This window comes from Falco punctatus (assembly GCF_963210335.1).
Source record: "Falco punctatus genome assembly, chromosome: 6".
Taxonomy (NCBI): Eukaryota; Metazoa; Chordata; class Aves; order Falconiformes; family Falconidae; genus Falco; species Falco punctatus.
The window spans coordinates 9,383,722-9,526,288 of record NC_137585.1 but is presented as its reverse complement, the minus strand read 5'-3'; the positions used below and the strand labels follow the sequence as shown (position 1 = coordinate 9,526,288).

The following is a 142,567-nucleotide window of genomic DNA, read 5'->3' as shown; positions in this document are numbered from 1 at the left end:
TGTTTGTGTGGGAATGGTTGAACTTAAATACAATTAATGCGTGTTTGTTTAATTTGTATTCCAGCACAAGGCATCTCCATGCATTCCCAGGGCTGAACCTGCCCTGCTGGCGTGGCAGTCTCTGGTTATTTGGCTAGAGAATGAGAAGTTTCTCTTGTACGTGAGGTATAATACTGGGGAGGATTTTTGTTGACTAGAGAATTGCCAGGCTGGTAAGAATGGAAAAATGGGAGTGATGTGCCTTTTAGGATGGTGCACCTCATCAATTATATTAGGCAAGGGCACTACGTGGACCACCGTGAAAGCAAAAGAACAGCTGTTCGTCCTTTGACCACACTGTGAAAAGTGGTGCTTGTTCCGGGAGGATCAGTAAAAGTGGCAGCCTTCTAAAATAGCTTCTGTGGGTGAGCATGTATTTCTTCTTTGAAAGCCCTGCTTTCTGAGTGAAAGTAGAACTATTCTGGGTTGTCAACAGATTTAAGACCAGCCGAGAACATGCCATTCCTTGGCTGTATGAAGGAGGAAAGCACATCGTATTTTCAGTTTTAGATATTCCCCTAAGATGGTGGAGGGACAGGGACACCTCCACCAGTGCTCCATCACACAAGCACAACACCCAAAAGAGGAAAAGGAAAGACAGGGCGGCAGCTGAGCTCTGCCTCACTATCCACATCAAAACGAAAGCCTCGTTATCTCACAGGGCAGAAGAGCTCTGCACTGATGCCTACAAGAGCACACACCAAGGTGCTTTAGTGTAGTCCTCAGTAAATGACACATCATGTCCAGTGAGAAATCAACCCTTGAGGTTCTGATGTATTTTCATTCTCCAGGCTGGCAGTCTTGGTGAACGGATTTTACTCACTGTATAGCAAGGTCTCTGCGGCAAATTTTGAAAAAATACAAGTTCAAGTGTTTTTGGTTTCACAAGCACATGAGCTCAGTGAGAAAGAACAGACTGAGACAGCAAGGAGAACAGCCAATCCTGTTATATTTGTCTTTCTTATTACTGACTTGCCATGATAAATATGGAAAATTATATTTGGCTAGAAGGAGGCTGAGAAAGGGAACAGATGGCCACCAAAAGAATACTAGAGCAGCTAATAGTCACTGGCATATTTCCGGGATAAAAATTTAAATCTGAAGCCAAGCAGAAGCGTTACCCATTTTTTTTCTGATCAGGGTACTGTGTATGAAACTGATCCTGCTATGCTCTGACTAGATGAAGGTGGGCTTCCTGAAATGCATTCACCGTATGGAATAAACAACCTCTATCCTGCAGTTAACGGCTCTTGCAGTTATGCTGACAGAGATAGTTGACAAGGTGGGGAAAATGTTTATGTTCCTACTGTATTTTGAGTGAGTGACAGTGCATTTGCTATGGCTTTTTGATATATTGCATGACTTAACACCTACATTGCATTCTCTCTATGTATTCTGCAGGGTTTATTCAGCTTTGAGGACAGAGAATAGAGTGCCCATTTAAATGAGGAGACAAGGGAGTCTATATTTTATATAGTTGTGTATTTAATATTTTCTGAAATTTTGATGCATCTCTGATTTCTGTGGTCAAATGGGTACAGAGAAAAATAATCTGACATTCTGGGAATGATGATAATGTGTAACAATTTCTGATTTTGCAGGATGCTGTATTCTCAGTACGTAAAACTCCTTATGACTGCAGACTAGGTAGTGAATGAGGATATTTTTCTGCTTCTTGAGTGATAATTGGAATTAGCAAGGTAATACATGATTTGAAGGACTGGAATAGCAGGACATGATAGTTTGGGATTGAAGTGCAATATTGGAGCTGTAGGACAGGCTGTGTGCTTTAGGAGCAGGACAGCCAGGACTGAAATGGAGAGGAATAGTAAGAGTTGCTGCAGTTTTTCATTAGAGTGCATCTGCCAGAATTAAACGAGTCACAACAGCTCAGCTGTAGGTCCTGCACTAGATTGTACAGGATTTTGCTAGACCAGCAGTTGATGGGTCATCTGGATCAAAAACATCAAATAAGACACTGTGGACTAACTGATCAATCCACCTGCTCCTCATTCAGCCACCAGCAGGACTGTTGTAGGCACAGGTAATTTTTTCCACAGGTAGAAGAATATGCTGTTTACCTGTTATGGGGGAATGTTATGAGGGTTGATCAGTTACTGATTTTAAGGTGGTTTGAATAAATTGCCCAAAGAGCACTGAAGAACTATAAACCCTTTATAAATAGGTTTTGAGAAAGAGAGACAAAGAGAATCACAAATTTCTGTGATTAAAAAAAGGCATGGCCATGGGCTGATGGACTGGTTTTACTTTTGCAGTGTAAAAGGAGAAATGCCCACCTCAAAATCTTGTTAATCTTTCCCCAGTGAATGGAAATCAAACGAATTCCAAATTCTGGCAGGACATCTTGGAGCTCACCCACCTTCTTCCTTAGCTCTTGCTGAGTTTTAAAGTCATTTTTTGATTTGTTCATGCTCTCTTAGTAAATACAATGTATTTTGAAATGCATGTATAGTAATACAGGCATCACTGCGTAGCCTTTTAAAAATATTGCTAAGAAATTAAATGTCATTTTGGAGTGAAGACTGCAGTCTGTACAGGTAAGTGAAGTCCACTGTTTCTTGGATTTTCAGTGTTAATTGTATCTGTCTAAAATCCTGGCTTTATGTTGACTTGTAGTTAGAAAAGCACAATGTAGTTAAGAAACTGTCTTTAAATGGAGTGTAATGTTTTCATCAGCTCCAGAAACTAAAAAATAAAGCTAGCTGGGAGTAAAGTGTAGCTAAAGTGTGGGGGAAAGTATGACATGCACTAAAACTAATAGTCTTATTAAGAGCTGGGTTGATACATCTCGTAGAGTTATGAATGTGGATCCCAGACTCACCTTCACAACAAACGTGATTCTCCTTTGATCTGCAGGTTACGTAGTTCGCATGTGAAGTGTTTGTCTGTAAAAATGCTCTGGCACTGGGGCTTCCATAGTTCATCTGTGGAAATTCACACTGAAGGACAGTGGCCACAAGGATATTTGGTGCGCTGAGCAATGTCATGCTTTGTAGGATGCAGTAATACACTGGTTCTCTTCTGGGGGCATTTGCTGTGGTGGCCCTGGGGCTGTTTTGCATTTACAGCACACAATCCCTTACCCTTGGCCTGCTGATCTCCAGTTCCAAAGATGGGTATTACTATGTCCTGCAAAGACAAGTCTTAGTACCTTTCCCTTCCCTACTGTTCTCCTGTGCCCCACGGATATGATATCCGTGACCTTTCCTCTCAAACCGGACTCAATTAGCATAATAGGGCTAAACCCAGAGCAGCTGTTCTCAGCTTGTTCTGAATCTCAAGTTTACCCTTTAAGCTTGCAGAAGGACTTACTTGTCTGCGGGATTTTTCTCCCAACTTTTCAAATTAAAAGAAAGAAAAAATACCTGCCATGGACAGCAGCGGCATGATTGTCCAAAGGGCAGTTTCTAGCTGGTCTGCCCAGCTTTAGTGGTGTCTTCCTGACGGACAGTGAGGCAGCTGAACCTGCATGTCAAAGGGCAGCATTTCCTTCACGTGATCAGGTAGATTTGTACATAGTTTTCCCTTTATATTTGTTTGGAAGTGTCTTCTAGAAGTCTCTAATCTAACCTCATCTCCAAGGATAGAGATCCCACAGCCTCTCTGAGCGCCTACTCCGTACTTATAGAGCAGGATGTGTAGAGCCATTGCACATGTATCTTCAGCTTGATCTGCACCTTTGTAGCAATGCTAGTGTGCCCTGGATATATCACAGTCGCTGTATACGCATGGATCAGTTTGTACACAAGCATCCCCCACCTGCTCTAGCTCCTCTCTCTCTGTATGCGCAGTGTGTTGGCACAGATCCATCAGTCTCATCTGGGTTGCTCCTTCTTCTTTCAGGCTCAGGCACTAAGAAGCCCTTCCAGCACAGCTAGGCTGCATCATGGCAGATGTTTTACACCAGCCAGTACAAAACACGTTAAGCATACCCCTCCAATATTTTTGTGTGGACTAACTGAAGTCCGTGACAAAGTTCTGTAACAGGTGATCCCCTGGCCCTGATACTGGCGCTGGATAGGCTAAAAGTCATTGCAAAGAGCAAAGACTTTATCATCAGCAGGTGCTCTGCCCGTTTAAGGCTGTGTGACAGGTACAGGCATGGAAGCCCTGGCTGCAGAACAAATAAGGAAGAACACCAAGCTGCTTTATTTAAGTATTTTTAATCTGCAGGTCACATCCATAAAATAGTTTGCAAATTTGTTGTTTTGAAACTCTAAATTAAAGTTCCCCACTCCAAGTTCCTCTGCTTCTAGAGAAAGTATTGATGTTCTACAACTTCAGAACTTCTATAGTGGAACTGATGGATCTACTTGGATAAAGTTGATTTTGTGACTATGAGTGGAATGATGCTGTGTCTCAGAGCCCAGGGACAAGGGAGCACTTTTGACCAAACTCAGTGGGCTTCCTTGCACCCTATAGAGCTGAGCTCCAAGCTGCTTCAGCCACAGAGTTTTCAGTATCTAATTATTGTAAAGATTTCTGCAATTCACTGCAGTCTGTTATCAGACAGAAATATGCAGTGCTGCTGATCATGTTTACAAAAAGTTGAAACCACCAGCAAAATCTTAAAAATTACAAGCTACTTAGCACTTTCCCCATGTTTCTTTTTTTTGTATTTGTTGCTAATATTATCTGACCATCAGAACCAATGTATTTTTTTCTATATCACAGTAAATTTAAACATTGACTTATGTTTTTATAAAACCTGTACCACAAGCTGAATCAGTTTAATGCTGCTGTTAACAATGGAATGGCTCACAATGTACCTTGTGAGGCAGTTTAAAGCTGTCCTTCCAAGCAGACTCACACTATCAGCTTTCAAGCACATATTTAGGGATGGCAAAGCCCCCCCTTCCCCTCTGCTGACCACATGGGCATAGCACGCACGCTGAGAGGCATAATAGGCAAAGCAAGCTGTCTCTGCACCTGCCCACAAAACAGCTGTTCGACAGGGAGAGGAATTGCTAGAGCGTAGCGCATTTTCAGCAGCTTTTGTGGTTCTCTCTCACACACTGTATTGGCACAGACATTACCACAAAGGAAAGAAACTCAGAAGCCATACAGAGATTTCAGGGTTTTTTTTTCCGGAATAATTTTTATTAAACCATCATTTCATGTTTGCAGCCTTCCCATGTGGATGCCTTTTCTCAGTCTCAACTAACTGTTCAAGAAAGAGATCATCTGGGATCTAACAGAGTCTTCCATCAGGTATGTGACTCTTAGCTGACTTTAAAAATATGTGAATTCTTGTTTTCTATGAGACTCATTATAATAAATTAATCTGAGCAGAGGGAAATCCTTTATTCCCTGCCCTCCTCCATTTCCCCTGTAGCTGTATGACTGTCCCAAGTGCCTGTATTTTGTTTTTGCTCACTGTTCAGTAGCATTTCAGGCATTTCTTCTGCCTAGCCACTTCTGTTTGTTAAAGCTTTCATGAAAAGTCCACTGGAATCTCAGTTCTAAGGTTTTTAAGACTTTTTCATAGTATTGGAAAACAGAACTTATTCATTCAAGTTGGTTGGATTGAGAGTTTTGTTTCTTTGCTTTCTGAGAAAATATCAAACCTCTCCTTTGTTGTCAAAAGCTTTACAAATATGTTTCTGTCCTTCCCTCGTGACAGAAATTTCACAGTCTTATATAGGTTATAGCCTTAACTCTGGACCTTGTTCTGCATGTCATAGTGCATAGTTGATCTATTTCAGATCTATTTCACATCATTTTTTTATTATTTGCCAAAGAAATAGTTTACCTCGAGAATGTTCTTTGCTGCTGAGAGTGTGATTTCTCTCACTTTAGATACCCAAGAATGTTAGAGGTCCTAACATTCACGAAACTACATCCTTAAATGGCTAACTTTAAAGAATGAGTGGTATAGGAATGTTTTGCAAGTAACAAATGGAAGAAGCCTAAAGGATGGACTAATAATCCTGGAGTTTTCAAATGAGTATAAGCATGTATTTTTCAGTAACATTTGCAGAGAGCTTGCCTTTTCCTCATAACAAGGAGTGCAACAAAGGGGCCTTGTCGAGGTGAACTCCATGGAAGGTGAGGGGGAAGGAAATATTGAGAAACCAGTGCAGGGAAGACCCTCCCAGTGTCTCCACCCCCGGTACCTGGCAGCAGTCCAGTCCCAATTTCTCTACTACCACTGGGGGCATTTAATGATGTTGCCTGCCATTTACAATTCATGCCTGCTTATTACCCTGCACATGCTTAATTTTCCCCGCTCAGGGGAGCGCTGCTGCCTGGAACAGCTGTCAGGTTTCCAATCCTAACCATCTTTTCCAGCTGAAGCAGTCACTGCCTTGATGCTGGATGGAGGCGTTCTTGTGGGGAAAACTTTGCATGTCCTAAAATGTGCCAGGCTGCCCCATCGCCTGGACAAACTGCTGTCCGCTAGCACGCCTGGGAGCTGCCGGAGAGCATCTGCTCCTTTCCCCTTCGCCATTAGGTGTCAGAAGTGAACCATACACATTTTCCAAGGTTTTAATTCTGGTTTTCTAAGGTATTACACAGAATTGCTGGCTGGGACGTTGTGTAACATTTACTTCTGCTTTCTATTTAGAAAGTCAGTCGTGGTGTTCTTTCCCTCCCACATCTGGAAGGTCAAGCAAAGCATGGTCTGGTTGCAGACACTGCAAACCCTCCCCCCCTTGAAAGCAGCCTGCCTCAGATAACAAATAAGAGCCTGCAGAATTTTGTCCCCTCTCTTCAGGTGAGTTATAAAGCTCTTGGACATCATGTATTTGCCTGGTTAATCAGCTTCTCTCTTAAGTACTGCTAAGAGAGTGCCAGTGACAGTCACAAGTGTGTTTGTATGTGGGAAGAGAGAAAAAATTTAGTGTCAGCATTTGCATCAGTTTCCATTTTCAGCCATAGTTTAAAAGGGAAAAAAAAAGAACTGTCAACGGTCAAATAGATTACTTACCAGCATGGCTGTGCATATCTTCAGGTATTTTAGTGAATTCCCAACATCACAGGAAGTTTTTGAAGTCATCTTCACTTTGGCATTCCTTCTCATTTTTTTTCAGAAACCCTATGTCCATCCCTTGTCTGTACCCTTCTTCCTTTGCTGCTTCTCTCCCCAACAAATCAGGGACCTGCACTACTCACCACCACTACTCTAATCGCTCCCTTTTTCACCTCTCTTCTTCTTCAATGGAGTCTCTTTATTGAGAGATTTGAGAGGTTCTATAGGGCTCTCATATGAAGTCTTTTCAGATCTCTTGCACTGGAAGTCCCCACATAAAGCATTTTGTTTGAGAAGTCAAAAGTCTTCTCAAATATTTTGAAATTGGCAGCTTGCTACTACTACAAATTATTTCATTGGGTTGGGGGGGGGGTATATCATTGAGAAAAGCTACAAGATGCAAAATAGCACGAATGATAAGGTGGAATGGGCTAGTGTCTAAAATATATTAAATTTTCTTTAAATCTTAATTCTGTGGCCTTCATAAGTCAAACCTACACTCAGCTCCCATAGAAGCCAATGATTAACCTTTGCATCTGAAAATAAACCATCCATCCGTTTAATCTTCCGTAAAAAGATTGGAGCCAAGCATTTTACAGAGTTTTTTTTATTATTATTCTTTAAAGGCAATTTATAAACTTATATAAGCAACTGTGTAAACACCAATAAGAAAGCCTTTTGCTTGGCTTAGAAATGCCAGGGGACAATAATATTTTCAATCTAGAAAGCATGATTATGTTCTGTATGTTTTAGAGACCTTCTTTGTTTACCCTTCCTTAGAAATACAGCATTACTGAACGAGGGGGTGTGTATTGGAATGGGCAGAGTGGAGCTCTCGCGCTGGGGCTCAGCAGGATAACAGTAGGACCGACTGTGTCAGCACAGACCCGTCCTTGAGCTGTTCAGATGGTGCCCCTCATGCCTGGCTACCCTGCTTTTGTAGCACTTAATAATGCAAAAAAAGTAGCAAGTTTAGAGGCAAGTATGGGAAGATGATTTCATTTTAAAACAAACCCGTTTTCATGTATTCTTAACCGCAAATTCACAAGCCCCAAGATACACGTATCTGAGTGGTACCAGCCAGGATTTCTTGCGAGGACATGGCGGACTAGGACTGCCCACTGATCCATCTGTATCATATCACCTGAGTTGTTCTTGCCAACAATTGTTCTAACTGTGTGCTGGTTACTGAATATGGCTTTTGTACCCTTCTGACACTAAGAGAAACTCATCTTTTATGTCTCCATCCTATCCCACTTCTCTGAATCATCAGGAATTTCTCAAGGGATGAGATATAAATAAATTAAGGAATAATTTAGCTTGGAAGGGACCTTTGGAAGACACCTAGCCCAACCTCCCACTACAAGGAGAGCAAACTTGGAGAAGGCTGCTGAAGGCCTTGTCCACCTAGGTTCTGAATGTCTCGAAGGTTGGAGAACCCGCTGCTTTTCAGGGCAGCCTGCTGCGATATTGAACCACTCTTAGGGTAAAAAATGCTTCTTCTAATACCTTAACATTTCCAATGTTGCAACTTGTATGCATTGGGAACATGCCCATCTTGTCCTAGACCCACACACCTCTGAGAAGAGTCTGGCTTTGCTTTCTCTGCACTATTCTGTCAAGTAACTAGACAGCCGTAGGGTCAGCCCTGAAGCTTCCTCTTCTGCAGGCTGAACAAATGCATTTTGTGCAGCCTCTCCTTGTACATCACGTGTCTCAGGCTCCTGACCAAGCCCAGACCTCTCCCCTGAATTCACTCCAGTCAGTCAATGTCTTCCTTGTACTGGCCAACCCCAGACTAGACACAGTATTCCCAGCATGGTCTCGCAAATGCTGAAAATAGAGTGGGAGATCACTCCTCCCACCCTGCCGGCTGTCCTTGTGCTGATACAACCCGGAATGTGTTTGGCCTTTTTTGCTACAAGGGCACTCTGCGACCTCGTGTTCAGGTTGTTGTCAGGCCCTTCCCTGCAAAGCTGCGTCCTTTGAGTTGTTCCTCAGCACATGCTGTTGCATGGGTATATTCTGTGCCAGGTGCAGGACTTAGCCTTTCTTTCCATTCACCTTTAGAAGATACCCGTACCCCATTTTTTCCAGCCTGCTGACATCCCTTTGGACAGCAGCCCTGATGTGGTCTGCGGATTTGAGAGAGCGAACACACCGATTGTCCAGATAAAGACATTAAACTGTACTGGCCCTCGTATTGATCCCTGAGGGATGTTGCTAGTAATCGATTACCACTGATCACAGGCCTTGGAACCTGACCACCCAGCCGATTTTCCACTTGCGTTATGATCCATTTATCCAGTTCATATTTCTCTCTGGACTTCAAGCATACAGTGGGAGACAGCATCACAAGCCCTGCTGAAATCGAAGTATACAATGTCCACTGCTTTTCTCCCACTGGCCAAGCCCCTCACTTCATCAGAGAGCAATCATGTTGTTCAGACACCATTTGCTCACAGCTTACATTGGCAAATCCCTAGTGGCTGTTCCAAATCAAATTCTTGTCTTTCATTTGGTTGGAAATGGTTTCCAAGAAGAATTGTTCCATAGTCCTCCCAGGGACTGAGGTAAGGAGGACCAGCCTGTGGTTCCATGAAGCCTTTTTCTTGCCCTTTTTGAAGTCAGGTGTGATGTTTGCCTTTTTCAAATGGTCAGGAACTGCTCCTGATTGCCATTCAAAGATGATAGAGACCTGCTTTGCAATGCAATTGGCCAGGTTCTTCAGCACCCTCAGGCACATCCCATCTGGTCCTGCAGACTTAGGTATGTCCAGCAGCTTATGTGGTCTCTATCTCCCTGTGCTGCAGGTAATGCTTCTTTACGCAAACGCTACTTCTAGACTCAGGGACTTGGCAGGCTTGAGGGCAAAATTTATAACCGAAAAGCATTGAGTACCTTGGTATTTTCCAAATCCTTGGTTACTAGGTCTCAACTTCCACTGGGCAGTGGGTCCACATTTCCCTCAGCCTTCCTTTTTTGCTGGTGATCTACTTACAGAAACTGTTCTTATTGACATCCCTTGCTAGCTGCAATTCCAGCTGAGCTTTGGCTTTACCAAACATACCTGCATGTTCAGCTAGTGTTTCTTGCATGTAGCCCAGATAACCCATCCCTGTTCTACCTTTTTTGGGCTCCTTACTGTGTTTGTGCCTGGTCAGAAGTTCCCTTTTCATCCGTGCTGGCCTTCAGCAATATTTGCTCAACTTCCTGCATGTTAGAATGGACTGGTTTTGTGCTTTAAGAAGACTGACTTTGAAGAGCAATGAACTCTCCTGATTTCCTTTGCCCTCCATGTCTTCCATGGGTTTATGACAAAAAGATCCCTGAACAAGCCAAAAGGTGCTTTCCTTGAGACCAGGGCTTGTAATTCTGCTTGTTTTATTCACCTCTCTGAGGGCTTTGAACTCCACAATCACATGGTCACTGCAGCCAGAGTTGTCCTTTCCTTGACCTTCACATCCTCAACCATTTGTTCCTTGTGTGTGAGTAACAGGTCCAGCAGTGCATCTCACATCACCTGCATTAAGAACACAGTCCAGAAATCTCCTAGGATGTTTTTGCCACTCCAGCAGATAGTGGTGACTGAATTGCCCCATGAGTATCAGAGCCTTTAGGTTATGATGACTCTTCCCTGCTGTACCTAATTAAAACCCCTCTTCACTAGGTTAGCAAAGCTCTTTGCAACACTCTTGCCCTACTTCATCACAGAGTTTCTGCTCACCAGTTCATCTTCCTCATCCTATGTTCATAGAAGCCACAGCCATCTGTAGCTTCAGCCAGGTATTGATCTACTGGATGCATCACCTCCAGCTGAGTCTTCTCCCCTCAATGAAGGGACTGAGGAGAACATGGCTTGGGCCTCCACATCCTACATCCTTATCCCAGAGCACACCATCTTCTGTCTCCTTAGCTGATGCTCTTTGATCTCCAGTGCTCCATCATCTCTTCATGGCTTGATTCTGTAGTCTGTCATCTGATTTCCCATTCTAGGAGCCCTGAGAACCTGCATGGGCTGGGTTCTTGATCACCTGCTGATATAGATGACATCTGTGTAACATTTTTTTTCTGCAATGTCTTCCTTATAGTGCTTCCACACCCACACAGGCCCATTCGTTTCCCCTTTATACCAGTTTTGATGTTTCTGTTCCGAATGCGTATGTGTGCAGACCCAGGCTGGTATCCCTGCAGTTCCATGGACTGCAGAAGCAATCTCAGGGATTCCAGCACAACTCCCCAGTGGATGTGCCCACACAGAAATCTGAGATGGGTAATCCTATTATGCTGTCTTTCCTGCCCTCCTGTAATAGTTAACGTGAGTTACTGCGATTAATCAAACCATGGCACTTTGTAGTATTTATAGAAAACAAAAGCCCATGTATTTAATGAAACTGGAAGATGAACTTCCTTCTTGTATTTAGAGATTTATCTTTCCATGATCCAATAGCCTCCAGTGCTATTGGCAGAATTTGTTCTTTGGGTAAGCAGGGCGTTCTAGTCCCCAGCCATGCTTGTTCTGTCTCAGCACAAAACAGATATAGATGACTCAACCAATCCAAAATAAGTATCTTGCAGCTTTGTCTTTGTGAATGTAGCATTTTACATATATTTTTGTGTGTATTTATATAATTGGACATCAGATGAATGTTCATGAAAATATCTGAAAATAAAATTTACTTTTTTTTTTCTTTTTTTTTTTTTGCTTGGCAGGAAAATGGAACTCAAGGCAATTTTTCCCAATTTAACCTTCCAGACAGTCTTCCTGAAAGTGATACCAGAGCCCAGAAAAAAACATCAGAACTGGAAAGCACCAGCATTAGTGTCAAACTGCCTATGACAGCTTCAGGTAGAATATAACAGAACATGCTAAAAAGACTGGAGTGACAGACTGCCTGCACAGATAAGGAATGTGTGCAGTCGTACACTCGCTGACCAGAGGTCCTGTGCTAAATGGTCACTGAAATATTTAACAAAAAATGTGAAGGAAAAAATACAAATGGACTCAGTGATTTCTAAAAATCCTACTCAGGGATGTACACAATAGGAGAGTGAATAGACTAACACATATATATAAATGAGAGAAGTATGCGTTATACAAGAGAATGTATATTTGTCTAAGACTTACGACAGATCACGTAGGTGACAGTAATATTCTATTACAGTGATAAAACACTTTTCCCACTTGCTTGTAGCTGTGTCACATTTTATCTATGTGGGCTAAATTGCATTTTGGGAGTTCTCAGATCTAGAAAGTTTCTGGCAGAGTTAATCTATTTTTAGAAGGAGTCTAGGAAAAAAAAAAAAAGGGTGGCCTTTTGCTTTGAAAAAATTTAGCATCCCTGCATTAGTGGATGAAGATCTGCCACTGTTTAACAAAACACCCACACGCATGCCTATAGAGTACATTGATTTTTAATGCTACTGTCTGATTATTTATCTAGATTTCAATGATGTAAGTGGAGGTGTTATGGTAGCAGAAATTTTTCTGTGGAGGAAGAATCAGAACTAGAACAGCAGATCTGGGCCCCATTTAATTCCTAACCTCATGCATGTGTACTCGACATTTTCTATCGGAAAAACAGATACTTGAAAGCTTTGGTTAACTAAAGCTTGCTGCCATTTTGTAAATCTGACAATCAAACCAATAAAATCATACACCTTTTTTAATGTAACCTATGAAGCTTGCTGAAGCAGATAGACAACAGATGGGATTTTCAAAAACATCTAGGTACACAACTTTGTACAGGATCAAATGATTTTTACCTAAGTTCTCTTAAAGGTCTTGCTGACAGATGATGAATTCTTTGTTGAACATAGTACTGTAAGTCAGAAAAGGAAAAAAGAAACATAAATTTGTGCAAAATGTCAGACTGCAGCACCATAGAAATGTTGGTTGGAAGGGATCTCTCTAACAGCTACTCAGCCTCCTGCTCAAAGCGGCATGCGCTACTGTAAAATGTTCCACTGTAAAAGCAATCTGCCATCATGTTTCTGATATTTTATTGATTTTTGGTTTTATATTCTTGTTTTTTGATTTAGAAGCCTTGAAAAATTTTAGAAACCAATTAACAGTCTATGAGCAAAAAGAAATTTTCAATTATACAGAGCTATGGTTTCTTGGGCTGGAAGCTAAAAAGATTGAAGGTTTGCCTGAAACCCAGAATAATAATTGTTACGATGATGAGCATGGTTCCTACTTAAAGGTAAGTGGAAAAGCTATGGTATTAACTTTCAGCTCAATAACTTTGTAGTGACTGTCTGCCAACTCTTAAGTTATATATTTGAGATAAATGTTGTTTCTAGAAGATAAATATTCAAATAGTGAAAATATCAGTACCAATCACTTTAAAGCTCAGAAGAGAATCCTAAAGAGAGACCTGTTTGCATCTCATTCAGGATTGATGCAAGGTAGATGGACTAATGAAGCATGTCACCCTTGTTTAATGTAGACTGCACTTGTTACCAGTCCAGCATCTTTCATAGCCAGCAAAGTCACACGCACATGAACTACTTTAAAGCCTGATCTTTTGCATATTATTTGAACCTGAACAGTTTGTTTTCTTTTGAAGGTTTTACATGACCATATTGCATACCGATATGAGGTGTTGGAGGTCATTGGGAAAGGGTCGTTTGGGCAGGTGGCTAAATGCTTGGATCATAAAACCAATGAATTAGTGGCACTGAAAATAATAAGGAATAAGAAAAGGTGAGACATCTGTTGACTTTAAACCAGTACAATCAGCTCTTTGTTATGTAGGCAGTGATAATCTGGGATAAGGTGAACAAAGCAAAATCAAGCCTGCTGAGCGTCATTAAACACAGTGAGAAGAGAGTGAGGAGAGGTGATGTCAGGGACTCAGAATTGGCCTGAACCCAGTGGAGGCTCAGTCTCTGAAAGCAGGCACAGTTTTTCCAGACTTACAAGGAGGTCTCTGTATCTGTGACACAGTTAATACACAGCCCAGGTAACCAGCCCTGCGTGACTGAGAGCTGGGAGCATACATTCCTGCCCAAGACTCCAAAACCACAGGAATATGCTGGAAGGTTCCAGCTGCTCGTTTTAACATGAAAAATTCTACACTGTGGACCTAAGCAACCTCTTCTTGTTATGTGACTGGTTACAATATTTTAATTCATTTTAACTTGTCCCAGAGTCAATGAAGCAGATGAGGATGCTGCTGTTGACTCCAGCAACAAAGTTTTAGCTGTTCAGTTTTCCCCCACAGTGAGCAATAAACATAAAGATGCTCTTCAAAACAGACTGTCTTACTGTGGTAGGTGTGAAAGATGGCCTTGTTCAAATAAACAGAAGCATTTCTACAGATTTGGAAAGCACTAGGATTTTACTCTGGATGTTCATTTGGAACTTTTTCATTAAAACATTTTTTTAGACAAGTCAAAATAACTACTCTTAAGTGTTACGTAAGGCCAGTATATTTAGACTAGGAAATAACCTTAATGAATCAAAGTTACAATAGTTAACAGCGGTGAATGATAAATTTTTAATCATCGTCCCACATGTTGAGTTTACAGTAAGAATATGATGTTTGTAGCATTTGTAATTCTACAAATGCTAGACTGAGTTAATGTTATCATTCCCATGTCACGTGACATTTCAGATTTCACAGCCAGGCTTTGGTAGAAGTGAAAATCCTTGATGCTCTCCTGAAGAAGGACAAAGATGATACTCACAATATCATCCACATGAAGGAATACTTCTACTTTCGCAATCACTTCTGTATTGCCTTTGAACTGCTGGGGTAAAGTATATTTTCCTTTACAAAATCTTAAGGAGCATTGTAGATCTTGTGCTTTACAAGCTTTAATTTTTATTTCTTCAGGAGAAATTGCAGCTTTTAATGTTACAAGAAAGGAATGCTGTCTTAAGTACAGACTGCATAACTGAGTTTTTGATCATCAAAGGTGAACAGAAAAAGGTCCCGTTCAGACTTCACGCACAGTGACATGATCTGTCCCTTATTTTCTGTGCTGTGTATTGAAGTCTTCTTCCCTGAAAGACCTATTGGGAAAAGAGTAAAACAATGAATTCGGGACTGATAAACTTCAGGGTATATAAATAAGAATAATACTCAATATTTAGAAAATGTAGTTTCTTCTTGCTTTCTATGAAACTGAGCTGCAGGGTACATCTTAGGAGGAATTTTGGAGAATTTTAGAGAAGTCAGTTGATTTTATTCACCAGCCTCCTTGTAATCAGAGCATCATGTTGGAATTATGAAAGTCACCCACAGTTCCCTGTCCCTTAAAGTAAAGCCCCCATCGCTGCAGGTGTTACAGCCCTTGCTGAGGCTTCATCATTGTATGGAAGGTTTAATTTAAAAGAGAACTTAATTAATTGTATGGCTGCATGTGATTCTGCCACTCGCAGACACACAGGGGTAAGAGCTGATGACTCCTCTCCAGAGAAGACACAGACCAGTCTTTTCAGAAAGCTGCTACAGAAGCTCCTAGGAAAATGTTCACAGGATAGCCACTACGGTCAGCTCTTTGCAGAAGAGTTGAAGACTGGTTGTCATATAAAGACATTTGTCTGGTTAAATTTTTATTCCTTCTAAAATACAGTGAAAACCCCTTAATTTGTGAACTTTCTTCTCCATCAATTGTGGTAAATTCATTTAGTTCTGAAGGAATGCTCCTTGCCAGCACCAGTGGTTGCACAGTTGTTTATGTCCTTGCAGACGCATGTGGTCCTGCTGAGGACAACTCTTGAGACCATATTGGTGAGGACATGCTTCTGCATCCCATCCATGCCACCATCCCTGAAGCCATTTCCCCCTCCGAAGGATGACCCACATTAAGCTCTCAGTACTTGTTGGGGTGCAGCTCAGGCTGGGGGCTCCCTGGGACTGTAAGGGCTCCCTCCACTCCATCAGGGCAGGGCCTGGCAGCCGGGAGCAGGCAGCCAGGGGCACTGGGCAGCCCCAGCCCTGGGATGGGCCATGGCTGGGTGAGGACGTGGCCTTTGGGGGGGCCTGGTGTGGTGGGGGCCATGGCAGGGCTGCAAGGGGCTGGAGACCAGCCATGGTGCTGCTTCAGTAGGGGCTGATGGCCCCAGGGGGCTGACATGGGATGCTGGGCTGTGGTCAGGTGGGGGGACCCCAGGCTACTGGGCAGTGCCACTGGGGCTGCTGGTCCCTGGGGTCTCAGGGCAGCATATGCATGTTGCCAACCATGCCTGGCAGAAGTCAGCAACACCGTTTAATGCCCTACTGCAAGGAGCTAAGATGACAGTGACATAAAACCTAACAAGACATGAATTTATGGCAGTATTTATCTAGAAAGATTTACTCCCGATAAAGACTCTTTAGATGAAAAGGATTTAGACAAGGTGCCAAAGCAAAGACAAATGAGAGCAAAAGGAGACTGAAGAAAATTTGTTTCTCTCGCTTCCTGAACGATCGCGGTTTTTGGTGAAAATCAGCACAGCTGTGTAACATAGCACTGAGGTTAGCAAGGAAGCAAGCAAGTCCACTGACATTATGTCTTCCTTAGATCTGGAGTCTCAGGGAGATGTTTGTGGATGTTACGTGCAGAACAGCATTCTCAAGGAGGAAAAGAGCCAAGTCTTTTTCTTCTACACAATGTAGGAAGACAGGCTAAACACTCTGCTAATGCACTGTAAACTAATCATGCCTTTAAAAAGAAGTTCCCTAATCTCTTTTCTGCTTTCTGTCTTCTTCTACTCCCACAACCCTTGCAGAATAAATTTATATGAGTTGATCAAAAAGAACAATTTTCAAGGTTTCAGTCTGTCTTTAATTCGACACTTCACTCAGTGTGTGCTGAGATGTTTACAAGTGCTCTATGAGGAAAGAATCATTCACTGTGATCTGAAGCCTGTAAGTACAGTCATTTCATAACCTGTTATTCTGTACAGAAAAAAATAGCTTAATCCTATTTTTTATTGATCAAGAGGAACTCTTAGAAGAATTCTTAAGACCCAGTAGGGTATTTGTGCAGAAGCTATACTTTATTTCAGACTGTATTAGTACTAGATGAGTGATTATTTGCGTTGATTCAGTTCATTTACTGCAGTATTGTATGAGATTGATTGCCAAAATGTATGCAAACGTGAATCAAATTCAGGTGACTTTTTGCTTAAAGAAAGAAAGTACTTATGAAATCAAGTATTTCAATATGAGGGAGGACAAGGAGATATTCAAAGACAGCCTGTTTCAGGTTATCCTGTTATATCTATTTCATTTCATATGCATAACTATAAAATTAAGTAGCCTAGTAAACGACAAAGCAATTCTACAGTACAATATTTAGGATTCTCACCTGTTTCTGGAGGAACATCTGTGATCTGGTTTGTGGTGCTATATCTGCTTAGTATTCATGCTAGGTGAAACATTTCCATTCTCCTTAAGCCCCAGTCTTAATTTTTTGTTATTTTCTGTGATTTATGAAGTACTTTAATTCTATTTTCATTTCAGGTGAACGTTCATGTTGATTTCTTTTTCAAAACTGCAAATGAACCAATAAAGAAATAAGCAAATAAGATCTCAAGCAAAAATGCTAAGGGTGAAATTCTGCTTTCAGTTTGCTTCACGTATCTTCATTCAGAATTCTGAAGAGTCACATACTGTCTGTACCCATTGTCTTGCCGACATCTTTGCCAAACCAATTTGCAGTGAGCAGTGAGGCTTGCAAGATAATCAGAACATCTTAATCAGAAACAACTAGCCCAACAGGAAGTCTGTTTCCAGGCAGCCACTGACAAGGAGTGAAGTTGGCAAGATCAGTGAGCATAGTCTGTATTTAAATAGAGTAACACATCAGTGAATATTTAGTGAGTTAACTAAAAGCAAATTTTGTTCTAATTATACAATTGTACAGTTTCATGAGTTTAGTTTACGTTGCCTGAAACTCACGTCCGTTATTCCGTCTGCCTCCTATGATATTTCTCAATGTAAGGTAGAGTATGGAGACTTAACGCTGGGCAATCACTGCCCTCAGCACCTGGTTTTGCAGTTAATCTGCTCCCTTGCATTGTGAGACATTCAGTATTAGAGACACGGTACTGCCACGAGCACGAGCGGATAGCAAGCTGTGTGCTTCTTCCCACAGCAGAACCAAGACCTGGGCAGTGGAAGTCAGTCCTTGCCGTGACTTTTACCAGTAGCAGCTTCTCCCTCCTGCCACACAGAGTATTTCCCCTTATGAGTCCACTAATTACCCGAGAGACCACTTTGGCTTTGGCATCAACCTGGGAACTGCTCTGTCCTTCCAAGCTTTGTCATATAATCACCTTAAAACTGGTTGATAGATTAGTTCTCATCTCTGCTAAGAAGTGGGAAGGCTGTATGATCAGAAAGGAAATCAAAGGAAATCCTTGATTTAGATAGATTTTTAATGAGGATAAAATTCAACTCTGCAGAAGAGAGCTAATAGGCTATGTTTACCCACCAGTGCAAATGTTGCTCTGAGCTAGTTGTGTAAGAATCACTTTGCAAGCTGGTTTTCAACTGGTGCGCGGTGCTGTACCCACCTGCACCCAGCTATAATCCGTAGGACCCTGCCATTTCTGTTCGTCACTGCCTTTGGATCTCTGCATCACACCGCTGTGAGGTGGAGAGATGTGAGCTTACAGAGAGCCTGGAGAAAGTCAAAAGCCCTGGAGGGAAGAACTGGGACATAAAGCTCGCTCATGGGGCAGGGGCTTTCTGTGGTTACAAAGGGATGGTTCTGGTTAATTCAGTGACCAGATGCAGTTTGCCTTCTATTAGATGGACAACAGTGGGTTTTGGGGAGCTCACTGCTGCCATGGCAAGCATCTTCACTGGCTGGTGCCTTGGTAGCATCACACACTGCTCTGTGCAGTGGCTTGGATTGTACGTGAGGGACTAGTGTCCCTGCCTAGCTAACCTCCAAACTGGGTACCTTTACAAATCTCCCCTCTGCTTTGGTTAATTGCACATTATTGGATGTCTACTGATGTTAGCAAATGCATACCCAAGGAAGCTGTAGTTTGAAGCTTTTATTATGCAAGTAAATGTAAACCCAATGTGTTATGCATTGCTTATTTTCCAAAGTATTCACTAACCTCATGTGGTGTTAAAACCCTTTTTTCCTTGTGATTTCTTTTTCTCTTTAGGAGAACATATTATTATACCACAAAGGCCAAGGTTCAGTTAAAGTTATTGATTTTGGATCAAGCTGCTATGAACACCAAAGAGGTTTGCAGAAAAGTCAAGTTGATGTAATTTTCTTAATAAGCTTTCTTAATTTTAAATAAAGTGGAAAAACTATTTCTTTGATTGAGATAATATAGTGACCTATGCATCTAATTAGAATCTCATTAACTTCTTCAGCCACTGATGGTGGAACAAATACTGGTAGGAGACAACTAAACTGTTACCTTGCTTTTTCTTTGTCCCAAGCCTGATCAGCTCCTCTGCTGTTGAAATCAGGACTGCATTTGCAAGAGTGGCTAGCTGAAATAGGCTCGTGAGGATAATCCAAATACTTCACTTAACAAGGAGTTTATCAGGTCCAGAGAGCCTTTCTCAGTTAAGAGAAAGGTGACTAAATTATAATTGGTACTTTTTAGATGAATACAACAGGGGGAATGGGAACTATGCTTTTAGTTCAGAAAGTCTAAGTTCAGGTTTTGGGGGTTTTTTAATTAAAGATTTAAGTAGAATGTGCAGGAGATAACAAGAATAGAATTTATAAAGCAGAAATTAATGTATATTCACCTAATGAAAAATCTTAACATTAATAGACATAATGTAGAGCAAGAACGACATCATCATTAGGAATGCAAAAATCATCTGTTAAAAAAGAACAAACACAGCAACAAAAAAAAAACCAAGAAATAAATTTACACTGCATTTTATTAACTTAGAAAAACAAAACTAGCCTTAAGTGGCTCATATTTTTCCTATGAAAGATTGATATTTAAGCAGAGTCAAACCTATTCATCTATATTTTGGGATTCAGACCATTAGATTTACATCCCACTTTTGTAGGAGTGCATGATCTTTTTATTTTTGCCCATGTTTTGGTAGAATGTGATCTGAGATGCAGCCTGAGATATTTGCGGAGGGTAACAAATTGAAACACAAAACAACTGAAAGGAAAGATGGAGCATGACTGAGGAGAGACTGCCAGCTGAAAAAAAGAATTGGTACAACCCTCAAAGTAGAAAGCAAAAAGTCAGCTATTTATGTGTGACAAGGATGATAAAAAGCAGACAAGAGTTATGCAATTGGTCAAATGCATAAGGGCACAGGGTGCCACCGTGGTACTCTCTAACTGTACAGATTTGGTGAAATCACATATTGTGCAGCATTTATTCTTCAGGGCACTTTCCTTCCAGAATGATATTGAATATGTGGGGACGTAAAGAAGTGCACAAATATAAACAAAGTGACCATCAGAGAGATAGGAATAAGAAAATAACAGAGCTTCCATGCTGTAATTGTAGTCAGTTGTCTGAATGACAAGAGGTAAAAAAATTGGTCTATTCACTATGATAAGTCCCAATCTTGGAATGAGAACTTTTGCATTAATAGGGAAATCAGAAGGCAGTAGGAGATGTTCCCTAGGTGTCAGTGAAACCAGTATTTTCTACAGTGCAAGTCTGTGATAATGAAGAACTGTTGACTGATGCAAGGGGAAGATCTCCAAATAGGAAAATGAACATGGAATAAGCTGAATCACAGCATCAGTAGAATAATTTCCTTCAGTGGAACCTGTTGAAGAGCGATTTCCAAATAGAATAGTGGAAAGCATATCACCTATTTATTTTAGGATGGAGTTAGAAAATGTTTTCAGAGCCTATGTGAGCAATCCCTCAATGTCAGCTAATGGATAGAGTAGATAGATGATACCTGAACATGTATTTCACTTCTCTGTGAAATCTGGAATCCTGATTTCTGTCCCGATTATGATATTTTGCTTCTTGTCTGATTTTCTATTTGGATATAGTATACACCTATGTTCAGAGCCGGTTTTATCGCTCGCCTGAAGTGATTCTTGGTCATCCTTATGCTATGGCTGTTGATATGTGGAGCTTAGGCTGTATCATAGCTGAGCTTTACACAGGCTACCCGCTGTTTCCAGGAGAAAATGAAGTTGACCAACTTGCCTGCATCATGGAGGTAACTTTTGAGATTGTCTTTTGAATTACATACTCACTTGATAAACTACACAGCCAGCAACAAAGAGAAATCTCAAGAATAATTGGCTGTGGGCTGGCCTTTTAGAGGGAGGTATATTGCAGCCAAAGGGCTCTTTGAGAGGACGGGTTCTAATGCAAAACCGTTATTTCCATTTCATGTGCCAAACTGCTTTGTACACTCACTGTCTTTCTTCTGAAGGAAACATATTTTAACCTGGTCAGGATTTGTATGGAGAAGCTAGAACAGAAGAAACATATCTAAGGGAAAGGAAAAGCAATCCAAATTATAACAGGCTCATCTTCTCTTAGAAGTCAAATGCGTTTGTTAAATTGAACCTCTTAAGTCCAAACTCCCGTGAGGGAGAGATTTTTGTTAAATTGAACCTCTTGAGTCCAAACTCCTGTGAGGGAGAGATTTTTGCTAATGTTTGAGTAGTCAGCTGTGGCTTTGTCTTGAAAGCAGATCTTGAAACCCTCAAAGGTTTGAGCAGAAACCCACTGGGCGACCTGCTCAAGTGCTGCTCTACTCTCCTGATGGAAAAGTTTTTCCTATTAGTCACCCTGCACTTCTCAAGCCCCTATTTGTGGTTATTGCCCCTTCTTATACTGTGCCCCTGCCAAGAAGTTTGGCTGTATCATCTTGGTAAATTTTTTTCAGAGTTTTAAGAACATACTGTGACATCTGCCTCAGATCACCTACCCAGCACAAATGTTACTGACCCACGAAAGCAAGTCACTTGGTTACTCCATACCAATCGCTAAGCTGCATCCTGACACTGACCTCAGCCCCAAGTTCTGATCCTTCTAGTGCCGTGTCAGTTTGTACAAGATTTTTCAGAGACAGCATCTCTCCATGTGGCCTCCTACAACTGTCATTAACAGAGACGCTTGTTCTTAGAGCCTTCTGTAACAGTGAAGATTCCAGTGTCATCCTTTATAAGATCGCATTTTCTGTGTGCAGACAACTGTAAGGAATCCCTGTCTTCCTCCCCCACTAAATGCCACAAGAAGAAATAGTTTGTACACATTTCACAGTAAATTGGGTCATTCAACTTCTTTTCAAATGGAGGGTGAAATACCACATCTCTCCTGATGGTTGCTATGTATGTTTATGAAATGAGGAGTAACTCCATGAATTAATTTTCTATGTTGAAGGTATTGGGTCTTCCACCAGCTGATTTTATCCAGGCTGCATCAAGGAAGCGAACGTTCTTTGGTAACTGCTTCTGATTGTTTGTCCTTGCTGGATGCCTCCCTGCTAGTTAATCGCTAGTTAATAGCACTGGTAAAGAGCAGGGTCAGAGAATCTTAGCTGCTTCTTGGCTAACAAAATTTTCAGGAAGAGGTATTGAGGAGCAGCAAAAGGGTAACATGAGGTCTACAAATGAACCTGGTGCTGTGCTCTTCGTGTCTTGTGGGCCTCTCATAGCTGAGATGATAGAGGAGGGATTGGGAAATCCATTCCACCCTTACTCCTTAAAATATTATTACTAAAAGAAATGCATTGGGCTTTGGGAAATAATTTACATTAAGTTCATTCCTCTGTGTATAATTTAGGTTTGGAAATCACGCAAAATGAACAAAAAACCCCAGTGTAGGATGCAGTCTCTAGGATGTAACCGATATTGTTTGCCACAGTGCTGGCAGACTATCAATCCAAAAGGGCAAAACCCAGAATTAGTGGGATGGATATGGGTACTGGTTTTGCAACTCCTTAAATATTTGGTGAGGATTTTTAATGTAATTTTTTGAGCATGTCTTTATTTTTTTAAGATTCCAAAGGTTTTCCTAAATCCATAACTAACAGCAAGGGAAAAAAGAGATGCCCAGACTCGAAGGATCTAAGCACAGTGCTGAAAACCCATGATGCTGGTTTCTTGGACTTTCTGAAAGGATGTCTAATGTGAGTTCACAGTTTTGGCTGACATGCAGCTGGCTGGTTTTGACTTTGCCTTCATTCTCTTGTACCTTTAAAATCTTTGTATCTGTTGGGGTTTTGGGGTGGTGTGTTTTGTTGTTTTGGGGGTTTTGGAGGGGGGTGTGTGTGTGTTTTTTCCACATGGTCGCATTTGAGGAACTATTATCATCACTATTCACAGCTTATTGCAGGAAGAAATTATTGCGCAGAAAGACTGTATGGGATTAGTCCAAGGTACAAAAGAAAACTGATATCATCATATCTAAAAGCAGATCTTCTGATGCTGGAGATTAGACTCTAAAAGCAATGTTTTTTACCCATTGAGGCCTTTGTATTAAATCCTTTCTGTTTTAACAGATAAAGGTTCATTCAGGTAACATAGATAATGGTAATGTACTGTCCCGAGGCAGCACATATCTGGAGATTGAAGTTTGGTTTTGTACTTAAAGCTAAACTCCCACTCCAGTGGGAAGCAAGTCTTCCAATTCCCCTCCAGCAGGAGTTATATTTGGAGCTGACTTAGCTGGCTCGAATGCCTTGACTGTATTTTCTGTGCTAGGCCTTGGATGTAGCAATCGGGTGATACGCTGTGGTATATGTATGAAAACAGTTCTGCTTCTTTGAATATTTGCTCACAAAGATCTTGCTCTCTGCGTGCATGTTCCCTTGGGTGAGATTAGACTCTTTTTAGTTCCAGTACACTCTACACCTCCCTCTTAGTAGAGGATGAAAAAAAGCAAAGTACATTCAGCCATGTCTCCACCCTGGAATCAGTGGTATTGTTTCTTTGGTTCTTCCTGACTATGGCAGTCAGTGTGGAGAACTAACACCGTTACAGGAGTGTTACCTTGTAGTTTGCATGCTGGTTTAAGCCCTTTTTCTCCTCATATATATATATATGTATAAATAAGTTACATTTATTTTCTATTGACAGCAATCACATTGCATATTTCAAGAATTATTTGATACGCTGTAATTTTCCATTCTCTTCATTGGAACAGATCTTCACAAAACACTGGAGCTCAGGATATGAGAAGAGTCTAATATGTGTCAGATCCTGTGATTTCTAGGATAAACTGCTGACTTTACTCCAGTCAAGGACTTTGCTACTGAATATCTAGTATGACAAGTGGTCCACAGCTGTTTTCTTAAAGGAAATTGATGATTTGCCCATTTTTATAAACTGCTAAATGCAAATACCCTGTTAACAGTCTTCACACAAAGTAGCAATCCTACAGATTCTTTCTGCCAGGTTCCTTTTACCTAGTATCACAGAATAGTTTAGGTTGGATGGGACCCCTGGAAGTCATCTAGCCCACCCTCCCACTCAAAGCAGAGCAAACTTGGAGAAGGTCGCTCAGGACCTAACTCGGTCAGGTTCTGGGTATCTCCAAAGAGGGTGATCCACAGCCTCTTGTGGCAACCTGTTCCAAGAGCAAAGCACAGTCACAGTGAGAGTGTCAGTGGCAAAGTGTCTGTGTGTTTGTACTGGGAGGAGATGCAATTTAGTGTCACCAGTGTATCTTATCACAAAGTCAGTGGGAGTTTTTAATAAATGAAGTGCTGAGGAAGAAGCAAACTATTTCGTGGCTCAAACACGATCATGTGTCTTTTCCAAGGTGGGCAGGTTACCAAGATTTATACAGGGTGGGACTCCATGGACCCTGCTGATACGAGGTATCATTTTACTAATAGGTCTTTTTTTCTTGGGAGGTGGTTACCAAAGTCATTTTTCTCATCCATCAAACTAAACGACTGAGCATGCAGGAACAAACCTTTGTCTGGTTGCCTTAAATGCTGACCTCTTGTCTAGGTGCAGTAAGGCTTTCAGGGTGAGCTTGGATCCTAATTTGTACTGTGTAATGGCAGCAGAAGCTGGTCCTATAGCTTTTCCAGTCTTACCTGTATCTTATGCAAGGCTAACATTTTGTGTCTTCTTTGGCACTGACTGTAAGTTTCTTTCTAGAAGTTCAGTAGTACTTTTCTAAAGAAACCCATGCTAACTTGTGATTACATGAAAAAAAATCATCCCTCTCTGCTTCACAGGAAGGTTGCTTTACATGTTCTCTGTTTTCTAAATCTGTGTAAATCATTGATCCATTTTGGTTTGCTAGCTGAATCAGAACATTTAGAAAATAATTTCAGTGAAGAAAAAAAAACCTTGTAAAGATGTCATTTCAGGTTACACAGGAAAAAGATGTTATATGTTTATGGGATCGTTTAGATTTTCAAAGGAATGAAGTAAGGTTTGAAATGAAAACTCTTTTTGAGACAAAAAGAATTGAACTGGTTTGTCTTTTTCAGTTGCCACTCTGTGTCTGTCCAAAGCAGCCTGACACATTTGCCGTGACTTCACAAATAGTTTTGATCGACTTGTATACACCTGTTTTGCAGATGAAAACATCACACCAAAAAAAAAAAATTATCGCTCAGCTCTTGTGATGACAAGAATCTGTTTGATTTCCTACGTTATTTCTGTACAGTTCTGGACAGCACTGAGATTAGACAGAACAAAACAGTCCGCAACTAATACAGAGATTAGTAACAAAAATCTTGGGATTGATATGAATGCAGTACGAATGGAAATGTGTGTGGGTTTGAGCGCTGGAAGAAACAGCAGAACAGGGGTTGAAAGAATAGTATGTGCTGGTGACAAAAGACCTGTAAATGTGCTACCCCCTGTAAAACCGGGGGCCGTGTTGCCCGTGTCCCAGCTGGGAAGCCTGCACCCTGGTGAGACCACAGCACAGGTCACCAGTGGAAAATCCCAAAGCTTACAGCAACTGCATGGCAACAGGGTTGCAGAATATCAGACACGCTGTTCATTTTCCTGTTAGCCTGAAAGAAAAACAAACATGAATTCCAAAATACAAGGCAAAACAGGCCATGAGAAGCTACCTTGCCTAACATTTATGGAGACTGAAGACAGCAAGGTTCTGATCTGAAGGACCATGACCAAAGAGGACGTGGCTCTTAAAGGAGATAAAAATCTGCCTAAAGACTAGTACATCATCACCAATCAAAAAGAACTCCAGAGATGTGATGAGAAGTCAGTAACTGACAACCCTTGTCCTCTGTGTGACACACAAGTGGTGTTGGCCAGAGCAGTTGGTACTTGTGGGTGTGTGGGTGTGAGAACTGAGTGAATGGAACCTGTCAGAGGATAAAGTCAATGTAGGGATTTTGCAAAAAAAATTGCCTTTCAGTTCCATAGTAAGATCTCATACAAGTTTTGTTACGCTAAGTCTTTACAGTTAAATTAGGGAAGACATATATTTTAATGAATTATCCTATGTGTCATTTATGTTCCCTTTCTTTGAGCTTGCACTGACAGAATGTAAAAACCTTGAAACAAATATTCAATAGGATCCCTACCCTAATAACATTGTCAACTGTGTATTAAAAATGGTTTGATGCTGCAGAGGGCAGTGCTGATGTAAATAAAAAGTTTTGAAGGATGGAGAAATCGACATAAGATTTTTCCTTGTTTTCAGTTAAACTTTTGTTTCAAAAAGTGTCCTCATGACCTGACTTTGAGAAGACAATACTGAACCTTTTGGCTTACAGTAATTTTCTGTTAGAAACAGCTGAATAACTATTTGTCTACCACGGATTTAAGGTGGGAACCTGCCCTGCGCATGACTCCTGATGAGGCAATGAAGCATGCATGGATCCAGGAACCAAAAATATACAGAACAAAACAGAAAACACAGACTTCAAGGAAGCTGAAGGATGGCTCCTTCTCTACACCAGAAAAGAAAAAAGACAATATTCGTAAGTGTGTGCTACCTGGAGAACTAAGTGCATTTGTATCAGTGTTTAGTATTTCTTTACTATAATCTGTCTGAAGTAAGGTGAGGTGATAGTACACAGTGTGCAAATAATGGGTGGTCACTGGAATGTGGTGGATAGAGCCACTATTTCTCTCTTCTGTAGAAATGCATTGCTTATGTTTTATAGCAGCTGCCAGCAAGAAGGCTGGCAGTACTAAAGATCCATATAGAAATATCTCTTCCCTACTGACAACAAAATAGTTATGGCATCTGACACCACGCCACAGTGCACTTCATTTTCAGAGCGAAAGAATGCATCAATAGTGGTTGTAAGATCCCAGACAAAACTTTAAACTGGTGGGGGGTTTTTTTGTGAATTTGTGACAATCTTGTGTTTATTTGCTGCTACGAGTCTGCAGTCTTACCCTATCATTTTATTTATTTATTTATTATTGCAGAAAATGTCTGGAACGATATGGCAGATGAAGTGACAAGTGGACTGGCTGAAAGACTGACTCCCACTGTGCCCTCCATGGGCACAACAGAAAATGATGTGCAGAACACAAGGAAACATGTTATTCCAGAGAAACATTTGGAAACCCAAATGGAAAAGCCTATAAAAAATGAACAAGCAGAACACAGTAGTGAAACAGCTCTTCCAAAAAATTCTCTTTTTTTCCCACCGATTAAGTAATACACAGCACAAGTGATGATTGGGTTAGTTGCACACCTGGTATATTTTGTAGGTATTATTTGTACTCAGGAATATAAGCTGTATCTGTCTGTACACGGGACGTGCACATTGTAAGTATATTTAATGTTCATTTTACCATGAAATAGTCCAGGCCACCAAAACAGAATTTGAAAACCATTCTTTTTCCTCATCTACATCCTTGTGATCAGAGATCCTTCACAACCAGCAGCAATAAAACGGAGACTGTAGAGATGGAGAGTGGCTTATTCTTGATGTTATAATAGACATTTGAATTTTATATTTTCTTGCATCTGAGAGAACAACTGCATTGAGTCCTTTCACTTATATCAGCATAAACCAGGAATAATTTGTGGATAGGATTACTGGATTTACTTCTGTATAACAAATAAGAGAAATCAAACCCAGCATCTTCACTTTCCTCCTTCTCTATCTCTCTCTTTTTTATAGTGAAGCACTAAATGGAAACTGTTGTCACACCTTCCTAGCAGATTTAGAAGTGTAAACTATGTTTTTTGCTCTTTAGCAGCTATAAAAAGAGCGGTATTCTGGAACCACTTCTGCAGGGACTCCACTCAGTATTCCTATTAAGAAGGATGGATTAAAGCAAGCTGGTTTGATTCAGGAAAATTGTCTTCCACAGGAAGTTTAACTTAATACTCCGAAAAAAACAGATTTCTATGACCCCTATGATTTATATGTTTAAGTAATTTAAACATTTAGCTCTTTGGACAATGGACTATCTTTTCATTGTATTTGTAGAGCACTCACCTCATTATGACTCTTACATGTTACCGTGGCTTATAGGTAGTACCACAATTTAAAAGGAAATAATGAGGAAATTGTCCTACAAAATGCAGCTGCTACTGTAGCAGTGATATTGCAATAATCCCAAGAGAAACAGGTGCTTGTAGATGTTAAGAGTCACCATAACAGCAAAATCCCACAAGCTCTTGGTGCAAAAGGAAAACCCAAAGGATATGAAAATGGTGCTTACAGAGTTCTAATGTGACAGTGAGTAAACAAGCCACCTGACAGGGTACAGATGTGACTGCATGCCAAGAGCCTATCGTGGGTGTGCTCTCCTACTGAATAGAAAATGAATGGTAACAGCCACCTCAGAGCAAATGGACTGCACAATGCAGCGTGACCATTCTCTTGCTTCAGGCAAATCCGGGAACTCATGAAGAAACACCTGGAAGACGAGTGACCCAAGAAGGGCAATAGCCCATTATTGCATGTAATTGAGCAGTGAATTATAAGGGTATTTTGGCAGACAAAGATCATCCTGCTCTGTGATGCAGGCATTACTGACAAGGAGGTCAGCTTGCAGTACCAGAATTTTCTGTACCTCTGGCTTCAGAGGGACTCTTCCTTTGCAGCTGAACTCCTCTGGAGACTCTAAAATGCTCCCATTCATCACCAGAATGATGCACCGGGAAAAGTGGCTTCTGTTACACACTGTGTTTCCGTGACTGTACAGAATACCCAGGGTGGGTGAGCATCTTGAAGAATGTGGGCAGATCCTTATCACATCTCACAAAGGAGTCCCACCCCTGGTGAAGCTAGGTGGAGTCAGGCTCATCACCAGTTTTAGGGAATAGTCAGGTAGGTTTTTGCAGATATTTGGAAAATGCTTTGGCCCTTTGTTTGCAAGTAACACACAAAATAAGAAGCAAAGGGTTTATGCTTAAGTGCAGGGTTTGAATGTAGACTAAGAACAGCAAAAGTACTTATCCTGATACCACTTAATATAGAAGTTCAGATTCTTATACCCTTGGAACTATAATTGGTACTGTTTTGATTCAGTTGCTGCTCATTCTCCGTCTCTGTTGTGGTACATTCACTTGACTGCTTAGGCTGCTCCAAGTGAAAATATTTGTCTTCTCACAGTTATGCTCTTTTGTATTTGTTCTACCTCAGAGACAAAGTTTTGGATTGGTTATACCAAGTTGCTCTTGATAGTATTGCTTAGTCATAATGAAGCTGTAAACACCATTTGATGTATAGGCTTATGTGTTGAAGCTGCATTTTCTTCACAATTAACACATTCCAATAGCCTTTGGGAGTAAGCAGCATCATATTACTTCTTATGGCATATGCTGATGGGTTTTTCAAGGCATTCAATGTTGAGGAAAAAGTGACAAAGCCACCTGAGACTGCAATTCAGCTTGATTATCCTTGCTTGGATTCACAGAGGGCAGATGGATGGCATTCCACTGTAGCTAGCTGGCTGCCGTGTATTTCTTGTCTTCCCTTCCTTGCTGACCTGCTGTTCTTTTTTGATTCCTTCAGCCTCCACAGTGATTTCCATCTTCAAAATCTTTCCTAATAAGGGCTGTTTAGATAACTGTTGAGTGTTTTTTCAGGGAAGACAGAAATAAATAGAAATTACTAGGCAGAAAGATCTAGCCCTGAGATATCATCACTGCTTTCACATTCCTCTACAGAAACAAGTAGATCCATCAGATACAGGTAGCATCTTCGTCTCTGTACTGTTAAAAGGACAACCTTCAGAATGTTGAGAAGAATCCTCTGACTCCCAGTCTGCATGAGCCACCCACAGACTGGTAACAGCGCAGACTCATGGAGAAAAGAAACCGAGTGATCAACTTACTTAATGGACAAGCCCAAACCATGCATGACGTTTTGTTTCAGCATGATGTAGTGTCATTTTTTAACCACATTTGCCAAGGAAATGAGGTGGCTGCTTTCCTGCCTGTCTCTGCACATTGGGCTGCCTATCTTCCAGTCAGTGTTCTCTTCCACCGTTAGCCCTTCAACTTATTAACAGATATTATGTGAGGTAGGCAGAGGAACCGTGTTCTCAAAAGTATTTGCTCCTGTATGCTACTGTTGACAGAGGAGTGAGACTGTATTAATGCTACCAGTGTGGGGAAGGCAGGAGAACGTGGTTGTGGTCAGTTCTGCTGGCCCACTGAGCAGCACGAGAGCACTGGCTGCCCAGGGAGCACACGCAAGTTTCTGTATCACTGTAAGGATATGCTGGCCCTTGACCAGGAGCTGAGCCAATAAAAGCCATTAGGGAACGTGGGATATAGGAAGAGCTGGGCATTTTACAGCAGAAACAACCGATTTGGAGTGTAAGGCTAGAAGGGGCATCACAGTGTTGTATGGAGAAGTGCTGGGAAATTGTATCGCTATGTTGAAGAGAAGTTGCAGGAGCAAGCGCTGTTGCAACAGAGGGTATTTACAAGCTGTTGGAGACAAATCTTTAGCAAATCAAACCGTGAGAACACAAAGGCTCAGTGAAGAAGCTGTTTATACCCCTTCTATCTTTGAAACCTCATTAAGAAAATGTCTGTGAAAAAATAAGAAGAATGCATGCTCCTAGCCCTGCTGCCTTTTTGGAATCAAATGCATCCTAGGAGGGTGCCTAACTATAATTGCTGTAAATCAAACGTACAGTTGTTGCCAAAGCCCAGCCCAGACCATGGGGATCCTAACCCTAAGTCTCTAAGTCCTCCTTGTGCTGGATCCTGATGTTGGTGGTTTTATTCGAGGTCAACGAGGATGTCATCTGCAACCACCCTGAAACATGACAATCCCGATTTGCCTAACACAGAGGTACAGCTGGTTGTGAGGTGTTGCTTGAACGCTAATTTTGGATCCTTTGCTAATGTTTCAATGCCATCTAGTGTCATTACGGGTTACCTGTATTCAAGTTGGAATGCACTGCTAATGACTTTTCTTTAATGCTCACCCATATAATAGTAGTAAGTACACCAAATACATCTCATAAAACAATGTATGGCAGTGGCGAGGTCCCTGTTTATACCCAGAGCATTGTTTCTCCACCTGGGCACAGAGTGTTTCAGGGCTATACCCCAACCCAAATAACAAAAAACGAGAAAAAGCACCCTAAGGGTAGAGCTGTGCCCTGAGAGTGCAGCAGTATGTCTGTACTACACTGAACGAGTTTAGCAATTCTTTCACTGAATCAATGCAGCTAAGAAGGTCTCAGAAAAAAGCACAAGAAGTCTAAAGCAGAGATTTTGCAGCTTCTCCCCCTTGCTCTTGTTTTGCATTGTTTTGATTTCATGATGCGCAATGTACACATAACATACTGTGATTCCTGTAACATCTGTGTGAATAAGCAGGAATCATCTACCCTGGGGCAAGGCACTAACCAGGAGTATAAATTATTCGTAGTGCTGGCTTTTATCTATTTATCAAACTTTTAATATTTGTCCATTTATCAGACTGGATGGATTAAAACCATTTGAATTTTTCAGTCTGCAGAGACTTGACAGAGAAACTGAGGGACTGGTCACATTATTGCCAGATAAGCTTTTTTTAAAAAGCAGAATTGTCATAGTGAAATCATTGGCAGTTTTTGAATTGAAGAATTACAGTAATTTGTGATAGCAAAAATCTAAGAAGATTTATGCTCTTAGAATTAAATTTTTCCCAATTGTCAGCTCTGTGACCTTGTGCTCCAAGGATATTACCTGCAAGCTGTGAGAACCAATCGCTTGTTTAACAATATTGAAAAGACAAAGCACTAAGAATTACTTCCAGCAAAACACCCAGTCTTGTCTTTTACTTGATTGGAGCTTCTTTGTATGAGCACCAGTATCCACATGGCACTGCACCGTACAGGATGGACATAATTCAGATTATACACAGGGAACCAGATTGCACAATAAATAATAAAAAAGGTGTTACAGTCATTCTTTATCATTTAAGCACATTAAAACTGCTAGTTCTTCACATCCAAAATGCTGACCATTGACTTCTGCTAGGAAGAAAAAAGCAATAACAATCAAGAGTTTCTTTACTGGGATCCTGTGTCTTTGTATGGGAGGTAACAGGTTCCTGCATCCTGGGGCATGGCCAGAGTCACGCGGCAGGGGTTGCTTTTCATTCTCACCATTCCATGCCTATTTCCAGACCATGCATGGCTCAAACAACCTCTTGGCTTTTTCTCATGATCCTTCTGCTAGAAAAGAATCTCTGGGTTTGCTGCTTGCCCAGCTCTGTGACCTCCACAAGTAGAGACCCTCCTGATTATTCCCAGTCCGCAGTGTGAGGGTTTATCAGCAGGCGTAAGTTTCTGTGGCCGTAGGTGTGCATGTGCCTTCCCGTGTTACGTGAGAGAGCAAAAGCCAACTTGTCAGCCTGGGACCTGGTTGTCTTTGACCCTCTATCCTTCCCAGCGCTCTTAGCTTTCAAATGACAAGTCTGTCAGCAAAATGACATTGTATTTTTTATATCTGTTCCAAAAGGCCTTTACCCATAATCTATGACGCCCCTGCCTTCAACAGCACTTTTGTCACCCCTTTGAAGCTTGGGAAGGGAAAGGGGGCAAAGGAACTACAGTCCTACAATTCCCCCTTCTGTAACTATCCCCCACATGCTCTTGTACTGCCTCTTTCCCTCCTAGCACACTTTGCAAATTACTTAATATAAAGAGAATGATCCTGTCCTCATTCCTCAAATCCTTTTGTTCAGGGCATCCAGGATTTTCAGCCTGTGAAGAAAGGGAGGGCTTTCCACAGCTGCAGAGGGACAACTGCAGGAACAGGAGTATTTGTACAACACTGATATGGAAAAACAAGGCAACAGCAGCGAAAGAGCTGAGGAACGAAGTTCAGTGAAGGTGAAGCCCCTTCATAAGGCAGATCACGGAAAGATCTCCCCAGTGCCAGCACCTTTCCTTCAGGATCGTATGCTTTACTCAAAAAGGAGCCTATATCTCCTCTGCTTCTTACTGTGGGCTCCCCATATGACTTGGTAGAAGCAATCCCACAGATGTGTGACAAAAGGTAAGTCAGCTTGGCACCATTTTACACAAAGTCTACAGTTTTTTGAAGCCTAGAGGATCTGGGGTGGATCCAAACATGGAAAAGGAGGGCTGTCAAAAAAGTGCAGTGATGTGTGGTACTGAATGCAAAGTTATTTTTAACCTGTTTACCAAAGGTTCAAATTATCACTGTGTTAGAATATCTGCATGGGTATCAGTCTCCAGACCTGATGGTTAGTTTTACTTCAAATAATGAGCATAATATAGTAACATATCAGACAATGTCTTATGAGAAAGTATCCCTCATCTCGGTGTGATACAGGACTGTGCACCACATTGCAAAGCACAGCAATCTGAACTGCAGCAGCTCAGAGTGCAGTATAATGCAACATCGTGCATCTCCCACATGAAACTAGTCCTGCGTTGTCTTAAGGCCTTCCAGAGGGCACAGTTGTTGGGAAGGGTGGAGAGGGAGAGGGGCAAGAAGTATTTGTTGTACTTGAAACCTGAACTGCTGAGAATCAGGAAACAAAGATAGTAAATTCTCTAATGCAGCCTTGCTTCCCTTTTCAGCAGATAAGCTGATAACACCACTAATCTACACACTCACACCACACAAATATACTTTGTTCAGAGAAGAGGAACTGTTACAATGATTGCAAGCACTGTAACAAGTTCTATCAAGCAAACCTTGTTCTGTGCAGAACGCAGGGAGTTGAACTACCTGCACTTACTAGTCTTGAAAACTTCGATTCACCCACTTCTTGCCAATGCTGACAACCCATTCATTTTCACCCAGGGCGTTCCCTTTGCCACTGTTCTTTCACTTGCCTTTCATTAACATCCTCCTTTTGTGTTCCCTTGGGTAAAACATTTAAGATGTTACAAAGAAGGGTAATGAACCAATGCCAAGATACTCTGCTGACAGCATATTGACTTGAGGTCCAGGGTTCAGCTTCAAGCCTTGCTCCAGTTACCACAACACATGGTCCAGAAGCTGGATATCAACCTACCGAATTTCTTATTAGCTCATTTGGGCAACTGTTTCTTTTTCTCTTTTTTTCAGTCCTGAATTCCACTTGGAACTGAAAGCCTTCTCTGACAAACTGTTGGCAGTGTGGTATGTCTATGTGAAAAGCTGTGGTTTCAGAAAATCCACATTTTTGGAGAGAAGTACTTTGTTTGAAAAATAAGTGACTGACCAACTCTACTGCTTTTACTGCTGTTCCCTTTACTGTCTACCAGGCAGTGGTCTTCCCACCATTTTGCTCTAAACTAAAATATGGCATATTTCCATAATTTCCCTATCCCCCCCCCCAAAAAAAAAAAAAAACCAAAAAAACCCCCAAAAAAACAAACCAAAAAAAACCCAAACACAAAGAGTAAAGAAAATAAATAGATTTTAATCTTAGTCTGAGCATAGCTGCAGACCAGTGATGCTTAACACCTTGATGAAATGAAGTATAAAGTCAGAAAATGGTAATTTAAGCCATTTTAGACAGCAATATTTAGTTTTGTTCCTATCACCCATCACAGCAGAAGTGTTGACTTTATTAGCTCTTGTAACTATCCTTACACATGAACACTGGCAGAAGTAGCTGTTTTTAAAATACTGTGTTTCTCCCTCTTTAATCCCTCATTTTGAGGTGCTATAAATCTCCTGGAGCAGCAGATGAGGCCAGGTCAAATATTAGTGGGCACCTCAAACGGCACTGGACACCTATGTGTGGGCAGCTGGATTAGGTCTCCTAATTCAGGGCTCCACTGGCAAGCCTATGAATAAGATGCACCTGTATATGTTTAGACCTCTCTGTATCTAGGCATGTTATTCTCAGATTAAATCCTTCCCTAAGAGTCTCATTGCTAACCTTCAGCAAGATTTTGAAGTTTTCCATGCTAAGTTTGAGTTTGAGGAGATTAGAACTGAATGTATTGAAATAAGTGATTAGTTTTAAACTAAAAAAAAAATCAGAATAAAGGTAAAAGGTATAGAAATGCTTCATTTTGGATTAATTCCATGTCACTTCAGTAATTTTAAAAATAACTGTTTCACCTAAGTTATTCTAGGCTCCCTCTGCCACTGATCATGAAGGCAACCTAAACAAACCCCTTTGCCTGGATATCCCGTTTTGACAGCTTGGGGTCTTTGAGGTAAAGCTTGCATTTCTTTCCACATTTCCAAAACAAGACTCTGTGACTTCTCTTTTTTTTTGGTAAAAGTGAGTATTTTGTTAAAAATTGGCCTAAAAGAACAAGCAAAGGTGTTAAAGAACCTCAACATCGCTTCAACTCATTATAACAGGAATGCTGTGCTTCCTGCCCTGCACTGCGATGAGGAGTTGTGAGCGGGGGAGACGTGGGGGCTGGAGCTGGCTGTGTGTCAGGGACGTGCGTGTTGCCAGCAAAGGGTTTCACCAGTGGAGCTTCAGGGTCATTTCAAAAGAGTAGCAGGCATAGTATTTCCATTCTTCTTCATCTCCTAAATTTGTTGTACATCATCATAATCCCCAAAGAGAAAACCCAGTGAAACATCACTGCTTTCTTCTCTCTCTGTGTCTCTGCCTGCTGCAGATCCTCAGGAGGTGCCATTGCACCCTGTGGTTCTGACTCTCTTCTTTCTTTTCACACTTGGCTCCTGTCTGAGCACTTATTTCTCTAAAGGAAGCAGTTTTTTATCTTCTTTCCTTTGCTCAGATCATCTGCAGTTTTATAATCTTCTTTGGCATGTTGCTCACTGCCAATCTGTGGTATCTTCCTGTTCCTGGATATCTCTCCCACCCACGCCCCTCACCAGTGGCATGCAAACACCACATCCTCCTCCATCAAAGGAGCCATGCAATTCTAATCTTGGTCACACGTAAAAACATCCCTCCTTATAATCCCAGGCTAGTCATGTCTTCTAGCAATGTCCCAATTGCATCCCCTAATCTCCCACTCCCCTCCATGTGAGAAAGCAATTTTCTGCTTAAAAAAGTGGAGAACTAGCAACGGTGAAAATTTCCCATACCAGCAACCTCATACTCTGCAAAGCACACTAATGCAGCCATGCAGATTCCCTTCCCTTTTTCCCTCACACCTTCATCATTAACTGTCTTTGGTTCTTCCCACAGAGGGGATGAAGTCCCTCAGTTTTGATATCCCTGTGCTGTCCTAGTTTTGCAATACTTTGCATTACCATATCCCTCAGCCTTGCCTAGCTCTCCCAGAACAGTGCCTTGGGCCTTCTGGAGCAGAGAAAATTTAAAATGTTGGCATTGTACTACATAATTCACAAAAGAAACTGTCTGCAGCAGGACTGTCAACAATGTAACCTGGGATTCAAGCAATCTGTACGCAATTTGATCTGTTTAAGCCCTGTCCCTGAAAATCAGATTAGTTCGCTCTCCTTCTCTGTTACTCATCTGTTCTGCAAGTACTTGTCTTAGCACATTAATACAAATGGGCTTTTCTAGGCTTTCCTACCAAGTAAATGGGAATAAACTACCATGTCCCTCAAAATCCACAGACCCGGGCTATGTTTTGCAGTGGACTATGCAACTGGGCAAATTGGAGACAGATGCACCAGGCACCTCCTGGCAGAACCAGTTGGAAACCTGCTGAGGCTATTTGTTTTTCATGTCATTATGCTGAAAACTCTTAGGCAGGGCAACAGATGACACGCTTTTCTTGTTCCACTCACTGCCCCCAAGGTATAGTGCATGAAGCAAAAGCATTGTTCTTCTGCTGTTCCACTACAGTCCAGACTGCTACCACTCGAGTCCTTCTTATGTACCACAGCAGCTTCCTCTGATAAGCCCTGGCACTAAGTAAGATTCACCAGCACTTTTACAACAAACTTGTCAATAACCATCACACCAGACAACAAGGTGACATAGTCAGGGTTCATTTCAGCATTTGCAAAGGCAAGTAGTCAGAAAAGCCCCTTTTCTTTGCAAAGAGCCAGCAGTCACCCACCCTGAGGAGTACTGGGTAGGAGGTAAACACTTGGTTGCTTTTTTTGGTTCTGTGTTACAAAACAGCTATTAAAACTGTTTTGAGATGTATATGGGATGGCCTGGTACGGTTTCACTGAGGCAAGGTGCCAGGGCATATTGTGTAAAGAGTTGATCTTTCCTACATATCAAATTGGATATAAAACAGTCAGTTCCCACTCCTCCTTTCCAGCCACAGGCCCAGCGTCATGCACTTCCAGATAAACTGAGCCCCTGGTAGCAGAGTAACTGCCCAAGGTATCAGCAAGACTCAGAAATCACAGTGATTCTGTTGGTGATGGCAGTTCTCAAGAATCAAGGGTATGCTCTTCCTCTTGTTCCTCCCATGCTTTTCTTCTGGTCAGCCCGCACCTCCACTGCTGCGTTTCTCCACCTTCCTGGATCCTTCAAATAAGGTCTACCTCTGCTTAGACCATGACAAACAGGAGCTGATGATGTTTGAGCTGCAGGTCCATACAAGGGGCTGGGTGGCATTTGGATTCAGCTGTCACGGAGAGTTGCCTGGATCTGACATTGTGATATAAGGTGTCTTCCCAAATGGCAGCATCTACTTCTCTGGAAGTTGAAAAGACTTCTTTTGCCTCCCCCTTTGCCAAGGGTCGTGCTCTAAGTATATTGGCTTGAAAGCACATGGACTCCACTGGCTAAAGATAGATGTCTGAGGCCATTTGAAATCCTTAGTTGGCATGGCCTCCGACTGACATCCCAGAAGAGCCCAGATCTTCTGCACACCCTGTGTCATGCCTCCTAGCCCCACACAGCTACTTGAGATACCCTATGGTATCCCAGACGGTACCAGATGATGCTGTTCAGGCAAAAAAAGTGATCCTATCTGCAAGTGAAAACCACAGCCAGAACCAGCTAGATATGACTGAAGCAATCACCTACCATGAAGGCAGAGGAGGCTGCTGGGAGTGTAATTTCCAATTTATCCAAATGACAGGAGTCAGATGCAAAACTCCCATATTTCCCCTCAATGAAGCTCTTCAAAGGCTCATTTACTTAATTTCCTCTGTAGTGAGCGGAAACTTGTTCACCTCCAAAGGTTGCTTCTTCCTGACCGTCCTAAGTGCCTCCCTTAGGAATGGCATACAACATCCTTGGGACTTGCCGTTTTTTCATTTGTCTGTAAAAGCAACCACTAAGGATAGATGCCTGATGTTAAAACATCTGGAGTTTAGAGGACTAAAATGCCACTGAGGGTGGTAAATAAAAAAACAGGGTGTTGTTTTAATTTGTTTTGTTTTAATCACGAAAGAGAAACAGGCAGTTTGATGTTATCCAGACACAGAAAGAAAAAGAGTTTACACTGATAGAGTGTTTGCCAGTCACAGGGGTTTTATTTTGTTCAGCCATTTTCAGTTCCCTTTTCACACAACAGGAAAAAATGTTTTGCATGAAATATCTCTGTGCATGTCTAAAACGGGTGAACTTTGGAGGGGGTGAGGCAGCTAGCCTTGCTTACGGTTGTAAGTTGGTTGCAAAACCATTCTTATTATAGCCAGTTTTGAAATTTTTTTGTGATGGTTACACAAACAGAATTTTTGGCTGCGAATGACTGCAGGGAAAAAAAAAATATGATCAATTTAGAAGAAACACTTGTTCTTTACTTTTTAATAATGATCTTTTTTTAGCATTTAATTTCTCCTAAAAGAATACCCTGTAAAGAAAAATTGAACTGTTTGGTTTCAAAAATACTAAACGTTTCACCAGTTTCAGAAGAGGTATTTAACATTTTCAATGTTTTTCTGCACTGGTAGCTGGAAATCTTTGTTTATATTAGAAAATAATTTTGGTCCCACAGATTTTAGGTTTTTTTCAACTCTTTTCCATATCAGAAAATACCTCCCAATTATTTAGATCTGGAGATATTCCAGTAAGCAAGCACATTAACGACCACAAAAAAATCCACATTTTTTGCTCAGTAGGCTGTAAAGCACACCCACTGAACCTGTGGAACAGACACTTTGAAGGACATATAAGTTAGTTACTGTAAATGGAGTTTGTGGGGATTTCCATTTGCATTCTGCTTTCTAACCCTCTCTCTCTTGCATCCTTGGTTTTTATTTTAATTTTCCTCTTTACTACAACTGTAACAAAGTCATTATCTGAGTAATGTTCAGTAGGTGAGAAACTTGCCAAAAAGACTTGTTTTCACAAAGGTGGGGATTTTTTCAGCTGTTTACTGTCTTGCTCTTTCATATGGTATATTTAGTTTAAAATATTATATTTATTTCAAAGTAGCTCATTTGCAGACTACTTACCTTTGATACTTATCTTTGAATTTTGATTTTTAAATGAGAGAATGCAACAGGTATTTCAAAGCAGTAGGAAAACAAAATCTGTATTTTCAAACTATGAGGTGTCCCTCTGTAAACTGAGCATTTGGATGAGAGATAAATTGCTTAGAGTTTTCTGAAAGTCCAAAACCATGGATAAATTCAAGAAGAAGAAGTAAGAATATTGGAGGAGACACTGGGAAATTTAGCAAAAGCTGTAACCAGGTTTTGAAATACTCACTTCAAGGAACAGAGATGGGAAGAAGAAATACCAGGACAGATTTCACATACGAATATTCTTCCTTGACCAGACTGTTGTCTGGTAAAATTTTTCTCTTCTCCTTTATCCCTCTAAAGTTGAGTACTGTAGCAAAACTTTTCAGCATAGTGCTTAACAGCTGGACATTAGGGAGACATTTGCTTTATTATATTTCAGGTTTCTCTTTGAGAGATTTTCATTTCATCTGCAGCCACTGCTTTCTCATTTCTAGTCATTTGAACTCCTTTGCCACAAAAATATGATGCAATCTCAATCAGTCACCTTGGAGCTTTACTACTTTTTATCCTTCTTCCCCTTCTGCAGCTGTGTGTACAGTCCCACCTTTTCACCCTGTGCGTTCAGAGCAGCAGTTATTGTGGCCCATTCCGCTCCCAGTGAGATTTCTACAGGAACCAGGTATCTAGATGCTTTTCAAACTCTACGTCATGTTTCTTTGCCTTTTTACCTAGCAACAATTGCATTTGATGATCTCAGTCACGCATTATTTGTCTTTTTCACTATGCCTATGCTGCTAAAGCCATTGGTTAGCTTGTACTTTCTAGGAGAGCTTAGCATCTACAGCCAGGCCCAGGTTCCAGGTGGTATGGAAAACATAAGAGTTTTAAGAAGTAAAAAGGAGAACGGTATTCTACTCATTTAATTTTATTCTACACTATTCATTTTGGTATGCCTAAAATATCTTACTTCTCAACCACCTCTGCTTTTCAACAGGGTTTGCTTTACTTCCCACCCTGTGTGGTTCAGCCAGATGTGCTAAAAAAACCCAGTGTGCAGCAGGTCACTCACTCAGGGAGCAGGGAAGATCCTCTAGTATCCATCCTATCCAGGCCATCCTCTGGATTATGGGACCCAGAGGCCGCTCTTCCCTTGAGCAGCGCGATACAGCAGGGACTGGATATGAGTTTTCTTCAATTGGTTTGTGGAAATCAGCAGTGAAAGTGGAGGATCTTTTATGAGAATTAAATGCTTTGATAATTACTCAGGTCCCACCAGCAGTACTTGGGAATGTGACTTCTTGGGAGTGTGGGAAGCTCTTCTCTCTCTTGCTTTGATGACTGTTCCTTTTCCAACATTGTCATGCAGAAGATGAGGCAACCCTCGAGGAAGATGAGAGCCAGGACTACCAACTACTGTCAGTGACAGAGAATGAGACTTCCACCACCATGTGGTTCAAATGCCACCTCTGGACATGTGACCCAAATGACCTGAATATCATGGTAGGAAAGGGGGTTACTCAAGCAACATCCCAAACAAACCTGCTCTCCTGTCCCACTCTATTCCCAAATCCCCCCGATCAGATCTGAGAATGACAGGTTTTTCTCACAGCAGTGCAGTAACAGGAATATAAAGAAAAATATGGAACCACACAGCCACATTTATAATGCCTATTTCAAGGGCACTGTTTTGATGTCATTGATGTTTGCTTATATTTTCTATCAAAGAATGGGGAAGTTATAAATCTCAACATCTTCTTAAGCTTCAATACAGCTCTTCGAAATCCTGCTCATTTTTCAGTCTCTTTCTTGTTTTCTACATACAAAGAAGTGATATCTAGTGTTGGACATAACATTTTTATGTGTAATATAAGGCATTATTTTGGTAAGAATTGTGTTTAGCAAATTCAGAAAGTTTTGGTAATCTCGGTCCTTCTCTCTTGGAAGAGCTTCATATTGGTATTGACTGCCCCCAAAAGCTTAGCCAATCCAAATTGTTATTTTAAGTCAGAGATTTTTCAAAACTATGCTTTGTCAAGGATCACAAGGATACAAATGCACATAGTTTCAGAACTCTGTATATATAGACACTGTTTACACGTTTCACTTTTACTTGAGGCACCTCTGGGTAAATCAGCATTATCCAAGGCTAACCCTCAGAAATGTTTGCCCAGAATTAGGTGTACATCCACTATTTTTCTGCGGTTCAAATATATGTGCAAATGACTGGTTAGATGCCTTTGTAGTCACAAACCTTAATGACCTTTACTAATTGAGTAATATAATCCCATTCTGAATGGGAAGAATTTACAGACTTCTATGGCTGCTGCTGCTGTCCTTACACGATGGGGCAGAGCCAGGTGGATTGCTGAGGGCATCCAGGCTCAACAGTAGCTGCTAATGGGGAATTAGGGGACTACAGTTTAGTTAGATTTTTGTGTAAGTCCCTTAGTAATTCTTTGCAAAAATTGCCCAAAATACATTATATACAGATAAGTGAGCTATATCTGCTTTAGGACATGCAAAGATGTGAAAATCTGATCTTTAGCACCATTGTACAGCTCCCACAGCTAGAACCGTATACAGACAGTATCTGAACATTTGAACACAAAGTGATGCAGGTTCTGAAGTCTTCATCAAATCCCTCACAGCCTTTTCCCCAGCTTTCTTATATTTCTCATACCACCACTTAAAATCCATGGGTGCTTTAATAATGTGTGTGAAATGACAGCGGGTACAGATTTTCTTGTGTCTTTTCTAGCCAGCACCCTCTCTTTGGCAAAAAAATACATTATGTCTCTGGAGAAGACAAATCTTGTGTGTTACTCTGCTCTACTTTCTGTTGGGTGTCGTGACATATTATCTGAGTGTCTGAGTATGTACCAAATATGCACAGTTATGTTATTTTAGGTGATTTCTAATTGCCATGGTTACTATGTGGATTATGTTTTAATAAATGTGCAGTGGTATAAGGCATGTGATGTAGGGTGAATACATGTGTATGTGGTTGATGGGAAGAAAGGAATGAGATTTTCCAGTTAATACATTACAGGTTGACAGAGCGTGCTTCATTACTGTGTTTGGTACTGATGACACAGTTCAATTCTTTAAAGGCCAAAGATTTTCCAAATCTCTTTTCTTTATGAGGTACAGAGGCCCATCTGACTCAACCGACCCTAAAATATTCTTCATCTATGACCTGGTGCTGAATAATGCAAGTTCTGGGCAAGAACTTTACTTGGAATGTTAAAAATATCCCATTCTTCTGCTTTTCTTTGTAAAGTTGATCATGCCCATGCTGGAAGTTTGAATTGCATAGGTCAAAAGATGGATATGACTGATCTTGGAAACATGCAAATAGAGCTGGCAAGAGTAGGAATGAAGTGGGAATGGAAGGTTTGCTATGCGGAGGGTAAAGGTCTTATTTGTTAGGAAATGCTGTAAGGTGTTTCTTGGTCCCTTGACTAGAATTTAGGGAGCCAAACACAGACTGGTGCTACTGAACTGCAGTATAATTAACTCAGGCATATATGTATACAGGTCTATTGTCTCATCCATATAGACCCATCAAAAACTAGCTATAACATGCTGAAGATATTTCCTGCTTCCCATCTTAGTTTTGTCGGGACTACACAACATCACAGAGAAGAGAAATAATGGGTATACATTTAAATGCTCTGTGACGAGCCTGGCAAAGAGCTCAGAAAATGCAATACACGCTGCTGTATGCGCTGCCTCCAGTATTAATACATGCAGTATCTCAGTATCAAATATAAGGATTTACCAGCAGAGCTGGAGTTCTGCATTAGCATCACCTCATGGTACATGTGGCATCCTTGTCAAATGGAGTTCAAAAGTACCAACTCAGTGTGGTATTATTGCATTAACACCTTTCTTCTTTAAACAGCATCGTCCCACACAGTCAGCACTTGCTCAAGACGCAGCAGAATCTGCTGATCAGCGTGGGCAGTATTCCATAGTAAAGAGGGGTGCTATTTTTATGTAAAGATTTGTGGGATTAGTGCTATCATGTGTTCTGCTTGTGACTCCAGAAAACTAGCAAGGAAAAATGTTGATTGAACTGCATTAATGTTCCCTATGCTTGGTTCATGTTACAATAGGCAAATTAGTAATGCAATTCCCTTTTCTTTTTTTTTTGGGGGGGTGGGGACCAGAAAAAAATCTGAAAGAAAAAGAATTTAAGACCTGGTGGAGCCGGTAAACACGTATGCCATTCCCCAGAATACAATTTCATCTTCTTGACCCTTTAATCTTCTCACTCACTGCAACCAAAAACCAAGCAGTCGCTTGCTAAATGCATCATCCTTCCTTCCCCCTCCAGTTCTGGGTCTCATTCTGCTCGCACCACCTCCCTTCAGCTTCTCCAATTCCCTCTGCATATTACTGAGTTGCCAGGGGAATCTTGAGGTGACTCGTGTGTCTTTCTTTTCCAGTTTGCTCTTCCAGTTAAGAAACCAAGTATGCTTGTACTTTTATCCCCCTGCCCATGGCCAAGCAGAAACACCGTGTCTACAAGGTAAAATTGCAGGCTGCCTTACTGAGGAAAACCAGGACAGGACAGACTTGCTCCTTCAGTGATGTGTATAAGTCTGTCTTTTACAACATTTCAGTATAAATTTAGAAGCATTCCATCTGTCCTTCACTGCCATTGGGATGAGCCACCTAATTTGTCTGGCTTGTGTGGTGGTGAATTCTGTCTCGTTTCTAGCTTTGGAAGTACCTTTGTCTTCATGTCCATCACACCTGAAGAAACCTTGCTGCAGGTCTGATGTCTCCGTGTAGTGAGCTCAGGCCACATTACCTGTTGGTATCTTTGAGAGCAAAGGGATCCTCCAGAATCTTCTATATTGAAAGGACTTTTGCTTTTGTCCTTAAGGGTATTTGCATAAAAGGCAAAACTGACATTTTTGCTGTCCTGTTTTCAAGACTGAATGTGCAAAAGAGGAAGAGCAAAGAAACAAAACAGGAACTTTCCAAAGCAAGCATAGTTTACTTCCCAGATTAAGATAACTTTGCTTCAAGATTAAGCAGCCCTTCTTAGTTTTGTGGCTTTTGAAGGTTTAAAAATAGATGTTCCACTGAAATGACGTAAGGCAAAATTTCATAAGGAAGACTTCTCGTGGACTGCAAAACAGAATTTAACAGGTAACCCTACAGAACAAACTCAGAAGTTTTAGTCAGTTGTTGTAGTAACACCAGAATTTTGAGACCTGATGTTATCAATGCTGGTTAAAAGTTCAGTGATTAATGAGCACATGAAAGTTACATGTGGGGTTTATTTTACACTGTCTTGATTATGGTACTTTTGGCACAACTGAGGGAGCAGTGAATTATAGTGAACCTGAGATCAAGGTCCCTTATCTTGACTGCAGTCAAGAAAATTGTGTATGAAGTAAACTATTTACATTTCTGGCCTGGAACCTTACTGCCCAGCACAACAGGTCAAATAGACACCCCTGCGATTTGATAAAGGGGGGGTGCTTTAAAGGAAAATGCAAATCCCTTCTGGAAAAATAGACTCCGTTGGGTGCATACCACAATGAGTAGATAAACTGCCAACCAATTTACCATCCATTTTATGAATCAGATTATATTTGTTTGCCTAACATATGGTTAACTGCTCTTTTTTGTTGCCTGGGAAAGAAATACTTGAGTGTTGACAATAATTATTTTTTTTTTTTTTACTTTTTCTCTTGGTTACAGTTCGAACCTATAATAACACTCCACAACGTAACCTTGGCTCATCATATTCTTGTTTATGCCTGTGGTGATGCCAGCGTATTACCCAGTGGCACAGATGATTGCTATGGAGCCAATCCGGATTTTGCCTTGTGCTCTCAGGTGGTTGTGGGACGGGATGCTGGAAGAGAGGTGAGTCTGCAGGACCCAATCCTTCCCCCCCTTCTTGTTAGGAACAGTAGTACCTTTGTTGTCACCTTGTCCAGTAAGACCCCACAGTCCTGCAGGACCAACCAAACTGGGGAAGTTTCCTCATACTGTCCCCACTCAACTCTACTTCTGCTGCATCAGGTGATGCTGCTGTTTTCTGCATAGTTGTTGATACTCTGCATATGTGTGTATGTTATTATCATATCTGCATTAAACAAGTGTTATATGTCACATACTAAGGCCTTCCTTCTGACCTTTTGATAACGTTGCCATTAATTTCACAATATTCTCCTTATGCTCCTTTTGCATAACAGAAGGAAGGTTACCTACTTGCTGCCTTTTTTTCTACTAGCTCTGCCTCTTTTTCAGTAGAGTAACATTAAAAGTCCAGCGCAATTGGTGCTTCTGACTGAGTGGCCTAGTTAGAATTCAGTGATGCACACATTTTAGCATCTATCTTGTGCCTTTCTGTTCAAAATGTATTTTGTATTTCTACAGTATGCATGTACATGGAGATGGAGAGAGAAAGGAGATAACTTTTAGACAAAACCCTTACAGGAATTTTATTCAGATTTTATGTAATGCAGTTCCAATACTAATATGAAATTTGGTACAAGAGTGTACACATACTGTTACCATTTCCTATTAAATATATATGTAAAAATGAAACCAATCAAAAGGATAAATTAAAAATAAATTTTGAAAATTCTTCCTTGTTCTGATTCAGAAGAAAAAGAAATGGAACTGGCAGAATTTCCCCCAACATTTTGATTTCTAACAATATCTAAATAAATATTCAGAAACGCAAGAAAATAAAAACTTTCTCTTTGTAAGTTTTCAATTAAGAAACAACAGAGAAGAGTTAAAAACTAGCTAACTACTTCATATAAGTTTATTCCTCCTCTTCCTCTTTCCACAAGTCTTATCAATTTCCAGATGAAGCAGCTGCATTTTCCATAGGGGCACCTTGGGACCCTCAGTACATCCAACTAGAAATCTGTTACAGCAATTTTGACATGTTACCAGGTGGGTAATGCTGGGCAGTTGTCTAACAAAGAACAGCCTCAGGATGGAGGTCTCAGACCTCCCCTACAAGCCTATTAGAAACCACCTTTCTACGAAACGCTTCCATATGTTGCTCAGTACAACCTTCAGGACAGTAAGAAGAAACTGGACTGGAAACTAATTTTAGCAATATAATAATTATTTTATTACATATAATTAAATAAATTTTATATACATTAAATAATATAAATAATATAAATATGATATATGATGATAATTTTAGCAACATAGATAGTTATATCTTCTTAGATTAGACACGTCATACCATCAGAAAAGCTGAGCACATCTTCCTGATATGATACTAGCAGGAGTGTTAGGGAAAACATCAGGGAAATGGTGGCATCATGGCACTGCTACTTTTTGTGGGAAGGGACAGTGTGGTTGTGGGAGAAATAAGTGTACCAAGGGTCAGGATGAAGTTCTGAGAGCCTAATAATAATACCTCAGACTTCTACCATGACCTCCAGCACTCAATCCCTATGACAGGTGATGAAGAATGTCACTGCAGTATTTGCTATCATTTTACGGAAGGGTAAACAAGAGTGATTTTATGGGAATCATCTGCGACTATGAAGAGGGCTGGATCCAGCTGCACTGTGAGTGAAGAACTGTGCGACTGTGTGCCTTGCATGACTTCGAAGCTGTATGTTACAGTAGACCATACCACCACGGGTAGGGTGGAGGGCTTAGACCTTCCTGTTTAACTGTGCTGCTCCCAAACTGTGACTGGGAAAGGGATGCTGTATGTGTTGTTGCTTCAGGCCCCACTTCTGATGTTTCTGGAGTCAGTGCTGAAGGAGTGGTCATTTTTCTTTTACAGGCTTGATTGACAGCTCAGGACTATGACTTTACTATACTCAGGAACTACAGAAACATGCTGTGGGTGTTCCACAAACAGGCATCTTCAGTTTCCCTGTGTATTTCATTCCTCCTGGAGCAGAACCCTACAGATCTTAGGCCTTTGCAATTCCAGCCGGTTTGATGAAGTAAGTGTGGGGAAAGCCATACAAAACTCTTCTTGATCTTTCTCACTTTGGGCTTTCATCTTGCTCCAGACATGCCCAAAAGCCATTTGGCACAGGGTGCTAGCTTAGCCTCCATTTCTCCATGTTGCAAAATGAACATTTTTTCCAATAACACAGCTCAGCAGATACCCAAGACTTGGCCCAAGAGCATTAGCAGAGCTGTGTAAGCAGGTCAGAACCATGAGTTGAATACCCATTCGCCCCATCTAAGTGAAAGGGAAACAAAACCCAAAGGATGTCATGACTTCCCAAGATCCCCAAGTGAGTCTGCTCCACCACATGCAAGGGGCCTTTTTAGCCCTTTTTACACAGTCTCTGGCTTGGACCTTGGGTCTTTCCAGCTTGAAGCTCCCTAGTGGATCATTCCACGCCAAAACCACAGGCACACGCATATACACAGTACAGAGAGCACACTCACACTGAAAATATTTAGGAACAGAGTTTAGTAAAATAGTCTAGATTGCAGCAATCACGTACCCGATTTGTTCAGACAAACATGCTAACTGGTACAACTAGACTCTCCTCTTCTCTCCATTTTCCCATATTTGTTTCTCTCTTTCCCTAAATTTGACCTCTTCCTTAGGTTCCAGTGTTAAATTTTGCACATTCCCGCAGTCCACTTAGAATACCCCATATATTTTACATAGTCCCACAATCCCCTTCAAACAACCAATAGGTTTGCTCCCTCTTGTGAGACCTGCAGTAATCTTGTCTTTTCTTCTTTTCATCAATATTCAAAGATTTTCTTTGAACCTTTTAAGATGTACATTTTGATGGTACTTTCAATAGCCCATTGATCAGTGTCTTACTATTTCTGCTTTTACTCTTGCTGTTATCTGCTCTTTCTCAGAGTTCATGGATCTGCATGTTTAACTTATTACCTCTCCTCTATCTTGCCTTTGTTTGTAACGTAGCTGATAACAAGATATCATTACAGTGCCCAGCATGAGATATCACAAACTCAAACAACTATGCCAGAGTACCTAAAGCCAGAAAAGCAATTTTCAGAAAGGTTCCCCAGAGCAACCTTTCAATCAGTAATGACCTACACAAGGAAATGGTCTTAAACCTCCTCTTAAAAAGAAGTTAAGCTGACATTTACATGAGTTCCATCAAGCTTTTGACTTGATGGGCAGGCGTTAAATGTAGTGCTGTGCTCTGACTGCCAGGCTCTGACCTATTCCATTTTGAACTGCAGCTGAACGGGATGCTGGTTCCAGATCTGCATGTCTTTGCCTACTTGCTTTACACCCACCTGTCTGGCAGGGGAGTGAAAGCTGCTCAATACTGGTAAGAGAAGGAAACTCACAGTATTGCTGCCCATGCTACAGGATCATTCCCTGCCTCTTGAGCTAGAGTGGATGAGAATGATGTCTCCCAGGCTAGTCTCCATCTGTCACTGCAGGAGGCTCTGCAGTGTCTGAACTGTAGTATGAAGAATTATCTCTTAGGGAAAGAAGGGTCAGCTCAGCAGACAGCAAGAGACTGGAACTGTGCCTCTGGTTAAATAAATCAGGTCCAGGGAGTGAGCTCAAGCACTGGACTGCTTCTTATCCACAGCAGACAGCTGCCAGATGGTGCCCTTACATAGCTTGGTCCTGCTAACCAGACTGACCGTGAGGCTACACAGGCACAGTTCTGGGATTGCGTGTACCAGTTCCCATGGGCTGCATGAGCAAAACTACACAGGATTTGGTTTCCTCCAGCATCATCCCACACTAAAAACTTCAGTACCCCTATGTGCTCTCTGATCACATCCTAGCCCATGAAGCATGAATACTCAGTTTCAAGCTATGATAATCACAGTGTGCAGCAGAGCATTTGAACACTACTTCAGCCATTTGGAATTTGAAAACAAAACAAATCAAAATCCAGAAATAAAAATTAACTGTGCTTTAGGCCAAAGGGGCATCACAGAGGTCTAAGTGCTTGGTAGTATAGGTATAACAGCTATGTCCTCCTTAGATTTCTAATTTCAGAATAACCCAACATCAGCCAAGCATCACGCTGCAGACAGTTGCAGGGAGGCAGACACAGTCCGTGCCAGTGATCGGTAAAACAATGCACTGCCCTATGACATTTAGCAATGTGGGCATAGCCCAAGATGTTGCAGTGACACTCTAATCTTTGAGAACTCACTGTGACATCTTCAAGGTCAGGTTCCCTGCCTGTCTACAAGGCACTGCTGGTGCATTCTCTGGGGTGTGATGTGAGTTCCGTCTGGAATGGCAAGAGGAAACTTTGGCATTGCCTGGTCCTTAGGTGGCTGCACTCTCACACCAAATCCCCAGACCCCTGCACTGTCTCACATGCTGATTCACTCTGCAGGAAATTCACACATACGGAGCCGATCCTGTAGGCATGCAGGGAACCTGAACTGCACTGTAGGCAAGCTGTGGAAAACAGGATAGTGCCTGCCCTCCCGCACCCAAAGCTGAGTTATGAGCAGAGCAGATGTTGTCTAGTTTGGCTTCTAAGCACACATATGATATATCATTCAGAAGAAACTAGGTTGTTCCAAAATGGCACATCTGCCCTTGAAGACGGCCTTCCTTAGTTGTCCTTAAACACCAATGGCATCCTACAATCAAATATTGTTTAAACACTCTGGTCCTGTGTCTCTCCACCCACTCCCCAGCATGCCAAGGAATGGGGCCAAGCAACTAGAAGCTCCTTCAAAGGCAGCCTCAAAGAAGTGGGACCAGTACAATTCTCTGATGGGTATTTTCTCCTTTCTGACCAGTGGTATCTGCAAAATACTCACCTAGCAGCCTCTGCAGCTTAATTGTGACATGGCAAAAGCAGGGGAAAAGTTTTTAAGAACTTTAGGAAACAAATTTAGTCTGCTGTGACTAGACTAAATATATAGGGGTTTTGTAACTTGAAAGGTGCATTGTGAAAAGTCTGCTCCCTATTTACACCTGTCTGTGTCTCTCAGGAGAAGCACATTATAGCTGGCAATGTGGTTGTCTCTTGACAAAGGAGCAAAGTAGACACCAATAAACCCATTGGCTTCAAAGCCATCCCTCTGCTTCAATGCTACTGATCTCCAGCCCAGACTGGCCTGACAACTGGATTGTTATGCTAGACAGCAAGTGGAGTGAGCCTCCCTCCATCTCATTAGCTAGCAACTTCCAAGGGCATACTCCAAGTAGCAGGGAGTCATATAATCAGGAGACTTTTCCTTAGGCTTCGGAAGAAAATGGAAGGTTCTTTCTTTTTACTAGGACTCACTTGAGGTCAGCCTGGAGAAGACTAAGGCAACAGTTAGATTTACTTAGGATGAGCATATATCTGAGAAAGGACCTTTACAGATGTTACCGTACAGATGAAGCCATCTCAAGCACAGGCTCCAGAGCAGAAGGTCAAACATTCAAAACACTCTCTGAACAGAGATGATTCAGGTACAGTGAGCAGCTGGGGTGACTACTTTTCTTCTGGGATTTCCCCTGTAACAGGTTGGATAACTACATTGCTCTTACTCACTTGTCCAACTAGTGGAGACCCCAGACTCTTTGGAGCTTGACCTTGGCAGAATATAGTAGATTGTGATCTTTAATAGCACTTTAGGGGCAGGCCTGTCTCCTTTGTAGGTATTAATTCCAAAATACCCCAGCATACACCAGAAGTCACACATAGCCAGTAGGAGTGACTTAGTCAGAGCTATTTTGTTCCAGGCAATAGCAATAGTTTTTGGCTCCTGCTCTTTATGCAGGTTGCATGGTATATATAAACCATGTGTCACATGACACATTCTTTCTTGAACTTTTGTGAAGCCTGGCCTCCAAGCCAGGTTCCTCCTTCCTGAACCCATTTTGCTGGAAGGTGTAGCTGAACAGTGGCATGAGCCTACCCGTTCACCTGCTCAGAGTTGCCAGCAGTCACAAAGAGGGCCTACAACAACCGGGCAGGGTGTGCAACAGCTGTTGGGAGAGCCTGGCCATAAGCACCATAAGGTTTTGTGGTCTGGGTGCCTTGATGCACCTTGCAGTGTGCGCTGTGGATGTACTTAGCAAGATCTAAGGACCTGTAATGTGGATGGAGAAGCCGCACTCAAGCAGAGCAGAGACCATCTAAGAAGCAATATCACAAAGCACTGTAGAAATAGCAAGGAAGAGTTCACATGTGATACTTCTGCATCTGCAAGGGACATTCCAAATACCCTGCCAACTCTACCCTGCTAGGGTCAAAGAGTCTTTTTATTTAGGACAGTGTTTTCTAATGCAAGTGTTGGAATTTGTTCTTCTGGGATCCCAGACTGTCCTCTGAAAGGCAAAAGTTTCAAGGTACAACAATTACTGACATGTAAAAAGTCTATATTTGGACTCCAGAACAAGAGGGTTGGTTGGGAAATTTCAAGTGTATATTTGGGAGTGACTGTCGCTGAAAATGTGTTCTGTGAGTTACAGTACAAAAGAGATCAAGCATGGTTTCTGGAGGGGATTTTTCTTGGCTCTGTTTATTTCATCCAGGAATTGGTTATTCCACACCCCTCCCTGGAAATATTTTAACTTTCTTCCCTTGTTTGTCTTCCCCAGGAATGGTGAGCAGTTGAGCATCATGTGTGAGGACAATAAGTATGACTTCAGACTGCAGGAGATTTGGGACCTGAAGGAAATCATCGTAATCAAACCAGTACAATGCTGCCCTGGGATGTAGCCACGGGCAGGCAGGCTGGGGAGGTGGCAAGCACCAGAGGTGTCAGAGCACGTGGATATATTCTGTCTCTCATTCCACCTGCAGCTGTGGCCCATTGTTTTCACACAGTTTCCTGGTTGCCCATGTTGCAAGTGGTTGTTTTATGTGCTTTACCTGTACCCATCTGATGGTTTGACCTACTGTGTTCCCTAGGGGGATGACATCCTGGTCAAATGCAACTTTCAGACACTGGATTAGTCAGAGGTTACATTTGTAAGTCAGGTTTTTTCTACCTACAAATCTTTCCTTGCCTTTAAAACTAGTTTATCACTATTAAAATCTTTGGGGAAGACATGTCTCTCTTCCCCGAGCAAATATGGCCCTGGCAACAGCTTCTCATGTCAGACACGATATCATAGACATACTGAGGCGTGCCTTGCACAGTTGCTCCATGTTGGGGAGAAGCTCTCAAGTAAGACCCTCCTACTGCAGGCTCATGAACAGACTCAAAGATATCTTGCATCTAGTATCTTACAAGACAACTCTTGTCTAAAGCGTCAAGAGCAAGTAGCAAAACTTGCAGCTGAGTTGGTTTTCAGTCATTGAACACTTGGATTTAGTGGAAAGGCAGAAGTCAAATACAGAAAATGATGTAATCCAGCAGCTGGATCTCATTTGGACTTCTCAAAACAAGAAGACATTATTTTTAGTTCTTATTCAGACCAGAGGTCAGTTTTGCAGAAGTTTGCATATAAACAGTTATTGTTGTACTCAAGCTTCAGAGCTTATTTTAGAGCTTATGCATACAGAGGATTTAATGACATTATTGCACTTGGAAATGCGCACAAAAAGCTGAGATTTGACTTAAAGAGGATTACAGAATTTATATTCACAGAGAGCAACACTGTTTGATTTGGTTAGTCCCATTCCAAAAGTAGGGATCAACTGGAAAGTTCTGATCTGGATGTCACACAGTTAATTCTTTGAATGTTTTAGTTGAACCTCCCAAAGTTTCAGATTTTGGGATCTTGAAATAAAAATATAGTATTTTTTCTGAAGGAGAGAATGTGTAATTTCGGTTATAAAAGCACAGAGCAACCTATTTATTAGACTACTTATTAGGCAAAGTATCAAAGGATACTTTGATTCTCCGTTTCTATCTCATAGACAAATTAATTTTTTTTTTCCCAGACAAGATCTGCATGAGCTGTGAACAAGAGTACTTTCCTGAGAAGAAGTAGTCTCCTCATTGTGTCTCAGCAGACCTCTGAGTCATCCTTGTGTCTTTGCTGGGTGGGCTGAGCGCCATGAGTGAGATGTGCCTCTCATTCCTCTTCTACTACTCTCGTAACAACATTTTTGGTTGTATGGGCTATGCTGACATTTCGTACGTTGCACACGTACTCAAGCAGGAGGCCTCAGAGTGAGTCCTGAATCAACATGTTTCTGGAAGTAGCAGAGCAAAATGTAGCTATGAAGAACGACAAATGGAGAAGATAATGAAAATGAAATGTTGCTGATAGGGAAGAAAGACTCATGTACCTTGATCTCTCTTGATCAGCTCCTTTGTTGCAGGGATCTATCAACTGTGATACTTTAAAAATCTCTTGTCCTTTATTTTTTTCCCCTCTTCCTTATTTTTTCCCCCCTTTCCTTCCTTACCTTCTCACCATTTGTCTTCACCTCCCCCTTGCCCCCTCCTCTTTCCACAGTGGAGTGGAAGGAATGATGGCCATGGATTTTGTTGGCTGGGACAATGACACTGTCAAAATTGCAGAGAAAGCAGCCAAGGAGGCAGATCAAGTTGTCATGATTAAAATCATTAATGTAAGTCTTCCTTCTGAGCAATTTGTGGGTGGGAAACGGACATGGCTCTGATGTTCTGAGAACAAAGTGTGGCTGAGAGATAGAGGCAACAGACAACATCTTGGGTAACACCAGCTATTCATAGCTTATCCACAGCTATAGAAACTGAAAAGGATTACCTGAATGATGAAGTCCTGTGTCCTAGGCTGCAGTTGCAAGGAACTGTCAAAGACATATTCAGTCATCACTTAACTTTGAACTAACAAAGCCAAAAATTCTTCTCCAAAGAGGAAAAAAACTCTTGCACCTTGGTAATATAACAGTGCCCAGGGAGTGATGCCATGGCAGGGCATTTTTGATAGGATGAGCAATGAAATAGTGCTGAAGGTCACTCAGATGAAATGCATGCAAAGGGAGTTAGGATGATCCAGAAAATCCATACACATGGAACACAGCTTCTTGGCTCTTACTTACCTGTCTGCATTTCAGGGCATCAGTCTGGTACCTACACATCTTAGAGGTAAATTAGGAGAAAAAAATATCTTAAATTGAAAAAGGATCAAACTTCTATCTTCTCCTCTCTCAGAGAGGTTTTCTGCTGTTGGAGGGGGACCCATGTCATGATATTCTCTCAGATTGCTGGTTATGCATCCAGACAGCAAGAAAACTGACTAGAACACATCCAAAACTTGCAGTGTTATGTCAGAGTCTTGTGGCTCCCAACTTAAAAACAAATCATGTAATTTTATTTTTCCCTCTTTCCTTCCATCCTCAGGAACTCCAGAGAAATGAGAGTGGTCTAATCAGATACATTAATATTCCAGAGCGGGCTGCCTGTCAAAATATTTCTGGATACCTCTCACTGTCAGGTCTGAGGGCCACTGCAGACCTTAGCTTGACCACAGCCTGTACTTCAGAGTCATCAACCAGTAAAGAAACTGTTTCAGTTCCCCTTCTTTCTCTCACACAGCTGGTGTTTGCTTGGCTTATCTCAGCCTCTGAGTATGGGAAATGAGGGGCAGAATACCAGAACATATCACTGGCCCACTGAAGAAGTCTGTAATTACCACCTGGGAGCAGGGTATTCCAGATCTGATGGCCCTGAACATGAGAGGTTACTTATGTAATAGAAAATTGTCTTTCTTTGGAAGAAATGGGTTCAGCGGGCATTGGCATTTATGTTATTTTCATTAAAAATACTTTCTAGTATAGTTTGTTCTAAATCAGAAAAGCAATGTACTGTAACGTAGTAAGGACAGGAATACAGTCATCTGTTCAATAGCTGCTGCTTCATGATTAAATCCAGAGCTTTCACAGATGGGCTACTATAAGTGTTTGCTCACTGGTGTTTCATTAAGCATTATCTAGTCTCAAGCTATCTACATATTCTCTGTACTGAAGTCAGTATAGAAAACTAAGCTCCTTAGTTATTAAATAATGTAATTGATTCTAAAACAATGCTACCGTATCCATCAATGACTGCATGACAGGGAATTTACTTGCTGTTGGCCAGGTAATAATAATGCAGTGACCTAGTGTTTACTGAAAAACAGACCTTATACACGTGCATATAGCAAACCTATGAATTCTAATTTCACAAAATCTAAACCATTTACTGGTCTTTTTTCTTATCTTTTTCCCCAGTGCATACATGAGAATTAAATGAGCAAATCTGGTGATAGTTATGTTATTTGTCAGGCACTGACAGGCATGGGACATCGACCACTTCTGTAGGAAGCTGTTGCAGTGTCTGGCCACCCTCTTGGTAAAGAAATGTTTCCCAATGTCCAGTCTAAACTTCCCCTGACACAGCTTTGAACCATTCCCATGTGTCCTGTCACTCGATCCCATGGAGAAGAGATCAGCACCTCCCTCTCCACATCCCCTCCTCAGGAAGCTGTAGAGAACAGGGATATTGCCCCTCAGCCTCCTTCTCCTCAAACTAGATGAACCCAATGTTCCTGGCCCCTCCTCACAGGACATGCCTTCCAGCCCTTCCAACCAGCTATGTTGCCCTCCCCTGGATGCATTGAAGAGCCTTCACATCCTTCTTAAATTGTGGGGCCCTGGGCTGGTTTTGGCTGGGGTAGAGTTAATTTTCTTCATAGCAGCTAGTATGAGGCTGCGTTTTGGATTTGTGCTGAAAACAGTGTTGCTAACACAGGGATGGTTTAGTTCCTGCTGAGCAGTGCTTGCACAGAGCCGAGGGCTTTTCTGCTTCTCACCCCACCCCAGCAGCGGCCAGGCTGGGTGTGCACAAGGAGCTGGGAGGGGACACAGATGGGACAGTTGACCCCAACTGGCCAAAGGGATACCCCATACCACAGGATGTCATGCTCAGCATATAAAGCTGGAGGAAGGAGGAGGTACGGGGGGACATTCGGAGTGATGGCATTTATCTTCCCACATAATCGTTACTGGTGATGCAGCCTGGCTTTCCTGGAGATGGCTGAACACTTGCATGCCCACGGGAAGGAGTGCATGAATTCCTTAGTTTGCTTTGCTTGCGTGTGTGGCTTTTGCTTTACCTATTAAACTGTCTTGACTTCTACCCACAAGTTTTCTCGCTTTTACCTTTCCCATTCTCTCCAGCATTCCCTCCTGGGATGAGTGAGTGGAGCTGTGGTGATTAGTTGCCAGCTGGGGTTAAACCAGGACAGGTCCTGAATGGCACACAGCGCTCAAGGGGAGGCTGACCTGGATAGTCACCTCTCTTGATCAGCTGGTTATGTTGTGTTTGACGTACCTCAAGATTTGGTTTGCCCCCTTGACTGCCAAGACACGCTGCTGACTTATGCTGAGCCTGCCGTCAACCAGCAGACCAGTCTGGGTGATCAGGCTTCTCCTGGCAGGTTACACCTGCTGTCAGTGCAAAAACTAAATCCGGCATTTTGAATTAGTAAATGCTGCTATGAGCTAGCATATTTCCTCCAACAATGATTCACAGCACAATATCCACATAGCTTCCGCCTCCTGCGCTATGAAAGCATTAGTCATGCAGGAATTGAAAACCTAGAAAGCCTAGGGCTCGTCTTGTTTAGACTAACCTATTCGAGTTGTTGCTTTTGCATATTAGGCGCCCTTCACCCTTCCCAAAACAGGCCGGACCAATCTCACTTTATGAATCCCCATTTGCCATCAGAAGTTACTCACAGAGGGGAAGAACATGTTTCTGAGCTGCTCAAAACCCATGTTCCTCAGGACACAGCAAGTCAGCTTGGTTCTGGTTTAGAAGAGCTGCAGACACACCAGCAAGCCCCGAGGTGTGGCAGGGTCCTGTGTCAGCAGCGTTGAGTGCACTTCTGTACAGATCAGAGGCAAACGTATCATGATTTCACACACATGCTTTTGACAGCCCTGCCTTCTGGACTCCACAGGGATGCTCCCCGTGATGTGCTGTGGGTCCACCCTGAAAGCTTCACTCTGCTTCCTGGGGCTGATTTCCAAATGTCTGTACTCTTCTTCTTTCCATTGCATATAAGAAATCTGGTCTTTTCGAAGTACAAAAGGGCTGGGGGAGGGGGAGGGGGACAGGAGAGGGGCAGGGTGTCAAGATTTTGAAACTCAAAATACTACTGACGCTAGAAAAACCTCCTGACAAAGGTGACTACATCAAGGTTACACCCTTGCACTTAACACACTACTATAAAAAAAAACAATCAGCATTAGGCTTCCCTTCTCACTATGGGTTTGTATAAGACCGAAAGAGGAAAGAACTTGCTGCTGAAGGTTAGAGGGGAAGGAGCTCTGTGTCATCGTCAGTCCAGAGTAGATTTTAAAAACAGCAGTGAGAGAAAAACAGGAGAAGGGGGAGCAAGAATGTCAGAAAATCTCCTTTACGCTGACTTGAACTTGACTGAACCAACGAGGCCCAGTCTATACAAGGTCACTGATGTCCAAGGTGAGTCGATTGATCTCCACTGAGCTTTCTTTGTATTCTTCAGCCTCTGTCACTTGTATTTGAAAGACCACCGAAGCCCTGAAGAGGACAGTGGAAATGTGAGGGGCGGTGCTGTGAAAAATGCGCAGATGGGGTGTTCATGTAGGTTTTTTACCAAGAAAAGGGGATTGTTATAAGGTCTACTTTTCATGCGATAAGGTGCAAGTGTGAGGGAGAGTTTCTTCTGTAAAATTAAGGGTAGTTTCTATCCATTTAGGAGATCATTCCACACCTGAACATCAACTGGTCCTGAACCAGTCATGTTCTCATGCAGCAGACTGATGCCTGCAGCAAACCAACCAGGAGATCCAGTGCCTGATGTTTCTGCTGTTTGAAGCAGTCTCATGCGTAGCCCGTTTGTGTTTGCTGAGCGTAGTAGGCATTGCTTTGGGTTTTCTTCCTACTGGCTTGTATAGTCTGTACAAACTGCCTATTTAAGAAATTAAGCATAAAATGTTTCATGGACAGTTTTAGTTTGATTTAGTATAAATGACTGCAAAATTCTAAAGTAAAATTTCCTTTCTTTAACGGACTGAGAATCATTGCATAAACTTTTGCGCTGGTATTGCTACATCACTTAAAATTACATCATAAAATAACAGACTTCATACACTTTGTCTCTGTATTTCATATTCTTTTTTCTTCCCTTTCTTTTTAACCTTACTACCTCTTCAACAGAAACAGTAATTTCTATTTCTTTGCATCCTATTCTTGTCTTTTGCATAAAGTGTGATCCCTGGGCATCTATTTTCAGACGGCTGGAGTTTCTAATGCCCCAAGAAACATTGTTTCTGTCACCGCTTTTGACAGATTACTTCATGGCTAAATTGACAGGCACCCACAACAGATGTCAACTGATTAAAGGTTCCATTTTCCTTCTAATTTAATCCATGTACTCCAGCTTGCAGGTTTTAGTTTTAGTAATATTCCTACATTCCTCTATCTGTGCCTTTCTGGAAAACCCCTATCAACTCTTCTATATGTTCACTTAATTTATGCACAGTATTTCCCATTGATTACACATATCTTACAGAAAAGAGCTCAAACACGACTTCTGTCTTGGTTTTTTTTCCTTGAGTTTGCTATTTTCTCTTTGATAGTGGATTCCCTAGATTAAATGCAGTGTTCACAAAGGAATTAAATTAATTCCATAAGCCAGAAGAATGCACTTAAACTCATAGAAGACATTAACTCTGTATGGTGATAAAAACAAAGGGGCTCAGTGCTGTGTATCAGGATGACTTTGAATGTTTTATAAAACTGCAACATCGTATTTCTTACTTTCTACCCCTTTTTTATGTGTCCTTGCCCTTCCTTTCTTCCCCACGTTTTCTTCCATGTTCATTTGTATTTATTATCTCCAGATGTTAGAATAGTTTTCAGGTTTCTCATCATGTTATCATTAGCTAGTAACTTCTTCAAATTTAGCATGATCTGCAGTTTTCAGGATTGCTTTGATGTTGCAGCCTTTCTCTGCACTCACATGTGGATATGGACTGAATAAATCAAACAACCTTACACATTTCTCATCATTTTTGTTTAGGTTTAAAATGCATATGCCCATGCCCATGCCTCCTCTGTTATTCTCTGCACTGAAGAGAAACAAGGTCTGTTTCTGCCTACAGCAAGTCCTTTAAGGTGTGAATGCGATGGAAAAAAATATTATTTGGACATGGTTAAACACTGTAACATAAATCAGTTGCTGTCATGTATTTAGCATTTCAGTCATTTTTGTTCCATTTAAGTTGTTTCTCAGCTTTCTCTGTTCTCTGTTATTTTTGTCTGGTTTTAGGTTCTACATATGCAGAAGTGAAAGTGCAATCCCTAGACACGAATGCTGTAGCTAGCTACACATCATCTGGTGAGTTTTCAGCTGTCTGCTTAAACTGATATGAATTTAAACAATGAGAGCACAGAAGACCGTTCCTTATTACCCAAAAATGCAGTGATATAAAACTGCAGGAAGAGCGATGATACATTTCTCAGCTTCACAGCCAGTGCAGGGGGCCGTTGGCATGTTGCATTATATACAGCTAAACCACTTTGGCTTCACTGGTATAGGAACACAAGGATATTTTGGGCCAGATCATCAAACCACCTAGCCCAGCCTCCTGTCTCCAAGTGCAGGCATAAGTGAACAAGTAGAGATGAATAAAAAGAGGGTAGGCATGTACGATACCTTCCCATAATGCTCCATGTGCATGCATCTACACAGGGACTTACTGAGACAAATGTGTTTCTATTCACGTATCCTCAGTGGATTTCTCTTCTACAAAGTTGCCCAACCTCCCTTTGGTTCTACACACAGCACACGCCCTTCCCTGAACCTTTTCCTATATGCTTTTTGAAATAGGGGTAGTAGAACTGAATGCATCGTTGAAGGTAGAAGGGAATCATGGATATAGAAAACCACATGGCAGAAAAAAATCCATTATTTGTGTTCATTTTCCTTCTGAATAATTCCTAACATAGAGTCTTCATTCCAGGAGATATTCAAAACCTGACTGTGCATGGTCCTGGACAACCTGCTTTAGCTGACACTGCTTGAGCAGGGGAGTTGGACAAAGTGATCTGAAAAGGTTGCTTCCATCCTAAATGATTCTGTGACTGTATGGTCAGAACAGCAGACCAAAGTTTGCAGATGTCCTCTAGAACTTTTTTAAATTTTTAGTTTTAATTCACATTAGATCTGTTACTTTCTAGTCCCTGGGTACAAAGATAGCTTTAAGAATGGGATTACAAAACAGCATTAGTAACCCAGCTATCTCACACTTAATGTCTCTTAAAATTTGACAGTTTTTCATTTGGGCCGTATGTCTTCCAGCTCTTGAATGAAGATGAAGTGTTCCTTTTCCAGCTGTTCCCCTAATCTTTATTATTTTCCACCTATCTGTAGGTAAAAGATGTTGCTCCAGAACATGTGTTGCTGTATCGGTCGCTGTGGTAATCCTCCTACTGGTCTTAGTGGTGTGTCTGGTGCTAATTTGTAAGTACTGCTGAAAATGTAATAACTGCAATTAATTTGTGACTCTCACCCACCCACTGAGACCTAAGTCATGACATCCAAACCCAGTAACAACAGAAAGCTAGTTTGTAGGCACAGGACAGGAGTTTTCAGCCAACCATGGGTGTAAGAGGAAATCCATAAAAGAGTCAAATGGCCTGAAAGTTTAAAATTCCAAAAGAAAAAAAAAAAAAAAGCCAAAACCAATTAAAAAACTGAGTGTTCAAATAATAAATAATTCATTATACAAATATTTTGAAGAAACAAGACAAGATTAGATAATGCTACTATGATTGCTATGCACGAGAATATTCCAAGGTGATGATTTTGTATCATGTCACCAAGATGTCCATAACACCAAAACTTATATTCATATATTTTTCAAATAAATATGAAAAAAAGCTCATTTGAAAGACATAGCTAAGACACAACTTAAAGGAATTTGTTTGCACATTACTCAGACAAAAGCCTGGTACTAGGCTTCTCTGCATATATGTCACTGAGTTCATAACAGTCTTTGAACTACATTAAAAGGTATTTTTTTAGAAAGAAAGCATTCTTATCTCCATTAGACTAAAACAGATTTTATTGGAGCCGTGTGGTACTTCCCCTTGAATATTTTCAAGGTATCATTTTTAAATTTTGGATGTGGTTGCGTGTTTCTTTTCATCCTCTGACAGCTGAACAAGCTTAAGAGGTTTCCACAATCGATCACTCTCAAGTCCCAGAGTTTGCCAGCTATGCAGAGATGCACATGGAGAAACTCTTTGTGAAAACACACCAAAACCTTTGATCCACAGAACTTAAAAAATAGGGTTGTGGGAAGTAACTGATGGTATTTTTCAAGGCAAAGAGTAAAGGACAGATGTCTGATAGTCCTCTGACCTTTATAAAATGTAAAATACCACAGGAAGGGTAAAATTAAGAAAAGAAAACCAAAAAACCCAGAACAACACAACATAACAAGGTGAAATTACCAGCATTTAATAGAGCAGGAGTCAAATGAGGAGTCATAGACTTTGATTCAGGTCTGGCTTCAGTTATTGTTATTTTGTTGGGTTCAGTACTGCCTCAGTGAACTGAAAATATACTCCTAAGAAACTTGAGATCTAGATCAAACTTGAGAAACTCAATCAAATTAATTTATTATTTCAATAGCGTACAGTTCTCACTTGTACTCAAAATGAAAACTTTTACCATTTTGACTGCTTTATTTCTAAGTTTTAATTTTACATGTGTTTTCCATACAATCTTGTTTTGCCAAATAAACCATTGCTGACAAACAGCTTGTTTAAATGAACTAAAGTGTCACCTTTCGACATCACTCCATCATACAAGAGCTCAGCAGGCCAGAAGGCATTTTCCATTTCTGTTCATAAAAATGACAACAATTTTACTCAGTTGAACCTGATCAGAAATGTTTAAGATTTTTATAGTAGTGTTATTTTCTTTTTTCTTGAGAGAAAATTTATCGTTAGTAATTGAAAAATTGGCCCTGCAGTTCATGAGATCCTCTTCCAAGAACAGGCAGGTCTGACTTTGTTTCAAATGCTCTTTCATATGAATTTTTCTCTTTTCTTAAACCAGGAGCTGATATCCAGCCTCAAGATACACACATATAAATGCATATATGCATGAAAAACATAAAATTTCAAACTGATTTTTCTGTTTTATTTTTTCTTGTTGCTCTAGGGATTCAGTAAAAGGCAAAGAAAGCCTTGATGTTCCAAATTAGCATATGACTTAAGCACAAGAAAATTCAGTGTTAAGTTGCTCCAATTAGTAAATAACACATTACTGCTTTGTTAGGTTTCAGGGCCTTTGAAACATTTTCAGTAATGCTGCGGTCTGAATCTCTCAGACAGATTTCAGACTTCAAGGCGGCAATATTCCAGGAGAAAATATTGACCTACCATTTATGTCTTGCAAATTGATTTCCATCCAGTAGGAGAATCAGTAGAATGGTGTTTATTTTTGTAATGCATATCTATCAGTATGCATTAATTTCTAATTTTTCACAGATATAAATACTTTTAAGTGATGTTAGATAGTTTTAGTACCAGTATTTGGTACTATTATATACTAAGGACTGCAGGGTATCTTTACAAGCAGTACTTCAAGCTTCTACACACAGGCTCAGGCTATATGCAAAACTTCTTCAGCTTCTAAAATTAAATGGTCCTGTTGTTCCTCCATATCATGTTTTTGAGAACTTCCTGAAGACTAAAATAATTTCTCTCTCTTCCAGACTTGCGGTTGCTTCTTGAACTTCTCAGTCTTCAGCTTTAACTTCATAATTTCCACTATGATTATCTGTTTTAATATTCTATAAAATATAATGAAGACTTTATAATTAGTATCTCTGTATACAGCTTTGGATGTAATTCTATACACCAGAGCTTTAAGAACGTTTGTATTCCAACATTCAGACATACATCTTGGTTGGTTGGTTGTGGGGGTTTTTTATAATGACATCTAAGACTCATATTCTCTTACACAAGTGTATTGGAAGCCAATCCCTAAAAGGAACAGGGTAAATAATATAGTCTCTGCAAAATTAGACATTTATTGATCAGCTTTGATCTTTGAATTGTAAATGTAAAAATTGTGATATCACTTGCCAGCATCTGATTTTAGGTGCTACAGTGCAACTTTTTTTCTCACAGTTCCAAAAGTCTAGTTCTTGTCTGCTGTCAGGAAAGAAACGTAGATCAGTAGGACTTCCTAGGCACTGTGGTTTCAAAGTCTGTAGTGGCTTTTACAATTCATACTTCAGCAATTTGTAAAAGGGCAGTTTGACAACTGTTTGGCACCAGGAGATGCCAGCTCATTACGATCCCAGCAAAACAAAAAAGGCAATCATGCAGCCTCTGTGAGGTATTATTTAAAATATTATTTATTAGTGCTAATGCTATAAAGAAAGAAAGGACAGTATAGAAAAATCCTAGGTCCCTTCAGGTGCTGGAAACCCTGTGGCAAAATTACAAAACAGAGGAACTGGGCCCAGTAACTGTTTTCTGGGAAAGCAAGTATTACCCATCATGTCCCAAAACAATACTGTTATTTCATACTTACTTCCTTTCATCACTCACTGTCTGGGTCTAGGCTTACAGAAGGAACTGATTAATCCTTTGTATTAAAACTGGGATACATTTATATCACTGCTCACTTTGGAGTCTGGTGGTCCCTGAAATCCTTCTGGATATTTTTGGCATTAGGTTTCTGAAACCTTGATGGCCTATAGATAAAACTGAAACAAGATATGCACAGAGAAGCGATACGTTGTATAAGACAAGCATATATTTGTCAATTATTTCAACGTTGAATATTGCACTGAATCATTTAATAACATAATTGAGGGGATATTTCAGCCATTAGGGGTATTTGTAGTTACCAGCCAAAAAAAAATAATTTCTGTATTCTCTTAATGATCGTCATAGGGCTAAAAGTTGCTTCATTTTGACTATGAAGACTGTGAGATGGAGTTGGTAGGAAAAGACCCCACGTTAGAGGCTGGTCAGTTTTGTTTCTTACAACAGGCAAAAGCGTGCCTAGTGAAATGTATTCCCTTTCCTGAAAACCTTTGTTTTGCCAGTATTCTTTGTTTCTTGAGGAAATAATTAACTTCTGCGGCATTCTCTGAAAACTGAGCAAGGTATTCAATCAGGGCACAAATGCTCCTCAGGATTTTTGTCAATAACAAAGTTTGGATGCTTTGGGTTAGTAATCCATCCTTTCACTACCAGTTTTCAATGTCTGCAACAGGTTAGGTGTCACCTAATCTAACTGCTGCTCCACTTCTTTTACCTCATCTTATTTCTGAGTTTGCTTCTTGTAAACAAAGCTCTTCCTTTAGTGTTCTGCTTCTATTATCTTTTGCCTTTAGTATGAAGCCTTCAGCAATGTCAGTTCTTTCATGCTCCATGCCATTCTGGTACGAGTTTCTTAGAACTTTCTTTCATTCAATCTTTTTTCTCATTTTGTATATTTCTTAAAAGGAATTTATCAATTTTGCTTTCAAGTATAAGAATTCTACCCCTACAATTTTTACTTTAATGTTAATTTACTGTTACTATTCATCCCTTCATTGTTAAATTCCAAATAACCTCAAAAATGTCTCCTTAAACTTTGTTATAGACAATTTAGTAACTCTTACTCAGCTGAACTAATAATAGTCATGGCATGGGCAATCGTGTCTTTAAAGCTGAGGCTTCCTAAGCAGAGAAGCTGGGAGAATATCAAGATTTTATTACTGCTACACAGAGACAGTTGGAACAACATAATCCTCCTTTTGCCTGTTAACTGTGAGTGATCCCTGAACTCCCTAATTTCAACAGGATCAACTGATAAAACCAAAGCCCTGAGATGACATGAAAAATACATAAAAAACACATGAGCTTCTCTAGTAAACTAAGCATAAATTTAATTCATCTGAGGCCTCAGCTACTCTTCACCTTCTCAAAACTCTTTTTTTCCTTTTTCTCTGTGATAAATTCATGCAGTCTGGCTTGTCATCAGATAATAAATGCAAATTTGTAAGCCTCCTTCCACAGTCACTTTTTCTGGGAGTCTGAAGCCTCCTGTGGAGCACAAATCCCTCACAACCGCTGTGTCAGAAGAGGAAAATCAAGGCTATTTCAGCCTGGCTATCTGCTTCAGTCTTATGAGGAGCAGCTGAGGGAGCTGGGGTTGTTCAGCCTGGAGAGGAGAAGGCTGAGGGGGGACCTTATCGCTCTCTACAACTACCTGAAGGGAGGCTGTAGGCAGGTGGGGGTTGGTCTCTTCTCCCAGATAACAAGCGACAGGACAAGAAAAAACAGCCTCAAGTTGCACCAGGGGAGGTTTAGATTGGATATTAGGAAAAAAAAAATCACTGAAAGGGTGGTCAAGCGTTGGAACAGGCTGCCCAGGGATGTGGTGGAATCGCCATCCCTGGAGGTGTTTAAAAAACATGTAGATGTGGTGCTTAGTGACATGGTTTAGTGGTGGACTTGGCAGTTCTGGCTTAACGGTTGGACTCGACGATCTTAAAGGTCTTTTTCAACATAAATGAATCTATGATTCTATGATTCTATAAGTTAAAACCTAAAGTGAACACTGTTGTCTTATTTTGGTCTGGGACTGTTGGACTAGCTTCCAGCTGAGGCACAGGTATGTTCTGCCTGAATACATCAGCCCCGTTGTTTGGGTAGAAGCAGACCGTGACCGCAGCTCCAACCTGTGTGGGAGCATGCTTATCCAAGGACAGACTGGCTCGAGCACTGAGCTCTTCAAAATGGCTCTTATTTCTTACTGCTGTAGTTAAATGTATGCTGTACACCACACTTACCACCACTCTGAAAATGTGTGGAACATTTTTTGTTAAGTTTCAGATTTAGGCTCTTTGGAAAACTTCTCCGTAGTATGGTACTACATTTGGGTTGTTTTCTTTTCAATGGAGAGGCAAAAAGGTGAGGAGCAGAGTTTCTGTGTGGGGTGACAGTGGAGTTCAAAGAGGTCTAGGAGAGCTCTGACAGTGTATGGCAAAATGGTCAGCCATCCAAAGCAGAAATTGTATTCTTATTTCCAGACTATCCAACTGTGAGCAGCCCACATAACTCAAAATTATCCTCCGCCACTGCTGAAGAGGCACTAGGTAGGTAACTCTCCGTCATTCAAAAGACATTTTCCAGAAGCCTGTTACATTGCCTTTTGGGGATGGGGGGTGGAGTAACTAGATTTTGCTCAGAAGGAAAAAAAAAAATCCAAACCAAAAAAAAAAAATCTGACATCTCGGGAATAAATAGCTTTACCCTGAACACTCATAGGAGGAGCTCTCAAAGCCAGAGACATTTCGCATACTCATCTTCTTTAAAAGTAGTGCTTGGTCAGCACTGCATTACAGTTTCAGAGGGAAGAACTCTCTCATGCTGGTGCAGAGGAGCCTGTGGCGGGTGAACAGACATGAATATAACAACCCCTTTGGTATCACGGCATTGTAGTGAGTGTGACGGATCAACGTGCATGTGCTGCTTTCCAAATACCCCTCCGTTCTTAGCATTTTAACCAAATGTAATTCCCTTTTGCTGTTTAGGAGCTGCTGGATAACCGACTAAACTGTATCGCACAGTCCCTGTCTCCCTGACTCATGTCACCCTCCCCAGTTCCCATTCTCTGTTCCACCCAGCACCCTGCCTGGCAATGGAGAGAAACGTTCTTTCTCTCAGTAGCATCACTACTGCCACATTGGGTAGCAGGCAAATAAGACTTTTGAAAACTGAATGCTTTTTGTCTTGACTTTCTCTTCATCATCTGAGCAAAGATTCAAAAAGCTGGATAACATTATCTGTGATTCTACTTCTCTGACTCATGCCTGGTGACTCTTGGGCTGGTATTAGCTACAGAGACTGGCAGGGAACCCTGGTGGTCTGGTGAAAATTATAAGCAGGACCGCACAGGTACTTTTCTGGTTGTAACTTACTCTCTTAACTTTCTTTTGTAATGGGATCCTTTTGTTAGTGGGAACATGGATTTTTCCACATCTGTTCTTTCCTCATGCAGGCTGCCCCCACCCCTGGGAAAAAAATGGGAAAAAATGCTACTTCTTTTCTCAGGAGTTGAAAAAAAATGATTGGAATGCCTCCCGTAAAGAATGTGCTGACATGGGTTCAGACCTGGTGATCATTGAGAACAAGGAAGAACTGGTGAGATCTAAATTCATGGGGCTGCTTCTTGGGTGGCTTGACCTGTATGCCAAAAGGCTGATGGGTTACACTTGTGTCTTCTCATGTTACATGTCTTTGGGTGTTTATAATCTACCTCTAGCCATATACACCAAGCACCTCTGTATGGTAGCAAACACCTTCACAGGAAGATGCATCTTGGTGGTTGAAGTCTTACATCTGGAAGCTTCTCTCCCCAAGCATGCTCCCATGGGAAGAAGAAAACTCTGCCTAGCTGACTTATAGTTTAAAGAGATTTAGCATGCAAACCAAGACCAAGCAAGTCAAACAGACACTCATTTGTGAGAGTCATTGCTTTGACAAAAACTGAAAAGGCTTTCCCATCACAATCAGAAAAGAAAAGTGTCTCCAGGTATCAAGTCACACCTGGCTAACTACAATGTATAGCTTTAATGGTGCTCCATTAAATGTATAATTAAACATAAAAAATATTAATTATTAATTAATAAATTAATTAAATGTATAATTAAATGTATAGCATTTAATATATATTCTATTCCTACTGAGACTCAGGAAGAGAGAGGAGATTAAATGAAAATGGAAAAATTCAGCTTCTGAAGCTGTGGAAAGAGATGCACATTGTACTTTCTATGTTGGCTTTCTGCGTGGCTCTGGGGAAGGAAATGTAATTTTAACGTATTATCATGGTTTCCTTTCTAGGATTATCTTGCTTCACAATCAACAGGTCACTACTACTTGCTTGGTCTCAAACGCAGTAAGAACAAGAAGTGGAAGTGGATTAACGATGTGGAACTTAGCAAAGACATGTAAGCTTATTCTGGCAAGTCACTGTGCTGCAACGTCCGGAAATAGTGGGGAAAAAACCCAAACCAATAGAGCCAGCAACAGGGCGTACGAGCAAGGTCAGGGACTGCAATTTCTAGCAACCTTATTCCTTGAGATTCAGGTGCTTCAGCACATCCCTGTGACAAGTCAAAGGGAGCTTGTAAGTCACATGGGAACACAGGCGTGTCACATCAGGATGGCAAGGGAGGACACAGCTGTGGTTCTGGTGGGGAAGGAGGAATCTGACCAGATGGAGTTCAGTGGGGAAGGGAAGGATATACCAGGCAGGAACAAGGGAGAGTGTGATGGTGTCAGCACCATGGAATGGAGGCTACCAAAGAAAAGGAAGGTCTCTGGATGGGAAAGCATAGCCTATATGCTTCTGTTGAGGTCTAGGGAAGCCAATTAAAAGGAGGGGGGGAGACTCCAACAAGGCCACTGTTGAAAAGTTTAGTATGAAAAACAATAGAGACCACCAAAGGCTGAAAAAGAGAGTGATAACGATGGCTCAACTGGACAGCAAATGGTCAAATAAACAACACTAATTCCACTGACAATAATGAAGCTTAGCAGCAAGGCCAGGTGCCGCTTTGCCTTTCGTGGACGTGATACTGACTGCATTGCATTCAGCTAGGTGAGGAACGAAACTAAATCCAACTTTCTCTCCCTGTTCAGGTTTAATATAGGAGGAGACGTAAATTATTGCTGCGCTGTCATTGGGCATGGCAAAGTAGAAACTGCATCTTGCTATGGATCCTCAACAACACAAAATATGTGTGAAAAAGCTGCAAATATTACAGAAAGGCAGGAGAAGTAAAAACAAGAGGTCCAGGCAAGAATGTCACCCCCAGCTTCCTGTAGGAATGACAGATATGATTTGTCTTATTTATCTTTAGCTGTCTAGTCAAAGGGACTCCTGCAGGCTCCCTCTGGACACCTTGCCAAGGTTAGCACATCCTTTCCCAAGATGGGTGTCTGAGACAGAATGGATCCCCCTCTAAAAGAGCCTGGATTTTCACACATTAAGAGTCTGGATGACTTACTCATACCAGATAACTGACTTTCAGGCAGCCACTGCTAGGTGATACAAGTCCAGTCTTGGTGATAGATGTGATCAAAACCAGATCCTATGTCTCATAGACACATGAATATATACCCATATGTTCAAATCTCTGTGCACAAGGAGACATTTCAAAGCCTTGCCATGCACTGGGCATCCCTGCAGCCACAGTGAAGGTTAACACATAATTATATTTTGTAGAAATATAAATAGAAAACTGTAGAAAATTGCAGTCGCTCTCATTGCCATGTGTCATAGATAGGATTAACAGGACAAAGTAAAATGTGTGTGTGTATAAATCTTACTCTGTAAAAGATTGTCTCTGTTAAAAAAGCACACTGAACACCAGACTCTTTAGACCTTTAGAAGGGCTAAAATGTAATTGACCAAAAGGGAAATAGTCCTACACCACAGCTCTGTGCATGAAGTCACCACTAGTCCTGTGCAGGTCAGGGAAAATATATTAGATTTAGACTTGGCCCCCCTGGGGAAGGGCACAGTATGAAAAGCAATAGAGACCACCAAAGGCTGAAAAAGAGAGGGATAACGATGGCTCAACTGGACAGCAAATGGTCAAATAAACAACACAGTTACCTGTGAAGAAGCTGGTGAGAAGTATGAGAGCAACCTACAGAGAATGACAACCAGCAGACTGTGTTTCTTGGACAATGATCAAAGAAGAAAATCATGCATGAAGATTTTCGGCTCCAGAAAAGTTAGAACTAACACCAGAAACAGGTGGCACTGGTAGAGCAGAGATGTGACCTGCAAACAGTGTATACTACCAAAGCTCTTCCAATGTGTTTCAGCAACTCTTGGGACCTGGGGGCTTTGTGACTCTGAGGATTATCATTCTTACCATCTCCTCTAAGGCAGAATAATTCCTACTTAAAATGGTGCCAATCATGGCTCTCTCCTTCATCTGCAGGATGGAGAAAGCTCTGTGGATTTCTTGATGAAGTGACAGTGATTACATGCTTTCTCATTTGGGAAAAAACGAAAGTTTTTGCTTACTCAAACATCTTATACTCAAAATGTTGTGGCCAAGGGAAGAGAAAATGGAACCATATGGGAAAAATTCTCTCATTCTGACTTGAAAGCACATTTTTATGTCCCTCAAACAAGCAATACTCCCCACTGGCTCATTCGTCAAGACTTGAAACATATTTGTAGTTCCCTCACTGACTTTTAATCACCAAGAACAAGGGAAGAATGTGTAGTTGTAAGAGGATAACGGCAGTGGCTGAAATCAGAATATAAACTGTTACTTCAGAAAGAAGCTGTGCTGGAGGGGCTGGCTATCTGTTCATACTCAGTTTGCTGGAGGGGGTGAGAGAGTGCTCTCTATGTTGTTACAGAGCACTGCCCTTTTATTTTCATATTCCAGCTGCTGCCCAGTGATCAGGTGTCCCCTACTGAAGGTGAGGGGCAGGGAAATGTCTCTTCCCTCAGAGCCGCTGGACCTAGGGGGAGTTTGGAGTCTTCAGCAAGCAGCGGATCCAAGCAGCTGGGCATCAGAGATGACAGCAAAGGGGAAGCTGCCCTAGGGCCACTGTGGAACTACATGAAGTCCATCAAACCCAGGAAGCCACAGAAAGTCACAGGGCTCAAGAGCACACACTGCTTACAAGGAAATCCCTAACAAGGGAGGAAGTTTGACTGAAAGTGGTTTATTTACTCTGTCTCTGTGCTTTCTTTGTTGATAAAGTTATCTTTTTCTGGTTTTGTTACCTTAGTTTTTAAATAAACCTTAAGTTTACAGTTTGAGATTCCTTGATTATCTTTTGGCATGCCCACTGCAAGGAAGGGGTGTAACATTCCACACTGATTTGGTCAGGGTCACAACCTGATGCCAAGGTCAGGGAATCTCAAACCAATGCAAACTTAACCTCTCAGAACTTCTGTGGCTGGTACCTGCAGAGAAATAGAAGACTGGTTTTAATTTTTTATGCAGTTGGGCAATAGACTGACACTGATTTGGATAGGCCAGGCTGACAGTGTCAACCTCATAGGGCACATCCTAGATGTATGGTAGGCTCCATTATTGACCATTATCAAGAAGAAGCTGGCATTAAGAGACACCTCCAAGAGCTGTTCCTCAGGGCTTGTCCTGTTTTCATAGACCTATATCCCATCGTGTTTCAAGCAAAATGTGGTCTTTAGTGTATTAACTGGGTTACTCCGCTCAGTTACTGGGGCAATGTTCCTCCAGCCTCACTTCCCTAGTTGGTAAGAGTTGTCTCATCCAATTTCAGCTGTGATGCTGCTGACATAAACGCATGATTTCCACGCAGTTCCCCCCTGCACAGTTTGATTTTAGTTAACCAGAATGATCCCATAATGAATGTATCAGCAGAGCTAAGTGGCTGAGTACACGCTGAAGAGAAAATGCTTACACATAGACACAAATATACACATTAACCCTCTGAAAACCTTCCTTGGTTAAAACTGTTTGCTGAGTAAGCTCTGCCCATATTCCGTTTTAAGGAGGTGCCATTCTGAAAAGAAGAAAAAGCCAATGTTTCCTTTTCTGCTGGATCAGCTAATAGAAGAGGAGGAGAACCACAGAGGGAGGGAAGGATCATTTCCAGCATAGGAAATGCAAGTTTCATCCATACAGGGATTTGTTGGTTGGTTGGTTGGAGTTGGTTTTGCTTTTCCTACTCCTGGTAACTTATGCTTGAGCAAGTTGAGTACATACCAAATCTTTGGAGAGGAAATTACCAGACTCAGTACGCGGGTCTCAAATGAGCATATACAAACTGAGATATAGGGAGGCTGTATTTAGGGGGAAGGGTAATTTCCCTACCAAGTTTCTAATCTCTGTTGGTGGAGGTGCTACTAAGTTCCAGTGAAATGGCTGTATACGTACTTTTAACATGACCAAGAATGTGCTTTTTTTCCTTACATCAGCATTAGAAATAACAGAATTATTGATCTGAGACGTAAATGATAGGTGTTACTGTTTGCTCCATCTATAAAAAAATCAAAAACCAAACTTTTCTAAAAGTGTCTGTTGATACTGGCTTGTTTTTAAAAGGCCAGTTTTGCTCTCTCACCTACAACTTTCTTTGTTAGTGGACCCTTCTATATGAACAGAAATTATTGGCGTGGCCCTGACTGGTAGGATTTTCCTACAGACCCCCTTGCTCCTCCTGGTCCTAGACGAGAGTCTGAGCACAAGTGAGTGGGACAAAGGCTTCCTACAATTAAGCCAGCACTTGAACTCCATGTTGCAATCAGTATCACTATTTGGCCTAGGCGTGATATTTTCTTGATGCAGATTGCTCAGTTGTTATTCCCTAACGTAGCTCTGACGTAAGGCAGCTTATACTTGTAAAGCATATTTTCATTCTTGTGTGAGTTGCAAAGCAGAGTGACTTTACAGTAGCTATGACCGTGTGATTAAAGTTTTAAAGCTTTCAGCACTATAAAGGCCTAAAAATGTGTGAACCTTCTTTCTTGAGCGTTCATCTCAAAAAACAAAAGGCGAAGCTAGGCCTTTATTTGGCTTCTAGAATTTGTGACTGCTTATGTACATGTATTTATCTTTTTAGAGAACTGGACAACCCCAGAGTATGACGAAAAAACCCAACAGATTTGAAGTACCATATTTTTGGAAACATACTTTTGTTTTCATTTTTTAATTGGGGCAATCAGCAAGGTTCATTAGAAAAAGTAGCCTTATGACAAAAATACTTCAGTGAAGTCACCAAAGGGAAATTCAGCTGGAGATTAAGGAAGTTAGGTGCTAATCAGAAACTAAATCAGAAAAACTTATCATTTCTAGTATCACCGAGATGTTAGATTTATCTACTAGAGATGGAGACCATGGAGCTAGAGGTGGAGACTGTGGACAGTTTAAAACGAGCCAAGGTGTTTTCTGGGGTGCCATGTTACTAAACACCTTATTTTTCAAGGCCCAGGGTGCTGTTTTGGACAGAGGCATGAGTTACGGGGTACGTTGCCAACCACTTGGAAGTCATCTCCACCATGCTAAGCACGTAATGCTTGTCTTAGCAGGGTCATGGCAGCAATTCCGGTTGAGAGCATGCTTGTTAGTGCACAGCGGCTGCTTCAGCAGCCAGCTATTACCGAGAGAGAGAAGGGCAACAGAATTTCATTGCAACTTGAACATTTCCAGTTCCTCATTGCCTGTCCCATTCTTCTCATGAAGTTAAAGGTTCCTGGGAAGGGTGTGTCTTTGGAACCGAATACAAGCATGGTCAATGATACCTAGAAGAGTGTTAATATCTATAAAAACATTCAGATATTAGCAGATGTTTTCAGGGCATTTAACCTTTCCTGTCCAAGAGAAGATAGTGACTGCCCACAGTGTCATGGTGAGCTTGGGAAGAGCTATTGCTGCTCTGCCCTAGGCAAATGATGCACAGTGCTCATCATATTCCCCCCCGGGACTGTCCCAACCACACACTACTAGGATGTCATCAAGCCACTTCAGCTGTGCCCACACCGGGAAACCACTTGAATTCATTTTATGAACTCCAACTATTGACACTTGCCCACATCCTTGGCCTGATTTGTGCACAGTGCCCGTTCACCCACAGCCACTGCTTCCTTGCAGCGTGGGTTTCTGCACAGAACCTCACATCATCTCAGGGGTTAGAGAAGAGGCACCTCTGGTGTACTCACAGCTCTGTGTGAATCATTGCCTCCTAGCTCCCATAGAGGGATAGTCCCATGTAAGTGGGCTCAGCCATCACAGTTTTTCTTTTTGTTTCAGAAGATACTTTCTAGCCTAGCATGCGAATTCCAGCCATTTCTTGGTTTTAATCCTGCCACAGAAATTAGCAGGCAGTTATCTTCTACATCCTCCTGCCCCCACGCAGTCTCATCTAATAGAAAAAGAGGAAGCCCCAGATGTGAAACTATGCCATGCAAGATAGAATGAAAATGTCCTCAGCCAAAATTAACACCCTTTTGCCACAAATATTTCCCTCTGCAATTTCATTGCCCCCTCTTCTGGTGGCATTTCTTCATCAACAGACCTCCTTACCAGCTAAATGTCCACAATACTTGGCCTGTGCAAAGCTCAATGGAGTACCACAGTCACACAGTAAACGGGACGTACCTTGACAGTATGGCTGGGTTTTTGAAACTCTTCCTCACTGAAAAGGGGCTGTCACATCAAGGTGACAGAGAAACAAGAAAATTATCGTGCCAGCATAAGATCTGTAATAGATGAAGAACAGAACTTTAATGTGGATACCGGATGTAAAGTTACACTTTCAATGATGATCATGATTGCACAACCTAAGTGACAAGTAATTAAATCTATTTGTTTGAATTGTAGATATTTAAGAAGATTTGGGAGGTTGAGGAGTTACACTGCCGTGGCTTTTAAATGAGATGTCATCTAAAATAATTTCAACACGGATGGTTGTCAGTATATAATAATTAATTGATTTCTTCATACATTCCCATAACTCCTTAAATGAACAGCATAGTGACTCAGCAATGTAGAATTTTACAGACAAGAAGAATGTGTGTGTACACACACACACACACTGGCATTTAATTACTAGGGCAGTGCTCAGCTCCTCTTCTCTGCGTACACCAGAGATGTAGATATGGAAGACATTTTACCCCATGCATTGGATATATTTTCTAAACCCAACTGCATCATATTTATTTGTGTTTAATCAGGACTGTACAGAGTGCTTTGAGTCCTCCATTTTACATTTGTATACTCAGTATCAGGCATTACAGGAGATAAACAATAAATAAGTAGTAAAATACACATATAGGTATATCGGTAGAGTAGATTAAAAAAGGAGTCTTGTACCAGCTTTGTGAGCATAGCATTCAGTCAAGGGAGCACCATACACCCATTTAAATTGCTTTTGCCTCCTGATTTAGAATGTTTCAAATATCTTACAAGCAATCTACAAATGAGCTTTTCTCCACATGCCACATCTGCATGCTATTGAATGGTGCCAGCACGTCAGTAAATCTCTCAGCAGCCACCGTAGCATGTTCCAGTCACATTCAACCATTTGTGGCCACCAACTTTCTGTGCCCTGAGAGAAAATAAAGTTTTCAGGGCTGCTTACATGTCTTTTTAAAGCTGGTCTTTAGAAGACAGACACATCAAAGTTAAGACTTCTAAAGACTTCTAAAATTAAAGGCCATTGTTATTCACTATCATTCACGAAAGAAAATCACCAAAATCTAGAGGATTTCAGGACTTAAGGAAAAAAAAATCATATTGAGTTGAAACAGGTAAAAACCAATCATACTTATCCAAAGAATTTCTGTGGAGACAGATGACAAATTCCTGCTCTTCTCCAACAGGTCGCAGCAGAGGATAGCCTAAGAAAACTACCCATGAGATTCATTGCAGCTTTTGTGGTTTTCAGCTACTTTGGAGCTTCTACTTTTGATCTCTTTGACAATGTATTTCTTCTATTTCTTCCTTTTCCACCAGAAAATCTCTGAGGCTGGGCGGTGCCTTCTTCATCTTAGAGTTTGCGCTGAAACGGGAGTTCTGTGCAGTTCATGGGCTCAATTATGTGGTGACTTTACCTCAAGGGTTTCAAGCCATGAGGCCCTGAAGAACTCAGAGGCTACACAGTAACTCACATATTCCAGTTATTTATCTGAAAGTACACTGAACTAGCTGTGTAAAAACAGAAGCAACAGAGTATGCTAAAGGCACTAACCCCTCTTACCTTCCTTTTTCATTTTTTTCCTGATTTACTCCAGCCCTTTCCACCATGCTCTATGGAAATCTTCCTGAGTAAAAGCAATTGACTCTTAAACAGCTCTTATCATTAAGTTGTTAATAAAGGATGATTCACAGTTGTGGTTTTGGTTTTTTTTTTTTAAAAAAAAAAAAAAAAAAAAAAGAGGGAAACAAAGAAGAAAGGCTGCCCTTTTTTAAAAAAGAATTTATATGTAATGAAAACCTATCCAATTTCATAAACACTCTGCAAATATATAAGAATGCTTTAGCTTTTCATCAGATATTCAGGCATTCTCCTCCCAGTCTTCTTGGAAGTCTATGTGATATCAGAAGATGCATGAAAATAAACCCACAGCAACTGGAGTTGAAAGTGACTTCAAATCAAATTGTTTGATCTTTGCCATTTTTATTCGCATGTATTTAACAGAAAATAAAAATAGCCCTTTCAGTTCTGAACCTTACCAACCCAGTTCTGTGGGGACAAAACACACACCCTGGTCTTCAATTCCACGACCAACATGAAGAACTTCAGTGGGATTTCCTTAGACCAGATTTTATTCTTCTAGCATTTCTAGTTCCAAAAGTAAACAAAAAAATCCCCACCCCAAATCAAAACCAGAGTAGCACCACAAATAATTTCTTTTTTTTCATCAGAAAGTCCGGGGGAATCAAACATTATTTACTTCCACAGTCTAAAATAGCTGACAAGGGGAGGTAAACAGTTTGTAAGCAAGTGTGCATAGGCAATAGCAGAGCAAGCATCCCACAGAGTCACCACCACGAATCCTCACATGGAAACTCCAGGGCAGCTCCCAAAGGCAGAGAGACTGCCATTCGTACAGGGACCTCTGTTGTGCAAAGATCCACTGCTAAAGCTTTGGAATAGACTAGCTTGCACTTTTACCTTATTATATGCATTCCAAATGTCTTTTTGAATCACTAAAGATCCCAGAGCCAGGACCCTTCCTTCACATAATGCAAAACAAACTGGCAAAACCAGGGTCCTTTATCCCAGTGCCCTGGTGTGGTCCCCAAGTAGAACTGGAAGTGCCTTTTGCTACACAATGGGCGTGATCAGAGGAAAAATAGTGCAGGGCTCACTGGAACATCTCTTTGGTAGAGGGTTCTCCCACTTCAAAAGTCTCCAAGAAGTGCCTTCTGCACCCTGCAAGAGAGATGTAAAATAACTGGGGCTTCACTCTGGGATCATGGCCAACCAGCAGGGAATTGCTCATCAGCAATGATTTGGCCTCACCAGCAACTTGGGACATCTCCAGAAGTTTCTCATCAACTGATTTGATTTTGTGGTTGTAGGTACAATTAACAAAAGCAGAACAGGTAAACAAAGTTGCTAAGACCATAACATAGTCAAGGAAAGTTTTATAGGAGTCACCAGAGTCCCATCCTAATGAAGCAAACAAGAAGATAGCAATCATCAAATATAAGCTTCCTAACAGGCAAGCTGATATCCTGAAGATGATACTGATTGATGAATAAGGTGATACCCTAGAGGATACCTCATTAATCATCTGGATGGCCTTTCTGCAGACCTCAGTATCTTCACTGACTATCTTCAGCTGGTCAGGCAGTGCCTCACTGAATGTGCTTTCTCTCCTTTTTGGAATGACCTGATCATCCACTGCAGGTCAGGCCAGAAGGGATTTCCCATTGCAAATGGATGGAGGGCTATAAGGAACCATGGTGGCATTCTTAATCTTGTGGTTGGGAGCACAAATGATCTTAATAACTTTATCCAAACAGCGGACATAACTGGTGTCAATGTAAGTCAAACAGGTGATGTGCAGCGCCACTAAACAGGGCACCAACATGATGGGGATCACTGGCCTCCTTTCTAAACAGTCTTGGAAGACAGACAGATTGGCTTTCAGAGGGCTCCACCTGTTCTGGACAAAGTCAGGACTGAGGGCTAAGACAATTTTCTGGATTTCTTGAATAGTCTCAACCATGTTTTCAATTATTGTTTTACCTGGTTAAAGCCCCTCTGATGATAACAGGCCTTCAGATCAGGAATCATGGCTCCTAGGCTCTGGATAAGGTTCCTCACCCAGGCTGAACTGATGTTACTATAACTGACAAAGTTGTGGTGGGTCTCATGGGCTGCCAGGGCAGGTAGCTCAGGAAGTACCTGGGGTCCTTGAAGATCTGTCATTCCTGCTCTTGCAGGTAATGCAGAACTGGACTCACTAATACAATTATCTGAAAAGGGTCTAGTTTCCTCTTCAAAATCCATCATTCTCTGCTGCAGAAGCAAACCACGAAAGCAGAAATGATGAAATCACACTCCATAAAAACAAACAGAAATACAATGCGTAATTTTGCAAACTGTTCTGCTACAAAAGGCATACCATTTTGCCTCTTGATACTTCTTTTTTCAGTCTACATCACACATTTGTTGTTTTGCATTCACAGACACACTGACACTAGTGGCAGACTCTGAGGTCAGGACTTGAGGTATCAAGCATCTGGTTTAGTCCCTGGCTTCAACTCAAGTCCATGCTGGAAACCTCAGTCAGATTGGTAAGCACTGATTAATACTTGTAATTTAACCCAATGGAATTGTTTCTGGGAGCAAATGTTTTTCATCTATCTAAAATTTTGATTAAATTACAATAGTAATTATAAGTAACTATATATTCCATTCAAGCATTGCAACAGCAAAACTCCTTAGTGATAAATATCAGTATTATCTACTTGTGATTGAATATCAAGAATGCACTGGATATTGTTTGCTGCTTTTGATATCAACACAGAGAAGCAAGAAGCACAGCTAGTACCATAAGTGCAACAGCCCTGCACAGACCACCAGAAAGTGTCCTGATCTTTCTCAGATGGTCTGTCCCTCACTTCAGCCTTGCTATGCAAGACAAGCTGGAAGCAAACGGGTGGCCCTGGAGCCCTTGATAAGAGCTAGATGTAATTCCTGTGGAGATTTTTGTTCTTAGTGTGAAAATCTCTCTGAAGTGGTCTGTCCATCCACACTGGAGAGGCTGTGAGGAGAATACAATGACCTTTCCAAAACCCAAGGTGCAAGATACCTGTTCCCCATGGACAATGAGGTGTAGTAAGGCACAGGTACTGCCACTCTATATTGCTCCCTGCAGTACCCAGTGCCTCATTACTCTTCAAAAATGTTGCTTTTTGCAAAGATCTGGCATGCAAAATTTCAAGCAACTTTGCTTTATGAGAGCAAAAAGAAATAAGAGTGCTAAACTGTGTCCTTTTACTGCCAAATAAATATTCTCGTCTCCCCCAGCACTAGCAAGCCCAGCAACTAGGTCACCCGGCAGCTTGCTGAAAACTGTATGAGCAGTGCAGGGTGCTCTCCAACATCTCCAGCCTCCTCATTCCTCACTTTGCAAGCTGATTGCACGTGAGGCCCTCCTCTTCTTCCTGCCTTTCTCCTCCTTCACTTCAGAAAGGAATTCCCCTCTGCTGAGCTCACATGAGGACCTGAAACCAAAACTAACCAGAGCTGCCAGCATTAGCAGAGACACCAGTAGTCCAAGCAACAGCCATCTGTGTTTTCCCTACATCTCCCACCATGGTCCTGAGGTGCTGGAAGTGGAGCATCACCTCAGGAGTGGGGCATCATCACTGTGTGAAGGAAAGCAGTGTGGCAAGGAGGGAAGCATTTACTTGCTGCCTGGGAGGAGGCGAGACTCAAGCCCCAGCAGCTGCTGGTTTCAGTGACTGACTTCCCTGGTGGGAAAGAGGACCCTTAACCTCAGAAAGAGTGACAGAACATGAGGGCACTTGGCAAGAAGACAAATATTTTATGCCTTCCTGATTTATAAGGCCCAGGCCCTGCCCTTGGTGGAGCTCCGCTCTCTTAGCTTCTCCTGGAAACACCTTCAAAACATGGCCAATGGCACACCACAGTTCTCCACGCCAGCCCCGTGGGAGAGTTCTTGTCCTACCAGCGTCAGGCAGCATCCCAGTTCTAGCCAACATGCCATGTCCCCCCAGGGCCAAACAGAAAGCAACACAAGGAGAATGAATGACTAGCTGGAGGGCAACCACAAAGGAAGTGGGTATGGAGACAGGAGCTTGAACATGGATGGAAGGGGAGGGGCACAGCAAAAAGTGCCCATGTGCCCTGGAGTCCTGAGCAGATAGGGAAGCAGGAGACCCTACAGTGGCCAGGATTCACTGGCCCATGCTGCTTGTCCTGGTGGAGCAGAGGCTAGCTTGGTCAGGCATCAGGGAGGTGGGTGAGGACCTTGGTCCCACCACTTGGTGGGGTACAGCTGGGGTACATGGAGATGAAGAGGTGAGAAGAGCAGCTCTGGAGGGGCAGCCTGGCAAGGCTGTCTCCATCACTCTGGGAGGGACCTTAAGGGCCTCAGCACAAGGGATAACTCTTTGTTACATGACTGGAAGAGGAAGAAAAAGTAATTTCACACAGCAAGAGATGTGCCACTGTAGGGTGGAGAAATGGGGACAGGGACAAGAAGAGAGGACATATTCCCACAGCTAGGGTAGGGCAGGCCACTGACACGCAGGTGCAAGCACCCAGGGTGGTGCAGCCCGAGGGTACCCACCCTTCAGACAAGCCCTGCTCGCTGCTATGGGATTGCATGCAGCTGCAGCTCTCACTGCTGCTGAGCTGCTGATAGCCGATGCTTTTTACACCTTTTCTTTATAGCGGTTCTGCATCAATATTTTTGGCATCATTGAATCATTTTAGCAGGAAACAGAACTATTATTCCCTATTTAAAAAAAAAAAACATAATAGATCAACAAATACAGATTTTTCACTTACTCTTATTTTCAGTGGGAGTTACATAATTGATACATCTCTGAGTCTTACTAGCAGAAAACTGTGTGTAAGCACATGTTTATTCAATGCATTGCAATAAATCCAGAACATGAACTCGGGTAGAGCTGTTCTATCTTCTGAGGAAAACACTTCCAATATGAAGCTGAATTTCCATGGAGTCATACACTTTTATACCGAAGTGAATTGAATAAATGGAAGGGTTCAATAGAATATTGTGTTTTACCATATTTAGTTCTCAGAGAAAATCAGACCTTGGCGTATACACACTTGCTACTAATCTGGACAATGGAGCATTAGCACAGACAAACAGCACTGAGCAGGGAGATCACCATTTGCTTTTGACAGGCAATTTGGCAGGGGATACCAGCACATCAAATTGAAGCCAGAAGCGAAACATCTTGCTTTCTCCTTTACTTCTTAGTTTATCCAAGGTAAAGACTGGCTTTCTGTTTTCTATCCTTATCAGAAAATGAGCCAAAACGACGTCAAATCTTAGCCTTCCACAAAGCAGATCTTCACAACTTATTCCCATTTTGCTTTTTCTTTAGAGTAAGATCCAATTGGAAAACATATAACCAAAGCTCAGCCGTACCTTCCTAAATACAAAATTGTTACACTAGACTATCTCTCTAAGTACGAGAATTGTGAACCAAAACCCACTTCCTTAAAGGGGTACAAGGAACAAACCTCATGTAATCTTTCCGCTGGAACCCCTCACAGCCTTCTATAAACTGATATTAGCTTAAAGTGTGTGGTACATGGATACCCTCATCTTTTCTGTCACGTTGCCCTGACACATCTACACACCAGGAGATCACAGAATTTCTTTCTTCTAGCACAAATGCATTTGGTTCTCTTTGCCTGAACTTGTTTAAAAACAATAGGTGTTTCCTGCAAATTCTCCTTTGTTCAATGTGGTGCTGCTGCTGTTCATGTCTCTCAATTGTAATTTCCTGGTTTTTTAGCTCACCCACCTTGCATGTAAAGCTAAATGCAAGCTGTAACAGTGAGACAAAAGACCCCACGGTAAGAGAAAAAAAGCTTTCTTTTTCATTTTGACTTAACTAGACACAAATCACATGTACTTGTTTTCCCCTGCATGCTTTTCCTGCAAGTCCTTTGCACCATCTGGCTCTCCTCTGTGACAGCCACATGGGCTGGGTAGGGAGAGGTTCAGGTCAGTAACTCAGGATGGAAGCAAGTTGCACTGTGCACCTGGATAATCAAAATGCAGCTCTTGTAGGACTCCACAATTGCTTGTAAAAAAATAAATACCATGGTATGAGAATATTTGAAGCACAGGGTCCTGGGCTTTGCTTCATCCTTTAAAAGAAAACAGAGGAATACCCTATTCAGAGCACACAAACAGTTCAGATGTGTAAGAAGAGAGACCTGTACTCAGCTTTCAGCACAAAGAGAAAAAGTATGTGTTTACACACAGAGACACCTTTTTTCCCCCATCTTGTTTTTGGGTAGATTTGATTTTTTCTCTCGGTTTTGTGTGCAGTTCTGGTTTGGCTGCTGTTCATCCACTTTCTGCTCTACTTGCTTTTTGTTGGCAGACTACTGCCTTGTTGCTTGGTTACCTCTGTACAACAGCTTCTGGGCTTTTAAACTATTTTATTATTTTTTTTAGAACCTTGCCTTCATTCACTTTGCCTCCTAAAAATGAAAATCCCTTGGTTGTGATTCTTACCAAGACACTCACAGCCTTTCTTCCACCAAGCATATGCTGACTGATACCCTGTGTGGTAGGCTGGACGTGACTGTATCTGCCCCGACCTCCTGTTTCTTACATTGTGTATTTATTTAGCGCTTTCTACAAAACGCAGTATAATCTGTCTCATGAAGCCTCATCCCTGTTGCCACTTCCCATTCTCTGTACTTCCCTATTGCTTCTTTTCAAGGCTGCAGCCATTAATTCCTAGGACACTCTTCAGAACAGACATACAGATGCCAGGATCTGCGCTGACTCACTGACAACAAAAACAATGCACAGGGGCTGCTCAAAGCTTCTGCAAGCAACCTGTCCATCACAATAGCAAGATGTAAATAGAGCTGGATTTAAAAGAATCCAGAACCCCACTGTATAATCTACGGCCAAAGCCACAGCTAGCTTCACAAGCCATATACAGCCACAGCAGCACTGCCCAGCAGAGAGGAAGGGCAAACTCAAACACTGCCCCGTGCTGCCATGGTTAAATTTCTTTCATGCTGCATGTAATGTATCCTCATAGTGCATTCTATAAATATTCACATCTAGACAGACTTGCATAGATCCGTCAAGGAAGCCCTTGCACATTGCAGAAGTACAAGTATCTGAGCATATAGGCCCTTGGCTTCCAGTTTAATCCAGAGCACCTCAGCTGCTTACACAGCACACGGAAAGAGCGGAGTGCATTAGAACGGGATGTGAAATACTTTTTGCTGATCACCAGGAACTGTGAGGCTATGTAGAGGCACCAACTCTTCTCTACAAATTAGATCTCAGAGTCAATAACATGAAAGAAATAAAACCATCCACTCAAGAGATAGAGCCTGGATATGATTTCTTGTGAGCGAGTGTGTTCAGAATAAAAGAGAGGTCTGCTAGCTGGTGTACGTGCACCTTGAAGTTCAGACACACCAAGTAGGCTTGTGAAGCAACAGAATATTCCGTAAAAGGTGAGAAAAAATGCTGAAAGCATTACCATGGTTGCCAAATTTTAAAGCAGCTTTCTTTTCTGGCTTACTATTAAAATCTTTGAATAAATGGAAGTTACACAGCCGAAAGCTCTGACATACTAAGCCCTATTTACTGTAATTGTCTCATCTGTTTACAGGTTAAGAAAACATTTTGTAGAATGTAATTGCCAGGAATCTACTCTGTCTGACTTTCCTGCTCTCCGGTGAATCTTAATTACTATGTCTGAAGCATAAAGAATTTGATAATGTAAACTGCAGTTAAACAAAATTGACAAATACCTTCTGCCCAACGACAAGGCTTTGAGCAAGGACTAGAAAAATCTTCCAGACTCTATTCCTGCAGACAAGGAAAGCTAGTTTTATTGTAATTCCTACTGAAGACAGCTCTTCACTTTAGACTACAGTCCAAGACTTCCCAGATTCTCTTCTGTGAGCATATAACCTTGTCCAAACACTGGTATAAATGGACATGAAACAATTCTTCATCCATCTGCAAACCAGCTATGACTTTTCAGCAGGAAAGTCAAACAAGCATCCTTTTAGAAATTCTACAGGTGAATGTCATGCTCTGTTACTAGTTTTATACAAAAGACAAAGACACATTCAAGAAATGGCATGAGCCAGTCCAAGAGGTCCTCACTACTGAGAGGGAGTTGTAGGAAGCCCACACAGCTCACCAGCTCAGTGGAAAAAAAAACAAACAAACAAAACAAAACCAAACCAAAGAAAAGAAACCCAAGAAAACAATGCATCATTTCTTTCTAAACTGACAGAGTAAATCCAGTCTCAGAGGGATCCAAAGAGTAAGAAAGCCAGTGTGCATATGGGGAGCTGCAAGCTCTCTCACCACTTCAGCTGTTTATGACACCAAGATATAAAAGGATTTAAAAATCCTTTTATTTTTCCACCCGGGAAGAACCTTTTCTGATCTACTACCTATTGAAGGTCACATTGTCACTCATGGCTTCCACTGATGTTCAGGCAATACCCTGCATTCACTGGTTTGGAAGATCACTTGAACTCACTTGGGTGGTGTTTCTCATTGGTTTCTTCATTTGTTGACCAAAGAGAATTGCATTATTAAGAACATACAGGAAGTCACAAACTTGTGTTCTTACAAGCTCCTACCTGGTGAATCTTATCTCTATAGAAGATCACACCACTACTGTCTACCCCAAAAGAATCTGTGACATCTGCCATTCTCCAAAATCTGAAAAATTACCTCTTTTCTACAGTGCATGATCCATGCCACTTCACAGAAGCTCCTCATGCTGGGTTACCGCTCCTCAGCTGGGCTGCCACTCACCTATTCCGCCCAACCACAGTGGGTCAGAGGTATAGAAAGACAATCTTTTGTACAAGTAAATGCATCAGTACTTTATGGTAAAGAAAGAAGCTTATTTATATTTTGGACCAATTCAGTGACAGCATACCAATCTCAAGGTCTGGCATACACCATTCATGTCCCTATCTATAGCTGTGCCTTACTACTGCCACTGAATTACAGAAAAGAATTCACAGCAAATAGAATAAAAATCCTATGGTTCTGTGCTTTGGTTTCAGCCAGGTCTTATTTACAACTACCAGAATGAGTCAAGAAACTATCTACTCAAAAAAATAGTTTGAGTTCATGCTAATGTGGAAGCAGATTACATAGGCAGAATGATAAAATCTAGACAAGATTGGGTCCTTGTAAAACAACAAGAACTTAACAATTTCTGAACACAAAAGGGGAAAGATCTTGTTAAAAAGTTTCCAGTGATAGGATTACTGACTCATCAATGTGCAGTAAAATGGATCAAAACTTTCAGAAGCATTTCAGAAATTGTACATTTTGAGGTTAGGCATGTTTCTGGTTTGTTTTTGTTTCCAGAACATAGCTGGATATATATCTTGAGCAAAACAGACACACACAAACACAAAACATCCCACACAAATCAATTCTTCACCACTAAGAGCTCTATTCATTGCCTAGCACAATTGTGGTACATTTTATTAAATAGATTATTCCATGCAGAAAGCATGGGTCCACATTCTTACACACTATGATACAGTCTCTGTACTTTTCTAAGTTATATCACAAAATACAGATGGACCTACAACATCCTGTACTTTTCCCTAAAGATCTCAGTGTAGGGAGCTGGAATAACACGCAGCCTCACTCATTCCCTGGCAGCCAAGTGAGAGAAGCACAGTGAGAAAGAAACTCCATTGTGTTTTGACTAACTGGTTTATTACAGTATTATTATTTGACTTACATAAGTGATCTATGGCCTGTAAGTCACAAAACACATTTTTAACTGTTTGGAAGAGACACAACATTGCCAATGCAAAAAGGAAAAGAGTGTCTTCCAACTCTAGCAGAATGCAAACTGAATAAAGGCATAACTACCCCATTAAAAAAAGATGCCATCAAACAAAGAACCAGTCCTCTTGCTAAAATCAGACACTGATTTGCTAGTACTGAAAACAGCTTACAAGGATAAAAGTGTTTCAAGTTCCTCCAAACAATGAGCTCTCAAGCATCTTGATGGCTGGACCAGCCCCTCTGAAATCACCCACCCAGCAAACTAGCACTTGGGCCGTTCAAAGTGGTAATGATGTGCTCGCTGGTGCCACACTTTGCAAAGCTGCAGCTGACATCTGAAACTCACACCACAATGGCAATGATGGGTGTATTGCTAAGTGCCACTGCCTCAAATGGGTTTACAAGTGAAAAAAAAAAAAAAAAAAACTTCCATGAAAACCGAAGCACGCTTTGGACACATACTCCCTCTGCCCCTCAAACACTGAACAGTATGAAAAGACTCACCTTAACTTTGTGAGACCAGGACCCAGACAATTTCTCCCTTGGACCTGGATGTCCCCAGGTGATCTAGACACAATATAGCTCAAGCTATAGTTTGATGCCAGGAAATAACACATCCACATCATGTTTATTTACCTCGTTTATATATCAAAACTCAGAGCAACACCTGCCTTTGGAGCAACCAGTATTAAAAAAAAAAAAAAAAAAAAAAAAAGAAGAAGAAAAAACTCCCAGACTACAGTTAATGAACAGGCAGGAGCATCTTATTGATTCTTTAACACGTTTTTTTCCCCCCTCCCCAATTTCCTACTTAAACAGAGGTTAAAGTGTGAAACTAAGTAAAGTGGCTTAGAATAACATCTCACATTAGGACCTAATCTAACAGGTCACTGCTGCCAAAAAGAGGAGGTCCTGTGCATGCAATCCTATGTTCTCCCCCCTTCTTGCCACTTACCTTGAGGCAGTTCTTGTTCCTATCTGACTACAAGTCGATCCAGCTGACCACCTCAGGAGATTAACTCAGAAAAAAGCCAGGTGCTTCTTTTCCTGTGTTAGCAAGCTGCACGAGGTTATAGCACAACCAGATGAGTGACAGAGACGAAGCAATGAGGGAACAGAAAAACTACATGCAGGTGGCTAGAAAAGGTGTGAGACTCAAAGGCTGGCACTTTGACTCACACATATTGCAGAGCAATAGCCTGTGGCTCTGGTTATACGTTCTAGGTAGTGCTCCTTATGAAAGCTGAAAGAGCTTACCCTCACCACCCTGCCCAGCTGCGTGGCCCCGTTCTTGTGCGACGGGCACTGCCCATTCTCCGCTCCGACTCAAATCAGGGAACCAAACCAGCTCAAACAGAGCAACAGTGGCTTTTCAGCTACCTCCCTTCTATTTTCAGCCGCATCGCCATATGGCCAAGTGTGCAATGAGGCCAGCTCATGGGGGAGGACACTGTGGAAGCACAAATGCGACGAAGATGACCCAGGGGCTCTATAGCCAGCACCACTATAGACCCAAAGGCCTAGAAGCTCTACCCCTTGTTGTGGTTTAACCCCAGCCAGCACCTAAGCACCACACTCTACTACCTGTGTCTTTTCTTTCTACTGCCTGTAGATTTCCTACGTAGCCATGAGGACTGTAGCCCTCTGCACATTTTCACCCATAAAATGGGGATAACGATCATTTCTCTCTCTGGCCTTATGCAGACCTTTTCTATTTAGACTGCAAGCTCTTCCCAGCAAAGATACCTGTTGCTCTAAATATTTACCACACAGAATCTTGCCATTCTCATCGAACAAAAGTTTTCTAAACAGAAATATGTCGAGTAGTACTCATATATGCTATGCACGCCAATTATTTTTTCCCCATTTCACTCTGATTTTGAATATTTATGTAATAAAGATTACTGTCAGTTCCATAACATGCCTAATCCACCACCAGGCCTAATCTAGTTATGTTGCTGGAGTATTTAATATTGATACTAATTTAATATTATCTGGACCGGAAGAAGAAACTACTGACACAGCAGGATTTCAGGCTACCCTGGCTTATTTAGGTGATCAAGGACTTCAACAGATAGTGAGGAAATCCAGATGCCTACACAAGACATGTGAATTGACCTTACAATGACAAGTGACATTTTGTGTCAAAAAAAAGGAAGCCAATGTACTACTGTGCAATGGAAAAAAATTTATATGGTTCTAAATGATAAACGTATCAACGCAAGAAAAGGACTTTGCTGCCAGACTGACAGTTTGGTGATGATGTACTGCCAAATTAGCAGCTGTCAGAACAGCAGCAGGCTTACAGGACACATAAAGAATATGGTGAAGGATAGTGCTGGCAATAGCACAGGGCTTACACAAATCAGTAGCATATTGGTTTCCTTCTTAGCACATACTTGTCATACCATGAGATGGTCTGATCTCTCTGCAGACCCATTACCCTATGCAGGTGTCTTACTGCAATTCTCATTGTTCCCTTGCTTTGGTCCACCAGGGAGGACAGTACTTCTTGCCACAGTACCTTCAGCACTACATCAGGCAATGCTGGGAAGAAAAAGCTGTTATACTAATGCAGATTAGGAAAAGAAACCTTTTTGAGCAGTCCAAATGTTATTCATGCCTTTGATGGAAGGTGCTCAGCTCCACTGGCTGCAGCCATGAGAAAACTGCACAGGATGCTGAGCAGGAAACTGAGTCGAGTAGCTCTGTCAAGCCCATGTCAGGATGACTCATCACTTCAAAAGTCACAGGTGATCATGTGTGCACTTCTTTCTTCTCCTCTTCAGTCAAGAATGGACCTATCAGTAGAAGCAGTGGAGGCTTCTGGCTGATGATGCAGTTGCATGGTCTCGTTTCAGTTCTGGCCTCTAAGAGCTTCCTGGTGCAGATGCACAGCCTGCGGACATCTTGGGGAGAAACTTCTGATGCCTTTTACCTGCACAGGGGACATGATGACACCAGATTCAACTGGCAAAACCTAAGCTGGGGGGTTTTGGAACCTTTTTTGGTTTGTGGCTGCAAAGGCTCCAAATGGTGAGTGACTTTTCAAGGCGTTAAACGTGATATCTGCTCTATGGTGAATCTCATATTATCTATAAAGAAATTCTGCTCTTTCCTGGGAGATAAAATTTACAGGCAGTATAGCTACTAATCGTTATCGATGGCCAGACCATCAGACTCTGTAGATAAAGCCAAATAAGCTTCTTTACATCATGTCTCCACTCTAATCTCCCTGTCATGCCTACTTTTATATTTTTATCTGTTTTCTTCAGCTTACTAGTGTTAAATGTTGTCATGTTGTTACAATGCTGTGGTGCTTTCTCTTCTGTACTCCAGCTCTTCCTACTTATTTCTGTCTTCCCCCAGGACATTTTCAGTTTTAAAACTGTCAGTTCTTGAAGATGGGGGCTATGCCTTCTACTACATAATAACAATGCACAAGTGCTATAAAAAAGGAACAATCCTAGTGAATACTAGCCTCACGAAAAACACAATCACAGCTGATAACGTAGCTGGATTCCTTTATCTTGTGCCTCCCGTTCCAAAACATTCCAAAATAATGTTTTGCAAGACTTCTGCAGCTGAATGGGTGAGGTTGGTTGGTGTGAAAGACCTAGTTGTCTGATATACTCAGCATTCTCCAGCCGACACTTCAAAAAATGCTTAGTACTTCTCAAATACCGACTTAACTCTGCAGTAAATACAGCCTGCTAATACCTCTGTTAAATACTTTTGAAGACAACTAACATTTTAATGTTCAAAACTACGAAGTACAGATGATGTCCCATAAGCCACTCAACATTACTTTTGCTACATTCACCCTTCACCTTTTTCTTTCATTTTACTGTCTAAAACATGGACGTTTCCTGTGTTATTTTTACTCATCGAACTAGCTTCATGTTATACAACAGAAATATTTGCAACTTAAAGATAAGCAAATGCATTTGTCTTTCCAGTCTAACGATTTCCTTTCGGGAACTGCAGGAACCTCTTAATATCATCCTGAAAATATATCACCTCAAGAAGTAATAGGCAGTAGAATAGTAAAAATTTAAAAACTATTAAGAAATAAATGCATTTTTGTTCAGTTGAACACAGTACTATTGAAAAATAAACTTCAGGAATAGAAAGCAGAAAGCACGTCTTTCAGTACCTTCCTCCTTATTCGCTGGCAGGATTCCTTTGGTACAGAGGCATACTGAGATCAGGGGGCTTGGGGGCAGGACTATCGAAACATTACAAGTAAGCCATGTTTTTTGCTGCATGAGAGGTACTTATCAATGGATCAGTGGAGGGTTACTAGCTTTGAAAGACGTAAAAAGAAACTCAGCATTAACGCAGCTCCTTTTCTAACAAATGGATTGGCCCGGTTCAGTGGGACCTTAAGAAACTAAAACTTGTCTGATATACGTGGACATTATGAGAGCTTCCAAAGCACCCCAAAATATCAGAAGTCATTATCTTGTTTGGGGTACAAATTCCTCAAGGTCTAACTAAAAATTTTGAACTCGCTAATAGTTCTTCCATTGCCTGGGGAGGAAGGTAGAGATGAACGGACAAAGTCAACCAAGAGCTGAGTTAATGAGTCCACCCCAGCCTGTGCATCACAGCGAGATTGCTACTAGCGTGGGAGCTGAGTGGCAAACACAAGCATCTCTGCAGTATGTTGCTGTGACCACAGCGCGGATGTTTCCTACCTGTACACTCTGCCTCTAAATTTCTGACATGCGGTGATTTCTCCTTGCATAACGTGAACACAGTTCTTCAGAAAAATTAGACGTAGCGTGTTAGTGGGTGATAAAAGGTAATCAAAGATTATCTGTGGTAGCAGCGAGCAGGAGGTGGCATCACAGAATCCAACCGTAACTTTTTGAGTCAGTCCCATGAGACTCCTAGTATTGCAGGAGCCATTTTTTTTCCCAGACATAACAACTTCTTTTGTAAAATGCCATGCTTTTTACTTAGCATGTTTGCATTTCCTCCCTACATCATGGCAATACTTTAAAGTAGTTCTCCAGTGATTTAGTTGGGAGGGTATTTTTGCCTTTTCCCTTCAAGAAATTCCTATCTTCTTTTTCAATCTTCATTTTATAAAATTTGGGAACATTTCATGATACACATATAAAAAAATAAATACGTGGCCCTTGCAGCGCCTCACGAGAGACATTTTTTTCCTGCAAAAATAAACATTTCCCTTTTCTGAACAGCTGTGCTCAGCACCCCAGCAGCCTCCAGTGATGTCCATGGGAGTTACCTGTGCAGAGGAATTTGCAGACTTACCTTTGCAGAGGTCCATATGCCTCTGGCTGGTAAGGCACGAGAAAGGAGAGCCAGTAGCTGAGCATGGCTCGGACAAGCGTCCCTCTTGCACATAGTCTGTGCACTGCATTCTGCTCGGGTATGAGGATGAACTCTCCTCCTCCAAGATCAGCCTGCACACTCGGTGCAAATGCCCAAGTAGTCTGTGGGCAGCTCAGCAGCAGCCCTCCCTCACTGAAGCGTTAAGCTGAGGTGGTGGGAGCCAGCCAAATCACACACCCTCTATAACAGCAGCAGGCTGCTTACACTTTGATCTGGAAGTGTCTTAGCCCAACCGATCAGGGAAAGTAAAGGTCAAGTGTCCCAGTTATAAGCGTTGGGGGTCAGTAAGTATAGTTGTTTTGGAGCACCAGATGATTCACAACTGTGTTGCAGGTTCTCAAGGTTTTTTTGTCAGCCTGGGGAATGGCCTGCAACTGTCAAAAGTATCTTCTGTGTTAGTGGGTGGGGAAGTGTGGAAAGGGTACCTGTGAATTCTCTGCAGTTACAAGCTACAGTAAGTTATTTTTTACCTCGGTGACAGGCAGGACTGAATGGCAAGAGAGTGAGCCACTTCCGAGGCGTGAATAAACACTGAATAACCTGTTCTTAGAGTAATAGCTATGTATACATCTGTATTCCATTATTGCCTTGTATGCAAAATCTGCTGTATATGAAACAGGTATCAAGCCTCCCCGCTGCCCTGCTTCCACTCCCCAATCTCATTCTCTGCCCCTCTGGACTCAAACCTTGCAAAACCTCTTGAATTGTCTACAGCTTGTGCGCTCTAGATCCATCATCTCTTCCCTCTCTCATTCTCCCTTTCCTAGGAATCTTCAGTTCCCTAACTTCCCTGAAGCCACTGTGCTTTAAGCCTTGTTCACACGTATCTTTTGAATTCTTCTTCACCCTTCTGCTTTTCTGTTACTTCTCAAGTGCCATATGGGGCATGCTAGCCTGTCCAGCTCTCCCAGTCCATTGCTTAAACAAACATCTGCTGCACACAAAGGCTAAAATCAACTGCAAGTCAATTCAAATTTATGGAAGTATGAAGTTTATATGGCTCTTTATTACCTGTAAATATAAACACCTGGAGATAATTTTCAGCAACTGACTACTGATTGCCCAAACTCCTTGACAATCACAGTAATTGGAGACTGCCAGGAAACCGGCTACATAACGTGTATCCCTCCATTCTCATGGTTTTCTCTTTCAGGTTTTCTCCTGGGGTACTGATGGATGCCTGTTTTGCATAAACCATCACTGAATTTCTCATCCGCCTCGCACAGAGCCTGCACTTTAACTTGAAGAGAGCTGTGTTCCTCTGGCTATCTGAGCATGCAACCCAGCCAAGATCTGCTGCGAGTAAACCAGTTCCTGTGCATAACCCACCGGGTGCGATATCCGCACCGTGCCCCACGCTCCTGGGGTACACGGCCCTGTCTTATGGGCAGCGCTACAGCTGCTGCTACACCTCCAGCCCCGCAGCTGGCAAGTCAGATCCATCGGGCTTCACGGCTTCCTGGGTGAGGCAAATCACTGGCCGAGCTTCCCAAAGAGATGAAGTTTCAAGCAGCCAACGTTTACATGCAAAGGCAGCACGAGCCTCCTGCCTGCACCTCGGCTCCCTCCCACGACCCGCCTGCTGATGCCAGAGGCCCGCAGCCACATCTGGCGGCCGCCAAGCTCTCCCACGGCCGTTTCCCGTTTCCCCTTCCCGCCCCTCAGCGCGACGCCCACGCGGCGTGACGAGCCCCCCGTGCGCCGCCCCCCGCCCAGGGCCGCCGGGGGAAGCGGCTGCGGCCGCCCCCCGCACGCTGCCAGCCCCGCGCCGGCCGCCCCGGCAGTTCGGGACCCGTGACCGGCCGCACCCATGGGACACCGAGGCGGGGGCAGCGGCTGCCCGGAGCGGGGCACGGGGTCCCGCAAAGGTGAAGGGCAAAGGGCGGGGGGAACGCAGCCGGGCGGGGCGCCAGGAGACCCCGCCGCAGGGAGGAGGCAGGAGCGGGCGCGCTGTCGGGGGCAGAGCCGCTGCGCAGCCCCGGGGACCGGAGCCGTGCGGCTGGGGGCGGCGGCTGCTGCCCTGCGGCGTCCCGGGAGCCGCCGGGCCGCCGGGCAACGCCCTGGCCAGGGCGCGATGGGCGCGCAGGGGCCGATCCGGTGGAGGTCCCGCCGTCGAGGGGCTCGCGGGGAAGCGGGCGGCTCCGGGCTGCGGGACCCACCGGAGGAATGCCCGGGGGTCCCGGCGTGGTGTGGGGCCGGCTGGAGATGAGCGCCGTGCCAGCATCCCCCGGCGCGCCCCTTGTGCTCGGGGCCCAGATGAGCCCAGCTGCGTGCTGTGGCTCCGCACGGGGACGGGCGCTGCCCGGGCAGACCCCTGTGCTGGCAGCAAAGCCACCCCCAGCGGAGGGGACCCTCCTTTTGCAGCCTTTCAAGGGCACCTGGTCCCCCCGGCTGCTGCCTGCGCAGTTGGGCGCAAGGCACGGTGGTGGCAGGCGGGGGGGACCTTCCGTCCTCCAAACCCAGCGCGCTGCGGGCGCCAGGAGGGGGACACGGAAGAAAAGGAGGCTCTGTAAAGCTGGCGCTGTGGGGTAACGCTGGATATTCCTCAGGAGAAGTCTTAGGCACCAGAGTTGGTGACTGTGTCGTATTTCTGTTATCTGTGCCATGTTTAGGCATCAGGTCAACCTCGGATTTACTGCCTTCACCCTCAATTGTTCCCTGCTCCTTTCTTTTTTGATCACTTTGGAGTGTCGGGAACTACCTCACTGTTAGGTTCAGTTTTGGATGATGTAATTAAAATTCAGAGTTCCTGTTAGCTAAATAGCTTTGTGACGACAACCTAAATGTCGCACATTTCCTAGTCTTTAGCTCTGCTCCCAGCCAGCTTTCCACGGAAAGGGGCTTTTTTTAGAACAGCTTCATGGGTCCTGAGTTCTACTGCCCTGACAGCTGGTTGTGTCTGGGGTTTTGTTTTAGGTTTGTGGGTTTCTTAATTCCTGACATTTCTTTTTTCAGGTCTATTCTCAAATATCTGGTTATGGCGAGGTGTTGCTGGAGTCCTTACTGCTGCTATCATTTTGATATTGTGTATTTGGTTTGGTAAGTGTGTAAATAAATCATTTTAAAAGAAAATATAATTAGCCTGAGAAATTACTAAACTTTTGGGTTGTCAGAAGCGCCTTAAAACCTCAGAGGTTTATTCAGAACTTACCTTATCTCAAAGTTAAATAGGTGTCTCATGACATATTGTTTAAAATTGTGCTCAAGTGCTGGAGAAATGACTCCACTAGTTTGGTGGTGTTAGGGAGTGCTCAGTTTAGCCTTAGCGTACTGTTGTCATTCAAGTGTATAACCTCACAGTTGATCTTGAATCCAAGTTCAAGAAAACAAATAACAGATGGAAGATTGTTCTTTGCAACCAATCTGTAGTCCTTCAAAAAATGCCATTGTAATACACAAAGCTATTAGTTCAGCTGCAAGGAAGGAACACTTGTGAAAACAATAGTTGTCAGAAATATTTATGTTGCGGAAGAGTCCTTGGAGGATAGATAACGTTATTGTTACCTTCTCAGCTACTCCTGCCAACCTGCCCTTGATCATCACTTTAAAGGTATGTCAGCAGCCATAAGGGTACAGGAGCCAGAGTGTATAATGAGTTTACAATAATTATTTCTGCTGGGCAGAAGTAATAATGCTGTGGTTAGATGATTTTGGATGATGCAGTCAGAAAGCAAGCTAAAAAGCTCCAGAAACCTTTTCTAGTTGAAAGAAACAGGTAGATTGTTTTTTTGTCTTTTTGCAGTAAACCATTCTTCGGCCAAAGATTTTCCTGTCTCTCCTTCCCTGGAACTCTGTCCATCGGATTGGCTGTATTTCCAGAGGAAATGCTACTACCTGTCAGAGAGTGAGGCCGAATGGAACACCAGTCAGAGCCTCTGCTCTTTGCACAATGCTTCCCTCCTAGTGATTGAAAATCATCAGGAGCTGGTAAGGGAACAAAAGGGGGGGGGGGGGGGGGCGGGAGCTGGTTTCACCTCATCTCGCTTCTAGAGAGCTGCGCAATGACCTAGTGTGTTCTTCCAGCCTCTCAAGCTGAGCAGTTTGAAAGCAATGCAGAGGCTGTGACAAGCCACAGCTTGCAGAAAGCTGCGTGCTCCCTCTCCCTGAAAACAGCAAACATCAGATTTAGCAGTTGATATTTCAAAAAATGCCCAAGGATTATGTGAGTTAAATTTGGTGCTGCTTACAGCTATAAATACTCACATTGAAGGCAACCAGGATAAACACTGTTGCATCTCATTTCTCTTTAATTAGACAACTGTTCTCTCTTAGCAAGATAGGTTAATGACAACCAAGTTGGAAGATATGTTAATCTTGACCTTTGGAGTTAGGAGATAGTTATCCTTACCACAGTGTGGAGCATCTTTTTCTGTGTTATCCTACAATATTAGGAAAGATTCCAACCAGCACAAAGACCTAGGAGAATATGTTCTTCCGTATCTGTTGCAGACCTGGTGTTTTAAAACAGCCTGTCTCTAGGTCAGTCACAAACACCTGTGTAATGGGTGTACTGGGTGCAGATGTCAATTCTGTTGCATACATTGAAGCAAGGATCTTCCTTAACTAATCTCTAAAATGTATTCCACAAATCCTTGCCAGCTGATGATAAAAAATCAGTATGATGAACACATATCAGTGATGGAGAAATGCATTAGCTGCATCATTCTTTGAAGACTTTTCTGGTGGAGAGACAGTAAAATGATGCGCTTGTAGTTCCGTATTTCCACACAGTTCCTAATATTCAGTAGAATACTTGCATTCTCTTAGTTGGCGTTTCTGTCACGATGATACGAGTGCTGCAGGGATCCTGTCGCAAAATTAATCCATTTGATTTCTGATTGAGTTGTAAGTTTTCTTTCAGTTATGTGGATCACACAGGATCCAGACGCTGCAGTAGTCTATGAATTTAATTTTTAAATTGTTTATTCTGGGAGAAAGGCAAGATCATTGTTTTGTTTCCTAGCCCTGGATCAAGGAATTTGTGTTTGGATAACTGAACTGAACATGTAAAACTTCTTTTCTCATGCGGGTTTATTCCTACAGAGTTTTATGGTGAAAATAACAAAGCAAGACCCGTGGATTGGACTCTATAAAAGGAATGAAGAGTTCTTCTGGGTAAACGGGAAAGCATTAGACAATAAACTGTAAGTCAGCATTGAGAGGGTTTGCTGATGATACCAGATTGTAGGGGAGTAGGAAAGAATAACTAATACAGATACAGACAGTGACTTGAAAGAAATATCTGTAATCGTGTTGAAGGGATGACTATGAAGAGAGCATGGAAAACAATGAGGACTTCACATAGCATTGTTAAAACTGATGGATGAAATTTAGAAGAGAAATTTTAAAGCCAGGTTCAGAAGCAATGTGAGATGGGAGCTCACAGCACCAGTATAGCAGAGTGAAAGGAGACCCTTACCTCTTACATATGGACACCTGCGGTGTGGAAACTGCAGTTTGTTTCCTGTTTTCCACCACCCCCTTAACCACAGTGCCACATTCAGTTCTGGGGAAGAGGGAGATGAGAGAGGCATTCGTTTCACATCTTCTGCTGGAACATTTTAGCTGCATAGAAAGATGCAGAAGTCAAAGGTGGAGCCAGTCTTGATAGCACAGCATCCTTGAGAAGGGCAAACCTGAATTCCAGTCTCTGCTCTAAGGGTGTATTTCACATAGAGCAACCACTAGACAAGATGCAGGAGCACTACAAGGCCTAGGTTTTGTATTCTGGGGGGCCATTAAAAAAAGACAATCTTTGTGGTGACCTCATCAAAGCACAAGCTGCAGTGCCTGGCCTGTGGTAGATCGGGCTTTGTACACAGAGGACCTGTGACCCCTGTCGTTCCCTTTGCTCGATTGCATTATTTGATTGTGGGTGTCAGAGTTAACTGTGTCTTTCATTCCCCCTTACAGGATTGAAGTAAAAGGCTCTGGAAACTGTGCCTATCTTGAGTCAAAAGGAGTCTCAGCCTCTGGATGTTATTTAACCAGGAAGTGGATCTGTAGCTTGAATATTAGCCTACCACGATAAAGGTGGACACTTAGCACTGTGATGTGATGCCTACACAGGCTGCATCTGTACTGTGGGACCTGGGAACGCATCTCAGCTCCTGCATGGAGGTGAATGACTCTTCTGGTAGCCACAATTCTCCACCTGCGGAGGAAGCCTCTGTTTTTTAAAGATACTACTTAAAAGGTTTGCTTCAGCATCCTAAGTTACTTCCTTGCTCCATTTTTCTAGCTACTGCTCAGCCTGTAGTTTCTTTTTGTTGTGTCATTTCTTCCATTAACTCTTCTCTCATAGGATCCTAAGCAGCTGCTCTTGCTTTTCCTTTTCAGTTTGCACTTGGAGGTATTTGTTCTGCTTTTCCCTTAGCTGAACGCTGCGTGCGGGGATGGGTTGTGAGGTGGGGCTGCCTGAAGGTCTGCCGCTGCCTCTTGGGTACAGGGTGATGCAGAAATGAGCGCTGTTGTTTTAGACAGGATCGTGCAGGTTTCACTCCCCTGATTTGATGAGGTGCATCTTGTATGACTCTGCATCGCAGTGAATGTTTTCTTAATGTTATTTTACATGAATCTTGTTAAATTAGCTTGACAGTATTGGTCACAGCACTCTGCAAACTAGCCAGCTACAACAAGGTCTTTTACCGTCTCATACCATCATACTCTTCATGCCAGTCCCTCTGCTGCCTTCTCCTGGTCTCTCCTCATGTATGGGATGCTCACTGTCTTTGCTTCTTTCTCCTTTCTCTTCCTTAGCTGCTCTCTCTTCCTCGGCTGCCTAACCTCTTAACAGAACCAGCCACAGCTGCACCTTATCTACATCAGCCAACCCGCCGCCCTTGAAGCCAGCCCACAGCTGTATGTTACCAATACTAATTAACCCAGCTTCATTCCTGTACAAGTATTATCATTGGGTTTTATGTAGCTGCACTGCACCTGAAGGTCTCCTTCCCACAGCACTTTTCTTGGAGAGAAAAAAAAAAAAAAAGTCAGAATAGATAAGAGTGTTTATCTGAGCATCTACACTGATGGGAAAGAAGAATCATGAGTAGAGAATAACAGAATTAACTGCAAAGGATGTTTCTCCATGGTTTCGTGGTGTCCTGTGCCTATCAGAGTATGGAGATTCTAAGCAAGTGGTACATTTCTGGATGGACGATCCGTGTTTTCTTCTGTGCATGTATCACTTTCAGCAGCAACACCCAGTGCTGTTGAATTGCTACGAGCCTGAACAGAATCAGGGTGCAGTCCTGCTGAACGCAGTGCACCAATGTCTAGCAGGTGACCTGGAGATTTAACGTGCCATTTGATCCAGAGGAAGCAAAGCAGATTATTTTCCTGCAAGGACCATTCCTGTTGGGTTTCTAGAGGAGGAAGAACGGGAAATTCCTGTGTACAGCAGGGCAGAATACTTCCCTGCTCGGAATAAAATCTGGAAAATTGATGATGTGGGTGCTATGGGAAGGACTATGGACTCCACGAGACTTGTTGAAGAAGCGAGTGGAGCCATTTTTGGTGTACCCGGTAGAGAGCACTGTAGTTTCAGGGACAGGAAGATCGTTGTGTTCTCATTTTTTAAGAAGGTAAAATTGCACTATGTTTGACAGGTTATTTGCAGTGTTATTGGTTCGTTGGGTTTTTTTGTCCTATTTGTTGTTAATTTTGCCTTCACTATGTTACTATGCAAATTTAATCGCTGTCTGGTTTTGTTCAGTGTCTTATGTCTTCATTATTTTCTGTGACAATAAGTTTACTGTAACAGGACAGTGCAGTATGGATATTGTTAACATCTTGTGACTTTAAGATGTTTATTTGTATATGATCACTAATTTTGCTGAACTACACTTTTTTTACTTGCTTCTATTCTTTATAGGCACAGTAATAGGACTCTAATAGCCTAATAATTTGTTTATTTAACTAGTTGGGAGGGGGTTATTCTGCAATGTTTTTAAATTAACTAGCTCTGAAGGATATGGTGCGTGCAATAGTCCTGAAAAGATACTCAATAAATATCTTTCCAGAGCCTCTGAATTACAGTGGTTTCTGTCTTAATGTTGTGCCATTAGAAGTATTTTTCAGCTCAGGCACCATTTTGGGAAAAAAAAAAAATCACCAGACTGAAGCAAAATAAAATGTTCGCATCAGAAGCGTTTGACACTTCATTCAAAGAAGAAGTTGGTTCAGTTACCAGTTGAACTGTCCAACCTTTCATGTAGGTAGGACTCAGATGTCCTGTCCAGGAGATGGGCAGGGCTGGAGGTAGGTGTGCCTTGGACAGAGCTCAGGCAGAGGCTGATAGACCCAGAAAGTATCAAGAGGAGAGGTTGGTGAGGATCCTTAGGGCCTATTAGAGCACTCGGGGTCCTGGCAATACTCAAGAGGAGGTACATGGTTTGCAGACAGGAGGAAAACATTATTATTGCATTTCCACTTCCATTGTCCCCTATGTTATTTTTTTAATTTCCCTGTTTACACATTATTTGATTTCCCCAATGTTGCAACACAAGTTGCTAGAAATACCTCAACAATGCTGCAAATATTTGCCTTGCATTTGGTCGCTCTGGTTTCAAAGGCATGTGCTAGCTACAGATCTAGAAAAATTACTGCCTTTATTAGACTGAGGTGCTTTTAAAAGCTGAAACAAATGTCTGATACCTTAAAAATCAATTAATTACATTTGTTCATTTTTTCAAATGTATAAATATAATACAGGCGCTAAGTCACCCTGCTCTTAGCATATTTTATTCTAGATCCAGGTATAGCCACTTAGCACTTGATTGCTCAAGCAATGTAATTACTGAGTGCACCCACAGATGTTAATTTCACCAGCTTTCAGCTTCAGTACCTCATCACCATACCCCCCATGTATGTAATTATGTTCTATATTCCTATGTAACTATTGTTCCATGTTAAAAAGTTTGTAACATAAAGGGAAAAAATACCGGTGGAAAGGCAGGCTATCATCTTAATTTCCTTGCACTGCAGTGTTGTCTTACCCTAGATAAGAGCTTTTTTGCAGATCCCAAAGTTCAGCATCAGAAGATGGGAGCCATCAGCTTATTAATCACAAGTGTTATGAGTCACTTCACGCTTGGTCTGATGTCTGTATACCCCGTAGCTGTGCACGTCAGCTCTGAGTGAGTATAAGACACTGCCTAATAAATGCATTTTCGCCAGCCCTCAAGTGGCTTCTGTAAGTCACGATTAGACTGTAAGAAAAAAAAAAAAAAAAAAACGAAACAAAACACAAACTTCAGAAAACAATGAAATACTGAAACCCAAATAAAAAGTGTGTCAGCTCAGCAGTGGCTGCCTGAGGGATACGTATGACAGCAGTGGGCTCCACACGCTGCAGCTCCGGTAGATGGCATCTTTTCTGCACATCAGGCAGTTCGCGTGCACAGTGCTCATCCTCACATGAGCACTTCTCCCCTGCCCTTCCTAGAGGCAGCTGCTGCCAACCTTTGTCTGTGGGAAGGCTCAGCACTCCCAAATCCAGATGTACTGTCCTCTTGCATGACCTTCACACTGACACCTAGCAACTTCTGAGTTCTTTGTCTGCATCACACAAAGTCTTATGGAGCACAGAACAGCGAAATGCAAATTTCTGTGCAAGTCTCGTGAAATTATTTACATCACATGTTTTATCAATAAAATGGGTCTTCTGACAAAAAGCTCTGCCTGTTGTCTGACAGTTTGGCTCAGAGCACCAACAAAGTTGCGTTCTTCTTACAAATCCACTTCTTCAAAGTCTGGCAGTTATCTGCTTGGATCATGTTTTTTCTTCTGTAAACAGCACAGTTCTTGTCAGTCTCAGTTCTATCTCTAGCTATCCTGGTGAGACAACAAAAGGAATGCAATGAGTTGTCAGCTTTAAATTCCATACTGGATGAAAATATTGATGATATCCTGAGTGAGGCATTTGGGTAATGCCCATTTAGTAACCCACTGAAGCACAGTTCCTCAACAGCCACGCATAGGTGGGGTGGGCACCCACAGCAGGGACTGCTGGCTGCTGAGGGGTGAATGCTCAGGAGCATTAGTGTAAGAAGGATGAGAAAACCTCCACGTGCAGCCATGATGCTGAATGGTAAATGGTAAGAGGGAGGGGAAGGACCCTTCAGCTGCACAGATCCAGCACCCATGCTGTGTGACAGGCATCACATTCAACAGAGGCAGTCAACACACGGTCTGTAAATTGAGAGAGTCTGTTGACAGTGATTTCAGTGGGAGAAGTGTGTATTTGTAGAGGAATGAAGGCGGTGGATTGTGTGTCTGTGTGTGTGTCTGCGTGTCTGTGTGTCTGTGTGTGTCAGATGGAGGAGCAGCAGTGTGGTCTGACCTCTGGAGGAAGGAGATACAGCACAGACAGTAGAATCTGATCAATGGTAAAGCCTTGTTGCAGCCGGCTAGTTTGTTTGTGCTGCAACGTGTAGTAATGTCCCTCTGCATTCATGCATATATGAACTGTGACTGCGGTTGGTCTTGCAGGCAGAAAAACCATCTGTTTCCAAAGGTGCCCAGCAGGAACCAGCTGACCTGGAAGTGGCTGTGAAACAGACCCTGAATAGGTGCCTGAGGCTGCAGGACTAGATCTGTGCTTTGGGAAATTAGCTTGGATTCAGAGTTGTATTGCCACGCAGCTTTGCTATTGCTGAAGATACCCTCCCCCCACAAATGATCACCTGGGATCTTCAGCTGAACTCCATTGTTTCTTCATGTCTTGAATCTTCAACCCAATCCAGATGTATTTGGTATCTTTCTCTTTATTGTCTATAAATTCCTATGGAACAAGTAGAAGCATGTTACTCGTCAGCAGAGCTTTTCTGCTGTGCTTAGGTCACTCTCCTGTTTCATGCACAGCTTTTCATGTAGTCCCTCACACGGAGAGCGAGGGCAAGGATCCAGCTGTGGCAAAGCAGCCCATTACAACGGCCCATACATATGGGACCAGCCACAGAGTTTATATTCAGGCTGATGCTCAGGCTGACTAGCTTTCTATCAGCTGTCAAGAAAATCCTCAGTGATGCTCCTCACACTAATGAGCCAGGTTGAGAAGCTTGGTCTTTAAGGTAAAAGACCTGCTTCTCAGGGAATGATGAGTTTCTCAAAAGAGCCATTCCGTGATACCTTGCTACTCATTTTCCCAAGGGAGCATGAGAAGGAGGTTTGGGTGTTTGAATTTCCATTTAGTGGCTGAATCAGACCTCTCTTCCCATAGCCAAGTAATGGAAATGGGTGGGAAGTCCCCAGCATTTCCTCCTCCCAGTCAAAACTACTCTGGGTTCCCCATTTGCATCTCCGATGCTTCTGCTCTTCAGCTCTGCTCTGTTAAAACTCTCAAAAGAAGCTCCTGTCTGTGAAGAGTCAGATGCTCTGCACTGGATGGGGCTCTTGTTTGCCTGCATGTACACCTGACATGTGGGCCATGTTCGCTTGGTGAAATGTCCAGCTAAGGCACAATTATTGGCCTGTCTCACAATTTTAGGGCTGCTGCAAGACTCACCATCTCGATTTCATCTTCAATGACAAGAAGCTGGGATTTCCTGGACAGACAGTTTCTTTTGCTGTCATCCCAGCTTACAGCCTCCTCGGAGAAGTAGTAACATCTGCCCCTGTGTAGCTGCCACCCAGCAGGACACAGCTCGCATGTTGTTCCTGTGGGTGGAGACAGGGAACCATTAGCTCGTACCGTTACTTGTTCCAGCTGCCCCATAGTGTTTTATGTTCGTGTGCGTGGCTGGCTGGACCAAAAGCAGCCAGTCCCCACTCCCAAACGTGTTTGCTGCATGTGGAGAGAGGTTTGAAGGCTCCAGCGCTACTCCTCCTCAGTTTCTGTGGTGAAAATTTATTACATTGATGACTGCTTATGAAAAAGCCTTTGTCTTTAATTAGGGATCGCTTAACTTGGACAGGGAGCTCAGGGAGGTCATGGACAACTGTAATGAGCAAGTGCTGTTTGTCCTGAGCACCCCCAAACAAGCAAGGTGTGAGCAGGACCATCCAGATGATAAATCCTGTGTGCAGCTCTGTCATGACGGTAACTCCACCACGCTTGGGCACCTGTGAACCTGACGAATCATGAGACAGCGCACGCCTGCACTCAGCCTAAAGTTTTAAAAGTTTACATACATAAGGGAGTGTAAACTATTTTTGTTTTTCACTGAGTATAAAGCCGGGCCAGCTCCGGGACTGGGCCAGAAGCCTCACCTACAGGTGGACCCACCGCTTAGGAATTTTCCCAGTTACCAAGACACCCCTGGCACCAGCTGCAATGGTGCTGCCCAGCCAAAGTGTGGGCCTGGATAATGCTAAGGTGGGAACTGGTGACGTATCCTTTTCTTACTCTCTGTAACGAATGCTTTGCAGTAATGATCCAATGCTTTGTTCCTATTGCTCTTTTATCATAATGTGCATAACAACTAGTACTGTTTCCTTTTATCATATTGTGTGCTATTTTTCCTTTATAGTGTAATATAATAAACTGTATTTATTCTTATATTTGATTTAGAATTCATTTTTGCTTGGTATCTATTCAATCAGCAAAACAGCTTCCCAGTCCCTTTGCCATGGTGCTATGCACTTCTGCACTCCCACTGCCCATCACTGGGGTCTCCACTTCCATGTGCATCTGCATGGTGGAGAGCACCAGGAGGACCCAGAGGGCTGCAAAGACACTTCTCATCCTCCCGCATGCAGCCCTTGTGGGGAGACATGGTGCAATGTGACATCATGTGGAGTGTGTGGATCTGACATGATGTGACCAGAAAGCACAGGCACTGAGATGACATCCAAACTATGTCCATGGAGCTGGAGAAGGAAGTGGGTTAAATAAGGGAACACTGCTATTTCAAGGTCTAACTTCCCATTTCATGCAGAACATCTGGGAGGAACGTCCCCCACGTTTTCTGTCTTGGGTTACTCTAATGTTTCAAAGTAACATCATTGCAATCCGTTCTTAGAAAAGCATTAGTATTTGCCAACAAATAATAGATCCACAATAAAAAGACCAGGAAGGTCTTTCCCTGCTTGATCCTTGCAAAAGTATAGGAAAGCTAAATTCCATCCCACCCTGTGAACAATTATTGTCTGGAAAGTGATCTCCAGGATCTATGATATATGGCATTTCTGACAGCAGCTCCTGGCAGAAGGAAGTGTAAAGGAATTACTGGAGACTCTTTATAAATAAAAAGGAGCAAAACTATCATCATTAAAATGTTAGTTTAGATCCTGTCATCACTTCTATGCAGGAACATCACGCTCCCTGGGTAGTACCAGTGTTTTCCCATAAACTGCAGGGCGTCACAGAAAAGGGAACAGAGACAACAGAAGCGTGCACACAATAAGCCCTCTATGCTGTGAAAGGACCAACTTTCCTCACCCTGTGCATCTTCACACAGTTCCTCCATGAGCCATTTCAGGAGCACCGCCGAGGCAGTCTTCTCGGAAGAAATGTGATTGCCAGTGCTATTTAGACCACAGTGGGACGAACCTTCTGATTTTCCTGCTTTGACCTTAAAAACTTACACAAACAAACAAACGAACAAACGAAAAGAGATTATGGTTAACAACAGGGTCAAGGAGATGTAATCTTTATATCCAGTGTTAGTTACACTGTGAATGTGAGGCGGGGGGGGTGGGGTGGGGTGGGGGGTATACATTGCCGGGTTATACACAGGTTATACACACTCAGTTATGAACTGTGAGTTCATAATATACTCGGTGAGTATAACTGTCTCGCAAAGGGTGTAGCTGCTGAATTATATGGACAGTACAGGAAAAGAAGATAAATTTGTCATTTCTGATAGTTGGATATACAAAGAATATAAACACAATATTTTGGTGAGATTTTAGGGAGGGTTGGGAGGTACATGTTTTTTTTGAAGTTTTTCAAGACTCTTTTCTCTTAGGAAATGAGTATCTTCTCTGGAACAGTTCTTGTATAACTGGAGCATGCCGTGGATTATGATATTACTAGTACCACAGAAATCTGATGAAATGAAATGATCTGGAGTCTGATTTTTATTTTATTTGTTCAAACATACAAAGTAACTAAGTGAAACGGTCTCAAAGAAGCATCACGGATGCAACTTTTAACTTGTAAGCCAGGAAGACCGAATGTGTTATTGTCATAATGATTTGAAATCTGCTTCTACAGCCTTTCAGCATCACGGATGACAAGGTAGACTGCAGCAGCTTCCCTTCATCTGCACAAGGTATGTTAAACGACAGGTAGAAAATGTGCCCTTTGGAACACTACATTTGTTTTCCTGTATTTGTGTAGAACTTGACACCTTTATTGTGACATTAAGGGATTTTTTCTTTTGGCATCACTCTACTTGTGAGGTTTAACCATGTCTGCAACAAAGAGATGAAGCGGATTGTAGGATCTACTCACATTGCTTGGCTAGTACGGCTATGACACCTAGCAGGACGAGCACAAGGACCCCCAGGACCAGCACCACGTAGAACCAGCCTGAGCACCCGTATCTGCAGCCTGGAGAGGGGCAAAGGGACAAACAGCTTAAGGTCTTTGCACTATTAAAACTAACATTGCCTTTACGTATGCCACTGTCTTATGTAGAAATGACAGAGAAATAATCTGCCTAAAATAAGTCTGCCTTTTGAAGTATGTGGGGATATTTTACTTATTAAAATTTTGCATCCTTTTTGCATACAGGAAAGTGAAATCAAAAGATCATTTTGTCAGCAGAGCAAGTGATTTTCAATCAACCGTTCCATTAAGGATTCTCTCTCCTTTAATTTTTTCAAACATTGCCTCCTCCCACTTACCCACCCACACCCTGCAAAGCATTCAGAACCATGCAGAACCATGCAGAAAAGTATCAGGGATGGTCTGTGGTACGTTCCTCCTCTGTGGTCACGCTCTCCTATGTTCATATGCCTGTCGTGGCTGAAAGCTAACTTACCTGAGTGCACAATAAAGGTAAAAAATCCCATACTGCCACCATAGCACAGTGAAGTACATCTGACAAAGCATCTCTCCAGCCATTTGGCATTCATCAGCTCATGAGAGTGAAACACTCAGGAACCTGAGACAGGACCTGACGAAACTGGGCGTCAAGGCGCAGTTTCCACAAGCCACAGAGCTGCACTTTCATAACTGCTGTTTTCCTGACCTTGCCTGCATGAGATGAGTAACTGCCCCTTCCTCTGGCTGCCTGAGACGTGTTTTGTAGTGTTCCCTTTCAGCTCACAGTTCTGTGGGCCTGGCCTTGCCTGGCACCTGTCCTTCAGCACAGGGAGGATGACAATCACCAGTGCACTGAGTGCACACAGAGAGCTGGGTGTTACCCTGCTTCCAAAGCCAAATGTGTCCCTGTGACTGCTCCTGCAGAGGCACTCACAGGAGGCTTCCTAAAAACCATGGAATTTTACTTTTCTTTGCTTAATCTTCAGTGTAGGGCACAAAGGCATTTTAAAATTTTTTTTCAAAATCTCTTTCAATATTATTTTTACAAGGAAAGTCTGTAGGCTGAGAACCCAGTGAAAAAAATATATGAAATGATAAATCAGGTCTTTATTGAGAGATTGTAAGTAAGACTTTTGATTACAGGTTTTACTGTTGGGTAACGGGAGAGACAAAATCTAAAATTATTAACCAACAATGATAGAAAATAGTTTGCGCTACCAGAAGTGGAAGTTTCTGATGTGCTGCTCCCTTTGGGTTTCGGCTTCACACGCAGCTCCGCATATGTGCTCGGGTTTCCTGTAAGGAGTAGGGAAATGCTGACATCTGTGGTTGTGCAAGCCATTAAGCAGAGAAACAATAAAGAATTACGTGGAAGTCTGAGTCTGTACCAAAAGGGGCATGTGTTTCCAGAGCTGCTAGTTCAGCTTTTTTTTTTTTTTTTTTTTTTTTTTTAAATACCAACAGGTAGGGTGATGACTTACAATTTCCTGCTGCTGTCAGGAAGTAACTATAAGCCTCCTCCAAAATCTTTGCTTGAACTACTTGGGTCCTGTGTGGCTGGAGGCAGACCAAAGGATGGGTAAGACCTGAGTACTACCAATAGCAAACATCCCATTTGTTGCTAAGCCATCTCAGGAGGTATCATAGGGGCTTAAGGGGCATCAAGAGCTGTGGCTGCTTTGCAGAGCAGGGAGATCCCAAAGGGAAAACTGCCACTCAAAGAAATGCTTCTGCAGCAAAATGATTGCTGGGTGCTTTCCTGACTCGTGAATGTTTATGCTGGGATATCGCATGATGCCTGCAATAGCAGATTAATGGACCTGATGGTTGAAAACATCCCTTTCCAGATGCACGAAGCAAAAACAAACTAAAAAAAGCCATTAAATTAGCATGGCGTGATCTGGATGCACATGGACTCTTTCTGAACACATTCTCAATTTTGTTTTATCCTGGCATTTTGTAAAGCTGCTGGCTATTTTTATGGAAGAAATTTAGACCTTTGGTAGACTAATCTTTCCATAAATTGAGATTTTGTCAATCTGAATCAGGAATAAGTTTCTGTGCTACAGCCTTAGTTTGAGATCAATGGGGCTTTTAAAAAGAAGTAAGCAATTTGTGTTGTATAAAATCTCGGTGAGAAAAACTCAGCAGAAGAAAAGAGTCTAAGATAAGGTAGCATTTGATGTGAGAATTGTTGAAGTGTGGAGAGGTTTTACAGTAAGAAAAATACTGAGGACCTGATTGGCAAATAAGGTTTATTCATACAGATAAGTTGTTTTGTGCTTTAAAGAACCTGACCTAATAAACTTTACTGTTTGCTTTATTACAATTCATTAGTTCAATGAACTACTGAGAATTTCTAAACTATATTTAACTGTGTAGATAAGTAACTGTTCTCAAAAAAGAAGTGCTCATAAAAGATTTTATTCTTAGAATGTAAATATTTTTCAAAGAACAGTCAGGACTTTTACACTTTTAAATGCACTAGCCTTTTAAATGGAGACACTTCTAAAATCTGTGTTTTAGAAAAAGTGCTACTATTGCTAAACATTTTCTCCCTCGAATAAAGATCCACTCCTTTAAAGAACATCTCTCAGACTCTACAAAAAAAAATATTTGCTCAAACTGAGTATTTTTTAAAAAGGATTACTGATATTACAGTGTGTATTGGTGCATTTGAACGTGAAGCCCTCAGAAGTCAGCAAGTGGTTTTAAAATACCACATAACTTTAGTTTTGCCAGACACTTACACACATTTACCTAGTTTAGCAACAAGGAGCCCTAGTACTAGGTGGAGATTTCTGTCATTTACTAAAACTGAAATTTCACAAAAAATATATATGCAAATCACCAAGTGCAAAAAGACATCTCTCTTTACTGGAAGCTTCTGCTGGGTGAATGTGCAGGTAGGGAGTGCTTTTGCCAGGTCGTTCAATCTGCAAAGAGTCAGGCTTGCCAGCCGTCGGACTCTCACCATCAGCTGGACACCAGGTTGCGTGTGAGCCCATGGTGCACCCTCATCGTCACAACTCATGCACGCCGCCAGCGGGGCCGCGTTCGCAGAGCCCTGGCCTGCACAGCCCGGAACGTTCCTGTGCTGCTCCGCTCACTGCTGCTCCAGCCACACGTGGAACATTGTCTCCAGATGTGGGCCACCCCACCCAGGGGGACTGGGGGAAGCTGGAGAGGGTCCAGCAGACAGTGGAATTTGTCAAGACCTAGAGAGGCTGAGGAGGTTAAGGAGGGGTACAAGAAGCTAAGGGGAGAACTAATAGCAGCCTACAACTACTTGTAGGCTAGTTTGATGATGGAATTGAACTCTTCTTGTTTTTCTGCTAGAGGAAAGGTCTTGTACGGAACCATTTATGAACCACAATCATGTGACTCAAATTATTCCTGAGTAAACTAGGAAGCAAACACTGTGTGAGTCTTTCATTAGAAGCTGGATTTCCAGGCTGTATTGATCCTTGATTGTATTTTTGGAACACTTTCCTACTTTTGAACATCTGTTCTGAAGCACATACACTGTAAATAGCACCTGTCAGCCCACCAAAGCATGTCCACAGATAGTACTACTACTAACTCCTCAGCAAGCTCTGCTAGACCATCCAAAACCCACCTTGTCCTTATAACTTAGAGCATCTGACAGCTGAAATCCAACTGATTGTGTAACAGCCTGGCATTGACTTTCCTGTTGGAACGGGATCACAACAAATCCATTTCAATCACTTTGCTGGGTGCCACCTCCCAGGTGTAGAGCTGCAGATATTTTTTATCACCACGTTGTCTTAAACATTATTTAACATAGTTTGTCCAGTCTATCAAGTTTATTCTAATGTTTTTCAACGAGTGAGCTTTCCTTATCATTAGACTGCAAAGTTATACATTCTTTGCAACTGTGCCACTAGCAATTTTTATATCTTCTTCTTCTTTATTCTCATGAAATACATTGAATAGACTTTAAGATAAGAAGAGTATTTGGGAGAACTCCAAGAAACTGCATAATTTGACCAAACCAAATCCCTTTCTCACAGTTAAGGAAAAGCTAAAAAAAAAAAAAAAAAATAGATGGGCACTGGATCTGTGAAGGGACTTTCATTCTCAAACCCAAATTTTACATATTTCTAACACCTACTCAACTACTAGAGAACCTTGGCAGAAGTTCAGCTCCCTGCACGTTTACCTTTCACGTGCATCAGATCTCGACAGCAGCTATACTTTAGCAGGGCAAATTAGCTATGCATCCACCTCGTGTTTTTTAGAATCTGCTTCAGTAAGTTACACCTATGGGTCTGAAATTCACATGAAATGCAGCCAGGAGGAGGTGAGCACATTCCGCTTTCCCATAGCCGAGTGATCTGAAGTCTTAGCTAAAGCTTGGGAACCTGTAACTCAGAGCGTTCACCTGGGGAACGTGCGGTGGGTGACTAAACCCCACTCTGCCTCCTCCATGGTGAGAGTCCTGACCACGCAGTGCTTTCCCCCATGCCCATCTTGAAGCCGCTTCTTTTTCTGCAAGGGAGTCAGACATTCCTGGCCAAGAGCAAGATGGGCATAAAATCTTGGCAAAGGGAGGGATGTGGCTGCTAGCCGTCCTCCAGCAGACATTTCAGTGTGTCACAGAGTCGGGACAGTGCCATAGGGAGTGCTTGTGATCCTTGCCACAGAGAGTCCCATCGCCTTGGAGCTGAGACCCTCGTTTTGAGAATCAGCTTCAAATTCCAGCCCCCAACTGGAGGAAGCATGGAAACCTCTTCATGCAGAGTGGGACACGCTCTAAGTGTATTTGGTATGCAGAAGCTGTCCTTGAGCCCAGTCCATGCAGGAAAGATCTTCTAGCTTGCAGGGAAGGAGCTAACACCCAGAAATGGCTGACTGAGCAGCACAGAATTAATTCTCTGGAAATTTTGCATTTTCTCCAATTCTTCCTATGGTAAAAGTGACTCTTTTCAAAGAATTTCTAGCAATTAGAAGAAAATCGCCAGCTGGATAGGTATGCATGAATTTGAGTGGAAAAAAAACTTCAAGGAAGGAACAAGCAACCAAATTTGTTAGTTTGAATTTTTAAAGCGTGATAATATGGCTCAAGTTCTTGTCTGTTCTAATAGCAATAAAATCCATGTTAGTATATGTTAATGATGAAGACAGTGAAATAATTGTAATCAGGCAGATATTTCTAGCACGTTCTCTCCTGATATGAGGTCCAATATTGCTTAATACTATTGGGTGCTTTTTCTGTTTGTGTCAAAATAAGTAGAAAATTAATTGCTAATAAAAACTGAAAATAACAAAAAGGTTAACATAACAATAAATAAAGACAGCTGCAACAACAGCCCTGTAAATTCAAGTCCAGTCAAACAAAATGTGTTGGAGTATAACCAAACATAAGGGTGGGAGAAGGTGATACTGGAAGTTATAAACGGTGAAGGAAAGATTTCTTAAGAGATTTTGGTCTCTGCATAACTGGGCCAGCACAACTAACACCTGTACTGATACTGGGTGCGTCTCTGGTGCCCATATGTTTTAAAGGAGATGGAAGCAGTGGAGAATGAACAGAAAAACATCCACAAAAATAATAAAAGTTCTTCGGGAAGTTAGAGTGATAAGCTTTAAAGGCAAAAGGGCACTGAAAAATTACTTGATTACTGTGGCCAGTAACTTCATGGGAGAAAATATTGAGTGCTAAAGTCTATGCAACAAAGGTTTAACAAGAACTGTCTAGATGTTAAAGAGAACTTTCACTGGAAATTAAAGCCTGGCCTATGCAAATTCAAGCCTTTCTTTCAGACAGCATGATTAAGGGACTGTTTTGGATGTCTTCAAGATTTGATGCCTGTCTCCCTTTGCAAATAAATTATATCACCTTGGAAACTGGGTAAAATTCTAGGCAAACCCTCTGTGCTTTGCATTGCACAGGTTACAGTAGTACAAACAACATCCATGGATACATGTACATACAATCTAAGGTAGTATTTTCTGTTAGATGTATAATAAAGTGAACCCCATTTTTTTTTTTTAATTAGTGTCTGGTAAAAATACGTATAAGAAATAATTCCTGTCATATAAATACATGCATTCAGAGCACCATTATCGCTATTAATCTACATGGTAAGTAGAAAATCTTCTGAAAATGCTCATTAGCGATTGTTGTGTCCTTAAGTAGTTAAATACATTAATCACTAATGAACCTTGAAAGCATGAAAATAACATCTTACTCTGACCACAAGCATTTCCTATTTGCTCATAGTGAGAAGCTGTCATTCATATTAGCTGTGATCCAGAATTTTGACAAAATGCTTTCATGAATTAATTACATTTCTTCCAAGTAGTGGAAATATTACTTCTTAAAAAATTTGGTTTACATCATCTCCTTACCCTCAATATTGACTTAATCCCTTGTCTTTTATTGCAAATATATGAAGTGATCACAGATTGAGAATGTGGTTCTGGGAAAACCACTACTGGAAAATTAAAGAGGATGAGCAGGAGGGTTTCAGGAGTCATTCAGTACTTCCTTCAGTGACAGTGACTGCACTTTCAACTGCCACTAGTTTTTTGATTTACTAGTTAATTCACTACTCCCTTTCCATGAAGACATCATAAAATGCATTGATCTGATTTTTGAACTAAGTAGGAATTTCGTGGAGCATATTCTAACAGTTTTTTGATAATGCTGTTCATATATACGTATAAAAAAAGGTTATTCTCATTATTCAGAAATGAACAAATTTTTTTTCTCATTCTGCTGTGTAAAACAAGGGGCCAGAACTGACACTACTCCATAGTGATAATGACTTAGGAGTAGCTTTACTGATTTGTACCTCATGAGGATCTCTTCCACCATTTGCAACTTCTCATCCTTCCCACAACTTCTGCATGCAGCACTTTACAGCATTCTTCTATATTATCCAATAACAATTTTAAAAATGAAGGAGAGAGACAGCACAGGAAAGAAAACAGTGTACACCCAAGAGCTGATTAAATGTTTTACCTGGAACTGATGTCCGAGAAGGAATGTGTGGTCTTTCCCTTGGTAGCATTGCCACGTCCACGTACGTGATATCACCTGCCATTGACAAGCAAGTCCCTCTGAATTATGGAAAGAGCTGGTTTAATACCGTGGGTTGCATCCTGTATTAGTTTTGCCTGCCTCCAGAAGTATACATACACCGTGCTATGGCTCTGAGGAAGGCTGAGAAACAGATAAAAGGAAGGAAGTTACTTCTTTCAATACAGCTTCAAAGCCTATTTTCAGCCACCATTCTGTCTCTTCTTGAGTGATCTCTTGCCCTTCAGAATAGAGGCAAAAATGAAGATTAAAAAACATTCTTTTTACTCATCTTAAATGTGTATATATATATGTATATATATATATATATATATATCTTTGGCCAAAGCAGAACAAAGTTTCTAAGGAATACACAAAAATGGACTGAACACAGGTAAAAAAGCTTTGCTGATTCTCAGAAGTGCAGCCAAAGCAGTGTGATCTATGTTGTAATGTATATTATGCTCATGTGCACGATCTTACATAACCTATTCACCTAAAAGGAAGATAAACAAGATATGTATCAGTATAAGGTGTTTTGGGGCTAATGTAACGGCAACTACAGAGCAATAAAAACGTAACTCCAATTCTAACCTGCTCCATCCTCCAAGTACTATAATGGCTTAACAACTGAATTTAGATTATACTAATGATGCCTTAAATTTAACTCAAAATAAAATTAAAAGTAACATGATCAATACAAAATTAAAAGTACTATGAACATCCTTTTAAAAGAATGTTTCAATACTTCACTGTAACAGTAGTTATGAGGACCAGAGCTGCCCTTCCTAAGCTCTTTGAGCTATCCCCAGCTTGACCTAGCAACTGCACAGGCAGAAGGCCTGAGCTGCCTTTAACTCCTTGTGTTTGCTGCAGAATATTTTGATGACAATGCTTTTGTCTTCTATTTTTGGGGGGGAAGCCATACAGATTTGAACTAAAAGTTCTTCTAAAACCTAAAAACACATTTCAGAACACACAAGACATGAAGACCTGTGTGTGGACAGTCTTGACATTTCCTCCTAAGAGCTACACTGTTGGTTTTGTGCTTTATTCCCCCTTAGAAAATTCCTGGAGACTTTGATACAGATAGGCTCTACAAACCTGCACCGGTCATAATGTTCTTATTCTGTGATACAGCCTATTTGTCTTTTCTGTTACATTCAGCGGCACTTATGACACTCTAGATTAAAATTAAAAAGGTTTGTTTTTGTGATTTTATATTACTGATCTTTTCCCTTCCTACTTTTGACGTTGGTAACAGTGTTAAGTGCAGAAACAAAAAGGTTTAGGGAAAAAAATGAACCTTTGATACTCACGGAACAGATTACTCAGAAGTGCCACTCAGGTACAGTTTGTATGCAACATATCTAAAACATTGTTGCTTTATCATCAGCCACAAAGTGATCACCATGTAGATGTGGATACTGTTAACTGGATACTGATAAGGTTATTTTCATGGCAACCTACATACCAGCCATATCACTGTTCCTAACGTGAAACACAACTTTTGTCCTCTGATTGAATCAGTTTCCATTGCTTCCCCCTAAACTTCTCACCATCCTTTACAGCAGGATATTTAGGCTCTGAAATGAAAAGAAAACAAAAAAGAAAAAAAAAAACACACCCAAAACCAACCCCAAACCAAAACCTACTTTCCTTATTGGGTTGGTTGTTGGTTTGGGTTTTTTTTACTTTAGTCCATAAAGGAGAGCTAGAAGGCCAACAGGTTGCTTGAACTCTGTCTCTTTCCATCACTGCATATACACCCAGGCAGTCTTTTCTTACATCACTCCCTCCTAAATGATTCACAAACATCGAGATGTAATCATGTACAGTCGGTGTAATCATGGGTCTTTTTGAGCTAGTGGAAAAAAACTGTTTCTATTTTAAGGGAGTATGTCTCTCCTCTCCTCTCCTCTCCTCTCCTCTCCTCTCCTCTCCTCTCCTCTCCTCTCCTCTCCTCTCCTCTCCTCTCCTCTCCTCTCCTCTCCTCTCCTCTCCTCTCCTCTCCTCTCCTCTCCTCTCCTCTCCTCTCCTCTCCTCTCCTCTCCTCTCCTCTCCTCTCCTCTCCTCTCCTCTCCTCTCCTCTCCTCTCCTCCAAAAAACACATCTTCAGACACAAAAGCAGTCTCAGTCAGTGTGCACCACAGACCAGGCAATTAGATCCGTTGTGTCCTAGCAGATTCTCACTTGCCCGAAGAAAATTACTAATGCACAGTTAGTTTCCAGAGTAAACTTACAAAATAGGCATAGGTGGTTCTCATTTTGGATTTGAAGTCTACATGCTGTGCTCACTGTTAGGACTGATAATGAAAATGAAGGTGAATTTTAATTTCTAGAAAGAATGGGCGAGTAGAAACCTTTGCAAGGCATTCTTCTGGAATTCTTCCTATCCTGGTGGAAAACTATATTTTTTTTCTTACATTTAAGATGGATATTGCACCGCTACAGCATTTTCATTTGATAAGCATTTTCTTTACTATTAACAGTTTTAGCTTTGCAAGTATTTTCTTTATTGTCTTTGTTTTCATTTTAAATTCTAGCTTTATTTATGAATACCCAGGTGCAGGTCACCAAGTCTGACCCGCTGATCTCTCAGGGCTGATAGCACTTACAGATGAAAAAAATCCAGGCTGTTGTAGGAAGAGGCCATCATAGAACCAAAAGATGTCTGTTAGCAAAACGACTCACTGCTCATGAAGATGATGGAAAGCCCCCTTTTTCCTGCCTATGTGTCTGGGGATGGCGATTCCACTCAGATCAACAAGTCAGGTCACCAGGGCTAAGCAGCACTGCCAGCCTGCATATGGCAGGATCATGGAGTCATCTGGGGAAGAAGGGACTTCTGGAGGTCTCTAGTCCAACCCCTGCCCAAGCAGGTTGCTCAGGGCTTTGTCCAGGTTTTAGAAGTCTCCACGGCCAAAGATCCCATGACCTCCCCAGGGACATGTTGCAGTGCTGCACCATTCTCATGAAGGAATACATTTTTTCCTTCTGCCTGGTCACAGTCTCTGGGCTGCAACGTGTACCCACTGCTGCCTGTCCTTTTGCTGTGCCCCTTTGAGAAGGGGCTGCCACTGGCTTCTTCGTAACCCTCTTCTTAAATGTTATCTAAGAGAATACTGCAGACAAACTAACAGGCTAACGTTAAATGTTATAAAGCAAGCCTCTTTCACTACGTGCTGTGTGTCTTAAAATGAATTGTTGGTATTTCTTGTAATTTTTGCTAAACAGAATTCTTCTGGTTTTTTGAGACAGTGTCACAGCTGCACTGTGATCATATGCGCATCTCCAGAATCTGAATACACCTTTTGCTTGTGACAACACACTGCTGTCTACTATTATTTTGCAGAATAAATGCTCCAGAAATAGCCTGGTTCAGCTTAGTCATTCCCCCACTGTAATCCTTTCACATTCAGATGTCATAGTCTTTTTGGTTTGTTCGTCCTGGGGAAAAAAATCACTCAAATATCAAAATGCTTCTTCACAAGCTGTAATCTGGGTTGGGCATCCATGTGGCTTAACCAGATTCTACCATCACCTCGTGTCTTTTGGGTTTACCAGGTAGAGCCTTGCCTCACCTTCTTCTTTCCTCTCAGCCACCTGATTAATATCCTTGGCTTACAGTACACGAATGCTGCTGAGGCCAGTAAAACATTTTGCTGGGCTTGCTGTGTATCAGGCAGCTGAGTGTCAGGGAGGGGGGAGTGATCTTTTAGCCCTGAGTTTTCAGCCTGTTTGCCTGCCAAGCACGGAGGTCTATGGTGGTTCAGGTTTTCTTGCAGCATCTGCAAGGAAAGATGGTGGGGTGGTTGTGTAGGATTCCTCTCCACATCATTTAGAGTTTGGCAGTCTGGAGCTTCGGTGGCTGTGTTGAGGTAGGCAACTGAATGCGAGCTCACATTCACGTTCTTCCCCAGCTTGACATGTGCTCCTGATTGCACATAGGCTCCCTCCACTTCTAACCATCGCTCCGGAGTAACATCGCTTAGTAATGTTCTGGTGTTAGCACAATTACCAGTTCCACTTACGCACAGAGTAAATGTGAGAACAACGGTAGATGACACCCCTTCTGTGGGTGTGACAGTGTGCCCTTCATCGCATGCAAAGGCAAAAGTAGACTGAAAACAGTGATGTGGGCGGCAAAGCAGAATTCAGCACCTCCTGCCGCATAAAAGGCAGCTCAGCCCAGAGCTCCAGTTGCCTCATGGTGCACTTTTTGAAGAACTTGAACTGCTGCTCTGACAATGAAATGGACCTATCTGAAGGCTGAGCTGCACCACAGACACTTCCAAGATGAATTGAGTGAATCCCATGAGTAAATCCCCAGTTTGGGTTTCAATTCTAAACCCTGTGTCACAGCAGACCCTGTATGTATGCACAATCAGGTGCAAGAGTGGCACCCAGAAGACACAATCAGAGCTAGGGCTACAACCAAAGACACTTCCTGCTATAAATGAAAGTCTGTGCATTCTTATCCTGCACTGCAGAAAAAAAAAAAAAAGAAAAAAAAAAGAAAAAGAAAAAAAGTCATTTAAACAAAGCAAATCCATGAATTTACCAAAAAAAAAAGAAAAAGAAAAAAAAAGAGCTCAGTGAATCAGCAGTGCCTGCAGATTGCAAGCTGAATATTTCCATGCCAGAAGCTTCATGTTCAGCATGTAGAACTCAGAGTAAGTGGGAAGTAAAAAGAATTAGAAGCCTGTGAGATGGGTTTCTTCCATGTGCAGGGTTTTGGGTTGCTTTTGGGCATGTCAATACTTTCTGAACTTCAGCTTAATACCCAAAGATGTTGCTGTGCAGATTATTTATTCTAAGTGCCAAGTATTCCCTTGGATGCATTTTTCAGTGCTAAGCAGTGGTGGGGTGAACATATGGGAGGACACGTTCTCAGTCTCCTGAGCACTGTGGTGATGGTATATCAGGAAGGAGCTAGGGGACATCCCTTCTGGCACGCTGCCGTATTGCCTTCTCTCCTGTCACATACTGAGTTAGTTTTCCTTTCCACAATTGAAGCAGTGAGCCTGCTGGGACCACTCCCATAGGTAGCATGTTCCTAGTGATGTTATAAGGCATGTTCTGGTCTTCTGTAGCCCTGTATCCATGACTTGGAGAATGACTGGTGGGGAAAAAGTGCTGTACCTCTCCACAGACCGTACGTCTACACAACAGCATCTAGTGCTTTGGACAACAGAGGATGTCTCTGCAAGGTGAAACACAGCAGAGGTGCTGGTACAGTTGCAGATCACCCCAGCGTGACTGCAGTGCTGTGGTTAAGCAGCAACACCCTGGTTCAATGCAAATACACCATAGTGCAATGTGCTGGATACATCCATGCAGCACTAAACCATGTGGACTTACAGGTTGACATCTATTTTAGGCCTTCCACAATGTCCTCTATTTTGCCATACAGACATAGCCTGCCTTCCTTCAGGTCTAGTAGAGCTCCTGTGTCTTACTCTCATGTATGATAAGGTGTTATCTTTTGGGTAGCAGTTTAACCTATGGGTCTGAGTGCACTTAGCAAAGAAGGGGATGCCACTATTGCCGGGATGCAATTGAAAGGGCAAAAGTAAAAGGACCTGTCCAAGCTCACTCATCAGGCCATTGGCAGAGGATGGAAGACTGTTCAGCACTCTGGTCCCTTGGCACAGCACCCTTTTCAGTGTGCCAGGCTGATTATTGATGCATCATGTATTTGCAGGTTGGTACTTCACTAACTGTAAGACCTGAATCCAGGTACATCAGTTTCCTTCTTCCCATGTATTCCAGAACTATTCCTGTAAATGCACTCACATGTGGAGTCAGACATTCTTTGGCCATTAATGTATTAATTTACTGTCACAGTGCCTTTTGGCAATAATTTTCTTTCTGCTTATGAAACTGGAAGTAACGCCACTGTGAAAGCCTGGTTATCTGTAAATTGAGTGGATTGAATGGAGAGAAGGCAGCTAGATCACACACAGCTTACTATTCTTCCAGAAGATACTGGAATTAGTATCCATTGAACAGCTTTAGATTTGCCACTGAGGTACGTTTAAGTTAATATCCCTAATACATGCAGATGATAGGGACAAATGTATATATAAGCAGTAGCAACATTGTTGAGTCACAAGGTATGTTCTGTGTCAGTGGTATATATGCCAACCTGCCCCAGACAGCAGCAATGAGCAGGACTGTATGGGAGCATCTCACCTACATCTGGTGATTGGAGCTAAACTTCAGTTACAGTAACTGTGTTAACGCCTCCTGCAGTTGAGTGAAAGCAGCTTAGCAGTCGAGGAGGAGATTTACCACTTTCTAACTTTGTGTGTGAGATAAGGAGCCCCCTGAAACTGCTTCTCTCTCGATCAGCTACAAAGCTTACAATATAAATTCAAAGACAGGGCAGATGAGTGTCTCCCCCCTCTGCAAGTATCTCTGGGTACGCTGCAATCATTAGGGCAGAGCTCTGGAACTGAGATGAGATCTGACTGAGATCTGTGACGGGATAGTTCTGCTCCGGCACACCAGGAAATGGGCTATTAGTGTTTTAAAATCTCTGAGAAAGAGTATGAAAGTATATATACATATATAACACATATATACATTTATGAAACATAATAGTATTAAGCGTAGAACAAATACCCCAGCACAGAAAAAGCCTGTGAGTAGATACCTGAACACAGAAAACAAGCACCATATTCCATGCAGTAAAACATGCTAAGCAATGAAGAACTGATGTGCCCCTACGGCAAAGGAGTGAAGTGGATAAGGAAGGGCTGCACTGGCAAAAAAGACCGTAGCTATCAAGTGATTATTTCACTTTGTTCAGCACAGTCATGAAGACATTTCTGGAGTACCACGTCTCCTTTTCAGCATCCTATTTCAAGAGAGAAGTTCAAAATCTAGTGCAAACCCAGTGGAAATCCACTAAGGTGGGGGGGGGGGGGGGGGCAGAATCAGGGTCTAGACAGCCTGCGGAACTGGAGTTTAAGGGGAGGAGGGTCTACTTTGCCACCATCCACCATGTAATGGGGAGGAGGGTATGCAGAAGTTGGAGCCAGACTCTTCTCAGATGTGCAAAATAGGCAATGGACATAAGCTGCAGTGCTGCAGAAGGAAAAATTTCTTCCTTCATGAGAGCGGTGCAGCGCTGGAACTGGTACCCAGGGAGGCTGCGTGATCCCTGTCCTTGGCTAAACCCACAGGGTTGTCCCTTGTGGGAGCTGCCTTGCGGGACATCAGAGCCCTACTATGGGTGGGAGGTTGGACTAGAGACTTCCAGATGCCCCTGCATCCGCAATTTATTCAATGGTTTTAAGATTCTGCAATATTTTTTTTTTCTTCTCTGGTAGCTCAAAGGAGCACAGAGGCATATGGCCAACATCAAACCGGGAGGTCCCTTTTGGGGTTCTCCAGCCCTCACTTACTATGGGTTTTCAGCCCAATTTAAGGAACAATGAGCACTTCCTTCCACAACACTTCCAGTGCTCTCTAGTGTTATTTCTTTACAACTACAAGTACGCGGTATCATTACATTTTTCCCCAGGAGCCAGAAACACAACCAGAATGAAATTTTCTTGAACGTATCATGTCAAGATTCAAAAGCTAATTCTTTCCAGTTACAGCTCTGTAGAGCCCCAGTGCTTGCTCTTCCTGGGACCAACTTACATGGAACTAAGGGATTTGTTCTCAGCTTTCACCTAAGTGATTCTGTGGGAACCGGACACTGTGCTTCAGTCTGTATAGAATTTTTTATAAGGACTAGCTTGGAGCCCATTAAGAAGACCATGCATTTTATATTTTTCATCATACGCTCTATAATGTGTAAGGAAATACATTTGTGTCTAAAAGAAGAGAACAGCTTAAACCCCAGAATATAAACGGTGATCAAAACGCCTTGAAAAAGAGGAATATGATAAATGACCTTACCACATCCAGTACAAAGCGGTGGCCCAGTTCTCAGTCGCAGGGAGCCGAAGCCAGCAGAACTACCATGCGCTGCCTTGGGTGGCATAGAACTGGGAGGAGAGGCTGAACTCAGCCCCCGCAGAAGCTTCAGCAGTAGAGCCTGGATGTTGATTGGTTTTCTATGCAAGGTTGGCTCCCTACAAAAACACAGTGTAAAACTGCAGGGGAACAAACCTGGCAAGCTAATAGCCTAACGGTCTACTATGAACTGGAAGGCTGACTGCGTGGCTTCTAGAGCTCAAAATTGATGACTGGGGAGAAAGCACATGGTGTTTCACAGGGAAGAGCAGCTCTCAATGCTGAAGTTCTGAAGAACCAGGACTTCTTAGCCTGCCTTTGTGGTTTCAGCATAAAAATCTAGTGGTCACAGGGTTCTCAATTACCCCATGTGTATGCGAAAGCTGTTTCGTATTCTTCTGGTTTACTAGGCATAGCCAAACTGGCTGCATTTCTGTTTGAAATGCTGTGTACATAATGTGATCAAAAGTCTATAATAAGAGCAAACCATATCCTGAGTGGTAATTTCATTTCTCTGTTATTTATCTTTTTTTATTTTGCACCTTTAACAGCAATATTTGGTTGGCTGCATGAACTTTGCTGTTGACAGGCAACATAATATTTCCCTCTGGCTACAGCACATTTATCCAGCATGTGTCACGTGCCTGTGGGCTCCAGCAAAATTAGCACAGCAGTGAAGCAAGGAAGTTGCTCTCCAGGCTTGGCTGGATAACCTGATGCAACTACTTTTTCAGTTTGCAAGTATACCAGTCAGTTGACACTACACTTACAAATACTGATGAATTTGTATTTCACAGGAAAACCTGAATGGCATTCAAGAGGTTAAGGTACATGGTGTAGAAATAGCAAGAGCAAGCATTTGGATTACAATTCTCCATGTATCTTCAAATGAACCAGTTTCTACTGATATCCATACGATATTCAGTACACATCCATAGAAAAGGCCTACTCACTGTTCTGCAGAAAGGCTGAGACAACATGGAGAACCAGAAGGCAGCCCTGTAGCCCAGTAAATAGGATTTTCACATTACTAGGAAAAGCAGCAGGTTTTGGTCTGTCCATGCAGTATTTGCTTGCACTTGTCTTGGCCTGAGCTAATTTCAGCTTGTTTTAGCTGTGACAGCAGTTGTTTAGCAGCCAGGGAACAATTGCATAACTTGGTTTTGGTTAGTTCTTTGAATACCACATACAGTAAAGGTGTAGCTGACATGCTGTTACTTATTAACACGTATGAACCCCATAGACTGGGATTACAGGGGCTGTTGTGTACCTTTAACTAAGACAGTCAAAGATAATCAAACTTAGTTGGGAACCAGTGAAAAAAGAGCAACTAAACAGACTATGTTAGCAACCAAAGAAAACACAACTCCAGCACGACACAAGAAAGAGGATGAAAGAACTCCATCAGCAACATATCCCTGCGGAGAAACAACTTGGTGGGCACCAGTCAATGACTGCACACCCCCTCGCCCTGTTCTCCTCGTGGCAGACAGGTACCGTGGGTGTAGGGCTCGTGGGGCATTGCAACCACAAACAAAACTCTACTCAGAAGTATATGCCAGCAGTTTAAATGTATTATTAATGAGGCTTTTTCTGATAATTTTGACTGTGTTTTATTATTTTAACTGGTCTAATAATTAAATTTTAATATTCTGATTTGATTGTTACAACTTTAGCTAGCCAAACAAACTTCTTGACTCTGTATGCAAAGTGTGCATTTCCTTTCAGACCACAGTAAGACTGAGTGTAACAAAGACTGCGAGCAGCTTTTCTGTGAAAGCCATTCTGTGGGTTCCAGTGATCACAGAAGACCAGGAATGCTGCTTACGTATGTTCCTGTGGTCCTGGCAAACATCTTGCTTGTACTCCTTCTCCATTTTGTAAGAACTATTGCAGCTAGGGAAATGGGTTGCTCAGGCACTCAGAGCCAAATTTTTGTAACACAGAAACTGACCAACAGTTTGCAAACTTTAGTGTTAATGCCAAACCTTACATGTAAAGAGATCAAGTGAGAGAGCACATAGGCAATGTGGTCAGTGACACATAAGCTAGATCAGGAAATTCAGACTTCAAAAGCAAAGGTGAGAAATTAAAAGCCAAAATAGGAGCCTGCTGAGTTAAAACACTGAGAAAGTAGAACTGTGGAAGGGATTGAAGCTGTAGAGCAACATTATGCACAAAGCAAGGCACGGACACAGCTCTTAGCAAAGCACCCTCTTGCTATAATGCTGACTTAGGGAATAGAAATTAACAGTTTGATCAAGATACTGACCCTTCTATAGAGATCTATAAGGCTAAAAGTCCACATACCTCTGATGCTGAGGTGCTGCCAGTGTTCAGAGTGAATCCTGTATCACCCATCACTGCCTGGGTTACTGTAAAAACAGAAGATGGACCAACAGAAGGGAAAGATGGAGAAATACACAGCCAGTCAGACTGACTTGTTAGGAAAGCAATAATAATTACTGATCATCAGATCCCAGAATACTTAAGAGTCTTGGCCCCAAAAGCAGATCCTTGAAACAGAAAAACCCCCCTGTGTATTAAATGGTTTCTTAAGTTAGATGCTAATATTGGTTTAACCATGACTGATCAGAAGAATTCCTCTTGAGCATCTGCTACAGCTTCTGGGTGGACTGATGGAAAAACTGATGTAGATGCAATCTTTGCAGTAGTAAATGATCACTATATGTGGATACATAACATTGCATTACGTATATTAGCACAAGCCAAATGTAAGAGTAGAAATGTATTTGGCATGGAAAAAGCTATCAGCCTCTGTCCATGATCTTCTAAACAATAGAGGCAGACAAGCCCCAAATTATGATCAGGTTGCTTTTGAACAGTTCTTTTGTAGAACAGGCCTAGCCCCAGGATGTTAAACACATCTATAAAACAGGAAAGGGATCTTAAAGCAAACTTAGGCAACTTTGGGATCCATGCAAGACAAGGAATTTTAATAGTTATGCTAGGATGAATCTGGAGGACGACAGTTATCCACTATCATCTGTCCTGTAGAGGAATGCAGGCAGTGGGCTGATTAGCACTGATAACACGCAGCTGTGGCCTTGCCTCAGCGGCAGTGGGTTGGTTGACATGGATGATGTGCAGCTGTAGCTCGTTCCTGCTGAGTGGTTAAATAGCCCTGAGGATGGTGGGAGAGGGTCAAGTGGATGAGGAGCAGTGTGGTCTGATCTGGTCTTTGGAGGAAGGCAAAACAGCATGGACAGTAGACTCTGACCGACAGTAAAAGCCTTGTTGCAGCCTGTTAGTTTCTTTGTGCTGCAGCAACTGGTGCCCCATGTGAGGCTGCCTGAGTTGGACTCTGACTACAACAACTGATGCCCCATGTAGCTGAGACAAGAGGGAGAGCCTGTAACAGACACTGTGAGAGGTGAGCCGTTGACAGCTAATTGATATGGGTGTATTGCAATATTTGTTGTCCATCTTAACTCAAATTGCAACTCTGTCCTGTTGCAAAAAGAGCTCCACAATAAAGAGCCAGCTGAAAGAATGTTTAGTTTCTGAAGTCATCATAAAAACAAAAAGGCCCAGGGATATTGTCAAATGCAGAACAGTAAATCACTATTACATTGGATTCAGAACAGATTAGTAAAATAATGCAGATGATAAGGTTCCCTAAACAATGATAATTGCATTGAAGGGGTAGTTAAACTAAAGAAAAGCCCCATGACTGACACATAAGAATGGTTCTTGAGCAATGAATAGTGATTCAGACTGAGCAGTGAGATAGAGCTTGGCTAGAATTAGCAAAGGGGATCCAGCAAGCAAGAAGGGGAGAGGAGAAGGAGAAAAAACGGGACAATAACACACTGAAATTAGTCCAGCCTGTAACATTTGCTAACAGTGGACTGCAGCGGTGGGACTGGAGAGGGAGGGTAGGTGTGAAGCAGTGTGTTGGTAGGAGTGCCCAATGTTGTATGGGCCTTGCATATGGAAAAACAAGGAAAGATAAAAAAAAAGTTGAACAGAACAAGTGTTTCAACCCAAAGGGTATGGCTGCTTATATTGTATTTATTTGGTTTAGCTGGTTTTGCTTTCTTTTTTTTATGTTGTATATGTCTATATGAAATGGAAAAGATACTGGGTTTTTGTAGTCAGTTCCCATAGCTGAAGTTAACATCAAGACCATCGTATTAATCTACAAATAATAAGGAAAAATGGAACCAGTTGTAAGGTGTATTCATCTCCAATCAAGGGAAACTCTGTTTCTCTCCATGAGGACATACATGCCTCCCATTAATAATAGTCATCATGATCGCTAATATATGCTGTTTGTACATGCAACATAAACATACAGCATCACATCTATGTATATAAAACAAATTAAGTGCTAGAAAAAACAAAGTTTAATCAATTCAGTGTAGAAATAATTACAAGGGTAAATTTTATCTTAGAAGAATGTATGCTATTATGTGTATATTTGCAACACTGGGCCTGGGAAGACTGTGTTTGTATAGTGATATATACAATGCTAGAGATATAAAACAGCCAGATACAAAACAGATCATGGTGGGAACCAGAGTTTCCTCAATTACAGAGATATAAAAAACTACATACAAGTATGACATGCAACCATGTACCAATTTTATGAAAAAGGTTTTGTTATCAAGGACCTAGCTAAACAAAGTTAGAAATGTTTAACACCATTGTAATGTGTGTGTTGATCAATTGCCCACAAATTATTGTAAATTATCTCATTGTGTATAACTATCTAATAATAGATGTGTAAGCAAATAGTGTCTGCTGCAGGGTGGGATTTTAATTACATTGTACCTATAGAAGCAACACACAGCTCACGGGAATCACTGCAATGGTGTGCTACGTTAGGCTCAAAGCCTTTAGGAAATGCCAAGCAATCTTCAACAATTTTCAAACAATCCCCAGAAATGCTGGAGCACTCCACTCTTACACCCAAAGTCTGACATGAGGTCAGAAGCCACAAAGGGAGAGGTTACTGTACACTAAACACATCACCAAGTGAACCATGTTACTACCACAGTTCAAAATGCACTGGAAGTGCCTCTGAGTCATATTCCTCAACTTGAAGAGTTTGGTTTTATATCCTAGAATCATCATTTTAATCCTTATACTGATTTTTCTTAGCTATAAAAATCAAATGTTAAGTGTTTTATGGTTACATGTAACAGCGAAGCAGAGCAGATTACTCAGACCTGTACAAGCTGTCTGGAGGTAAGATCAAACAGAAAACAGCGGATGTCTCAGAGACATCTCAAGGAGTATCCTCAAGACATAAGGGCTACAACATCCATTTTTTACTTGTAAAAACTGTATATGAAGTGGACTAACAAAAGGAAGGATAGCCCCATAAATATGGTTTTGCCATTTCTAGCGTGCTAATAGAACAAAGACATCCTATCAGGCAACTAAATCTCGCATCCAAATTGAAGAGGTATTTATTAAGTGCCAAATTCTGTAATACTGAACGACAAATATGAAATCAAACTTTCTTGGAAAATTCTACATCTTGACTTTCTCTTGTGTGGAGTTATGCTCTCTTCCCGTACTGGACCTCCAGTGATGAGATATGCAGGCTCGTTTAAGTGCATAGCACCAATCACAACCTCTTCACCTGAAGTAAGTACCAACAGCAACTTTTTGCCTGCTGTGCCATCTACTTGCCAGGTTGGTTTAAAAAATAAACCCTCATTTTACCTGTGGCTTACACAACTCTTGGACTCTATAAGCTACTTAAAATTACTAAGGTTCTTATTTTAATAGCTCTAAGGGGCAATGCATCAGTGTGCACAAGGGCATGTAGATTTTATACCTTTATAGTGGACAGACACAAGTGAAATTGTCCTGAACTTTAATCACTGCTTCATCAAAATACAGGGCTACAATTTCCCCTTCATTTTACATCAGATATCCTACCCACTGTAAAGTGGTGTAAACCTTCAAAGACCTTATTCACTTTCACTTTACAACATCTTAGATACTCAGGAGGACAGCACTCTTCTTGCAAATCCACTTGTACAGGGAGTGGCAGTTGTCAGGATGCATTTGCTTCAGTTTATAGGCAGCACATTTATTTTCTTTCTTGTGTTCTCTTATTGTGAAACTGCAGGAGTGAAACAACACACAGATACAAAGATCATTGAAAAAAATTCTTTGCATATACAAAGAATGAAACCACAAGGACTTTTTGTCTTTATACTGTCTTTCTTTTGATTCTCTGACATACAGACAGGTTTTATTTGTTCAGTAAGCTTCACCCTTTCTCTGTTCCCCTACTTGTTATGCAGCTGGAGGTAAAAGCTTACACAGCATAGGTACGTCCTAATAAAATTAGCGCCTTTTCTGAGAGCTGTCAAGGTATTTCACTTTTCAGCTGCAGGTATTGAGCAGAATTCTGTACTGAGAAAAATTAGAATGGGCTGAGCTGCCTACCTGGAGTATGGCCCTGATATTTCACTAGTACTTTCTCATGGTCTAATAGTGGAACAGCCTGGGCAGAGCAAGTGCAGAACATGTCACAGAAGCTAACACGGATGCATTCCAGAATGAACCTACCTGTGCCCTGGACGTTTGGGATCACGGAGCCATACCCATTTTCCTTTTTCCTCATCAAATTTTAATCCAGTCCAAACAAAGCCAGTGTCTTTATCCTTCAGTTTGCTTAAGAAGTCCTAGAGAGAGGTGTGACTTTTGAACTCTGATAATAATGACACTTCATAAAACTCCAGCACCAATAATGTATAGTGGCAATTAATATTTTAAAACCAGCAAGGCTTTTAACCCCAGAGATTCCAGATAATGTTTTCAACAAATCTAAAAGAAAAAAAAACCAACCAAACCAAATATATGGAAATTAGTTGTTCAGATTCTGAACTACACCCAGTACTGTGGCTAGTGATGGTAAGTGTAGCAACCAAGGCGCTAAACTTTGGCTCCTTGCTGGCCCCAGGACCATTCCACTAGTGCATTTGAGATGACTATCAGGCTGATCAGAATTACAGGAGCTGAAGGTTTCTCCTCTTTTTTTTCCCCACTACAAAGGAGGTGATCGTTTTGCCGGCTCACCCTCCTGGGTGCTCTAGAAGTAACTGTCTGAACCTGGTCACCTTTTAAGCAAAATCAGAAGCACAGAAGAGAACACTCACAAAAGAAACACACTACAAGTCAGGATTTGGTCCACAGAACTCTTTTTTTTCCTGTTACCGCAGATGTGGTACTGGTATTTAAAAATTTACAAAGTAGAGAGGAACAGCTCTATCCCCCAATGACAACAGCCTTTATGACAGCTTAGCTCTGTACAGGTTTGATTTGGAGTAAAACATGCAAGGATCCTTCAAATGCCAGCTGGTTCTTGCTGGAGGTAATCCCTAGGCATATCATTGCATCTATTTAAATGAAACGTAGGCTATTGGTCTTCTATTTGACACAAATATTTCTTAACATGCAGAAGCCAATCATCAAAGCACTTTCCATTGACAATGCCTTTTATGAGCATGTCTAGATTAGAAATGGCTTCTAAAAATATACGTGGAAAGCTATACTTTGATATATAGATTCACAAGGTATAAGCAAAAAGAATATTTAAATCACAGTGTGTTTTACAAGCTTACCATTTCAGTTGCATCCTCTATAATCAGGAGCTCGGATTTTTTTCCCAAGCAATACTTTCTGCTGTTCTCCCAGGTGGCAAGAGTTTTTGAGTAGAAATAACATTTTCCGTAATGCAGCTTCCAGTCAATGGGACAGAGTTCACATCTGGACTCTGAAGAGTTTGGGGTGAAGGGATTTTTGTCACTTTTTTTCTTTTACAACTGATATTATTATTATTGGCTCCTGCTTTTTCTTCAGCTTTTGAGTAAGAGTGTAAAGAAGCTTTAAACCAGGGGCAGAGCAGAAATTGTAATGGTACAGCTCATTTTAAGAAAGCACATTGTCACTGATTTACACTGGTAGTAAACATAGTCATTCTTTGCTTAAGGACCACTCTGCATCTTTAAAAATTTCAGAACTCTAAGTAATTGTACTAAATATTTTACATAATTGGGGTAAAAGCCATCAATAAAATCCCAGCTCTGCTGAAATCACTGGGAGTAGTACAATTCAATGGCATCCATGGAGAAATAACAAAGGCCTTCAGTACCACTGCTCTGGTTTTATTTCTTGCTTCAACTAAAATTTGCAAGGATGGAACTGTAAAATAGATCACTTTATACATCTTTATCAACATAAACATGCTTACTCTGGTATCTAAAGGTCAACTCCTTTGTGCAGGTGTTTATTTTTATATTAATCTTTTCAAAAGCTTCAAACCATTTATGTTACTATGAGCAAGACTTTATTTTCTTACCATTTGCATGCATGCATAAACCTTCCTTTAATGTAGTCAGTAAGCTGTTTTCATTAAGAACTTCCTCAAAGGTACTGTCACTTTCAGTAAAGTTTCCTCTGGACTCCCACACGCCACTTGATAGCAAGTCACCTGGACAAGAATCTCCAACAATTTAATGTAAACTCACAAGTGAACTGCATAGAAACACCATAGTATTTTTCTGTGTATAATAATAGGAGCTTGAAGTGGAAACTCAGATTGCTCGTTTGCCCTTCCAGCTCTCCTGTAAATGGTAGGTGGAGAACTGAGCATTAATTAATGAGTATACATTAAACAAACAGATGAGGTGACTGACTTCACAAAGACAGTGTAGAATCCTTTATCATCATGCTTTTGACAACACGGCATGCAACAGTTGTCTTTCAAATAACATGGTGGTTCCCCTGGTTTTCCAGTTCCTGAAATTTGTTGAGCTTGTTTCAGGAAAGAATGGGTTGATGTGAGAGAGCAGGACTTGCATCCAGAGAAAAGGAGAACGGGTGACTCTGGAGGATAGTAATTCCCAGAAGTGCTTCTGAACTCTCATTTTCTCTTAATGATTTTGACATACAAAGTGATTTTGATGTCCAGACAGAGACTGGAACATGGGGACTCCCAGGCCAAGATTTTCTAAAGAAAGAAGCTACAACATAGACTCCTTGATCAAGATGCAGATGCTTGTTGATGACAACCTAGAAACTTGTCCAGCTTGCTTGACCAGGGCAACTGCAACCATTTCTCCCTGATCTCTAAGTTTAGATGCTCAGGGATAACGACACACATCTCTGCTGGTTAGGTAAGCTCTGTATGCCTGTGATCGATGCTGGCAGTGACCCCATGCTTATGCACAAATCCCATGGACAATGCAAAAGCCACTTCTAGAAATTTAGGGGCACTCGTTTTTACTTCTGTTTAAAGAGGTCTTTTCCAACTATGTGTACTGTCTTCCAGCCTCCTATCTCACCCATCCTTGAAGTCCAGCTCACATTCCCATTGTACACACCAGGGAGGACCGGCTGAGACTTAAGGTAAGCAAAGCAGGGCATCAGGAGATGAAGACTGGCAGTGAGGATGAGGGAGACGAAGATAGCAGGGATTCCAGTTGTACCGTATACCTGGAGTGAGTTTTGTTTCATTACTACAAAAGTATTTTCAAGCTGGAAGATGGATGGCTGGATTCTCTGGCTAGAAACCTTGGTGGTTTGTTCAGTTTTGGAAAGGAATAGTAAGAACTCTTGGATTGGGGGGCTGGAAAGTGAGAAAGACTCCAGCCCGTTTCGTATGCCCCAAACATGCAACAATTCTGTGAAAGCTGCTGACCTGCTGCAGTGACTCCCACCTTCATGAGAAACACAGTAGTAGAAAGCATGAGTGGTCATATCGCCTATCAAAATAGCTTCTTTGCAAAACTTGTTTAATGTAAGGATTGATACCTGTTGTTTTCACAGGAATTAAAGCAAAACATTTCACATGGTCACTCACATTGCTGAATTAAGGTGATCACAACTCCCAGAAATACAACATTCAGAAATCCTGAGAGAGCAGCAAAATACCGCAAGCCTGAAGAATTAGAGAGACGTTCTGCAAGAAATAAGAGGGTTTTACAAACACAGCGTGAATTTCTACCAAGGGCATAATTCCAGGTTTCTCTAAACACCTTTCAGACAGAACATCCATCACTGTCACTTTGCTGCGTGCTTTGTCACAGTTACTTTTCCCTTTCTGGTTGCGTCCTGCATATATCAAGTGGTTCTTGCTTCTAATAAACTTTCATTTATGAAAACTTTTTTTGGTGCTTGAGTTTTCTTATGCTATGTTATTAAACAGCCAGTTAATTTGAGGTTTTGAGCGGCTACTGAACAGTTTCTGCTTCTCCATAGCAGGGAGACATCACCTGTAGCTACAATGAAGACTGTCAGATGTCACAGCAAGCACCTAAACATTGCTGAAGAAAACCTCACAAACTGGACAAACTGAAGTTTAACAGTTACAGACAAAAAGATGTATACAACATGTAAGAACAAAAATGAGGTTCGAGGGCTAGGGCTATGAGTACCAACACTATCGGTCAAGAAAGGACCAGTAGATTCTCTGAAAATTAAACTCTGTAACTCCAGGACCCTGATCAGCTTTATCACCTGTACACCAGATGTCAAGTCAAAGGCCTTTAGAAAAGTCCACATTATAATCTGGAGAGATTATTTTTTTTTGGTTGAGTCTTTGATGTTCAGCTAATCCCACCTGGAAAATTACTACAAAATGTTTGAAAAATTAAGTAGCAGTGCTTTAAACAGGGCTTCTTTGCAGACTGGATACTTGATTAAGATCAGGGACAAGTGGTACAAAAATTCGTTCCCTCACAACTGAAAGAAAATGACTTTTAATTAGAATCAGAAAAGCCCAGAAATGCACAGTCAAGGTGAATCTTCCTTCTGAATATTACCCAACAATCTTATAATTTATTCTTATATATATAAGTATATATATATTATATATATATATAACTCCTGCCATACCACTTCCTAGTGAAACTCACTGCTTCTGTTTGCTCACTCACTTTATTTCAGGATTTCCACATATCTTGCCTTAGAATCACAGAACTATGTAGGCTGGAAGGAATATCATGAGGTCCTTTAGGTCAGACTCCTGCTTAAGGTGAGTGAGGTTACAGGAGGTTAGAAACTGGCTGGACAAAGCCTTTAGTAAATATCTCCAAGGATGGGGATTCCACAGCCTTTCCAGGCTCCTGTCCTAGTGTTTGACCACCGCCACTGTAATAAAACTTTTCTCGTATCAAATTGTAATTTGCCATGTTTCAATTTGTCACTTTCAATGTGCATCTTTAAGAAGAGTTTGGTTCTGTCTTCTCTATGCTGTCCCATTTGGTAGTTAAAGAAAAAGGCAAAACTCCCTTCAGCCTTCTCAGAGCTGCACAAAGCCAATGTCTCGGCCTCTCCTGTGTCACTTCTTCAGCTCACTCGCTATTTTGGGAGCCCTCTGCTGGACTCATTCCAGCAGATTACCAGCACGCGTTTGGAAGAGCTAGTAATATAGTTAACATAGACTGCCGTACAGCAAAGTCCTTTAAAATAACAAAGGCATAAAAGATGTTCTGTGGTACCTGAAAGGAGTCCTTTGAGCAGGGAGAACAGTTAGACGTTTCCCAACTATGTGGGAAATCTCATGTTAATTTTTTCTTCCTAGTTTTCTAACATTAGTGTTTGCAGGAAATACTTTGTGAATGTTCTTCTAGAAAGACCAAGGCATAACACACAGTTCTCTTTGTCCAAACTTAACTTCATGGGGAAAAAAGATTTTACATGCAAACCTTCCACGAGTTAGGGTCCAGGAATAAAGTCAGAAAATAACAGAAGGATGACTTTCTGTTTCATGGAAATGGCCATTCTCAGAAGAGAAAAAAGGATGCCAAAATGCTGTACGTTGTAGAGAGCTTGTTCTCAAACTAATAAATAAGATCATGAAGTACCCCGTGGAAGAATCCTTTAAGAGCCGTTATGCTTCATATGCTGGCGGCCCAGATCACATGCGAATCAGCTGTTTGAAAATTTCTCTGCTTTTAAACTTACTTCAAAAATATAATGCATGGAGCAGTGTTTCAAATCATGGAATGAGTTGAACTTTGTGCTACAGGATAAACTCATTTCCACTAACACTTTCACTTCATGTCTCATTTCTAGCTGTCATCATTTTTGCACAGAGGTAAAACATCTTTTTTCCTCGTTTGTCTACTCAATCGTACTTGGCAAATGCTGTATCTGTGACTAGTCATCTTTAAATACTCAAACAGCTAATCCCCAAGTTTTTTATTTCCACCCTATTTAGGTGGCAAATATATGTAAACAGAATGCAGTACTTTTCACTAGCTATGCAAAATATTATGATTAGGCATCTGTGTGCATTTTCCTTCTTCCTTTGGGTGCTAAGCAGTGATTTTGACATAAAAAAAGGCGATTAAGATATCTGGGGTCTGATCTTACCTCTGCCAAGGCTTGTACAATGGCTAGCCAGCAAGCAAAGGAGTAACAGGGACTTGTTTAAATGCTCAGCCCGGTGCTCAGCTGGCCAGGGTGAGCTCTGGTAGCAGCCATACCGCAGCACTGACCACACAGCATGGGCTAACAGCTCAGCACCTGCCCAGCTCCTCAAGACAGCTCTGCAGCTTGCACCACTGGCAAGATGGGATGGGACTGCAGGGGGGAAGGGGAGCCCTGCATTGTGCTCTTCCTCTTGTGCTACATGAACTGCCGCAGATATTGCACTAGGCTATGCCAACAAGGCATTGCAACTCCAGCAGATATACTTCTGTATTCTGTATGTGTATCATGCTACCACGACTAGCCTGTGCCTGGTCTAAAGCTAGCTCACACCCTGCACTGCAAGCAGAGACCCAGCTTGCAGCCCGCTGTTCGACAAGCTGAATGGAAGCACTGTTCTCCGCAGTCGCTTACCCGCAGTCTTTCTGCTGCCCTGTCATGTCGCGCTACCCAGCCAAGCAGGTAGATGAAGATAAAGCATTTTAAACCTGGCATTGCCGCTGTGTGCGCTGCGTGTTTGTGGTCCCATACTATTCTATGTGCCACATCTGCTTAGTCTGACTTTCTGCTTCTTTGAAATGGAGATATTCAATTTACTCTATTACAGCTAAGTTTTGTGCATGTTGACAAGCATTTTAAAGACCAGTGAAAGGTCTTAGTTAAATTAGCTTTTATGATCAGTTTTCTCATTTTTTTTCTCAATTTTGCTGGTTCTGTACCTTTACTGCAGTTGGGAACACACTTTCGGGTAAGTCGTAATAATAGACAAACTGGTGCAATTTACATCAGTAAAACACAACTTATCCTGCCATACTGAATAACTGAGGTTGGCTTTTACTTTTCTTCTACTCAAAATTGTTCTTACATAAAACTTAGCCAGGATTTCTCAGGAACCAATCATCATAGCTAATTAACTGTTTGGAAACTGGATGTCTAATTTCTCTGAGGACTTGGTATTTACGGTCTGAGAAGCTCTTACTTGGGACACAAAAGAAATAAAGGTTAGCAAAGGTGAGCTCCACCATATATCTTTGTACTGTCTCCGCTGATGGTCCTGACACTTTTGACAAAATCCCCAGAAGCCATTGAAGAAGATTACTGGACAGTAAATTCCTGTCTTACAGTTTTCATTTAAATTATTCTGAAATTCTTTTTAGCTGTGATTCCTGAAAACAAAGCCAAGCAAAAAAACCCCAACCAACCAACCAAACAAACAAAACCCCAACCCCAGAGAAAACTTCAATGGCTAATGAGCTGAGACCGCTGTCAAACTTGCTGCCAGCTACTGCCTCATGTTTTCCTCATACACTTGTCTCCCAGTCTCCGTTTTGTACTGGCACTGTCAGCATGAGTACGCCAAGCCTCCTGGTACTATTAGTACTGCATTTTATCTACTATCCATCATATTTCTCTGTATACTGCCATATATCATTGGCAACTTCCGTAGCACCAGCTAAAATTTTGGCAGACTGGGTTTTTTTTATGATAACTCAAAGATGAGATTTGTTATTTACAGCACCAGTCTGAAGGCTGACCATAAACACTTAAATGCTCACCTGCATTGGGGCTTTTCTTCTTTGTTTTGAAATGAAGTTCTGTGTAACCATCTTCATTCTCCATCTCAAGGGGGTTTTAGCACTTCTTCCTATTTGAATCTAAATGTCACAGCAGGCTAGGAAATGCTTCAAGTAAGCGTGGTAAACAGGAAGGGGACAGTGGATGACCATTTGTGCTTTTAGCTGAAGCCACGCAGTAGCAGGACTGTGAGAAGGAACTTAACAGTACAAACTGCACAGAACAGCAAACTCTTTTTCTCTTCTTTTTCACTTCCTCCGTCTCTCTCTGACAAACTCTCCTAACACTGTATTTTCTCCAATGCAATATCACGGTCCTCACATCCAGTCTTTCAATGCACACACACTCCTGCATGTGAGAGAACAGATTTGAGCCCCTCTAGCCCATTTCACGGGATTGATGGATTTTTCTCATTTACCTTACATTAAAATCAACTGTGTCAACTCCATGTGTTTCTCAAATGCTGGGAACTTCTTGCTTTAGCAAAAGAAGATTGTGTGCCTATGTCTCAGTAAATAGCTGCAAAGGGCATTTAAATACATGTATTGATCCTTGGTTCGGCTTTGTGCCTGTCCGTTTGAGCCACTGTTCATTGATTTGAGCAACATGATGCCTTTCTTTAAATGGAGACTTTTGTGGCATGGAACTACTGATGCAGATCTATTCAAACTTTGCCGTCTGCAACATTCCTGTTGCACTTCTAAAGGACAAGCCTGGGCTTTTCCTGTCAGCAGAGAGTCATTTACTTTTAAAAATACTGTGCAAGGTCTTTTCCAAAAAAATGAAGCTGGGGATTCTAGCAAGTTCTCGGTGATCTTTTAAGTGCTAGTCTGCAATATTTCTTTCTGAAAAATGAAGATTCAGTAGAATGTTGAAGGTTTTTTTCTCTGAAATGGTTATAATGACTTCTGTCTGCTGTCAAATTCACTGGGTTTCACCAAGGTTTTCTTTGGGTCAGGACTTCACCTTTAATGTGTCTGTATAGTGTCTAGTGGTGATACATCATGGGATACATAGACTATCGCGTCATTAGCTGTAGCATGCAATTAAATACCTAGTGTCCTAAACACCTGTTTGGAGGAATATAAACACATCCAGAGCACTATACAGAAATTATTTATTGGTTTCTTAAACAAAACCTCTCTGGTTATTAGGAATGTTCATTTAAGCTTGAAAACCAAAGTGACTTTACCTGGGATTTTATATTGCAGCTAGTACCTGGAAGCCAGGCTCAAGCTGTATGCAGTACAACCACATACAGCAAAAAAACTGAACTCCAAGAGAAGTATTTCAAACATAAACATACTACTTGAGGCTGATGGATCAGTATAAAACAAAAGGTGCTGGGTGACTGTCCTGATTTTGGCTGGGATAAAGTTAATTTTCTTCTTAGTAGCTGGTACAGTGCTATGTTTTGGATCTGCTGCGAGAATACTGTTGATAACACTCTGACGTTTTAGTTGTTGCTGAGTAGTGTTTACTCCAAGTCAAGGAGTAAACTTTTCAGTTTCACATGCTCTGCCAGTGAGCAGGTGGACATGAAGCTGGGAGAGAGCAGAGCCAGGACAGCTGACCTGACCTAGCCAAGGGGATATTCCATACCATAGAACGTCATGCTCGGTGTATAGACTGGGGGGAGCTGGCCAGAGACTGCCCATAGCTGCTCGGGGACTGGCTGGGCATCAGTCAGTGGGTGGTGGGCAGCTGTATTCTGTATCACTTGTGGGTTTTTTTCCTTGGCTTTTATTCTCTCTTTCCCTCTCCTCTTCATTACAGTTATTTGTTGGTGTTGTTATTACTTTATTTTAATTATTAAACTGTTCTTACCTCAGCCCATGGGTTTTACCTTTTTCCAGTTGTCCTCCCCATCCCATTGGGAGTGGAGGGGTGGAGTGAGCAAGGGGCTGAGTGGTACTTAGTTGCTGAATGGGGTTAAACTGCAACAGTGGCCAACAATTATATTCTGTTCCTACAAGGTGGTAGTATTTACTATGCAGCATCACAGTGCTTAATAACTCTCCTGTACCTGGTGCAGGCAAACCCTTGCAGTGTTACCAGCTTTCTGAATCGTTTTCTCAGCTGGCGCTTGGAAGGCAGGGTTTGAATATGGAGTTTTTAACGCTCTGGACTGATTTACATGCTCTGAGCTACAGCTTTGAAGTTAACCTGGTGCAACAGCTGGTCAAATAAAAGACAACTCCAAACAAGCCTTGCTTCACTTAACACACTTACACTGTTCTGCATCCATCCCCAGAGCGGACACATGGGACTTACAGGACCCACACTGCAGCAGGTTTATCCTGAAGGCCTGCAGCCCACGGAGAACCAGCACTGGGGCAGGGGAACACTGTGAAGAGGAAGAAGCAGCAAAGAGGAGCTGTTACGGACTGACCTCACAGCCCCCCTTCCCCTGCGCTGCTCAAGGTAGTCGTGTGATCAAGGTGCTCAAGGTGATGAGGGTCGCGAAGTCAGGAATAAAACAGTGAAGCTGAGCCTGGGAAGAGGGAGTAGGAGGAAGGTCTTGCTTTGATCTTTTTATCTTCATTTCTCACTATCCAAATCTATTTTAACTTGAAATAAATAATTCACTTTCCCAAAGTCAAATCTGTTTTGCCCATGGTGGTGGCTGGTAAGTGATCTCTCTGCCTTTACTGTGACCCACCCGCTTTTTTGTCTTATTTTCTCCGTTGTCCTGTGGAGGAGCGGGAATGAGAGAGCGGCTGGGTGGGCATCTGGCAGCCAGCCAAAGTCAACCCACCACAATCATCTTACCAGTCTGTATTATTTTTGATTGATTTTTCTTCTTTCTCGTGTCTATTTGCTAAGCTGCATAAAGCTCTAGCAAATCAAAGGCAGTGGATCCTGTGGTTGTCTCAGGAAGCTCTTCAAAAGATTCACACAACCTCACCCATGGGAATAATGACAGATACTGATTCCTAGGTGGATTATCCTTCTGCATGAATACAAACCAGTTTTAAAAAGTCATGAGCCTGGTAAATAAACTGCTTGAATGTTATAGTCTTTTGTTTCACTTGTCCTAAATACTCTTTACACTCTCAGATTATTTTTTAAAAGTTTGTAGTAGAAGTGAAAATATATTAGTATATCTACACATGAAGATCACAGAAAGCTCATCCAGGGAAAGGAAAAACAGCATTTCAGGCTAAAAAGAATAACACACCACCACTCACCTCAAATTAAGCGAGTAATCGATGCATCCAGTAATGATACAGCCAATTAAAAGACATACTAAATCCTATGTGGCAGCAAAACTATGTAGCAGCTGCTCTTTGAGCAGCTTTTCTTATTGCAGTATTTTCAAGGATCTGGGGTTTTGACATCAGTCTACAAAGGATGATGTTATTATTAATCTTGATCTTGTGTACTGCAGCAACGCCATCCTGGCACAGAGAGTACCATACAATTGTGTGAAAAGATGGCGATTTTTACCGTGTCAAAGCTTATTAGCTGCTTCTACAAAGATATGCCAAAGAGATGGATACAGAAGGAAAATGGAGGAGCATGGAGTACACAAGAAGGGTAAACTAACAATGCTGTGCCTGATGGGTGGTGATCTCTTAGCAATATCTGTTAAGTTCTTACTGAGGTTTTAGCTCCACACTAGCAGGGGGTAGCTTTGGGAAAGTACCAGAGGGAAGTCAAGGAGTAAGATATTTACAGGCAGTGTTTCCCAACTGTGGCTGAGGCTGGAGGGAAAAACACAAAGCTGTTCATTAAATAAGTTAGTAAGTTAGTAAGTTAAGCTCAAGGTTGTTCACAGGGTTGACAGTAGAACCTGATACTAATGAATGGAAGATTCATTATTCAACTTACAAGAATGAAGGTAAGTGACAGTCACAAGCGTGGAAAAAGTAGAGTGCTGTCTCAACACAAGGATGAAGTGTGTAACTTGGCCCCAAACACCAAGCCAGGGGAGCAGTCCAGGAAAATGTAGGCATGTTTATATTTAAATACAAGTGTCCACATGGAATTTTTTGAGTTACGGGTGTACCTTACAGTTAATGTGCATGGTTTTTTACAAGATCACAAACCTAGTTCCACTTATTTTTGCCTGCTCAGAGAACTGGCTTCATCTTTCTTTCATCCTGCTTCTTGCTTCTCAAACAGACCTCACACTGCACATTTTATTTCGGCAGAAAGAAAACTTCAAAGCCACTTACATGCATATATAAAATGCTATATCATTTCCTTTTCTTTTGTGAAGTCCAATATATGCTTCTAACCGAAAACATGAGCTTTTAAACTGAATTCTGGGAAAGGCAAATAGGCATCCTTTCTTGGCACAGTGTTTTGAATCCAAGTCAAAAACACTTGGATTTTTTTCTTTATTTTAGAAGTATATTTATATTCCTTTTACTGAGACGATAGATCCAGAGGATGCTGGCGGAGCTAAACAACCAGGCAAAAAAAGGCTATGAACAGCAACAGGACAGCCTACAGAAAGGTAGGGGTTGAAATGAAGTAGAAAGAGAGGACCATAAATTCTATACATCGAATATGAAAACACAGTAAAGCAAAACAAGAAAGAGACTGAGGAGCAGTTTGCAAGAAACATAAAAATAATGAAAATCCCTTTCTTCAGGAGCAGGGATCATATGAAAAGGTCTGTAAGGCAATAGACGATCAGCTTATAAAGAAGGGCACACGGCGGGGGTGGGGGGAAATCAGTGCCTTTTTGCATGCATGTTTGCTGTGGAGGAACTTGGGGAGGTTTCCATACTAGAATCTTCTTCATGGGTGACATGTGAGAGGGTGTCTCAATTCAGAGGGTCAGTGCAAGAGGTTATGAAACAAACTGCAGAATCAATAGGCCCCAATGGGTAAGGTCAGATGTTATTCATCCAAGACCTCTAAAAGAATTCAGCAAGCAGACAGCCAGGTGGCTAAGAGTAGTGTGCCACTTGCTTAGAAATTTCCTGGTGTCAGGTGAGTCTAGTTTGTAAACGTCTCAAAGGAGATCTGGAGTATTTCCCATCAGTAAATTTGATCTTTATACTGGAAAAACCTCACCCAAAACCCCAAACTCAAATAAAGAAATTAATTTGTCATCATGTGCCTAAATATGTTTACTAGTGAAAGACATTTAGAGGGAAATCATGTCTCACACATCCAAGGTATTCCTTGAAGAGTAATTCTAAACTCCTAAAGTTCATTTTCTCTCTGAAAAGGAAAATCTCCATAGCATGAGATTTCAGTGGTGGTCAGTTTTGACTTGAAAAGAGAACACTTCTTCCAATAGTCTAAAACAGCTTCACCATAAAAATAGACATTTTATCAGCTTTCAGTTTTCTGTCTCATATTGTCCATTTGCAAAAGGGTTCAAAACCCACTGCATAAACCATCTTCTAAAATGGAAAATTATAGAGCTGCTCTAATGGTATTTTAGTCTCCACCAGGAAAACAATGAAACAATCTCCCAGTCCAGACCTTTGGCGTTACAATTATACTTTTTGTCTTGAACTACCTTTTTTTTGTGCATACACTTGAAGGTACTGACTTCCTGTAAGGCGTTCTTGAATTCACAGCTCTTAATACAGGATATTTATTTTTTTCCCATAATGAAAGGACACGATTTTTTACACATTACCAATTACCTGCTTTCCTTAATGCATTCTACTTGCAAAAGAAGAATCTGATTTTAAAATCCTTTCTTTCTTGCAGGGAAAGTACATATGAAAACAGAATTGAATACTGTCTGTCAGGGCAGAGTATTAATTTAAGCCTTCTTTCCAAATAAAGAGTTGATTAAATTAGTTTGAATTAGTTTGCATAACACTACAGCTGTTTAATATAGATATTATATTAATTATATTCATTGTATCCATTGTATTAATTATATTAATCTGCTTCTCTTAGCAAATGCTGTAACAATCTTCTGAGTCTTCATGGCTTCTTGTCTGCCTTCTCAGCCCTTTCTTTTTCCCTTTATCACACCGTTAAATTTTTTTAACAAAAAAAAAATGTAAAACACAGCTAGTTGCAAGAGCTACCTAATGCTTTTGCTCAAATTTTCCATGGTTATAGGACTTCCATAAAGAGCAATGGCAGGCTGCAGCCAAGGGGATCAATCTGAAACTGGAGAGACAAATATCAGCCAAGGGAGAGCAAGGACATGAGTTGCGAGACTGCAGCTCCCAGAGAGTGTCTAGGGAGATCAAGCAGATATTTTTTGACATCAAACTGAGCAGCACACTACTTTGACACTGGGATGCTAATGAATTCTTGATTTGTATCAATGAAACTTCAGCAGTGATGATGAAAAAAAAATTTTTCTTCATCAGAAGGTTGTGAGCTGATTGAGGTCTATCATTGCAGCTCTTAGCAAAACAGCAATATGGTCAGTGTTGCCATTATATCTAAAAGGATAAGAGTAAACAAATGGACATGTTGCATAGTATACCAAGAAAAAAAATATATCCTGTTATGTTGCAAATAGGCTTAGGCTGATTAGACTTCATATTCTCAGCAAGATGTCTCTATTTGCTTAGCTTTTTGTATTATCTGAAAATAAATTTTAATGAGGTTTTTATTATTAGGTTTACAGTAGCTCAGGATAGTATTTCTGTGTAATGAGCCAATATATCCAGTCACAGTTTTTTCAGAAAAAAATTAAGGGAGGAAATTTACCTGCACTGTTTATTCAGCATGCAGAACACAGTGTGTAGTTATGTAAAAGTACACTTACACCAAAAAGATCTGCATTAAGACTTTGAGGGCAAGCTTAATTCTAGATTTTGCTATTTTTCATGTGCAAATTTCTCAACACTGGCTAGTATTCTTTTTATACTTTTGTACATTTTCATAGTTTTTTGTAACAGAAACAAATGCTTCAAGCTCTATCCCCTTCCATACAGCTCCTCCATGAATTTATGAAGATCTTTCCCTGAGTGTTGTCAGCTCTGATCTCTCTGCACATCAGCCTCTAGTATAGGCAGCCAGTAGAAGTTACATCGGCCTGGAATTAAAATGCTGCTTCATTTATTACTAAAATTACCAAATGACAAATGACAGAACAGAAATGCTCAATCAATGCTATTTGGTCACACACTAAAATGTCACTACAACATATTGTCATTTCATTGAAGAAGAAATTTTCCCAGCACAGAAATTCTCAGCGAGCCCAAGGTTTGCTCCTTAACAAGTTTGCTGCATAAAGCTTTGTATTTCATTAATTGTCTTATCAAATCAGGGCCTAAGAGATTGATCCTATTCAAAAGTATTCAGAAATATGGCTAACAGAGGTGGTTGGGAACTAAATTTTTTAGAAAGGAAACTTTCCATGGATACTTCCAAAATTACCCTTTTCCCCTTCTAATTCAATTAGCTTTGGTCATTAGCTGAAGTTTCAGACAAGTGTTTTATCTTTTCATATTACTGCCACAAACACAAGCAAGTTCCCCAGCGTGTGTGTTACTGTGGTTAACACACAGAATAAAGCTTCACACAGGAATTCACGAGGCCTCTGCTGACGTTTACAGTAATTTTCCATTATAAATATAATTTGTGTATTTGTTTATGGCCTTATAATGTGTGCACCTAGTCTTTGAAATTCAGCAATTATATTAAGAAATACCTGAGGGTGGGTAATAAGTGCTTCTAGATCTGACCAATTCAACTTCAGGAAAATGAAAAGAACATTTAAAATAAGA

At 41.7% G+C, this 142,567-nt stretch overlaps 6 protein-coding genes and 1 long non-coding RNA gene across 14 annotated transcripts; 4 read left to right on the top strand and 3 right to left on the bottom strand.

Moving 5' to 3' along the window:
- Positions 1-11,749: 11,749 nt before the first annotated feature.
- Positions 11,750-27,820, top strand: DYRK4 (dual specificity tyrosine phosphorylation regulated kinase 4). The gene is made up of 11 exons (XM_080391634.1): positions 11,750-11,882; positions 13,076-13,239; positions 13,606-13,742; positions 14,656-14,796; positions 16,758-16,896; positions 19,155-19,236; positions 20,993-21,165; positions 22,341-22,401; positions 22,959-23,088; positions 26,723-26,877; positions 27,335-27,820. The coding sequence occupies exons 1-11, from the start codon at positions 11,870-11,872 to the stop codon at positions 27,568-27,570; spliced, it is 1,431 nt and encodes a 476-aa protein (XP_080247760.1). The 5' UTR covers positions 11,750-11,869; the 3' UTR covers positions 27,571-27,820.
- A 94-nt stretch (positions 27,821-27,914) lies between these two features.
- Positions 27,915-50,977, top strand: LOC308065596 (putative DBH-like monooxygenase protein 2). Its single transcript, XM_080391682.1, has 4 exons — positions 27,915-44,157; positions 45,345-45,512; positions 46,451-46,556; positions 47,416-50,977. Exons 1-4 carry the CDS (start codon positions 44,128-44,130, stop codon positions 47,439-47,441), a joined length of 330 nt encoding a protein of 109 aa, XP_080247808.1. The 5' UTR covers positions 27,915-44,127; the 3' UTR covers positions 47,442-50,977.
- Positions 50,978-57,683: 6,706 nt separating this feature from the next.
- On the top strand, positions 57,684-71,343 carry LOC308065588 (C-type lectin domain family 7 member A-like). Of its 2 annotated transcripts, XM_080391660.1 has the most exons (7): positions 57,692-57,965; positions 59,797-59,865; positions 60,901-60,990; positions 66,578-66,643; positions 67,549-67,691; positions 68,391-68,497; positions 69,192-71,343. In XM_080391660.1, exons 1-7 carry the CDS (start codon positions 57,749-57,751, stop codon positions 69,331-69,333), a joined length of 834 nt encoding a protein of 277 aa, XP_080247786.1. In that variant the 5' UTR covers positions 57,692-57,748; the 3' UTR covers positions 69,334-71,343. The 2 variants fall into 2 exon arrangements, with proteins under 2 accessions (XP_080247787.1, XP_080247786.1); XM_080391661.1 differs by lacking the exon at positions 60,901-60,990 and having other exon boundaries at positions 57,684-57,965.
- A 152-nt stretch (positions 71,344-71,495) lies between these two features.
- LOC308065598 lies at positions 71,496-93,084 on the bottom strand. The gene is made up of 4 exons (XR_013928806.1): positions 92,965-93,084; positions 75,476-89,014; positions 74,669-74,769; positions 71,496-73,812 (listed from the first exon to the last, which is right to left on the bottom strand). It is a non-coding gene; the product is annotated as an uncharacterized lncRNA (long non-coding RNA).
- Positions 93,085-93,106: 22 nt separating this feature from the next.
- LOC308065593 (C-type lectin domain family 2 member L-like) lies at positions 93,107-99,479 on the top strand. Of its 2 annotated transcripts, XR_013928805.1 has the most exons (6): positions 93,107-93,308; positions 94,396-94,479; positions 95,183-95,367; positions 96,484-96,584; positions 97,354-97,636; positions 98,200-99,479. XR_013928805.1 is itself a non-coding variant. In XM_080391678.1 (5 exons), the coding sequence occupies exons 1-5, from the start codon at positions 93,251-93,253 to the stop codon at positions 97,469-97,471; spliced, it is 546 nt and encodes a 181-aa protein (XP_080247804.1). In that variant the 5' UTR covers positions 93,107-93,250; the 3' UTR covers positions 97,472-99,479. The 2 variants fall into 2 exon arrangements, 1 of the variants encoding a protein (XP_080247804.1); XM_080391678.1 differs by having other exon boundaries at positions 97,354-99,479.
- A 554-nt stretch (positions 99,480-100,033) lies between these two features.
- LOC308065584 (killer cell lectin-like receptor subfamily F member 1) lies at positions 100,034-121,973 on the bottom strand. 3 transcript variants are annotated; one of them, XM_080391648.1, is made up of 9 exons: positions 121,853-121,973; positions 120,843-121,018; positions 112,869-112,943; positions 107,096-107,173; positions 105,842-105,940; positions 104,825-104,965; positions 102,950-103,101; positions 102,129-102,226; positions 100,034-101,277 (listed from the first exon to the last, which is right to left on the bottom strand). In XM_080391648.1, exons 2-9 carry the CDS (start codon positions 120,925-120,927, stop codon positions 101,145-101,147), a joined length of 861 nt encoding a protein of 286 aa, XP_080247774.1. In that variant the 5' UTR covers positions 120,928-121,018; positions 121,853-121,973; the 3' UTR covers positions 100,034-101,144. The 3 variants fall into 3 exon arrangements, with proteins under 3 accessions (XP_080247774.1, XP_080247773.1, XP_080247775.1); XM_080391647.1 differs by lacking the exon at positions 121,853-121,973 and having other exon boundaries at positions 120,843-121,823; XM_080391649.1 differs by lacking the exon at positions 121,853-121,973 and having other exon boundaries at positions 112,869-113,069; positions 120,843-121,814.
- A 4,341-nt stretch (positions 121,974-126,314) lies between these two features.
- On the bottom strand, positions 126,315-136,278 carry LOC308065590 (killer cell lectin-like receptor subfamily F member 1). Of its 4 annotated transcripts, none has more exons than XM_080391665.1 (6): positions 134,879-136,278; positions 130,750-130,848; positions 129,247-129,390; positions 128,510-128,661; positions 127,455-127,570; positions 126,315-127,002 (listed from the first exon to the last, which is right to left on the bottom strand). In XM_080391665.1, exons 1-6 carry the CDS (start codon positions 134,940-134,942, stop codon positions 126,873-126,875), a joined length of 705 nt encoding a protein of 234 aa, XP_080247791.1. In that variant the 5' UTR covers positions 134,943-136,278; the 3' UTR covers positions 126,315-126,872. The 4 variants fall into 4 exon arrangements, with proteins under 4 accessions (XP_080247791.1, XP_080247792.1, XP_080247793.1 ...); XM_080391666.1 differs by having other exon boundaries at positions 129,247-129,378; positions 134,879-136,268; XM_080391667.1 differs by lacking the exon at positions 130,750-130,848 and having other exon boundaries at positions 134,879-136,276.
- Positions 136,279-142,567: the final 6,289 nt, after the last annotated feature.

Excerpts from the sequence above, each read along its gene's own strand:
- DYRK4 (XM_080391634.1), top strand. Across the intron at positions 16,897-19,154 it reads TTCACTGTGATCTGAAGCCT|GAGAACATATTATTATACCA; the intron begins GTAAGTACAGTC and ends TTTTCTCTTTAG. Across the intron at positions 23,089-26,722 it reads TTTCTGAAAGGATGTCTAAT|GTGGGAACCTGCCCTGCGCA; the intron begins GTGAGTTCACAG and ends CACGGATTTAAG.
- LOC308065596 (XM_080391682.1), top strand. The coding sequence starts at position 44,128 with ATGGCCAAGCAGAAACACCGTGTCTACAAG. Across the intron at positions 45,513-46,450 it reads GACGGGATGCTGGAAGAGAG|TCTTATCAATTTCCAGATGA; the intron begins GTGAGTCTGCAG and ends TCTTTCCACAAG. Across the intron at positions 46,557-47,415 it reads CAATTTTGACATGTTACCAG|GCTTGATTGACAGCTCAGGA; the intron begins GTGGGTAATGCT and ends TTTCTTTTACAG.
- LOC308065593 (XM_080391678.1), top strand. The coding sequence starts at position 93,251 with ATGGGACACCGAGGCGGGGGCAGCGGCTGCCCGGAGCGGGGCACGGGG. Across the intron at positions 94,480-95,182 it reads GATATTGTGTATTTGGTTTG|TAAACCATTCTTCGGCCAAA; the intron begins GTAAGTGTGTAA and ends GTCTTTTTGCAG. Across the intron at positions 96,585-97,353 it reads AAAGCATTAGACAATAAACT|GATTGAAGTAAAAGGCTCTG; the intron begins GTAAGTCAGCAT and ends TCCCCCTTACAG.
- LOC308065584 (XM_080391648.1), bottom strand. The coding sequence starts at position 120,927 with ATGCCACCCAAGGCAGCGCATGGTAGTTCTGCTGGCTTCGGCTCCCTG. Across the intron at positions 104,966-105,841 it reads AGCCGTACTAGCCAAGCAAT|TTTTTAAGGTCAAAGCAGGA; the intron begins GTGAGTAGATCC and ends TGTTTGTGTAAG. Across the intron at positions 102,227-102,949 it reads TTGAAGATGAAATCGAGATG|GAATTTATAGACAATAAAGA; the intron begins GTGAGTCTTGCA and ends CTTGTTCCATAG.
- LOC308065588 (XM_080391660.1), top strand. The coding sequence starts at position 57,749 with ATGGGTTTGTATAAGACCGAAAGAGGAAAGAACTTGCTGCTGAAGGTT. Across the intron at positions 59,866-60,900 it reads AGCTAGCTACACATCATCTG|GTAAAAGATGTTGCTCCAGA; the intron begins GTGAGTTTTCAG and ends ACCTATCTGTAG. Across the intron at positions 67,692-68,390 it reads TTGAGAACAAGGAAGAACTG|GATTATCTTGCTTCACAATC; the intron begins GTGAGATCTAAA and ends TTTCCTTTCTAG.
- LOC308065590 (XM_080391665.1), bottom strand. The coding sequence starts at position 134,942 with ATGGAGAATGAAGATGGTTACACAGAACTTCATTTCAAAACAAAGAAG. Across the intron at positions 130,849-134,878 it reads GAAGAAAAGCCCCAATGCAG|AACGTCTCTCTAATTCTTCA; the intron begins GTGAGCATTTAA and ends TATTTCTTGCAG. Across the intron at positions 128,662-129,246 it reads TTTATGCATGCATGCAAATG|AGTCCAGATGTGAACTCTGT; the intron begins GTAAGAAAATAA and ends CAAACTCTTCAG.